The sequence below is a fragment of the Tyto alba genome, unplaced genomic scaffold (genome assembly GCF_018691265.1).
Source record: "Tyto alba isolate M040663 unplaced genomic scaffold, T.alba_DEE_v4.0 Super-Scaffold_22, whole genome shotgun sequence".
NCBI classification, from domain to species: domain Eukaryota; kingdom Metazoa; phylum Chordata; class Aves; order Strigiformes; family Tytonidae; genus Tyto; species Tyto alba.
Window position 1 is genome coordinate 777,610 of NW_024881296.1, and position 143,859 is coordinate 921,468.

The 143,859-nt window shown below is 43.6% G+C and overlaps 3 protein-coding genes and 1 long non-coding RNA gene across 18 annotated transcripts; 1 reads left to right on the forward strand and 3 right to left on the reverse strand.

Moving 5' to 3' along the window:
• Positions 1–262: 262 nt before the first annotated feature.
• On the forward strand, positions 263–21,094 carry UGP2 (UDP-glucose pyrophosphorylase 2). Of its 2 annotated transcripts, none has more exons than XM_042795594.1 (10): positions 263–398; positions 6,682–6,809; positions 7,364–7,471; positions 14,100–14,285; positions 15,729–15,862; positions 16,500–16,797; positions 17,886–18,083; positions 18,273–18,515; positions 18,989–19,093; positions 19,982–21,094. In XM_042795594.1, exons 2-10 carry the CDS (start codon positions 6,696–6,698, stop codon positions 20,087–20,089), a joined length of 1,494 nt encoding a protein of 497 aa, XP_042651528.1. In that variant the 5' UTR covers positions 263–398; positions 6,682–6,695; the 3' UTR covers positions 20,090–21,094. The 2 variants fall into 2 exon arrangements, with proteins under 2 accessions (XP_042651528.1, XP_042651527.1); XM_042795593.1 differs by lacking the exon at positions 263–398 and adding an exon at positions 726–1,032.
• A 777-nt stretch (positions 21,095–21,871) lies between these two features.
• Positions 21,872–76,207, reverse strand: VPS54 (VPS54 subunit of GARP complex). 5 transcript variants are annotated; one of them, XM_042795590.1, is made up of 24 exons: positions 76,096–76,207; positions 75,498–75,609; positions 65,380–65,541; positions 64,303–64,544; positions 62,762–62,840; positions 59,717–59,751; positions 58,192–58,323; positions 55,125–55,510; positions 50,418–50,544; positions 49,267–49,374; positions 44,944–44,999; positions 43,010–43,106; positions 42,168–42,505; positions 40,166–40,295; positions 39,542–39,723; positions 38,543–38,655; positions 36,703–36,766; positions 34,423–34,528; positions 31,014–31,101; positions 29,243–29,364; positions 29,051–29,131; positions 25,359–25,466; positions 24,291–24,385; positions 21,872–22,328 (listed from the first exon to the last, which is right to left on the reverse strand). In XM_042795590.1, exons 3-24 carry the CDS (start codon positions 65,513–65,515, stop codon positions 22,223–22,225), a joined length of 2,931 nt encoding a protein of 976 aa, XP_042651524.1. In that variant the 5' UTR covers positions 65,516–65,541; positions 75,498–75,609; positions 76,096–76,207; the 3' UTR covers positions 21,872–22,222. The 5 variants fall into 5 exon arrangements, with proteins under 5 accessions (XP_042651524.1, XP_042651525.1, XP_032862455.2 ...); XM_042795591.1 differs by lacking the exon at positions 76,096–76,207 and adding an exon at positions 76,029–76,076; XM_033006564.2 differs by lacking the exon at positions 76,096–76,207 and adding an exon at positions 75,755–75,863.
• Positions 76,208–86,113: 9,906 nt separating this feature from the next.
• Positions 86,114–92,322, reverse strand: LOC116965015. Its single transcript, XR_004409080.2, has 3 exons — positions 92,066–92,322; positions 87,504–88,732; positions 86,114–86,383 (listed from the first exon to the last, which is right to left on the reverse strand). It is a non-coding gene; the product is annotated as an uncharacterized LOC116965015 (long non-coding RNA).
• Positions 92,323–95,674: 3,352 nt separating this feature from the next.
• PELI1 (pellino E3 ubiquitin protein ligase 1) lies at positions 95,675–142,824 on the reverse strand. 10 transcript variants are annotated; one of them, XM_042795964.1, is made up of 10 exons: positions 142,509–142,824; positions 141,772–141,823; positions 128,308–128,466; positions 110,782–110,881; positions 104,544–104,685; positions 103,287–103,416; positions 101,611–101,712; positions 99,411–99,608; positions 99,110–99,298; positions 95,675–98,087 (listed from the first exon to the last, which is right to left on the reverse strand). In XM_042795964.1, exons 4-10 carry the CDS (start codon positions 110,798–110,800, stop codon positions 97,521–97,523), a joined length of 1,347 nt encoding a protein of 448 aa, XP_042651898.1. In that variant the 5' UTR covers positions 110,801–110,881; positions 128,308–128,466; positions 141,772–141,823; positions 142,509–142,824; the 3' UTR covers positions 95,675–97,520. The 10 variants fall into 10 exon arrangements, with proteins under 10 accessions (XP_042651898.1, XP_042651895.1, XP_042651894.1 ...); XM_042795961.1 differs by lacking the exon at positions 110,782–110,881 and adding an exon at positions 128,755–128,817; XM_042795960.1 differs by lacking the exon at positions 110,782–110,881.
• Positions 142,825–143,859: the final 1,035 nt, after the last annotated feature.

A 143,859-nucleotide genomic window follows, 5' to 3' on the forward strand; every position in this document is an offset into this window, starting at 1 on the left:
CAGGCACCCAACACCAAGTTTCCCATCATCTTGGCTTCCAGCCCCGCGTTCCGCAGCTCCCAACCCTCCAGCCGCGGCTGTCGCGACAGAAGATGGATCCCGATTTACTCCCACCCGTGTGGGGAGGGGGGGCGTGTGTGGAGGGGTGGGGTGGTTTAAAAGCCCTCAGGGCGGCCGCGCATGCGCCGTCGCCCCCGCAGGCGGCGGGGCGGGGCTAACCGCAGCGCCACGCCCGCTTCCGCCGCCGCCGCGAGGGGCCCGCCGGGAAGGCGGCGGGATCCCTCCCCCCCCCCGCCGAAATGGGAGGGATTATTTTTTTGGGGGGGGGGGGGTGGGGGGGTAGGGGTGTCCGCGCCGCCGCCCCGCCCCTCGCCGCCTGCGGTGCCGGCAGCGACGAGGTGCGTACGGTGGGACCACCGCCCCCCCCCCCCCATCACCTCACCGTGGAGGTGGTGGCGGCGGGGGGGGGGGGGAGGCCCTTCCCGCCGCCTGAAGGAGAGGCGGGGCCGCCCTGAGGGCTAACGGCCGCCCGCGGAGCTTGGGGGGCGGCGGCCGGGTCGGGCCGGGTCGGGTTGTCCCGTCCGGGAGCGGGGAGGAGCCGTGTGGGGAGCTCCCGGGGAGGCGGGCGGCCCAAGCCTCGGCGGGGAGGGGAGAAGAGGAGGGAGAGAAGGGGTTGGGGTGTGTGTGTGTTGGGGGGGGGGGGGCAGGGGGGGTGGGGGGGTGGTGAAACCCGGGGCGCGGCGGGTCCGCCTCTTTCATTGATGAAATTTAAATTCCTCCGGGTTTGCCTCCCGCCCGCCGGCCCGGGAGGAGCGGCTCGGCTGAGGGGCCAGCGCGGCGGGCGGGCGGGCAGCTCCCAGCGGGGTCGGGGCCGCCGTCTCTCCCGTCTCCCCTCGACCGCCGGCGGCCAACCTTCGCGGGGAGGCAGCCTGTCCTCCCCCGGCCTTCGGGTAAAAAAAAAACCACAGCCTTTCTATATAAGAGCAAAGTATTTATTTTATTAAAGAGCGAAAATGTCGTCTTTTGCAAAAGGTAAGCTGATGCGCTGTGTAATTCTTTTTTTTTTTGCTTTGACTCTTCAGTTGTGTATACATATAGATCTCTGCTGTTTTTTTCGTTGTTTTTTGTTTTGTTTTGTTGTTTTTTGGTTGGTTGGTTGGGTTTGTTTTTTGGGGTTTTTTTTGTTTTTTTTTTTCCTCCTCTTTCCAGCAGCCCGGCCGAGTGCAGGCAGCAGTAGGTGTAGCCGCCCGATCAGCAGCCGAGTTGTGATGTGCAAAGGGCTTCCTCAAAAGTGAGATCTGTTATTTGCCGGCGGGGCCTCCGCCGGTTCTGGTTCGCTCCCCTCGGTGGATGCGTGTCTCCTGCGCCCGGTGTCACCGGGCAGTTGGAGCGGCAGGGCTTCAATCCACGGCTGATGCGCAGGCAGGAGCTGGAGTGTACAGGGGGGATCTTTCCAGCGCAAATCTCCCCTCTCCACCAAGCGGTCTGTTAACGTTGGGGGAGGAAGAGCGCTGAGGTCGAGCGTCTTCACTTTTTTTCAGAGGCTTGAGTGTATTTTGGCGTTTTCTGACCCTGACAGGCTCGGGCGCCTCTCCTTTACTCCCCGCATGTGTGAGCGTGTGTGTACGTGGTCTGAGTTTCAGATTCCTTTATTGCGAAACAGGGAACCAGCCCACAAGGGGTCATTTTAAGAAGAAAAATGACTTTGGTGCATTGCTGTGGCAGTTTTCTTTCTGATATCCCTAATGGTGTGTGTGTGCTTTTTGTAATGAAATCCGTGCCTGTAGGTTTCCTTCATATAAATCCATCCAGGCCAATCAACAAATGTAATGCTGCCTCTAGAAAGGAGCACGAGTAAGTCTTTTGCTATAGGAACTTGGACGTTGCAGGTAACTGGGGGCCTTCGAAGGCTTTGGGAAATCGCTGTTGCTCATCCCGTGGATGTCTAGGACTGTAGAGCACTTGCTGTGTAAATGCGTCAACTGTCTGCAAATGTCCTGTGGCACCTGGGCAAAACGTAGATTGCTGGAGGGGGGGAAGTGTTACAGCCGCGTTGCTCAACTGGCTGCTCTGAAACTTAAGATAAGCCTCTTCTTGCTGTGAGATATGTTACAAAAATACATTCCGCATTGTTCTTTTTAAATGGAATTGGCTTATCTCAGCCTACTGCTGAAGGTAGCCATCTTGCAGGCAAGTGATATATTCTATGAAACTGAAAGCTGGAGAAATATGTGTAAAGAACATAACCAGTTTTTTTAAAATTACCAGAGATTTGACAATGCTAAAAGCTTTTTTAAAAAGCATCCACCATTTGTTTATCAGGCCAATACTAGTAAAAAGCGTTGCCAATGTCAAGTGGTATTTTTAGCATGAAGATCAGCTGCTAGACTGAGAAATCCAGCTGTGTCTGACTGTTACACCTAAACTCCTGGTGTGCGCAGCTGGCGGGAATGGCTTCCTAGGTTGCAAACTTGTGAGTTAGCTCAGGCTACCATGCTCATCCGTTAACGAGAGAGAGAGAGCATGTATAGGTTTCACTTCATGTGTGATTCAGTCCAACATACGTTGACAAATTTTGCCATTTGTAGTAGGAAAAGAAAGATGTTTGTAAAGGCTGAGTGGGAACGTTCAGTTTTAAGAACCAAACGAGGTAATATTTATTGTCATGCACATTATAGTGTGGGTATTTAACAAGATTTTTATCCTTGTCTGGGATAAAAATTGCCTTGAACTTTTAGTGGAGCTGGTGGAAGTTCTGGCATTCACTTTGTACCCTCAGCACAGAGTTCAAGGGTAGAGCATTTAAAGTTCAGCTGCGTGTTTTAACTTACTGGCTACACTTCTTGATTTTTATGTAAGTAGTCTGGCTCCAAGGAGACCTAAATAATTTTCTGCTGTAGGTCTTTCTGTATACTTACTTGGATTGCAGAAGTAACCCTCAGCCCAAAAGATTCCCTGTTTTTTCATGAGAGAGGGGACTTCCTTCTTGACTTGTCCCACGACTCCCTCCTGTGCTAGGTCCTTGTATGTGGAGTACCAAGGCAGAGAAGTTCTCTTCTGAGTGAGTTAATGAACAAAACTCATCTATCTTAATGTGTTCTCTGCTTTTAATGTAGAATAAGGTGAAGGAGAGCGGAAGAGGAGTACCTGCAAACCCCTAACTTGAGGGGTCACTGCTATTCTGTTCTGGTGCAGTTTTCCTGAGGATATCTGTCCTTCATTTTGTTTCCGATAGTGTATGAAGACCTCCTTTTTATTAGCTTGATCTGATTTATCGTGGTTTCATATGTCATTTATGTGTCAGTTATAAAGTTACGTATCATCAATCTGCAAATACTCTCCTGTATGCTGTAGTTCATGCTATGAGGGTGAGGGGCAGGTTAGCAGTGAGAGCTGAGCACAGACTATAGAAGTAACAGTGGGGGCAGGAGGCTTTGAGTGAAACTCCCCATGCATCAGACACCACTGCAAACTTTTTCTGCAACTTGAAGACACATTTTCTACTGAAGACATCAAGATAATATATCCTGGGTGGTCATTTTTGCAAAGCCTCATTTTTCTGAAGCCTCAAGTATTTAGTCATGCTCTTCTGTTCTGCGCTAATTTCCTGCGTGGGCTGGTCCCCCTGAGTCTTCCACTACCTTATCCCACCCTTCCTTCAGATGAGTGTTCACAAATATTGGTCCCATAGAAGTAGGCTTAGGCAGAAATCTGAGGTGGTGGTTGTGAAATAGCTTGGAAGAGGCATTTCTTTTTAAAAATAATTTGGGACTTTATGGCCACATGTACCCTTGGAAATCTCTTTCTGCAATTATCCCACACCTCTGCCTCCCATCTGATTTTTTTAGAGGCACAATAACTACTTTTCATGATAGCCCTAGGAAATTTTACTCGCCTGTAAGAAATAACTGCTTTCAGATATGCAGTCGCACTGGCCTTTCTACTTCCTCTTTGCTGCTAGGGCGAAAAGGGAAAACAACCTTCACCTGGGCTGTTAAATTTAACAGTAGCTCACGTTAAAGGGCTGCAGCTGCTTTTCTGCTGGCGGTAGGCTGAGATGCAGAAATACCAGCTTCTTCCCCCAAAACTGAGAGCCAGCAACACGAACAGCTGATACTGGGTTTGCTTGTTTGGAGCAGATGCACCAATGCTGCTGTTGTGGTCTTTGTTTGGGGAGCCTTCAGAGAGTGCCGTAGATCCCCATCCAGTCCAAATCCTGGTGCATGTCTCTTAAGATAAATGCTTAAAAGCCTCTGTGCCTTGCTGTACGCGTTAAAAGCAGAATGGCTTTGAGTTGTTATTTCTCTTGGCTGCTTAGTTACAGTATTCAAATTCTTACCTATGCAGAATAGATACTTTTCCTGCACCAGGCAAACACATGTTTTTATGGACGCCAGCCAGCCGTGTCCTTCCTCTCTCTTTCAAAATAGTAATTATAATAGTACTGACAGTGCTCTCCCTGAGCAGCCGTGCCCTGGCATGTTGAATCTGGATGAGACCGAGTGATTGCAGTAGTTGTTAAATGGTCAGTGTAAAGCCTAAATATTCTCTGTTGCCAGTGAAGGGTGCAGCTGACAGCGCTGGTAGCTTTGGTGGCTTGGGTTTGGGTAAGAAATGTCCCATCTAGCTGGCTGGTGTGCGTGCTTGACACTTGGTATTTAGAAAAAGCAACAGGTTTGCTTTGCTTCTCTGCAAGCACTTTGGTGATCAAATGCATTTAGCATTTGGTCATTAAGTTTGGAGAATTTACAGTATTATAAAAACAAACAAACAAACTAGGACATTATCACACATTCACTTTTATGATGCCTTTTTTCTTTTGATTTGTTTGTGGTGATACTTAATCTCTAAATGCTTTTATCTGATAGATACAAGTCTTTTGGCTAATATGAACAAACAAGATTTTCCTACTTACATGGCAGCCTGGGAAAGTTGCTAGCTGGCTCTGCCTTACTTAGCCTCAGCGTGTTGAACAGCATGAATAATGGTCTCTGAATACTTGATATTTGCAGAGCTTCCTCTGAAATGCGTTGCATCATATTGGGAAGTTCAGATGTTTTACAGGCTGATGAACTGTGAGAAATGACCACTGTTGTTGCTGTAACAGAAGTCATGTATTACAACATGTTGCAGGGAGGATTACAAACATCTGAAAGTATCTCCCAGCAGTTGTTTCTCTGGAAATTTAAGTAGTGCTTCTGTATGCATCAACCCAAAATGTGTGAATGAAAAGACAGTACTTGCAGCAGTTTGGTATGAAAGTATTAAGCTGGTGTAGACCTCCTCATTTTTCTGTAGGAGGAAGTGCTTCCTAATGAAGAGCTGTCCGTGTTTTTACATATTTGACCTGGAAAGATAGGCCTATCAGGCTTTCAACTGTTACCTGTTCTTACTACTAAATGAAGCATTTGAATAAAAAAAGAACCTGTTGTTCATCGTACTGTTCATCTTGAGCTGGCGTTTCCCCTGTGTTACACCACACATAGTATGTGCACTGCAGCACTTGTCTGTCCTTTTTTTTTTTTTTTTTTTTTTTTTCCTCCCCTACCTGCAAAACAGTGCAGTCAGGAAAATGGCTTCTGTGGGCTTCAAAGCAAGGATTAGATATTGTCACTGAGTCTGAGGCTGTGGAATACGTTGCTTAAAAAAATAAAATAAAACAAAAATTGTATTAAAATGAACTGCCTCTGGCTTTCTTAGATGTTGTTAATAGAATAGCCTTTTAATGCATGTTCTAAATAAGTAAACTTTAAATGCAGGTTCCTCTTCTAACAGTATTTTCTGGCAGTATCACTCTGTTCTCTTGCAAACTTTCCTCCTGTCCCTTTTTGCACTAGTATTTGGAGTGTTTCTAAAATCCAGCTATCTTTGGCAATACATCACTCTCCGTGTTACAGAGAAGTGATTACTCAAGGGATCTGGCAGAAATTAAATTAACTGAGGTCTTTAGAGAGCACACTCGGATGACTTCTGAGAACACAGTTCAAATACTTTTTGTTGGAAAATAGTCATGTTATCTCCTGTTTCTTTCTGCGTTGTGGACTTTATAGAACACTTGTGTATTTGCTCTTTTTCACATTTATGGAGCTCATCACTTTCAAAAGCAAAACAAATGCTGGAGTGATAGACAGGCTAATTTTCTAGGTTGCTTAGTAACTGAAAAGCATGCTGTAGTGTGAAAATACTCATGATAAAGTAAGGGAGTATTTACTGGAACAAACTGAAGATTGTGAAAGCGCATTGTATAAATAATTAAAGCATATGTTTTTATTTGCTTGTGTGAACAGAAGGATGCCCTCAATCAGTGTTCTACATAAAATTAACTTTTTTAGTGAAAAGCTTTTTCACACTTACTTGATGCACTAGGATGTGAATTCTTTGGCGCTCAGGCAAAAAAGCGTACTGCTGTGGGGTTTTGGACACTTCTTGAGATGGATAATTGGTCTTTTGGCACTTTTGAGTTTTGAGAGAAGGGTTGTTGTTCTGTGGCCCCTATTTAAGGGCTGTGCTCCAAGTTACTAAGAACAAAACCTTTAGATTACTGGGGTGCTAGCACAGTAATAAAATGAGACTACGTTACATGAGTTTATTAATTCTTAAAAGAAAAATGAAGCCTATTTGCAGTCTAGATAAGCTAGTTTTCTTCCTTTTTCCTTTAACCTCTTTTTGTTTTTATTTAAGATTTTAGCAAAGCAATGTCTCAAGCTGGCACGTCACAGTTTCAGGAAGTCATTCGACAAGAGCTGGAGTATTCAATGAAAGTAGAACTCGATAAGATACTTGCGACTGCACCTTCAAATGAGCTAGAGGTAAGGAGCGTGCTGTGGACACAACTCAGAGCGTGAGAAATTAGGTGCAGGAAGTTGAGGCAAAAATTACACAGGGAGACATGAGTCACAGAATACCGTGATCCTTGTTTTTAGGATGTGCTCTGATCCTGTGTGGAAGAGTAGCCTGGATACCAGTGTCAGTAGGAGACTTTTGGTTCCATATAAACCGGGTGACAAGCTTATTATTCAGTGTTTAATCATCTTAAATTTTTAAAGCTTCTGTGTAATCTTTAATGGATTACAGAAAGTGAGGGTAAAGCTGTTATCCTACCGATTTGGGCCAAATTCCAGTGGTTATGATTTTGACTAAAGACTTGTCTTTTAGGTATTCAAGTTGGTTGTGTATCTTGAGTTTTAGTGGAAATGAGCTTTTGGTACCTTTTAGAATTCTACTTAAATTTTAGCATGTCTGCTTCAGTGCTGATAACATTACTCTTGTGACTAGATTGTACATCAAGTTAGTAGAAATGCTTCCGTGATTGAATAGGTATGCATTAAATACCAACATTAACTAACGCATTTCTTCTTTGTAGCACACTAAAAAGGACCTGGAAGGATTTAAGAAGCTCTTTCATAGATTCCTACAAGAAAAGGGACCATCTGTGGACTGGGGGAAGATTCAGAGACCTCCAGAAGATTCTGTAAGTTGCGATGAAATGACAGCCTGTAAGGAACATAGAACTGATAATTGCTACTTCGAGCAAATAATGTAGTCAGCTGTAGAATGGATATATCTGCCATGGTTCTGTAAAACCATGTAGGACAACACTTTGGATTCTAACTGAAAAATAATTATTTATTGACATATGTTTTATGTGTTCCTGAACATCAGGTCCTGTTTAACATATGTGTCAAGTTCTTTGGTATTATTTTGTTAGGTGTTCTGTGAGCAGGAGAACAAAATGGGACAGATGCCACCTTACCATTTGGTACCTTCTCTGGAGTAAGTGGTAACTTGTGTTAGAGGGGAAGTAGGTAGGACCCTTGTTATTCCCATTTCCCTCCCGCACATGAAAGAAGGTTGCAAGTCTCAGATGAGACTGTTTCCAGGAATCCATTCTGCTAAATAATTTGAAAGGGACATATGGCAAGTGGGCTGGGTTATATAGCTCATTTAACAACTTCTGTAATCTACAGCAGCTCAGGAAAAGCGAGGGATCTGAAACAAGTAGTTGACTGTGGGGGTTATCTGAGTGTAATTTTTTAATGCCATCTATGTTGTTATAACTTATAACCTGCCACTTGAGTTGCTGCTGAAAAAGCACTAAATATTTTTTTCAGCACTGTTTAGTACTGAAGTAAACACTTCCTATTAAACCTAACCTCATTTTATTGATTCATCTGTGGCCCTAGGCTGTCTTTTGACTCCTGCGTAACTAACGGTGTAGCTGTGCTACGAATTCTTGCTTTTCCCAGTGTAGTGATCTCGGCATATTGCGGGACTTCTGTGTCTTCACACATTTGTGGTTTCTCTTAGCCTCTCTGTGGTGATTCAATCGAGGCTCTGTTTCCAACTGAAAGGCAGGCTGTCCAGTTAACTTCCAGAACAGACGCAGTGCTGCTCTCTCAAGCGTTGAAGAATGATGCTGTTTTAGAGCAAGTCTCGGGTTTTTCCAAGGTTGAGTGTTTTCTTTTAGTTTCAAAAACATGTGATGTGTTTCTCTTCTGTACTGTAATGCAGAATGCAGTGTGGCTTTGGGGAGAAAAATCCACCTTCAGTAAAGAGGCCAGGGTGAGAAATTGGAGTTGTAGATAACATGACTTACAACGAAGGCTCAAGAAAAGGGGCTTGCTTTTAGTCTAGAGGGGGTGAGACTCTGTGGAGTGATAAGTCTTTTAAATATGTAAAAAGGTAGTTGCAACAATGAAAAGAATAAACTGTTCCCTGGGTCAAGATAAAGCCTGGGATTAAATTACAGCAATTTGATGCAAGTGAATGGACTGCTTTGTGAAGAGGGAGGGCTATTGTGTATTTTCAAAGTTTTGCACACCTTCAGTGGAAAAACTTTTAAGTTCTGTAAAGGACTGAAAATTACTGGGTAGGACATTAGGAGCAAATGTCAAACGGGAGGGTTATGATAAGACACTGAAATGGACTGATGGGACATTCCCAGGCAAGGCAAGCTGTTTAAAAAGGAACTTAGGCAAAGGTCTAACTTAAGGTTGGTGAGGGCTGAAAGGAAGGCAAGATTGGAAAGAGTATCTCTCTTCTTCCTATGGCCTTTACTGGCTCATTCTCAAACGTGTCAACTTTTGACAAGAGAGAGAGAAAGGTAAGAATACTGCAGAATCAGGTCACTTTGGGTCAGGTGAGATGCATGCATGACCTCAGATGAAATTTTGTTTCCTAGCATGAACTCCAAATCAAGTAATCGTACTTGGTGAATGTCACAGAAGCAAGCTAGGGAAAAATATCTGCAAACAAACTTTCTTCCATGCCCTCTTCACTTCATAATAAATATCTTGCTTTAGGGTTACTTGGATGATACTTAGACTTCCTGATCTGACAGGAGGTGGATTGAGCGCTCTCAAAAACTGAGAGCAAATTTAACTTTCTTGAGTATTTTTTTTTTTCCTTTTTTTTTGCTGACCATATGAGTTCCCTCTCCCTACCATCCTCAAACCCTGCTTTGTATTTACCCTGCCTCCACCTGCTTTTGATATGTCAATCACGTAGGGGACATACTGTGGAAAGTGAAGTGCATCTTACATGAAACCCTTTTCAATTGACCGGCAGCGTAACTTCTCCCAAATTATTCTTTGCTGAGGGGTATGACTTGTGGAATTATTAGATAAAAGTTGACTTCTTAAAGACCATAATTCCAGAATTATTAGTCTAGCTAGTATAGGTAAGAACAGTATGAGCTTTTGGAAGGGGTAAAAAGTGCTAAGTTTAGGAGGGCTTCAGAATAAAGGCTGCAGTATTGAGTTCTTTGGGACAAGTACACATCTGTGAATAGATGCAGGTTTTCTCTGAGTGCCTCTGTTCAGTTCCAGCTGAGTTTTCTTTTCCTAGCTATAAAACCTCACAGTGTACTCTCCTCCTGGTCTCGTTAGAACATCACAGAGGTTGGTACACACAAGACTTGTTTGAAAAGTTCGTTGGTAATCTTGCAAGTGATTTATAATTGCCCACATGGGTGACCTTGTTTTGTGGGGTGGTGGTGTGATTGTGGTGAGGTGCTCAGCTGCTTTGGAGAATCTCGCACTACAGGTATCATGGCCCAGAAGGCAATAGCTGATTCTCCCCAGTGTGAATTTATTTGTCTGTGATGGTTTTGGAGAATTGGTTTGCTGCTTGATCAGTCCAAAGCACTGAGAATTTTGGCAAGTGTAATCTTCAGCTGATACCTAGTATCTCTTTAGGTATTTAGGTATATATGTGCGTGCGTGTGTGTGTGTGTGTGTATTCATACAGACATACACCTGTGTGTATATCTATAAAAACAATAAAAGCACCCCAAAAATGTGCCAAAGTGTGAAGTCGGGGCTTAATTTTAACAGCTTTAAAAAGTTGATGAATAATTTATTGCATTTATAGACTGTGCCTTTTAATTTTCCATTTTACGTAAGCTACTTCTGACTTTCAGATTAGGTCAGAAAGGTGTTTCAGGCTTTTGCCCAGTGCTGTGGGACTGAGCTGTACAGGAGCAGAATTTCTGATCAGACTTCCATGGGTCATCTAATGTGTTATCTGTTGTACTTGTTCTTTGAATGTAGCTTTCTGTTCTTTCCTAAAGCATCTACTGACAAGTAAAGGCTCCTGTCAGTAAATTGAAACAGAAATGATTGTCTCGTAATATTCCTCTGTTTTTCTCTGCAATCGGAGATTTCATCCCTGACCTCCGTGTTTCACTGTAACAGCTAATACTGATGGGCAAGCAACTTGTAAGCTCCAGACAACGGTAACAGGAGATTGAACCCATTTCACACTATATTGGTAAACCTCTGACTTGTTTTTTCCTTCCAGGTGGGTTGCTTCCATATGTCCAAAGGCTTACCGTGATACTAGTGTAGTTAGGACCCATTACTGTTACAGTCTTCAGAGAAGAAAGTTTACTTAGTCACAGTGCTGGTTAACAAGGAGAGGAGGTAAAGCATGTGGACATGGCGAGTGTAATTTAATCCTGTTGATGTAGATGGCAGTGATCTGTTTGTTTGAATTGGTAGCAATAGCAAAGTCCTCTGGGAGGCCTCTGAGAGACCTGCAGTGATCAAGTTAACCTCAGAATAACAATGCAAAACCTCATCTGGGATGTAAAGAGAGCACCCGAAGCAACGCGAGTGGGAAAGGAGCTTGTCTATTAGAGGCTTTTTTTTTTTCTTCCCCCCCCCCCCCCCCGCCCCTCCCAGTGGTCAGATTCTTGCCTGCAGCTCAGGTTGTCATCTCACTGAACTGTATCATGAAGGGAAAGAATGAATGTCGTGCGCTTACTCCAAGGCAAACGTCTTCCTAATCTTCAACTCTGGAAACTGGTTTTAAGGGTTCACTTGGTGCTGTTTCTAAAACTGTCCCTTGGTGCTGAGTAAATATTTCCTTGTTGTTCAGTAAGTACATACTGACTAATATGGGTGTGTTCCTTCCCAGTCTACCCACGATGACAGCCCTGATGCTCATTTTGTCTGTCTCTGACAAACTCTTGCAAACCTCCTTGCAGTAGGAGTATGCTTCTGAAATCTGTTAGTCAAACTCCCAACGTTGCCTCATGCAAACTGTTCCGAGAAATCACTTCTGTGACATTGCCTGCAAAACCAAAAGAAGCTAGATATGTCATTTTAGAACAATCCCAGACCAGTTTTGAGACGTGTCTCAAATGAGTAACGCTGCAGTCATGCATCTGACATTCCTGCCCATTTTTATTCTTGAACTGTTTGCCCATCAGCGCTTGCTTGTTAGGTCCCCTGTTCCAAACCTGGAGAGCAAGAAGTGATTTTTATTACTGTGGAGCAGTAAATACGCTTGTGTTGTACGCTCACAGGTGATGAGGTAGTTCTGCATATTAGTGCCTACACATGACTGGAACTGATAGATGATACCACTGGCATCCAGCAGTCCTGATGCTGCAACAATTCTGCTTGAATTTGAGTTCTTGATGTTTGTTACTCTCTGAATTAAAGACACATCAAGATCCAGGGCTTCATTGTCATTTCAAAAGCCTGTGCCAAAAGAAACTGAAATATTTAGCGAGGCTGAATTATAAATTTTGTGTTGTAGCTGATGCAACATGCAGTGAACGAAATCCTTGCTGGAGGGCCTGGATGGAATTGTTAACTTCATTGGGATTTTAGTCTGCGCTTTCTGCATAAGCTAGTTTCAGGCATGATGGCGAGGGCACAGCAGGGTAGTTGACACTCCAGCAAAAGCAAATGATTTTGAGGCAGTCTGGCACTGAACTGAGAGGCAGGCTTTCTTCTTTTTGGAGACCTATCTTGTGAGTGAGGCAAGAAAAACGTCGTGAGACTTGAAAGTTGAAATCGTTTTTTTGGCTGTTCAGATAGTTTCTGAACATTGTGGGTGTGACTCGCGTCCCACCCAGCTAAAGCTCAAAGGTAAATGTTTTGAATCCATTTCCAGTCTAATATGGAGCGGTACTGACCCTTAGAGTGGATGGGAAGTAGTAAATCTCTGAGTGTGAATCTCTGTAGATCCTGCCAGTAGTGAATCATTCTTTAAGTTTTCTGATGTACCTTTAGTACAATAAAACTGTTTATCATCTCTCTGTTAACGGGAACAGTTGTTGTTCAAGGGTCTGCCAAGCCTGACCACAGTCTCTGTTGCTGACAAAACACGGCAAGATTCTGCTTTTTGCACACTTCTGTTCCTGAAAAGTTCTAGGAACTTTGGAAGGAAGTTCCCACATGTGTCCTCTGTGAAATGGCAGTGACTGTTACTGCTTGCTGCCTGCGCCGTTGTAACTCCATGTGGAGTGATCTTATCTTTAAATATATACCATAAGCTTTCCAGATCCTGCGTAAGGCAGAATTTCCCCAATGTGAGGGATCTGCTCTAATCTGCTGCCCGTGGCGTACTGGAATGCTGGAATTGCGCAAACTCTCCTCTCTGCCCCCACACATCTGAGTAAGAAATATGACACTGTTCCAGGGCCGTGTGAATTTCCATTTGAACCTCAGCCTGACATGCCCAAAGCAAACACAGTTCTGAAAACTACTCTGTGTGTATTTGTTTTTGGAAATCAACTGTGGATCTTACGCACCCCTTATCAGAACTAAAATAATTTTCTTGCTGCTAGAATACACACAGCACTGAAGGCTTTTCTTCAAAAGAAAATCTCTAGAAGGTCAGCCTAAAGGATAATTGTATTGATTTTGCTCTAACAGTTTTGGCATGATACTTGTCATTGCATTGTTACCTTTGGTTTTTTGACTTAGGTGCTTTGGATTAGGGGACAAGCAATGCCTAATGTTAAGCAGACTGTCATTACAAGCCTGATTTTGCTCTCCATCACTAGCCCCAGCTGTAGCCCATGCTCTGTTTTTAAACCCACAGGATGTAGCTGTCAGCAAGGTAGAAGCCTTTCTGCAAGGTTTAATGTGAGCTGGATCGACACATCCTAAAAACAGCAGGATAAGAACTAGGAACTTTGTGTAGCATGCTATCAGGAGGGATGAATTATTCTATTGGACTTGCAGTTGGAATAAAAATTGGTTTAGACTGAGTCAAAGAACCAACCTTTTACCGAGAATGTTGGCTCTGAGAACCTCAGCGCAAAGTATCCAAAAAAATCTGCTGCACGTTTAAGCTGCTCAGGGAAGAAGAAAAATTATGTCCTGCGTGCAGGGCCTGTGTTCTTAAATAACGACCTGACTGAAGGGGGGCATCTCACTGGGAAAGTGAGGTAGGTGGCTCACAAGGAGACCCCCTCTCCTCCTGCGGGACAAGAGGAGGGTTGTGGTAAGTGGCATAACTGGACTTACTTCTTGCTTACTTCTCTTCACTGTCGAGGCAGTTCCCCTTACCTGGAAGATCAGACAGAGACATCTTTTCATCTGGACGAAGCTGATTGTGACTGCTGTTGCCAAGTCTATAGAACCTCTCAAGAAAAGAGGTTATTGTAGTAACAAATTGGGTTGTTTGTATCGTAACAAATGAGATTATTGTAGACTCATTTTGCAGATGTTCCTTAGTGTCATAAATCATATACATAAATGTGGGAGGTGTTGCCAAATTTTAAGTTTTGAAGGTTTGGAGGAGAAAGCAATTTCCTTCCAGATACCTGACTGCTGGGGGTCTTTTGTTTGTTTTTGCAGATCCAGCCCTATGAGAAGATAAAGGCCAGAGGACTGCCCGATAACATTGCTTCTGTCTTGAACAAGCTGGTGGTTGTGAAACTAAATGGCGGCTTGGGCACAAGCATGGGTTGTAAAGGCCCCAAAAGTCTTATTGGGGTGCGGAACGAGAACACCTTCTTGGATCTGACAGTTCAGCAGATTGAGGTAATTTACGATGGGCTTTTCTTTCTATGCTGGAGGAAACAAAGACAGGCTGAGCTTCTCCTGTGTGACCCTTTAAGAGGGATCAGAGTGGAGGCTTGCCAAAAGAAGAGGGAAGTAGGGTGTGGTCACAGTGCTCGGGGGGGGGGGAATTGCTTTGGAAAGAACTGGGGTGAAAGGGAGGGAGGGAGAGATTGGTGACTGAACTCTGTCCACTCAACTAGTTAGCACAGGTGTAACTCACCTGGACAGCTATGGTTGTGTCCAGAAACACATGCAATCACACTGTAGAGCTGGCCTGGCATAGCCAACTCCTCCGGCTTGTTTGCAGCTCCTCCAGGTGCAAGTTTAAGTTTGGCTTTTTAAAAGCTTTTTTAACGAGCAAAGCTCTTCATGGCACCTCCAAGTTCCTTGTCGAATTAAAACTCTCATGCTGGAAGTGATTGCTGGCATTTTCCTCGGAAGAAAGGAAAGTCAAAGAAAATAACAGCTGTTGGTGTTGAGAGAGGACACTTCAGCTTATATGTTTTTAATGCAGACTATTCCTCTTGCAGCAGGTAATTAAGATGGTCAGTAGAGTAGGAGATCGGGTGTGCCTGTTCAATAGGTTCTGGGGCTCCAACGATTTTTGGCCTCGGTGTGGTGTTTGTTTGGGGTGACTTTCCTGTGTATGGTTAGACAGTTCTACACCAGACTTAAATTTATATCCAACTAGTGCAGTCCTAATCCTTTGGTGCTGAGGATGCTTTCTCAAAAGGGTCATTGCAGAAGTCTGGGATGCTACCAGAGGGTGATGATCCCACACAGTCCCCAGCAGACGAGGGTGATTGGAGACACAAAGCTTTGAACTCATTGAAGTATCTTTTTTTTCTTTTCTGCACACTCTGTTTTTGATGGAACGCTGTCATGTTTTCCGATTTTTGCCTTTGCTGTGCTGTCCACGTGGAAACACTCTTGTGTATTTTGGCTCCACTTTACAGATGCCCAAATAATTAACATTGTGACATTTCATTATGTACTCTTGATACTATTGTCCGTCTCGTAGCCCGCCGAAAAGGCTCAAAAGTGCTTACTGTGCAGAGAAGGTTTTGAAACCTTACCCTGACAGACTTTAGTCATTTGCGGAAAAACATGCCTTTTGTAATCAACAATAGCCCAAACTTTAAAATAATCGTTCTGTGGTGTCGTGCTTTTCAAATGTTGAATCTCAGTGCAGATTTTAAAACAATTATATATTAATGAGGGCCTAATCTTTACTACTTACAAGGGTTTGTTTTCCTTTACCCGATTTATTATCCATTGTGTTGGCATAAGCATCTCTGTCTTACCTCATGCATTTGTTATTTCCAGTCTGTTTTATCTAGTAGTTTATTTCTCCCAAAACCTTAGGTGTCAGAGTTAAAGCTAATAAGCCATGCGGAATTGACCATTTCTTTTCCATCTCAGCATTTAAACAAATCCTACAACACCGATGTTCCTCTTGTTCTCATGAACTCCTTCAACACCGATGACGACACGAAGAAAATCTTGCAGAAGTACAGTCACAGCCGTGTGAAGATATATACTTTTAATCAGAGCAGGTATCAGAAAAACTTTTCTACCTGGGGGGGGAAAGGAAAAACTAGCTTTCGTTTCTCTGCATTCCAAATGGTGTGGGGTTTTTAGTTTGAGATGCTGCGGTAGCAACAGCGTCTTGTGTACCCATCAGTCTCTGTTTCGGGCCTCTTTGAAAGCGGAGTTAAAGGCAATGTATTAAAATTAGGGGGGGGGGGGGGGGAGTGGGGGACCCAGCTTCTAAGAAACATTATGTCCAACGGTGTACTGGGTGCTGGCCACTTGGTTCCTGAATCTGCCTTTAGGATGTCTGGGCTCCAGAGGGAGACACAACGCGGCTTCCGTATCGGGAGCGAACTCTGAAGGGGCTGATGATGCCCGGGGCGTGCTTGGCGGGCTCTGAGCCTGCCTGTCGGAGGAACGCTGCTTTACAGCGCCCTCAGGGAACTGTGGCTCTCGCTCCTCCAAGGAGAGATTACCTTCTGCAGCTTCTCAGTGATAGCTCAGTATATTTGGATGGGTCTTTCCATCTCGAGTACTTACATGACCTAGAAAGCCTGTCTTCAAAACCTCTACGAAAAAGCACGTTTATGACTGTATTGTGGTTTTCTTTATGCTAATCCGACACTGGTGAGAACTTAACAAACCCCATTGTCTTCCCAGGTATCCTAGAATTAACAAGGAAACTCTGCTGCCAATAGCCAAGGGTGTGTCTTACTCAGGAGAGAACACAGAGTGCTGGTATCCTCCAGGCCACGGAGATATCTACGCCAGTTTCTATAACTCTGGTCTGCTGGATAACCTTATTGGAGAGGGGAAGGAGTATATTTTTGTATCCAATATAGATAACTTGGGTGCCACCGTGGACCTTTACATTCTTAACCATCTCATGAACCCACCCAACGGAAAACGCTGTGAATTTGTCATGGAAGTGACAAACAAAACCAGGGCGGATGTGAAGGTAACGGGAGCGAGTTGCGCGAGTCTGAACGCTGCCTGGCGTGCTGGTGAAAACCTCAGCCTCTTGTCTCTTCTGTGTGCATGAATTCAGATGTACATTAAATCTTCTTAGAGCTATTTTAGGCATCATTTAACACATCAGCTGTGATCTAATTTGAGATGCACAAAATCAGCATGTTTCTGAAGTTCTAATTCATGGAACAAATGGGATCTAGGTTTTGGGCAACAGCAGACAAGGACAGCCCGGGCTTGACTGATGGCTGAAAACCCAAGTGATTTCTGCAGCGTGCCAGCCACAACCTCCATACCTTCCCCAAACTGCCACTTACACCGGGGAGGGGGGGGGAAGTTTGAGGATGGTAAAAGCAGAGCTCTGAGGGGGAGCGGCGGGGGGAAATGCAGCCGTTGCATCTCTGCTGACTGAAAACCCAGGTGCCGGGGGGCGCGTTGCGCAGCTCAGCTTGGCGTGGCTGCCAGCCTGCTCCTGCCCTGGCCGCCCGACTTCGTACACCGTCCGGCTGTACCGACCTGCCGGGTGGTTACGGCTTGTACCAAATACCTGTAGCATGCAGTCACCTGTCCCGTAACTCCACTTCGCCTCTAGTCTGTGACCTGTGAGGACGGGGAGGAAGTGTATTTTCCTCTGTATTCATCAGATAGAAAGCCAGCTCTGATTTAGTCCTATAAAACCACAGAATCGCGCTGTCAGGATGCAGTTCAGGTTACTGAAGTACCACTTGTTTCTCCGGTAAGTGCCACAAATGCAGGGCTATTAGATCTCATTTCGGTTTCGCTCTGTAAGCTCGCCAAGTGCTGCTGATTTTTTTTGACAACAGCCGCACGCGCAAAAAGATTCTCAACAACTTTCATTAAAAGAATTGAACTGTCTTGGCGTGCTGGATCATGAGCGTTTGACGGTTCTGACCGTACTTTAAACGTTCTCTGTAATTAGTGACCTGGTAGCTGAACACAAGCGGCATGTTTTCACTGAGGTTTAACTCATATGCCAACACAGCAGTGCGTCCGTGGGGGGACATTTCTCTGGCGCCTCATGAAGGGGACTTAAAACTTCTTCTTTGACCCTCGCAGGGTGGCACGCTGACGCAATACGAAAACAAGCTGAGGCTGGTGGAGATAGCTCAGGTCCCAAAAGCGCACGTGGACGAGTTCAAGTCCGTGTCAAAATTCAAAATCTTCAATACCAACAATTTGTGGATTGCTCTGTCTGCGATCAAAAGGCTGCAAGAGAAAAACGCTATTGACATGGAGATCATTGTCAATCCAAAGGTAATCAGCTAGGAAGATTTTAGAGGAAACGGACTCAAAAGAACTGTTTGTTTCTAGGTAACTGAACAGGGGCTGCCGCCTTCAAAAAGGAGCCGGTCTGTCGGTAACCGCCGAGCTCTGACTTAGGCTCCTCGCGAGTTCCGAGTGCCGTTACCTGCTGGTTGTGTTTACGTGAGTTTTCTTTTCCAGACTCTGGATGGAGGCTTGAACATTATCCAGCTGGAGACTGCGGTCGGTGCTGCTATTAAGAGTTTTGAGAACTCTCTGGGGATAAACGTACCTCGTAGTCGTTTTCTGCCTGTTAAGACCACGTCAGATCTCTTGCTTGTGATGTCGAATTTGTATAGCCTTAATGCTGGGTCTCTAACGATGAGCGAGAAGCGTGAATTTCCGACAGTGCCTCTTGTCAAACTGGGAAGTTCTTTCACAAAGGTAAACTCCTATAATTATACTTTTGTTGGTATCTATTTGAATAAAAATACAGTCCGCAGCAATACAGAAGTTGAAGCGAACCTCACTTTTCTCTCTCTCTGCCCATCCGGGCGTTCCCTTCTGCTCTTTGTAAAGAGCTGTTAGGCTCTTGGAACACGAACTACTCAACGGGTGCGTAAGGGCACACCGCTCTCAGGCGCTCCTCTGCCCTGCCAGTCGAGGAAAAGGAAGGTGAATTGGGTGGTGTGGGCTCTCCAGAGCCCGCCTGGCTTCGGTGGGATACTGCCCGTGCTGCTGCTCGTAGTTCCCACTGTCAGAAATGACACTACCACATCGCTTCCAAAGGAGCGGTTCTCGTATTTGTCGGGGGCAGATTCCAGGAAGCTCTCTGAAAGGAGTTTTCAGGAAGCTCCCACACTTGTCTTAACCCGCAGATGGATTTAAGCTGTCGATACTCTCTCCTCTCCCCAAAGGTTCAGGATTACCTGCGGAGGTTTGAAAGTATTCCCGATATGCTGGAGCTGGATCATCTCACGGTTTCAGGTGATGTCACATTCGGGAAGAACGTTTCATTAAAGGTGAGTGTGTTTATGCTTCTGCCGCAGCGTGCCTGCTCTCTGCTCCCTGCCAATTGATCCTGCCCCAGGCAGCGCCTTACGCACGGGCCGTGGAAGGGCTCCCGGGCATTAAGTAACCAGCCCAAGGCTGCGGAGGCCCAGCCCGAGCACTGACCCTTACAGAGGAGTGCAGGCTGTTACTGCTGGAGCCGCTTCTCTCTGTAGCCCCAGGGAGAGCAGAGGTTTATCTGTGAACCTTGAAAACCCCACAGAGCTCATGCCTCTGTTCAAAAAAAAAAAAAAGCTTACACCTTTGTCCTTTTGCTCTGCAAGGCACGTACCGCCTCACCTCCGGAGCTGGCTTTAGAGCCACGGGATCTTTCTCACCACTCCTTGATTTACCAATAAAGGCTGGAGCTGAGCAAATCAGTTTCTCAAATTCTTCCTTGGGACCTGGCCAAGCCTAGCGTGGACATTGTCATGGTCCCGTAACAGCCCAGGGCAGGGGAGCCCCTGCCCCAAGGGGCACTTGAAGCAGCTGTGGCTGTTACCAGGCCCCGGGCTCGTGTCTGTGCTTGGAGCTGTAGTGGTGAGCGGGGCCGGGGCAGGCTGATGTGGGGGACGCTGGCGAACGAGCAGACAGGGCAAGGGTGCTAACAAGCCTCTATCTTCAAAGAAGGCGTCTGCTCTGCTTGTAAGCTGACTGTATCTAGTATGACAGTCTTGCCGTTACTGCTAGCTTAAAACCTTTTTGGGGTGGTGTATGTGAAAAGTCTACGCAAAAACACCACAGCCAACTGCAGCCGGGATCTGCCCCCGTTGCAGGCTGGTCCTCCGGACAACGCTGCTCTCGCTTAGTCCAAATCGACAGGCAAGAGAAAGTTACTAATCACTTTTCTGTAAATTTAGGGAACAGTTATCATCATTGCAAATCACGGCGACAGAATCGATATCCCAGCTGGAGCTCTACTAGAGAACAAAATCGTATCTGGCAATCTCCGGATCCTGGACCACTGAGTCAGGGAGAGGGCGCGGTCGGGGCTGTAGACTGCTGTGCTAAAGCAGCCTCGTGCTGGAGGAACCTTTTAAGCGTTAGAAATCTAAGTACACAGAGGGCCTATGCTTTGTCATCTTCACAGTACCCCGCAGTATTAATTTAAAATTAATTTCTCTCGCTTATCTTCTTAAGCAGACACATAGCGCAATGGATGTGCGTAAGTAACGCTTCAGTCCTTAAAGAGATTCTGTAACTCAGTTAATATAACCTTGAAGTGCAATACTGTTTGTCTTGCGGTAAGATGGACAGATCTTTGATAAGAAGTGAAGAGGCTTGCCTCTAACATTTAGTAGTTTTGAATTGCTTGTAACTGCAGAAATAAAGCTGTGAAGCAATACACGTGGGACACCGCTGTTAGCAGCCACTCCTGTGACTTTTGATGAAGTGTAAGTGCAAGCACAGTTGAAGAACCAAAAGTTTCACTACTGCTAAATGGGCTGTCGAAACCCTGTATTTCATGTGCTCACAAACATCCCCAACTCTGGCCCTCTCCGACCCCTGCAAACTACAAGTGGGACGTCCTATCCCAGTTGTATGTCACGATACTGGGCTAAGGCTGTCGATACCTCCATTTCTGTATTGTGAGAGTGGGAAGCGGTGGTGTTCCCAACTCGCCCAAAGAATCTAATACTTGAGAAAAACGCCTCAGTAGCCACGTGTGGTGTTTTGCTTTTTCACATCCCATTGAAGACTGGATCTCCTGTTAATATCTTACTCCTTGCTCTGCCCTCTTTTTTTCAATAAATGGATCACATTGACTACACCCCTGTTCATATTGTCACAGCCATGTATGTTAATTTATCTTCTCTCGAGTCATTTCTAAATTTGTACAGGAACTGAAATCCCTGTCCTGATCACTATCGATTTCTTAATGTTTCTCTTGTATTTACATGCAGACAACTTTATTTTATAAGCTTAGTATAACACTGGTATGTATCATTAAAGAAGTTGGTCTTTAAAAACAACTGTGATTTTTATAGTTTTATTTTGACTGACACTTAATGACATCTGTTACGCTAACAGATCAGCATGCCTGTCTGAAGAAGCCATAGGCACACATACACACTGTGGACCGTTCCATCGTACGTACTCGGTGCGGGGTTAGGCACTGGGACTCTGCTTAGGTAACGAGGTGTGAGGTGAAATACACAGGCACTTTTACTTAGTAGTTCTGGCAGCATCATCCAGTCTTAAAAGGTAGTATTAAAAACTCGTCAATAAATACATTTCACTTGCACCTTCCTTACCGGTGCAGCGTTTTTACGAGCAGCCTAAAAACTTGGAAAGTTCTTCCCGCCCTGTTTTCTGTGTCCTCCTCTGTCCCCCACTACACCCCCCCCCACCTTGGTGTCTTTAAAAGGGTGGAGCTGTTGGCAAAGTCCTGAAAGGGCCCAGCTCCGGGGAGCTCAGCCTTTTTCTTACCTTCCCCTTCCCCCAGCAGCTCTCCGTTACCTCGGCAGCTCCCAGCAGTAGGTAACGGCTGCGGTGAGCTGCCGCCTGGTTAAACCCCCCGTCTGGAGGTGGCAGCTCAGAGCCCAGCTGCCAGAAAGCCCCTGAACCAGGACTGCTCCCTAACAAATCTGAATTCCTATGCGAGCAATCAAAAGACATTTATTTATATAAAGTTCTGTAAAAAAATAAATTTTAGAACAGCATAGTTTCATAGAGAAAAACATTTTCTACAGAGTTCCAACTGCAAGATTTTTATATTGTACCATCATTAAATAAGGTGGGACACCATGTGAATTTCATTGCACTAGAAGAAATGCAAAGCATCTTTTTAATATAAAGATATACAGAGCATTCTAGACAACTACAGCTGTGTTACAGCTATGTGTTCTTTTGGATTTGGTCCAAAGAAACCTGAGTCTGTTTCCAGAGAGAATGAGAAAACATTGCACAGACAGCTGATCGCTTGTTTCGTGCTGAAGGACACAGAAAAGATCACTCCCTGCAGCTCACTCTGAGTCTAGCTTCCCCCGCCAGCCACAGCGTCCTTTCTGGGACTCGAGTATTCACCTCCCAGTCGTCAGGCTGCTTAGAAGAAAGTCGGTCTGTCGGCAGAGCCAAGCGGCTGCTCCCAGTGGGGATCATCACCTCTTCTGCTCCCAGATTTCGGCCATGTTCAGGTCTAAGTCATTAAGGCCTTTCAGGGCTTGAAGGTTTCCAGTGTAAAAAGCTACATCTGAAGTAACCAGGCTGCAGTTAAAACAACAGAACAAGATTAGCATCTGAACCTACCAAACCCACCGGGGGCATTCAGAAATTCCAGCCGGGTTTGTTCCTGGCTTGGGCACACGGTGACAGCAGCGCGCGGTTCGAACACGCGGCCTGGATTAGATGTTTTAAATTACCAGTTCCAAACCCAACTCTACGGCGGCGGCTGGTTTGACAAGCAGTGACCGGACGGGATCACTGCTAGGTGTAAAACTGGTTACAGGGAAGGGAGGTCAAATGACGAGTTCAGAAAACTCAGCCGGGTTTGGAATTCTCTTGCTGTGACCCCAGGCTTATCTCGACTCAAACCCCTGATTCTGTTGCACTGATTAATTACTGCAACATTAGCTTCTGTATCTTAGAAGGTAAACCTAAAAGCAACAAAACCCTCACGCTGTTGGTAGCGGTTTACAGAGAGTTAAAATCCCTCGTGCATTGTTGAAGCGTATTGGGGGACGACAGAAACATGATCGTGGTGTTTCCAGTTAGAAAGCAGCAAGATGTAGGCAAGAAAGTTGTATTTGCATAGTAAAAAATTAACCAGGACTCACAGACCTGGATTTTTACGATTACCACAGAAACGAGCAGTTTAAAATAGGACGAGGATCAGGGAAGCGTGTTAAAAACTAGGTCGGTGAGGATCGCAGGAACAGCAGCAAGTGAATTCCAGCGTTTGATGTTTCCCTTCTCCAGCAGCCCCGACGACGCGCTCCCGGAGAGCCGCGTTCTGAAGTGGCAACTGCTGCCATGAAAGAAGGAGCCCCAGGCCAGCGCCGTTTCCCAGCCGCAGCCGAGACCCTTCTGACAGCAAGGAGGACTCTGCTGGGAAATCCAGCACCAGTACGTCACCGGGGACACCTGCCCCACACCCTCCTATCCAAAAGGGATCCGTTTAGGCCGTCCAACCGCGAGCCCCAGACGAAGCCAGAAGAGCGGGCTGAAGACAGCACAGCGCGCTGCCCGGGGCCCGCAGACCCGAGTGTGAAACGCTCCTGGCCGCGCCCCGGGTGCTCTCGCCTCAGCTAGGGCTGCTGCGGCCTCCCCGGGGTTGCTGGCTTACAAATACCTTGGTAGGCAGCAAATGCGAGTGGATGTTTATCTTGCAAATACACCGCAAGTACAGAAGATCATTTCAGATGCACACTTTCACAGAGGACGAGGATGAATAAGTTTAAGCAGGACAAGTAAGAACAAACTGGACGGGAACAAAACCCTTCTTCATTCCAGCAACATTTGGAGCATTTAGAAACTTCCTTCTCTGGCTTCTTCAACCTAAGACCGAGTTTTCTTGCAGGGGGGTAGGCTGACTGAATTTCACCTCGACTACACTGCAGGTAAACCCCCCCGGGTCATTGAGAACAATTATAAAGCCCACCGGTTTCAGGGGACAATAAGACTTAGACCAGGATTCAGCCTGCGAGAGGCCGGCCGCTCCCCGGGGAGGTGCGGGCCGCCAGGCACGGCCGGCCATCCCCTCCCGGTGACAGAGCCTTGGGCTGGAGCAGGAAAGGGGAAAAGCTCTAGGAGCATAATCTCTGTTTCAAATCAAGCTCTGCTGTAAAAACAATTTCTGCGTAGAAGCTGCCCGTCGCACAGACGAAATAACCACTTTTTCCTATTTTTACTTCGCTAACGCCGTGAGTCATCATCCACATTTCACAACTGCTTTCATGAATCACGCGGTTCTCGCGGACCCAACTGTCACACAACAGGAGAAAAAGCAACTCACAGGCTGAGGAAACCTGCAGCAGGCTTCCACCAGCAGGACATTGCCCATCTCCCACTCCATTACCGAGCCGACTGCATGCCTAGTCACTATGGAAAGGCACGAGTCCTGTCGTTTCCTCTAAGCAAGCCCCAAATGGGGCACACGACAGCCCAGAGCGGGGCCGCGTTCGGCAATCACAACTGTCTTGCAGAAGACAAAGCCTCGCCCAAACGTACCCGTTGAGAGGTCCTCCGTCGTTGACTACATTGAGGTGGGCCAGCTGCCTCTTCAGGTGAAGTTTGTAGCTTGCGTTAATTCGTAAAAACAACATCTAGAAGAAACCACAGAACCAGAGTTAGGAGCCACCCCCGTGCTCGCACCGCTGCCTACGGCAAGGAAACACGCTGTGAGCACCTTAAATCACTAACCTTCGGTTTCCTTTTTGCAATTATTGGGATTTTCTGTTCTGCCAGTCCTTCGGGCTCCCGATCTTTCTGGCCATATACAATTTATAACACACAGGGCAGTATACACCCTCATTTATTCGTTACATGTTGCACTCAGAGGACACGTTTTTTGGAGCGTGAATTTTTCTGCCCCCATGTCTGAAGCATCCAGCAACGTGTAATTAAGGCTAGAAGGCAATAAAGCTCCTTCCTGTACTATAACCACTTAAAGTTGTTTGTTTTTTTTTCACGCCCCCCCCCCCCCCCCCCCAAGAGAAAGGGTGAAAAAGCGTTTGAAGAGACCATTTAATTTAGTGCAAAAGAGAAACCACAACTTAGCATATTCACTGACGGGGTAAGTCCTTCCTATCCTTAGACTTAACAACTCTGCAGTGGCAAAGTGCAGCAAAATACTGAAAAAGCACATCTGGTACAGTTTGGCTGCATAATGCATTTAGGGATCTTCAGAAGCCACTCAGTTTGAGCAGTGTTACAAAAGAATTCCCTAAAAGTGCTGTACTCAAAACCCAAAGTGTTGCCATTTGTGTAGAATTTCAGCGCTAATTCCCGAATCGAAGATTCGCCTCTCTAGACATTAAAACGCAGCTCAGAGTGCTGGAATCAGTCAGTTCTTTTTGCGTGTCTGGGCGTTCTCCCTGCACACCCAAACACTTACTCCGGTTCAGACCGTGCTGTCTGCATGACTGCTGCCAACCCCTTTAACGTGTGGGTTTCACAAAGACTCTAAAAAGATCCCCCCCCCCCGCCCCGCTTAGAGAAAGCCGAAGTTTCTCTTGCTACCAAGTCCGTGTGCATTTGCAAGGGAGGTGTTACATGGGTCTCAAAAATAACATTCACCTGAGTTTGCTCCTCAGGAAGGAGATCATATATAGCTTCATGCATCTTTGCCATTTGCTTGCAGATATTCCTGAAGCATGCTGAAGGAACAGGAGCTTTCACTTCATACTGAAAATAAAACCACAACCAGTTACTCCTCTCTACTGCTTTCAATCTGTTTATCTAGGAGAGTTTCCAACAGCCACCTGAAGCCCCGCGTTGCTAATGCCATCGTGAATCAAGGTTCACTTAGCATCTCACGAATGAAAATGGTTGCTGGCCGTATCTGATTCAGCCAAGGACTCCCATCATACAATCTTTCAGCACTTCTTGCCTTACAAGCAAACAGTAACATTCAAAGCAGTATGAAGCCTGAGGGTTTCTCAACTTGATCTATTCCGCTTTTCTTAGTTTGAATTGCTTCTCTTTGCTCGTTGCTTGTTGTTGGTTTCCATCACCCTGTGAATTACAGACGCAGAGAGAACCATCGCCGTGCCAGCTACACAGATGCTAGCTGGCCCTATCCTGCAGATCTGTACCAGTCAACCACAGACAAGCAATTCTACCTCTGAGGAGTAAGCCCCTCATGAGAAAACTACTTCTCGAAGATTACGTACATCCAAATTTCTGAAGAAACAAGGGAAGGAAAGCATCAAGAAATGGAAGCTCCTGAAAACTCAATATTGGCCATAAAAAAAAACAACAACAACAAAAAAACCCCACAAGAACACTGCAGTAATGCCTTGGAAAACAGAGCAGAGAACATCCTTTCTCCCAGTGGCTGAAATCCAAGAAACAAGATACTGGAAACCACCAGACAGACGGCAAGAGATTTGCTACAAAGGGAGCAAAATTCTTACGTCCCCAGCCTGGATAGGGAAGATCTGAATGCGATTTTGGAAGCACTTTGAAAAACTGTCCCCGGAACAGTGAAGCCAGCTCTTCAGTTCCTGGTGGAGAGGCTGTGCTAGCACAGGCCTGGGCTCACCACCGGTAGGTCGCCGTTGGTAGGGTGATACTTCCCCACAGAGCCTTCCACAATTCAGTGGTGAATCAGTCCAACTAAATTATTTACAAACACATCGGAGGAGACGCCCTCTCTCATTCTAGCCTGAACTGTGAAAGAGAACAAAGCTCGCCTGAGTGTGCGGGGAAAAAAAGAAATGGGGAGTTTTGAGAAAGCCTTGATGGAAAGCTGAACCCGTGACCTGATTTTGACAAGTGAAGTAGCAGGAAAATGGTGCTTACTGCTCCAGGAGCCCTGCTCCCTGCGTGGGACAACTGCACGGTGTACAGAAATGTGCCTCGAGGCATGAGAGTTGGCCAACAAATGATTTACAATTTACCAGGATGTTGTAAAGCCAAATGGAACTGTCAAGCTGCCGCAACGGCTCTGACACGACTACAGACAAATCCAACTCTTCATCACGATGGGGGAAAAGCAACAGCACCAGAAATAAGCATGAGCTCCAGCCCTGCAAGGTGCTGGCCATTTTTATCTTCAGCTAAGGTCAACAGCATGTGATACCACGAGGGATCAGACAAAAAAATTTACTTCTCTTCTGTCCAAAGAGTCACAAGGCAGCGAGCTCCCAGAGAAGCTGACAACTTGCACTGGATTTTTTTTTTTTTTTTTTCCCCATGAACATTTATCCCTTTTTAAAAACCCACGCCTTTTTCACTTGTTAATTATAGGCCTTCAATACCACTAATTCCTGGTTTATCCCCCTGCCGCAGGTAACGGCCAGGTGCTGGGAACTGTCCGTGCTGGGGGGCGAGGCCTCGCCGAGCAGCCTCCCGGCGGGAAGCCCAGCCTGGGAACGCAAAAAGGAACTCGCCCGCGTTACCCAAGTGCCAGGTCAACTCCTCACCTACGGGGACCCCAAGCTGTCTGGCTCCTCCAAAGCAGGCTTCCAGGCCACGCCACGTTCGCGTCTGAAGCGCGCTGGGCACGCACTGCTACGGAACTTGCTCGCTTACTCACTCAGGTTTGCACGCTTTAAAGCGGGCGACCGCTGAAATATTTGGGACTCTCACAAAAACGTGTAAAACAAAGAACGCACTGACACAGCTGCACGGACGTGCCCATTTGCAGATTTCCTGGTTTTATGTTATTCACAGCCTTCAGGGCCAAGATTTCGTTATTTCAGAAGAAGATGAGCCAAATTGTGGGGTATGTTAGGAACAGAAGCAAATAGACACATGGTCTCCTTTTGTCCTGTACTCTGTGGGTTGCGTTCACGTGAGGCAGGCACTCTCACTCAAGCCTCTAAGAGCTCTAAAAGACAAGAACACTCTCAGCTTATGTCTCGTGCCAGCTCGCGAGGGGAGAACGGACTGCAAAGGTGGAAGGACAGTAAGGGTTGGGTACTTACTAATGACCATCAAGAACATAAACTGTGTTACTGGTTTGCTGTGGGCTAACTTGTTTAGCATCAATAATCCAAATTCTTGCATTTGTCTTTTATTTTCAACAGGTAAAGTGACCTAAAAGCCATGTTACTTCATAGAACAGCTATTTCTTTGGGGGGGTGGGGCACAAAAACCCCCCCAAAAGCAGCAGACTACTATTTGGATCTTTAGAAAAGGGCATAAACATGTTTTTAAAAGTGTAAACACAACAGGGGGCAGGGAATCCTAATTTAAACGCTTTGCCTTTCCCCCCCCCCCCCTTAAGTTTAGGTAAGGCTATTTGATAGCCCAAAGACATAGATGAAAAGAAAAAGCACAACATAAAATAAGCAATAAAACAATAGAAACAGCAAGGAAGGCAGAAATGCCGCCTGTTACAGCTGCCTCACTGCAGCCCGCATCAGCCTGTCCCCAACCTGTGCTCCTGCAGGGAGATGCTTTGCTTCTCGGAGCCCCTACAAGGAAGAGGTTGGCCCAGGTTATCTCTCGTGGAACAGCTTTTTTTTTTTTAAAAAAAAAAAAAGCATAAGATCCAAAGCAAAACACTAAGCTTTAAAAGGCCATGTGCTTTATCTATCGGCTCTGTGGGCGCAGGAGGTCCCCTCTTGGTGCAGTCACTGTCTGTATATTCCACCTTTGGGGTGAGTCAGTGAGTGGATCCAGGCCAGGACCAACCCATTCCACTCATGAGTGTTCAAAAACCCCCAAAAGCACTTCACGGGACAACTATTAACACTGCACAGCTACGCAGCAAAAACGGCTAAACGCAGACCTCTAATCCCCAGGCCTGCAACCCCCAATAGACAGGCTGGTCCTTCCCCTCCAAAAACTCTTCCTCCTCAGCAGTTTTTTGCTGTTTCCTCAGCTGCAGGAAATGACACGCTCCCCAGCTCCAAAGAGGCACCGGGGAAGAGCAGGAAATGGGAACTGGCTCAGCCTGACTGCAAACAAGAGCTGTCAGTGGATAAAACTGCTGAGGGTTGGAGAGCACTTCAGTTTCTAAACACCGGAGCATCTGTGCCAGCCCAAACATTTCTGGTACTGCTGAAGGAGTAAACAAGAAATTTTTTTTTTTTTTTGGGGGGGGGGTGGTGAAGCTGAATGACACCCAGGTGGCAAACGTTAAGACAAAACACATCCACAAGTACAGCACAGAGCTCTGTGTTCATCAAGTTTAAAGAAGTTTGAACAAGTCCTGATTAGGAAAGTTTAAGACTCCATTTGAAGTATCTGGACACTGTATACAGCAAGACCTCCAACTGCAATTTAGAAAATGTATAATTATTTCCATAAATCATTACCTTGGATAATAGCTTGTCAAATAAGCTATCCATTATGGCAACGAGCTTTGCTGAAATTTCAGCTATGTGGTCGTGATAATCCTGTAATGGAAGAAAGCAAGTTTTATTTACTATTTAATGGCATTCATATTCTTCAGAGCACAGTTGAAAAGCAGAACTTTGCATTTAATTTGGAAACGCCAAAAGAATTACCTTAGTAATGTGGTCAAAATGCCTGAGCATGCTAAACTGCTTTGGCTGCAGTCGAGCTTCAAAATGAGCCCTGATGATAGGAATGTAGTGTACTATTAGCTGGAGGCAACGTGAAGAAAGGGCTGTAAAGCCAGAAGCGAGAGAGGGAAAGAAAAATAACTTAATTATTGCACAGGAAAAGTCACTTTGTACAGTCTGTATGTCCTCTGACATAAACAACAGATGTGATGCATTAACATGCTTTTAAAACAAGAAAAAAAAAAAAAGAGAGGTAAACATTTGTTTCCACTGGGAAACCCCACCCAGTGAAGATGCCAGACTAGTACCTGGCTATCCACACCCAGCTATGTAAGAGATGGGTTAATTTTACAAGAGGCTTTATGTGTCTGCTTGACATTTTGAGCCCTGAGCACACACAGACATCAGAGAGACCTCAAAAGCCCTGACTCATCAGCTACCTAACCTCGGCAGCCACATTCTCAAGGCATCGATGTTTCTTCTGCAGGAGGTGTACATACCCTGAGCTGCGAGGAGCCTCCACGCCGCAGCGCCGGGGGGATCCCCCAAACCCAGCTCCTCCCGGGTCCGAGGGGACCTGAGCCTGCAGCAGGACACACGGTGGGGCCCGCGTGGTCACCACATCGGCCAAGTCGTCTGGAGCAAAGACCCGACCCAGATTTCCTCTGCTCAGTTGTGGCTGCTCCAACACTACAGGCCCCTCGGGGGGGAAGCCTCTCAAACCTTTCTTCCTCAAGCTATTCCCTTTTAAAAAGGGGAATGCAGACTGGCGATCAGGACACCCCGAGACATGGGAACTGCAAGTTCAAACACTCTGCCTCAACCCATCGACCAAAGGCTCTTAATTTCAGGAGGGAAGTTTAAAACCGGGGGTCTCGAGCAGCACGTCAAGACTTTTCTGTAGCGTGGAACTGGGCACCTAGTTCCCCCCCAGCATTTCAGAGCAGCTAAAGCAGTCCAGATGGGTAACTTGGGGCTGGCAATTCAGCTAAATAGCTGCACACTAAACATGAGAAACTCTAAAGCCCAAATCATAGTTTGGATTCAGCACACAAAGAGCCCTAAGTTACCTGACTGCGCTGGGACATTCAGCCACATAAAGACTAACTATTCCACTCTGAGCCACCCACAGAAATCATTCCGTGCGTTACTGACACGCGGTTGTAACCCGCGGGAGCTGTACGGGGACACGGGGGGTTACAGCAAACAGCACCACGGGGCAGATGGGACAGCACAGCTCAGCGAAATGCACCGGGAGACAAGGGTTTGGCTGCATTCCTCCACCTGTGTAACTCCAGTCTCAAGATCTGAACACTAAAGCAGCTCCCAAACCTGCCAAAATCACCACCAAAAAAGTGACCACACCTTCCTGCAGTCAAAACACTTTCACGGAAAACGTGCCAGCCTGTATATTTGTTCTTACGCTTCCTTCACGTAACACAGCAAAGCTTTATACTTAAAGTGATCCATCAGACAGCAAAGGAATTTGATGAATTTTAGTGCAGCCCTTAATTAGACAATTTATATACATGTTTTACCCCCTAACCAGCAAGGTCTTATCATCCTCTGCGTTCCATGCACAGCACCACAACATAAACATACGTTATCATAAAAGTTTGGGGGTTTTTTGTGGTTGGTTTTTTTTTGTTTGTTTGGTTGGTTGTTTTGGGTTTTTTTGTGTTTTTGTTTGTTTGTTTGTTTTTTTAACAGGCAGAAGAACAAGGTTTGAGATTTTACATGTAGAAATCCATACCTAGGTTTTTTGTAGTGATCGTTTTCAAACCAACGACTTGCAACGCACCAGCTCCAAGCACTAGTTGGCAACTTCTAGAGTTGAAATACTGTAAGAAAAAGAGAGTGAAAATGCATGCTGACTTTTTAACAACTACATATAACCACAGTTTAGAAATACCAACAGATTTTTGCAAGACTAGATAGATTATTAAGGTCAGTACCAGAGTTTACCATAGCAGTCACTGGCCCACAGTACTTTTTGACTCAGCTTATGCTAAAGCACTCAAGGCACTGTTTCCAGCAAAGGGAAGTAGAAATACTGCTAATAAGAACACGGTCAGCTACTCAGTGATTTCAATTCAGGGACTAATTTCTGTTTCTCTCTGAGACCTTTGGGTGAGGCTTCTCTCGGTGTTAAAGAAAAGCAGCAGGTCAGACTTGCTGCAGCCAAGCTGTGATCAGCCTTAACTGAAAGCCATACGCAAGGACAGCTTTGCACGAAAAATCTATAAAATGTACTTTTCTCAAGCCAGGACCTTGGCTGGAGTGAAGGGTAAGGATCTCACTAGTTTTGCCAAGTCAAGTAGACAAGAGTAGTATCAGAGCGGAAAATATCAAAAGGCCAGGTTTCTCCTCTGGCTCTAGACCTTCCCCACTGCTGATGTTAAAAAAACCTGAAAGCACTGAAACTCACAGCTGCTGAGGTGGCTGAATCTGTGTAACACTATAAAATACCAAGACTAAGATATGATACACAGAAGATGCTAAGCCACATCAAAAACCAAGCCTGTAAGAATTCCAGGTATAGTGGACAACTCATGACTTGATCTTCCTAACTTAGTTCCAGAAGAAAAGAAGTTATCATTAAACACACACAGGCCAGCAATGTCTCTGGATGGTAGGACAGTTCCTGTTAGCATATCCTGTTTTATTTTGGAATTCTGCTCCATCTCCCAGCTTAAGACATCAGATGTTCTAGACTGGCTTGGGTGATGCAGTAGAGATGGAGGAGCCAGCACTGCTGTCCCCAATTCCCCGATTCCTGCACTGAATGGAGAGCAGAAGCCACCTCAGGGTTCATGTTTTAACAGAACTGTCCTGTTGACACTGGGGTGGAAATTGGGAGACAAAACCTACAGAGAGCTGGCCCTTTCTTATGCACCAGAAGAAGGAGTCACAAGAAATTGTGACAAGGTCGCCCTGCAGCTTGTGCCTGCAACAGAGAATTTCCCTCACACAGAGCTCCTTTTCTGGGGGGCCACCATCCTGCTTCACAGGTCTTGCTTCACGATAATGCGAGAAGAAACCCAGAATATCAAACCCTCCGTGAGTAAAAAGAGGAAACAATTTTCCTGGTTATTGTCTGTAGTCAGTCACAAAACTCAGGACCACAGAGGATACACCATGAACCCCGCATACCCACTCTGGGCTGCCAGGTTGGTGTATCTGGGGCTAGAAAAGTGACCCAGACCTAGTGCCACAACTGAACCTGAGCTACGTGTGGCACCTGATCTGGGAGAGGCATAATCTCCTCTGCTCTCAGACAGAAGTCAGGGTCAGAAACTGCCTGACATTCCCTTCATCTCCTCCTCCTCTTTCTGAAAAGCAAGACCTTTTCTTATGCCTCCTGGTGGACTTCAGAAGTAGATACACCAAGCCAGACAGATAAATCCTACACAGCCAAAGCTTCTCTGAGGAATGTAGCTCAGTTTAGCGCCAACTCATTGACTGCATGGCAAAAAACCACGCTCTATAACACTTGTACTCTCCCCTTGCCTTTGGTGGATATTACTCAGTTACTGGATGGCCTGTTCCAGACACAGCAACAAGGAAGCAGCATGCCTGAAACATCAAAAAGAGCAATACCCCCTCCTTGTGACTGCCTGGAGGAAAGCACTTCTGTATTCCAGCACCGTGGCTGCAAGCCTTCGCTTGCCTGCAACAACTCCAGTAATTATGACCGTGTTTTTGTCCATACACAGGTGTCATTTCACTCTGGTTGCAGCCACAGGTCAAAACAGCCTGGAATTTCATTACCTGGGAACACTTTGCAGTTTCCATCACAATAAAGACTAGCTCGTGCTACCTCCAAAGCTTGCTAGCTCTGACAGCTGACAAACAAAAAGCAGTGACCTGCAAGGACACCTTGAGCAGCTCTTATTTTGTTCGAAGTGTAATAAATAAGCTTTTGTTTTTGCTAGCTGTTCCTGTCATCTCTCCAAGCGATGACAACTTGCTGCCAGATTGGAAATACAGCAGCAACACAGCAGCACATGACATTTGACTACAAAGGAGTAACACACAAATGACAGAGCTAGACAAGATATGGTTGGGGGAGAGGAGTAACACGGAGATGCAAACCTGGCCAAGCTTGAGGCAGCTGTTGCTATTCTGCCTGCCTGCGAAAGGGTGCTGCAAGACTTGAGTGAGGCAGCAGCTGCAGAACGAGAGGTGAAGAAGGGCATCCCCTATCCCAGGCTGACTGATTTGCCCCAGACAGTGCTTTCAAGGGGGGAGGTTTGTGGATGCATCTGAATGATGACTGCAGGGAGGAACATTCCTGCATCTGGTTATTCAGATAAGAACTAGCAACAGGAAGGTTACTTAAAGGTCTGTCTCCTAGGGTGTGTTTCCCCTCCCCCATCCCTACCTCACGTACAATATTTTTGGAGAATACAGAATTACTTTTGGAGACTAGAATCTGTTCATCTTTTATCGATTATGCTTATGTTCAAAACTCTAATACATGACACAACCTTTGTGGGCAAAGACAAGTGAAAACCTGGAAATAAATTAACTGCTAGGCTTTGAAGCTTATATACATATACACCCGCACACACGCGCAGTTTTAAGGTATGTTCATGTGCTTTCACTACTGTTTACTTGTATTACCTCGCAGTACCCATGCTTGATCAGCTTTCCTCTTCTCTAGTGAGAAATAAATGACAAAAAGGTCCTGGTCTTTCATTACCTTCACATTTTACAACAGGAGCTTCATCCCATACCATTTTTCATGCTTCAACTGCCTATACCTCTGCTGACTTATAAAAACCCAGGGACTCGTTTCCTTCCTGAATATAGATATGTCTCTGTGGCATCTGGGATCAAACTGCTTTTTCTGCAGCAGCATCAATCCTACACCCAACCTGAAGGACAGGCAGCTATGACAAACACTACTAGATGGGATTCCCAATATTCCAGGTGAACGAGAGGAAAGACAGCCTTCCTGAAGTTAATTCACACAACAAATTACATCTTTAATGCCCTTAGCTTAACAGGCTACTTTATGGCACAGTAACAAATGCAGTCATTTCTCAACAATCATTTATATAAAATCATAAAAACTCATGAAGCATTACAGAGAGTAAGACATGTTCTCCCACCCTGAATACCCCTGATCAGCACAGCCGGTACAGCTGGAGTCATACCTTCAGTAAATCAGACAGGCGGGTAAGCATGTCAGTGGTGATGGAAGGAATGTTATCCACACACTGGCAGTACTCAAGAATTATTCTTATTAACAGCAATACTGTCCTGCAAGAGAGGAAACAGCCAAATATGTCATCTCAGCGCACAGATGATGAAAAATCAAACACAGGCCAGTTCTGTTGACAGAAAGCTACCTAATGCTAGAGTTTATAGCATTAAATAAACCCACTAACTGAGTTGAAGTAAAACATAAAAGAAGATATCCATAAAGATGGCTTTAAAGCCAACCCATTCCACAGGGTGGCACGTGGAAAAAGAACTTAACATATGAGAGAAAGTCTCTGAGGTTCACCAGTGTAACTTTTTAATCTCCAGAAAAGCTACTGTGGGACTGGAAGTCTCCATGTGGATGTTGACAGAGGACAAAAAAAGTCCAAAGCTTCTTTCTTTCTTACACTACTGTGTAATTCTGGCCAACCTTGAGCAAGTATAGAAATCCACAGAATGTAGACAACCACCACCACTGAAAAGGATGTAATGAATGCTAAGAAGTTACAAACAGAGAAGGCATCTGTGAAGAAACAGCACCAAATATTCAACGATACTCAACACCTGTAATTTCCCCTGAAATCAGGAGGCACTTGAGAATTTGGGAGCTATCGGCTAGAACTAAAATGACTCCACAAAGAGCAGGTATGCTCCTGTGAACTCAAATGCACAGAAGACAGGAAAACTAAGGCAAGATCCAATGTTCAGAGTAGATATTCTAACATTTCAGAAAGTTAGATCTCTTCTTCCTTTAGGCAGTAGAGTGCAGAAAGATGAAAATAAACACCTGGAGAATTTCCGGGGAACATCTAGGCTTTTTTTCATGGTCACATTTTATTTGATTAAATACAGTGAAACTGTATGTAAAAGGGTGTAGAACTGAAACAAGTAACACACCACCATGAAGCTGACAATTGCTTCGCAGAGCTAAACTTAACAAATTTCTAATGAGCAGAGATGGATTATCTACCTTAGATAACAGACATCATCTATCAAGTAAATTTTATCCTTTAAAGCATGTTCAAATGCTCCTACTCGACCTGAAATGCTCTTTTGCAGTGGTATCAGTTGGATGGCAGAGAAGTTCTGAGCCATCAGCTTCTGTTTCTAATTGAACTGTGATGCATCATCATGAAGCAACTCATAAAATGACAGCTGGTGAAAGACATTATGTAAATCGGAACTTTTAAGTTTGGGGTAAATTGACGTTAGGACTCTGGGGAGTGAGATCTTCCAGGTTTTACTCCCTCCTCAGAAATACTCCCATGCATATTTAATGCTCAAGCCTCACAGTCTTTGGAAGCACAGCATGCTTTTAAATGAAAGAAGTATGTGAGTATCATACATTTTAAAATGTCTTTGAGATAACCAGCTTTAAGGAACTACTTTCCAATCCAAAGCAATCGGGATACCAAGAAATAGTGTATGCAGCTTCTGAGATAGCCCATATCTTATTTCTCGTTCCAAATCAGATAAGCAATCATTTTGTAGTGGACTCATGTATTTTGGGGTGGTTTAGCCCAGAGAAGAGAAGGCTCCGGGGAGACCTTATTGTGGCCTTTCAGTACTTAAAGGGGGCTTGTAAGAAAGATGGGGACAGACTTTTTAGCAGGGTCTGTTGCAGCAGGGCAAGGGATAATGGTTTTAAACTAAAGGAGGGTAGTTTCAGACTAGATATAAGCAAGAAATTCTTTACGATGAGGGTGGTAAAACACTGGCCCGGGCTGCCCAGAGAGGTGGTGGATGCCCCATCCCTGGAAACATTCAGGGTCAGGTTGGACGGGGCTCTGAGCAACCTGACCTAGTTGAAGATTATGTCCCTGGTCATTGCAGGGGGGTTGGACTAGATGACCTTTAAAGGTCGCTTCCAGCCCAAACTATTCTGTGATTTTGCCAGAGATAATCTATATTGCAAGAAATAACAACAATGTGCTATGAAGACCAACCTGTATTTTCATGACTATGTGTTTTCTTTATATAACTGGGAAAAAAACCATATTCAAATGAAACCATAAATTTCAGCCTAGTCATTTAGAGAAGAAACAGCATTTTAATGTACAGAAGAGCTTGCCGTGTTTTATAACCGTTTGCAAACTAAACAGAAACTAGTCTGTAGAAGGAGAGGTGTTTTTTATTTAAATAGTATTGCTAAAGCTGTTAGTATTCATCACAGTTCTACTCAAAAGTTCTTGCCAACTAACCCACTGCTAAGAGAAAAGAGTGCATCTTACCCAACTGTTGCATATTTTTGTCCTTCAACAATAAGGAATTCAGCTGGCTTTCTTTCTTCCGTAGCTAGACATTTTAGCAAGAAAGGAAAAGGGATGAGTCAAAGTAAAAACAAGTACAAAAAATGCTAGTTCCTAAAAATCTAGTGTTCGCTTGCTAAGGCTCAGAAAAACCACAATCAATCTTTGGAGCACTGCTATCTTTTATTATTTCATTATATAGGATTTATTATATAGTTGGTCGCCCATCGTAATTATTATGACCTGTAAAGTTACTTTATTATCTGCTGGGACTTTAGAGCAAAAACCCCCCAAAGTCCCACAGTCATCGTGGACTTCGAAACATCAAATACAACAGGTTACAAATAGAAGAAAACCAGAAAAAGTCACTAGGCTTCCTACTACACATTCTCAAATGATTTGCTGGATATATTAATATTTTATCTTCAAACCACTTCTTCCTCAGGCTTCACAGTAGAAGATCTTACTGATGCAGTTTTTCACGCTAAATTTGATGCCACCAGTTTCCCATCTTCTTGAAGGAAAGCTGCAAGAGCTATTTTAAGAGCAATGGTTTTGGTGTCGTCTTCCATAATTGGAGTGATTATTGCCTAATATGCTCTCTGTATCTGCTATATTCCTTTTGGGGGTTCGGGGTTTCTCCACCACGACATTACTGTATTTTTTTTTCTTTCTCATCTCTCGCCATTTTCTTCCCCTCCGTGTGCGTTGTCGTCATCTTCTAGCTGCTCACACACATTCATCACTGCCATATGGGATGAGTATCCCCACAGGGTAAGAATGCATCATGCATTCCCATTCTGCACACGGGGAAACGGGGCGCAAGGAGAAAAAAGTGACTTGTCTGAGGTCAAATGAGGTTTCTGTGGCAAGGTGAATAATTGAACGTACATGTTTTCACTTCCATGAGCAGCCACATAGCACGCTGCCTTTCATTTGAGCAACTGGCAGATGAAGTAGTGGGAAGGAGCAAACTTTGTGTAACACACGGAGGGCTGAACACACACACACACACACGCTCCTCAGTCCCCTGAAACACTTTAGTGGTATGTTCTGGGGAAAGACTGAGTTTGTGCAAAGACTGAAAGCCTTTACGCTGGGAATACTTGTGTAAAAAAGTAACTCCCTCCCTGTGCTAACACTTAAATGTATTTCAAAAAACAAATAATTAATCTTTTAAAAAGGTCAGCACAAGAAGCTTCAACACCAGCAACAGGCAAAGGAAGGGCAAAGGAAGGGCAAAGGAAGGGCAAAGGAAGGGCAAAGGAAGGGCAAAGGAAGGGCAAAGGAAGGGCAAAGGAAGGGCAAAGGAAGGGCAAAGGAAGGGCAAAGGAAGGGCAAAGGAAGGGCAAAGGAAGGGCAAAGGAAGGGCAAAGGAAGGGCAAAGGAAGGGCAAAGGAAGGGCAAAGGAAGGGCAAAGGAAGGGCAAAGGAAGGGCAAAGGAAGGGCAAAGGAAGGGCAAAGGAAGGGCAAAGGAAGGGCAAAGGAAGGGCAAAGGAAGGGCAAAGGAAGGGCAAAGGAAGGGCAAAGGAAGGGCAAAGGAAGGGCAAAGGAAGGGCAAAGGAAGGGCAAAGGAAGGGCAAAGGAAGGGCAAAGGAAGGGCAAAGGAAGGGCAAAGGAAGGGCAAAGGAAGGGCAAAGGAAGGGCAAAGGAAGGGCAAAGGAAGGGCAAAGGAAGGGCAAAGGACAGCAACTTCTTTCTGATCCCCCCAGAAGACAGTGAGCAAATACCGATGAAGAATGACACTGGAATATGTCCATCAGCATTCAATAGCAGCATTTGCTGAAAATAAATTCAGTTAACAGGACTGCAAGATACACACCTGCTGTTTTTTTTTCAGGGAGAGAAATTCTGCCATCTGACACGGAATCAACAAGATCCTGAAACTCAGCAGGAACTTCAGCTTGCTTCCAGCGCTCATTGTCCAAAAGTAGACTAGTTATAAACACAAAAGAGAGGAGGCTGAGAAAATTAAATGCCTTATCTTGACACTTCTCCGGCCTGTAATGCCATGGAATCAAAACTACAGTAATTTTTTAAAAAAAAAGCCAGTGGCCCGAAATGTTATGTTACTCACCTTCATGGGAAAGAGGTGCCCAACAATCAGTGGGAGCAAACCAGAAAAAACACGACGTTGGCCTAGAGTTCTCACAATTTGTTTATTCAATCTACGCTAGGCAATAAGGATCCTTAATGAGATCACTGCCACTGAAGTAAGTAATGTGTAAATACTGGAATTTTAAGAGCTTTTGATGGATGAGAGCAAAAAGACTTGATGTATGTTACTGGGAAGGAAGTTCCCCAAGTGGTTTGGGGTTTTTAAAATTGTTTTTGATGGAGGTTTTTTGGTTTGGGGTTGTTTTTTTTTTTTTTTCCTGGTTTTGCATTTGTTTTTCTTTGTTTGGGTTTGGTTTTTTGTTTCTTTGTTTGTTTTGTTTTGTGGGTTTGTTTTGGTTTTGTTTTTTGTTTTTGGTTTTGTTTTTTTTAAGTAACAGTTGGAAGTAAATTATCCTGAAGTTACTTAACCCCCGAGACAAAGCAATCCTGCCCTTCAATGTCAGTCTTGAGTACTTCCTGTAGCTATTACCATCCTTATTTAGGTAACTGTAGAACAATCCAGTTTGAAGAAATTAAGTTATGAAAACAGTGAAAGTCTAAACCAATTGAAAATAATTGGGTTTCAACACAGTTTTTTCAACCCCTGCTCTGACGTGCAACTGGCTTACTAGTGCTCTAGGCAACAGGAGACTGCGTTTGCCTGGCATATGACTGAAAAAATTATTCATGTAATAAAAACAAAGACCTTCTACCCAGAGAATACCTTAGTTTCGTCTTCCTCTCCTCATGGAATCTATTCACAAATCTATTGGCTTGACTCTGAAGCGCTCCTCGCAAGGACATACTTTTCCTGCCGCAGATCTGCTCGGTATCTAAGATAAAGCCTTCCATCAAGCGAGAAAGAGCAACAAACTCATTGGAATTCAGCTTCTCTAGGAAGCCATCCTGTATGCAAAGGAAACCGTCGTAAGGAGACATAGCACCACAAAAATTCAGAGGTGCCAAGAAATAACTAGTCAGCATGTCTGAGGGCTACTAGTATTTTAAGAGGGACATTACTTAACCTTACATGGGACAGAGATGGCAAATTGCAGCGCAAGCAGCTACTTTGTCATAGATATGCATTCTCTGCACAGAGCTTCAAATACAGCAAGTCAGAATATTAAAAAAAAAAAAAAAGAAGTAGCAGAAACCCACACTGCCTTACAATGACATGGTATGTTAATGCTTGTGTGCTCTGCACATTAACATCAAGTGCCTGTGGCCGCAGGAACAGTTACTTAACTGAGAATATAATTTCAGAACTCTCACTCGTTAAATCAGTAACTTGGGAGTAAATTCTCATTAAGGATGAGACACCAACAGCAGTCTGATCCAAGCTCCTTACCTTTGCTCTTGCCATGAGGAACTTGACTGAACGATCATGGCAGATATCGGAGGCATTATAAAGTAACTCTTGAATATTGTTTGCCAGCCTGACCAGTTCCAGGTCAGTCAGCTTCATGTCATCACTGATCCTACAAATGACAGAACCAGTTGGTTGAACATCAATTTATAAAAAAACCCCAGTATTTCTGCTCACAGGCTGAAGGAGGAAAGAGCCTCACAGCAACTGTCAAATGCAGACAGCCAGTTAATCACCAAAGTCACTTTGTACAGACAGCATCTTCTAAGCTGCTGTCAATGTCATGTCAGTCCCTGTAACAAGGAAATGCGTAACTGCACTTCCACATTGAATCCACATTCTACTTGCTATTAATGGTCTAAAAAAAATCCACAATATAGCCATTACAAATACAATAAATATTAACATTTACTGAGCTAAAATTTACCCAGCTCCTGTAACCCTTGAGCATCACAAGTGTACGGCAGGTAAAACACTGCATTTTTCTTCCAATGCAAGCGTAAGGCCTGCACTCCCCAGCACCTTAATCTATAGACTGTCATTCCATTAGCTCTTTAGACTCCAAGCTTCTACGTTGGTGCTTTTTAAAAAACCTTTTGTGATTTGTGTACTGTTTTGAGGCTAGCCCATAGCCCAGCTCTGCCATTCACACGATTAGTTAATATACCAATCTTTTGGTCCAGTGTGGCTGCTCAAGGGACTGACAGTATGAAAGGAGAGAGAGAAAAGCTGGGATGCTACAGAGCAGTGACTGGGCTAATACAGTTTTACCTGTGTAATTTTATTAGCCTCCTTTTAACACAGAGCAGAGGTGCAAAGAAAACCAGAAGAGGGATGCAGCAAGTTCGTTTTAGAACAAAGTTATCAACCAACCTCAGAAACAACTTTATTGCTTGACAGCTATAGCTGAGCGGTACGTTTTTAGCAAACTTGGCAAAGAGCTCCAGACCAGTTTGGATCCTTTCATCTTCCCTGCTCCTCAGTGTAACCCTGGGCTTCTCTTCACACTGCGCTTTTCCAGTGTACGGTGGATGTTTGGTCATAAAGAGGCTTGAATTTGTTTTCTGCACAGCATACTTATTTTAAATCTATCTCCTTCAGCATTGTGATTTGAGGAGGAAGGTCTCTATCAAAATTGGCAGTTGCTTAAAGACACAAGTATAGACTCCGGAGTACCAATCAACTAGAGTGAGCAGGCCACTTGCTATCTTCCATCTCTCAGCAGGGTAACAAGCGGTACTTCAATTTTGCTTCACAGAACTTTGCATCTAGACATGCTGGCTTTTGAAGGGCTTCATGCCTGAGTCCCACACACACTACGCTTGGTTCTTTTGAAAAGGTAGCTCTAATTTCCAGCCATAAATAAGGTATGCATAAAAGGATGCCAGAAAGGTTACAACTCTGGAGCCTGGAGCACCACAGGGCAGCACCACTTATGTTACCAAACCACTGGGATGGATTTTTTTTTAACCATGCAAGTCAAATAGTTGACAATGAACAGCAGATTTTTTTCTCTAGAATTTATCAAGGTGTATTCCATGAAGCCAGCTTAAAAAAACCCAGCACAAAATAGCCATAGGGAACATGGACAGGGAACAGAGATGCTTCTGCCTGCTAAAGGCATGACAAACAATCTGTCTTTCAAGTAGGCTCAACTTGCATCTCTCCTGCTCTCTACAGAAGTGAGCTCCCCAGCAGAACAGATGGAGAAGGGGCTCTTTTCTGTGAGAAGGGACATAATCAGTCCCCATGCCGCTACGCATCGAGGTGAAAACAAGGCAAACAAAACAAAGGAGAGCCGGGGGCAGTGCAATCTGATGGCAGCCTCTAGGTTCAATGGTAGAGAGCCACTGCACTTCGCTTCCCTAGAAAAGCCCATTCCTTCAAAATAGCTTTTGTACTGTATCATCAGAAACGACTGCTTGCCCCTAACACCTTGTTTCTGACATGTTGCAAAGTGGAGACAGGCAGGGTATTTACTTACATCATCTCTACTCCCCCTGGAGTAACAGAAGACGACGTTTGCTCCTTGCTGGATGAGGAATCGGTAGTGCACTCTGGTTCAGAGACCGAATCGCTGCTACAGGGCTCACTGTTTGGGGAAGTGTTTCTTTGAGAGGTAGTGTCAGCTGCTACAGGCGGGAGGTCCCCTTCGCTGAACGCATCGCTTATAAACATGCCTTCGTGAGTCAGGTAAGCCACTTCTGTGTCCACCGTACTGTCCTTAGCAGAGTTCTTTTGTAAGGTGTCCTCCAGGTCTCTGGTTTTTTGGTTCTTGTCTAGAACCAAGAAAACCACGGTACGGATAGTATTTAACGTCGCCTAGAATCAAATACAACTTTTATTACAAAAAATAACAACAACAACAACAACAACAACAAAACAAAAAAACAAAACCCTGTACCAGAAGCTTATGCTAGAAAGAGATTTTCTTTTACCCACAAAATTAAACTATACCCTGGCTTTATTTTCTATTGTGTAATTAGCATTCAGAGGCAGACCCATCCGTCTGACAGTAGCCAATATCAGATGTTTCTGAGAATGGGGAAAGAAACCTCATTTGGAGCAATCTAACACATACAAAAAGTTCTGTCCTAATCCCTAGCAGCCTGAAATGGATGTAATCACGCAACAAGAGGTATTATCTCCTTCCCACTGCTCTCTTTGTTAGCACTAATCATTTTTGCTCTGGGTGCCAATATTCACATATCCTTCTTTCAATCAAAAGTTTGAACTCTATAAGCAAAACCAACACCTTAAGACTTCAAATGGAAAGTAACTTTCATGTCTGAACTACGTGGAGTCCTTGGTAGATGAATGTCTTACCTTTATTCTCTTGAGGAAGATGGTAAACTTAGAAAAAATATTCTTCAGTAAATCAAACCACTGAGGAAAATTCATCATCCTCATCTGGTCTGCAAGCCTAAAAAAAGAGCAGTATTCAGTAAACAGCAAGTGTTTACTGGCCATGATGCCTACTGGCACATAAAGAAAAAAAAAAGCATGCTTTAAATGTGATTATAAATATAAGGAAAACTGTGTAGACTTTTATCTGGCAGAACAACAGACATCACCTGAACAACAGTCACGATCAACACAATGTATGCAAGTGAAATGGGGAAGAAGGTATATAAAACCAGATCATAGTAAAAAAAAAATAAAGCCCCACATTTGTCATTTAGTTTTTTTCCCTGTGATAAGTATGTGTTACCAACCAGGGAGGGGGGTTAATAACTTTTTCACAAATCACGTGGGGAAAAAGAACATTACAAAAAGAATTAAATGAAAATATTTTGCAAGTGTTACAAAAGCCACGTTATTAAGCCCATTTTGTTGCATTGCCATGAGACCACTTCTGCTATTAAAGTGCAAGCCAGCTGTTTGTGGCAAAGGGCAGAAAAGTCATTCACAGAACAAAAGTTAAACCCTGTAATACACAGTTAGGACCCAGTAGCAGAATAGTAAACATTCTCCAATGTTGACCAAATAACCAATGTTTAAAAATGACCCTGTGTCCAGTCTTTTCCCAATCTGGGTATGAATCCCATGCAGATTCTGCCACTCACTTTCCATTACCAGCTGGTCTGGTTTTACTATCTTGGGGTAACACTTTGCTGAGCCAAATGAATCATAGAGCTACAGAAAAACAAAAGTTGGCAGGGGCCGCTGGAGCTAGGACCTCTGAAGGTGCCTTGTTGAACCCCTGCTCAACGCATGCCCAACCGCAGCGGGTGGCTCTGGGCCCTGCCCAGTCAAGGCTTGACTATGGCCCAGGACAGAGATCTCACAGCTCCTCTGGGCCCCTGTTCCAGTGTTTGACCATCCCCACAGGGAACACACTTTACGGAAGTTTCAACTAACGTTTCACCTTGTGCCCGTTGCCTCTCGTCCTTCCCCCGCACACCTCTGAGAGGAGCCTGGCTCCATCTACAGCTCTGCTATAACCCTCCCATGGGGTAGCTGTGGGCAGCTCTCCCCTGAGTTTTCCCCTCCCCAGGATGGAAGGGGACCCAGCTCCCTTGGTTGCTCCTCCTATACTCCACGCTTCAACCCCGCAGCCGAGACAGTGGCCCCTGCTCAATCTTAATGTCTTTCTTGCTCCTCAGCCTGCTGGCTGTGCTAACGTGGCCCAGGCTGCAGCTGCCAGGACACACTGCCGGTCCATGCCCAACCAGTTCTCCACCAGGGAACCCCTGGTCCTGCCCTGCAAAGCTGCTCTGAAGCCAGCCAGCTCCTGCCTCTCCTCTTTGCAGGGGGGCTGCTCCTTCCCAGAGACATAGAACTTGGCATTTTCCTTTGCTGGGCTTTGTGAGGCTCCCGCCGGACCATTTCCAGGGCTGAAGTTGTGTGGTCTCCTCTCTGGATAGATCCTGTTCTTGCTCATGCAGGAGGTACTGAAACTACTGACACGTTTTAATATAAAATCCCAGATTATGACAATAGGGAATGCTTTCAAGTAGTAAAGTGATCTATGCCTAAACACAGTAGTTTATGCTTCATGCCATGAGATGCACAGAATTTGCGTAGTTATTTGAAAGGTAGGTTTCATTTAAGGTAACATTAGGATCTGAATGAGAAGGGGAATAGACAACATTCTCGAAGAGGCAGACAGAAGCACGGGCTTAGGGTGAAAGAAAAGGATAATCCTTAGTTATAGGGAAATTTAAGCACAAATTAGAATGGTAAATTTATCTATGCTAAAAACACATCCATCTCCTATCCCCACCCACCACCAAAAAAAAATCTGGCTGTATACTTACTTAACAACCACTTCTGTATCTATTTCTTCTATCTGCGATACCGTATTAACCACACACTGTCAAATTTAAAGAGGAAAAAAACAAAACAAAAAAAGATCTTAGCTTCTTTCTAACTGCTGCTGAGTTTTATAATATACACAATAATCCCCAAGTTAAATAAGGAAAAGTAAAATAATGAAGTCATATTTGTATCATTTAACAACTTATTTTTCTAAAAACAAACAAAAAACCCAAAAGAAATCCCCCCAAACCACCCCCAGACATCTATTTGCCAAATACAGGTGATCAAAACATTCCCAACTGTGTACTAAGCTCTGGAGGGCATACTGGCTCCATCTCAAAGGCACCTGCTTTTCTGAGCACGGATGCTAAGCACCTTTTCAAAAATGTCTCTCAGGTCAGGTACTTATGAATAGAAGCCATATTCTTCCCCTTTCCAAAGTGACTGACTTTGGAAAATGTTGACTGATTTCTTTTTCAGCTTTAAATACAAGACTTGAGAGCTAACCTACACAGGAAGAACAGCACCAGGGAAGCATCGAAGCACACACAACAGTCCTGTGCTTGCAACTGTTAAGGTAGACCCAGTTTCAACTGCTTTCCTAGCAGACATGGTATTTGCTGTCTGTCTGTCTGTCTTCTTCACCTCCAGGGCACTGCCTGCCTCTGTCCCTAGATCTCTCCACGTCTTCAGTGCTACGCTGTGGCCTCTCCTCAAAGGACGCTTGCTCTTCAACCGGTACACACAAAACTGGCCAGCTTCTTCAGGTCTCCAGAACAATCAATTTTCATTCCAAACACATCTACTGTTTTACAGCAATTTCATTCACCTCTTTTCACATTACCTGTAAGCCCTAGGTACACATCAACTCCATTCAGACGGAGTTGGGGGTTTTCTCCCAAATGCCAATCAATGACCTGATCAAATGTGTCCGTAGTGTATGAAGCCATCCTGCCTTTCAGTGAGTGTGTACAATCCAAATGGTGACTGTGAGCAACCATCTCAAGCAATATGAATTTTACCCACATTTTAAATAACGGTGGTCAGTACAGAAGCCTCTTAAAAACACACCTTGTTCTTGAACTATGCAGTGTGTCCAGTGCTTACAAACCTCTGCTCTTTCACCTGCCTGGCAATGAACAGCTACTCAAGTACTGACCAAAACAGCCCAGCAATGCATTTGAACAGCAAGCACGTTTGAGACGTGGGAAGGAAGCTTTATTAAGGAAAAATATCCCTAAGGATTGAGACAACAGGCCACAATGCAAACGTGTTGCACAAACCACATAGAAATACTCCAATCCTGTTTATTTTCCCTATTCAATAGAAACTCACACTGAAAGTTGATTAAACTTTGCCTATTGCTGAGCAGAGGTGACACCTGAAAAATCCCACTTAAAGACAAATATTCCCAGCAGAGCAGGAAAAGCACTTTATGACCAAGAATAAGCAAGAAAACAGGGAGCGCTACCTGCCTATTATGCAACTAAACAAAGAATTTAAAGGAAAAAAAAAAAAGTCTCCTTATGACTGCTGATACAGGCTAGTAAAAAGCCAATGGAGACTGATGGGTAGATGAACAGTTTTATCCTGGTGTTACTCATTAATGTTTTGTTTGGTTTTTTTTTTTTTTTTTTTTGGTGTTAAGCCTGATGCAAAGGCCCAGTGCAGTTGCACACATCTGTATGCCTTTGTTTTTCCAGGCTTACAGTAATACAGCATGACTAGAATGCAGTGTTCACTCACCCTCTGCTGATCCTTCTGGGAGCAGGGCAATAACCCAGTCCAGCATCCCACCACTTTCAGGTGGGGAGAGAACAAGCAGCTAGGGGCAGGAGTGCTGTCCTGGGTTGAGTGAGTGGTGGGTTTTTTTTGGTGGCAGGGGAGGGGGCTATCGGGGCGGCCCCCTGTGAGAAGCTTCTCGAAGCTCCCCCAGCTCCACGTCAGCTCCACTTCTGTTTGGGAAATTGAGCCAATCGGCTGCGCCTCTGCGATAACGTATTTAAGAAGGGACGTGGTGACAACCACTCAGACTTGTGAGGAGGAGTTGTGTCAGCTGCGTGAACACCAAGGTCAGGGGAGGAACGGAGGAAGAAAGGAGGGGGGAGGTGTGCCGGAGCAGAGACCCCCCTGTATCCTGTGGTGAGACGGCAGGGCGGCCCCCCCTGCCACCCATGGAGATCTACGGTGGAGCAGACATTGATTTGTGGACTGTTGTTCCTGCTCAGCTGATCAAGGTGCTGTGCCCGAAGAAGGCCAGGGTCTCATGGAAAAAGGCAGCCCCGCTGCTGTAATTCAGTGCTGGGAGGATTGCAGCATGAGGGGGTGTCCCACGCCGGAGCAGCTCGGGAAGGGCTGCAGCCGTGGGAGGGAATCCAGTCGGAGGAAGTTGGTGACCCATGATGGAGCAGTGTGGGGAACACTGCGGCCCATGGGAGGGACTCACATCAGAGAAAGTTTGTGGAGGACTGTCTGCTGTGAGAGGGGGACCACGTTGGAGCAGGGGGAAGAAGTTCCAGAAGCTCCCCCCACCAAAGATAAAGGAAGTGGCAGCACTGACTGCACCCCCCATTCCCTGCCCCTGCGCCACTGGGGGAGGAGGGAGAGATATCGGGAGCAGAGCTGAGCCCGGGAAGAAGGGAGGGGTGGGGGGAAGGTGTTCTCAAGGTGTGGCAATGCTTCTCACTGTCCTGCTCTGTTATGTGTTGTCAGTGTCTGTAATAAATGTATGTTCATTTTTTCTTCCCCTAACAAGTCTGCCTTTTGCTCATGACCATAAAGGGGGATTTTTTCCCCATCCCAGTCCTATCTCGAACCCCAAGCCTGGCTCTCTGTCCCTTCTTATTGTCAGAAGAGAAGGGAGAGAGAGTGGCTGCGTGGTGGTTGGCTGCCGACCAGGCTCAAACCACGACAAGTGCTTAACCCAATTTAAATTGCACTGGGGTCAAGGGAGAAAGGACTTGCATCGTCACCAAGTCCTTATAAGAAGTGGTGCTGCAGTCACACACATCACTGTCTGTCTTCTAATTCTGCCACAGTGCTTACTAGCATCGCTGGCCTGTGTTACTTATACCCACCCTGCACAACCAGATCAACAGAACTGCAAGGCTGCAGCGTGAAGTGGATTGAGAGAGCCAATCTGGCTTAACACAAAAACTTTAAAATAACAATTAAAAAAGAGAATCCAAATTTTTAAAAGCTGTGTTCCCAACCTGGTTCACAGCGCAGCTGGGAACAGCATACTGTACTACGAGGACAGGAGAGACTGTCTTCATCTGACAGCAAACCCACCACCTGACTATCTCCCAGCCTTTGAGAGACAGCTCATAACACATCAGAAAATGAAATAATCACCTATCTTTAGGGGAGGAAAAACACCCCTTACACAATATTCTCATGTAAGCATGCAAACAAACAAGATCAGTAAAATTAAAAGTACCAAATACATGCTCAAAGTTCAGTCTAAGTTTATGGTTGCAAACAACAGCCATCATGTCACTGTCTAAACTAGCCTGTACGTTTTCCCCCAGAGTAGTCATCTGAACTTTGTTCATTTGTTGGTTTTAGCTGGTTTTACCTACAAAGATTTTTTGGTTTCAGAAGATGAATACACTGCCCTAAAAGGCAAACCACCACACCAATGCAGACAAAGACTCATTTCTAATTTTTTTTTGTTACAGGCAACCACTTCTACCTTCTTTATTACTTCACCCTGCCCTCTCAGAAAAATGCAAGGATGTTTTCCAACCTTGTATCATGTGCCTATGCTAGGTCTATGCTAACAGTCAGGCAAGCAATGTTTTCTGTATCATTTGTTGGAAATTTGATTGTTTCAATTGTCAAGTTTTTTGATTTTCTTCTACATATTTACATCAAGAACTTGGGGGGCTTTGTTTTTCAGAGGGCTGTGGGCAGGGGGGTCTTTTTGGTGTAGTTTTGGTTCTCTTTTTTGTCTGTTTGTTTGATTTTTTTTTTTTTTTTTAAACATAGTTTTATGACACAGCTATATTATTCGGGAAAGCCATGTGTTAAGAAAAAGAAAAAAACTAAGCTAAAATCAGGGGATTCAGAACAATGGTAATTATAAAGAAGAAGCTGTGATCTGCTGTACTTATGCTACCTGCTTCTTCCAGAAGATCTTTTCTGCAAACAGACCTCTGTGCTTCAGGAAGTCCTTAGCGTCTGCAAGCTCAGCCGCTTTAAATGAGAGACTATCGTCCACCCAAAAAGTTTCATCAGAGCTGTTGTTCTTAACTACTTAAAAAATAATATGTAAGGGGTTGAGGCAAACTTGTCAGAAATGTTGGAAGTGTGTGGCTTACCTGTTTAATTATGTTCTTTGCAGTAATAATCATTTCATCTCCATATATTTCATAAAAATTTAGCTTTCTTTGTTTTAAAAGTCCAAATACTAGTGATACAAGTCTCTCCTATCAAAGAAAAAAAAAAAAAAAAAAGAAAATTAAAAAAAGCACACTAAAAATATCAAGCTGAAGACAAGAAACCATTTTAAGAAATTGCAACGCAGTAAGAAAGTTCAGGTATCAAACACATGGTGAACGGTATTTAGATCAGTCCAGCACCTTGAGACTAACGCCATACTGCAACCACACAAAGTTCCCTGTGGCAATACCAGCTGAGTCCCTTCCTCCCAGACCCTTTCATGTCTGCTCCTCAGTTGTGCTTAAAAGCACAGATATTTCTATAGATTAGTGAGTTTCCTTGCCCCAAGCAAGAATGACACTAAATACAGTGGTGGCTACCACACTGCAGCACAGAGGTGGGAAGAAACCATAGGGCAGAGATGGGAATATTTAAATGCTATTGTCATTTACTGTATTTCATGAAACCCATGGATGAAACAAGACTAAACAGTTAACAGGATCTAGCAATTACTGAAGAATAGTACAGGCAAAATCCAGAAAAATCTTTTCCTGGCTAGAAAGCAATCACCATAGCTTAATCTTCAGATGTTTATGATCTCCAGAGGAATGAAGAATGTATATACTGCAAATGAAGCATATCTTCAGGGCAACCATATGATTGATTTAAACACCCATAAATGCACAGGAAGACAGAATGAGAAGAACATAACACTATCATCTTTCATTGCAAAACCGAAATTTTACAGTCAAGTAGATATGACAGTCCGTGTTCTTTTCCACTTACATGTTGAGGTTCATGAAGTGAACTCAGTATACATTTAATCAGAGAAGAGAGAACTGGTTATTTTCAAAAAATAAACTAGGACTGGATTGCAGTTCCACAAGTTTAGTTACAGTTATTTAATTTTATCAAGCACAAAAAAAAAAAAAAAAAAAAAAGGGAGGCGGGAGGAGGTTTGGGCGAGAAGAGAAATAGTATAAAATTGTAATGTTGCTATTAGGGACCTGAGTGAATTAGTTGGTGCTAATTAAGTATGTTAAAGATGCAAACATATTCATCAGACAGTTTATTTAAATAACAGACATACCTCTTCTAGAATTTGGCAATCATCTTCTAGGGGTCTATTTAAATCATTGCGAGCATACGTTGAAAACTCTGCAATCATCATTTTATCTATCAGCTTTTCCAGTTCACAAAGCTGTGAGCCAAGGTGCCTAAGAAAAACAGCCATTGAGAAATGAGCTAAATAATCAACCTGAAAACGAATCGTTAGTTCACAGTTGAAGAAAATAACCACCCAGCAGGTAATCTCCATGCAATCAACACTGGCTTAATGGGGGGTTCAAATCTTTCACTTCTTAAAGCAGCTGAAACCATGCATTTCTCAGAGGCACTGTCACCTTGCAACTAAACATATGGACTTGAATATTGATGGAGGGTAAAAACTGGAATTAGGGCCTTTTTTTTTTTTTTTTTCTTTTTTGGAAGGTGCTGGGTACCTCTCTTCCCAATGAAGTGAGTCAGAACTGAGATGCCTCGGTGCCTGTCAGTATAAAGGTGTTAAAAAGAAGGAATACTTCTTTCGCTCGTCCAGTTCATCAGCGCATCAGTCTGCAAGTTCTTCCACTTCAAACATTTGAGCTTTTAATGTGGTCACAGAGTTAATTTGCATGATTGAGATACAGTAATAGCTTTACATGACAGGATGGTTTTCAGAGAACACAGAGGAGTTTTCAGATATGCCATTTTTATGCTACTCTAAATTAAAAATCATTTTCCATGTATTGCAGATTTTGAACCCTGTTTTGCAGACAGTTGTCATAGAGAGCCAGAAGGGAATTTTTCACATCAGAAATGTCGACCAGCCTTTACAAGTTGTGCAGCTAGAGAAACTTTTAGCAGAGTAAAATTAAAGTGGGAATTTCAGAGATGCCAAACTCTCCAGGCTTTCCAACTTCTACCGACAGCTGGGAGTACCAAACATCTGTAAAAATCAGACTGTTTTTTCTTTGAAAAAAAATAATAAGAGACACTTTGCCAATGATAATTAACAGGAGCTGCGATATTTTAGATAAACCTGGATACAAAATGGGGAGCATGAACCTGCACAGCTCCTTGGCTTTAATTCAGTGCTGGTGTAGCCGGACCGTTAGCTTGCAGAGAGCAGCAAAAATATCTCCGGACTCCCCGGCAGGAGCTGTATCAGTGCAAAGCCCACAGCATTCGGCCTCACAGCCCGTGCAGGGCAAAGTCAGCACACCAGGCTGCGAGGAAGCAGGACGCCAGGGTAGCTCCTCCCTGCAGAAGCCCACATAGCCAGCACGGAGCTGAACTGAACAAAGCTTGCTGGATCTGAGTTAAGCAGATACATATTTTTTAATTATTATTATTATTATTATTATTATTATTATTTTTGAAATGACTAGGGATGCGTCTGCTTTTGAAATTGTTGGTCAAGAATTGGCTGGGATGGACAAAGTAGACACATTTCAAATATCTATTTTAAGCAACGATGGCCTCCAGAAAATCCAAGCCAGTTGCATCATGGACATTTCAAAACAACCCAACAGAAAAAACCCTAAAGATTATTATTTGCAATGTAATGACTGGAGTTGCAAAACTTACTGCAGGACTAATACCCACAACACAAAGGCTCTTACTTAGCTAAGCACAAAGATGCTCTTTGGTAAATTATTTCTGTAACTGTGCTTAACTACACTGAAACACAACATAACCTGCCCTCTCAAACCTCAGGTGCGGAGATGTCCAACAAGAATTCCCAGCACTTGCTGACACAACTTTGCCCAAGATGTTCTAGCCCCTAACAGGAAAAAAATTACCTCCACCCTTAAACACGGAGGACCTCGTCGGACCTTAATTTGTACTCCAGCAAAACACCTTGGCAATTATCACACATCAGGTCCTTTCAATGACTGAATACTACAATTCTCTGATGTAAAATTAGGAGTGCAAAGTAAAAGGTCTCTTAAAATACACAGATGAGAACTATCTTTCCAATTATGTGTTTTACTGTATAAAAAAAAAAAATATATAGAAGTGTGGTTTGCCATCATACCTGTGCAAAAACCCCACCACATCTCCATCACCCCAACAAAAACTGTGAAAACAATGTAAGAACTGGCAGCACAGATCTGTAAGTTATTTAAAACATTAAGTTGTTTTTTTTGGTGTAAAATTTAAAAAATTGAAAAGGTTAAAAACAGCTCTAAAACTTTTAATTCTATCCTACAGTAGTAGCAAGCAATCATACAGTTACAACTGATACATATAATCACTGGGGATATTAACCTAGATTAAAGACACTAATTTATTACTTCACAGCACTACCAAGGTGTATTCATTTTTTTTCTATAAATAGAATGAAATTACTTTTTTTTTTCTGCATACAGCATGACAAGAAGAGAAAAATTTTTGTATATGGATGATCTGAGTACTTTTCTTACTGCTTTATATTGAATGATTCTGTGACATGACTCAATTTAAAGCTGTCCAAAAGCAAATTCTACAAGCTGCCATGCACAACACTAAAGTAACGAGGTTTGGTTTTTTTTTTTTAATTAAGATACAAAAGGGATACTAATTATTCAGAAAAATGGGATACCGATTTAGAAGTTAATCCCTTCTTAAAATAAAACAGGTATTTAACTCACTTGACAGTTGCAGCATTCTTGCTCATAACAAAGCAAGAACATCCATCTGGTACTTTTTGGAAAAAGCTGAAGTATTTGTGTATGCCATCAATTTAGATTTTTAAAAATTTCATTAATTTTTAGAAAGACAACATTCTACTGAGAAGTTTTATCAAGATCTCCATCTTGCCATTGCACCTTATTCCTCCAGACTCACTATACACACAGGCCACCTTGAGACTTGGCTGGGCTGTGCTTCTCGACTACACTTGCATCCCTGGTGGGGGTGATGACTTAGGCTGCATTTAAATCACTATTCTGAACCTTTAATATCCAAAGCAGAGGGGGCATTTCCCACTCACATTGCTATTTTTAACTCTACCAAAGCAACCAAGTAAGTGTTATTCATAGAAATTGCTTTTTACAGACAAGATGAATATTTACCCGCAAATACATTCCACAAATGAGTGTAATTTTAAAATAAGGTTACATTCTTGGGACATCATGTATACCAACCACAACGACAACAGAATTGCACCCTGATGATGTAGCACGCAGGTTACTCAATTGCAAAACACAATTAATTCTGACTGATGTTGTCACAGGGTTGTAGAATTACACTCAATATCATCAACACAGAGACAAATGTGACTCAGTAAAGCGCTTTGCACCATAATCAAGTGGTTGAGAGCAGGAATGGTAAAGAGGAAAGAAACTGCACTGAGGCATCTGAAGATGGACCATCTAAGCTAAAAGGAAAATACTAACAGCTTCTACCTAACAACTCTCCTCCCAATAGCTTATTAGCTCTTAAAATTTTTTATTTAATTTTTTATATTTCTTTTAAAAGACTTTTTTCGAGATGTTTTCTACATAAAACTTGAGTCTTTTTCCAAACCAGCTGGAAGGGGTGTTAGAAGAGCAGCTCATCAGAACAGACGGACAATAGTACTGACTCTATATAAAGTTCTGAACATTCGTGTTTCAGTTATTGAGCAAGAACCATGCTTTTATTATGCAGGCTGGGAACCACCAGCTTGCAGGAGACACATAACCTCTAAACAAAACAAAAAAACCCCACCCCAGCACCAACTTATAAAACTCAGTATACAGCTCCGCAGCCGGCTGATGCAAGCCTCAGAGCTGATTTAACATACGCTACTTCTGCTAGCTTACTGCAGTGGCAGCTTTGCCTACAACTCTTTTAAACTGTATATGACTGTTATGATAGCTTATTTTACATCAGCTAAGAGGATTCTACTGGATTAATACTCTTGCATATCACAGAGGACCTTGCCCAGTGCACCGGCATCTCGAAAGCGGAGCTCTAAGCATCCACTGTTAACAGAAGCAGCCTGCGTGGGACCTCAGACTCACTAATTCCCATCACTGTAGCAAACATGGCTGAAAAAAACAGTAACAACCACAGCTTGGGCAGCACCTTCCCACTGTTTCTTCCCTTCCCAACTTCAGCAGCTCACAGAACTGGATTTCTCAGTTGGATGGAGCAAGAGGAAGCACCCCCTGGCCACTGTGAATACAGCTCTCCACAAGAGCAAACGTGGCTCAACACGTCCCATCTGACCAGTCATCCACCTCAGACCACATTTTGAGCTGTGGTTGGACAGCTTTGCACTGGCTTGTGTCTGCAAAGCTTCTTCCAGCACAAGCACAGGCTGGAGGCTGACCTATTTGATGCATGCTTCATGCGTATTGCTGTAACATCACAAGCCCAGGTCAGTCACAAAAGCCATGGGCACAGAGTGGAGCTGCATAGCAAGAACTGTATCTCTGGGATGCTGCATGCAGGAGGATTGCAGACCATCACTTGGAAACCATCTCTCAGCTGTGGGCTACAAGCCCTGCAAGATGAAGTTCCAGCCACTGCTCGGCTCTCATCTCTGCACCCCTAAACCACCTATAAACAAGAATGGTGTACAAAGCATCTAGATGTTAAAAGTCCATCTCCCCCTAAAAAAAAATTCTCTCTGGCACATGCATTACTCACACACTTATGCACTTACTTTTTGTACTATGTCCTAGAAGAATAAACAGAGGTAAAACAGACCCCTACAGCCAGCATAATGTGCTCAACACATTCTAGCCCTACTTGCATTTTATGATTTTCCTAGATGGTTACCTACCGGAAACTGTGAATGCCTTGAAGCTCTTGCTGTAACACCTCCTGTGTCGTGGCTATTAAGTCCAAAGCTCCAACAAACTCAGAAGTGGATAGCAGCAACTGTACTGTGGGCTGTGTTTGGTGTACAGTAGCCATTAACTTCAGTTTATTGTATGCTTTTATACAGTTATTTCTTGTGAGCGACAATCTTAAAACTCGAAGCGATCCTTCACACATTACTTTATCAATTTTGGAGATTTTCTCTCTAAGTAATTTTACAGCCTGGGAGGTTTTCCTGAGGTAGTCCTGCAACTCATGCTGAGAGGTCATTGCATGAAAAAATGCTTCCGAGCGCAGAGAAATCTGGTGAGCAATATTGACTTCCACAATGTCCAGATAATGGCTCAGCTAGAAAGAGGAGGAAGGAAGAAAAATGAACAGTGTTGTTATGACTGGCAAGTCTATCACCATGCAAATGCATTCTCAGGGTATTTGTCTTACTGTATCACAAGGGAATTTTGCTAATTAAAACCCTTTGTCAGATTAGCAAGTGAAGAACTACCCATTCTGGTTTGATCATTTGTTTTTAAATGAGCTCAGAATCACTTCGGGAAGGCTGACTTAACGCCTCTCCTGCTTGAGAATTACAAGGTAGAAAAGCAAGTAATTTTAAAATACCCAAGCTTTTAGTAGCACGTGGTTGCCCACTGGCACTGTTACAATATGGCCATTAACCTGGAGACAGCTCTGGATACTGGCTTGCAAGTAAGAACAGTAGACACATGGAAACACACTATGTGCTTCGGGTCACAGAAGTTGCTAAAGATGAAGCCCGACTACACTTGATGACATGGCTTTGGAATGGCTCTGTTCATTTAAAAGGCTGTAGGATCTTTTTTTGTAGAAAAATCCTCAGTATCTCTGGCTGCAGTTGTTTTTTGCCAACCAGCTGGAGTCCCTGTTAAGCGTATTTCATGTGCACTGGCACTGTGGGATTCCCCAAGATGCTGTATGCCTACATGTTTAGAGCCCGAAATTCAAATTCTCTATGTCAAACAGTTACCAGACCACTGGGTTGGCCTGATTGTTTGAGCTGTAAAAGCTCTGTGTTCTGGCTTATGCTGAATATGCAAACTCAAAGGACTGAAGCATTAGGATGCTCATCTGAATGCTAATACTCAGATGACCTGGTTTCTAAGAGGTGCCAAGCGCCCAAACCTCATGCTGAATTTCAAAAGGCCCATCCAGACATGGAAAGAAAATCAGCTGGAGAATGTTTCTTTCTTGTAGTTATTTTCATCCTGCATGTATTTAACACTGGGGACTTATACAATATGCAAACCCTTCTTTTTTGTAGTATGTTTAATCAAAAACATCCTCCAGCAACCACCTGTGACACACCTAGCCCACAGGAAAAGCTGAGACAGATTGTGACTCAGGGATCAGAACTGGGGCTATTATGATCATTTATTTACGTGATTGTACCAAACAAACGCCCCAGGTGCTTTCACTATGCTAAGCAAGGTAGAACAAACAGAACAAAATTATAGCATCTGCCTCAAAGTGCTTACAGTCCCAATGTAGGGCAAGACATGGAAGGAGGTAGGGAAGAGAAAAACTTCAGGGGGGAAACTGTTCAAGTAGATCAGCAGCAGCCCAAAAGCACTAATAGCCTAAGTATGTGTGCTTAAGGCAGGGTTTTCAAAATCCTGTTGAAAAATGGTGCCTGGAGCTAAGGATAATTATGGCAGCAGGGTGCCTATTTACACATGATAAGTGTAAACCTTGTGCAGTTCAGAGTCTTTAAGAAGTAAAACAAAAACCTCAGGCCCATTTCCTTAATATGAAGCAGTGTAATAATCTGTCAGGCATGCAGCTTTAGAGGCAACAGAACCGTTTTATACCACTTAGGTACTTGTATCACCTCTCCACAGCAGCGTGGCTCACGGCTATTCAAAGCCCTGTTTTCACTCCACTGCATCAGAGAGGGCTCTGGGTCTCCTCTGCTCAAAAGCCATGTGGAGTGTCCATCCTGCTGCTGCCAGGCATGCTTTGCAAGTTTAAAGCACATGCCAGATACTGCTTTTTCATCTTCCGACAGCAAGAGCCACAAGAAACTCCAAAGAAGTATTCCTCCAACTTTACGTGTGGAGGACAATCCGATGAAGGATCAAGTTAGCCTCCAGCAGAGCCTGTCTCTTCCTCCTGACCTGGTAGGAAAGCAGGAAGACTAACTCCTGGAAATTTGGAAACACCTTCCAGAGGATCTCATGTTATTTTTTCTTGAGGCACCTCACTACTTCCCGCCCCTCACCATCCCTTCAAGCTCCCAGAAGCTTTAGTAGGTTAAATAGCAGGGTAAATTAAAGTTAGGAAAGAGACTCCAAAACTTATAGATTTTCTATAAGCATTTTATGGTTATTTGTACCATAAAAATGATTCATTATGGGGTTTTCTACAGTATGACTACATAACAAACAAACAAAAAAAGACCAAGATTTCTGTTTCCAGTACGAAAGAAACAGCTCTGCTTTCATGCTCTCCAATGCACTCAAGTCCTTTGTGAAATGCAAAAATGGGTCAGTGCAGATGACATGACAACAAAAGGCAAGAGGAAGCTCCTGATGTACAAAAATCTTAGGGTTTACTATGACACAGAAACCACAGTGCCTTGAATCTGGAGTTTTCCTGAGATGTAAGAGGGCAATAGTCTTAAACAGTGTACAACCTCTAATTTCCCCTTCTCATGGAATTGCTCTTCCTCCCTAACAAAAAGCTCCACATCTCCAAAGTTCTCAATATATACCTGCTTCACTAAGTTTTAGCAGTCATGAAGAGCCAGTTACTATGCCATATACAGATTCTTTTTTCCCCAGATTTAAGAGATTTATTCAGCAGGGGAAAAAAGCTCTCCTTCAGTAAGATGCTTCCTGCATTGTTTACCAACCACCTACAGCCTGATGTAAAATGAGAGATAACAAAGCCACAACAGTGATGTCTCAACAAACAGCACAGAACAGCAGCAATGGAGTTTCTCTGTAGTAACCAACAGCTGCAATGGGTAATGACATCTTGTATCAAAGTTATACCTTTTCTTGAAGTAACTTGGAGGAAGCTGCATCACGATTTCCTTTTCCACCAGCAGTACTAAAATGAGACCATGGTAAAACGGCATTAAATGTTAAGGAATCTTCCAAGGCAAAATCTGGTTTCATAAAAATCTGAAACAGAAAAAAACAGAAATAAATGCGCCTCCCTCACCCCTGCATTTTCCTCCCCAGTTAAACACACCTCCTCCTCATGAAGCTAACAGGGACTTTATTTGCCAATTTTCAAAACCCAAATTTTCATTTACCCAGGCAAACAAATTAATTCCAGACCTTACAACCAATTTACTTGACACCTTAAAAGCCTCTGTCATTTGACTAAGTCTTATCTTCCTAGAAGTGGAAGGCACAGCTCCAAAATTACATAGGTTATCAAGTACCCAAGATGTTCTAAACATCCTGAGTGTGAAAACACAGGCGGCATTGAACTGAAGGTGGGTCCTCTAAAGGATCAGAGCAAACTTCCTTCAATAGCAGAGGCATCCTATTGCTGACCCACTCATTTCTGGGGCCACAGCTTCTACCAGACTGAGGATCCAGCCAACTGTCAGGGTGCAGCAAGTGTTGCCTGGGAGGGAATGGAGCCCCAAGCTGATCTCCTTTAGCACAATGCAGCAAACACACTGGTCACAGAAAGAGTCAGTAATGTGTAACATTAATAGTTCTCCGAGATGTGTAGTTAATCTAAAATTCTCTCTGATAACATTGTTTTTACTTGATAAAACTGGTACAAATCTTGAGCTTCCAGATAGACAATAGTACCCTTTCCCCTGTATTTATGTAATGTAATTTTAAAAGTTTCAACATAAACTCCATCATCACACCACACTCGAGCATCCTTGATTCCTGGACTTTAAACATGGCAGTGACAAGCTAGTCAAGTAATGGCCTACAGGACTGGCACAGAGATGCTGACCCATATTAACACTCTGACTTCTTAATGTATGTAGAAAAAAATTATTCAAACTGAAATGGAATCTGGAGTTGGGTCTTTTGTCAGCCTGTCACAAAACAAACACATCGTATCCACTGCAAGCATATATGTAAGAGGGCTTTGCTCAAGGGTCCAAGGAGTTAAACCTAATGTTGTACACTAAATGATATTCAAGCTTCTATCAAACTCTTCAGTTTCCCTTTCCTCCTAGAATAGAGTGACTAATTCTGCCAAGATCTGAGGTTTCAACTATTAAAGATTAAAACAATAAAGGCAGTTGTGTTCTACTTTAAGTGAGAGGAAAAAAATCAAGACCACAGGAAACAACAACAAAAAAAAAAAAAAAAAAAACCAAAACAAAACAAAACCAAAAAAAAAAAAAAAACCACAAAAAAACAAGGAAGACAAAGCTGATTGTTCTTAGTCTTTATAAATTCTGAGCACTGCAGATCCTCTTGAGAACCAGTTCAAGTAACCAGCTTGGACAAAATTTCTATAAAGAGAGCACACTCATATATTCAAGACTACATGTGAGGAATCTTTATAAAAGCTTAGAGTGCACAGGAGCCATACCTTAGGTACTTGTTCCAGATCTGTCCTGGATTTATCTAAAATTAAACAAAATACAAGTAGTCATTCATGAGCAAACAATAGAAAACAATTACTTTGAACACTATTAAACCCTATGAGGAAGTCTTCCAGACGATGATGCCAGGTTCCTCACAGGGGGCAGACAGGGTGGGCAGGCAGGGAACCCTGGTTATAAATTGAAACAAAACTTTCTGACTGAACGTGAGGAAAACATTTTTCACCATGAGGACAATCAAGCATTGGAGCAGACTGCCCAGAGGGGCTAGGTACTCTCCATCCCTGGAGGCTTTTATGGCCCAACTGGATAAAGCCCCTCACAGCTGTACTGCAACTGCCATCTCAAAGCCAGTTAAGACCTTCTGAAGTCCCTTCCAACCCAAAATATTCTGATTCTTTGAAAGACTCTGTTGTACTTTGTAGTTCAGGTCTCATGCTCAGAGTATTCAGAGGTGGTTGCACTTGACTGCTTTGAGAGCGAAAAAGCTAAGTCATACAAAGCAATCTCCTTAGCACTTCACCTTCCTTAATGTACTCTTCAGTCAACTAGCAAGGGGCAGTTAAAGGTCCTTCTGACATCACCCCAGTTTTAATGCTCCAAATTAAAGCTGCTCGTATAACCACTTCTGCACGGCACTTGGAGGATGGATACACAAAGGCTGGCAAGAAGGACGAACAAGGGCTCAGGACAGAGCACCAAGCCCACTGAGCAAGCAGCCTAGAAGCAGCCCTTCCCTCAAAGGAAGCTAACCTGACAAATGCAGAGGGTGAGAGTTGAGCTGGGAAAAGAACTTCATTGTTGTTTCCCAGCAGAACTTGAAAAAAAAGGCAAATTCAGGCTTTTGAGGTTCAATCAAAATCCCCTCTTCCTCCCCTCCTCGTTAATTTAATGTGCATTATGAAGAGGGGGCACACTGGAAACCAAAAGTGAGGAATCTAAAAGCAACAGGCCCATACCTCAGCTGGATGGTCTACTCATCCCTGACATGGTCTACTCATCCCTGACAAACATAGTAAGCGCTACATCAGCATTATCTCCCACATTTCTCTCACCTCTTTGGTTCTTATTCGATTTGTTTCTTACTTTATTTGTACTGAAATACAAAAGGCAACCTAGGAATCATCCTGCTGTCTTCAGTCTTTGGACAGACCAGATCTTATGGAAGCGAAAGGCCAAGCCTTGTGGGCTGGAGTTAGAGGAACACAGCCAACGTTAACAAAAGAAATGATAGAAAATAAAAAGTTTCAGTGTACCAAATGATGCTTCTACTAGGAACTGTCCATCTACCCACGAAGCTCCCAGTTACTTTGGTGACACAGTAATTTTCTCTTTTTAAAAATAAAAGACTCTCTCAAAATGGATTAATCTAAGCCTGAAGAAGGAACTTGTAATTTGCAGGATGTGCCACAAACACACTCATACAGGAACAGCTATTCCAAAATAACACCAATCACACTGAAACCCTACAGAAGGGCTTGCTTTTTGCATGGAAAGGAGGAAGAAAGCTGACTGAAAAGAACTTGATCAGAAGGAGTAAACTACTGAATGCTTCTTGCTGCATTACTGGTAGACATTGATACAGATAAGCCTGATCAAACAGTTATTGGCAAATTAACCCTTTTATGCTAATATTTTTGAGACAATAAATTTAAATAAATTCAGTACTAAAAGCTTGCTGCAGGCTATCAGTGTTACTTTTCCTTTTTGCCTGTCTGTCTTTTTCATTTTGCCTCTTGCCTTCCTTTGTCTAGTTTCATATTAACTGAACTATTTCCATAAAATCTTGAAATTCCGCCTTGCTGCAGCTGCAGACACCAAAAAGAGTTTGCCAGGTAGTCTTTGCTAAGAGTAATCAGAGAAATACTAAAGTAGAAAACTGGCCAGACTGGAACTTCATGAAGTTCAACACAGGAAGAAGCAAAGTCCTGCCCTTGGAGAGGAAGAACCCCCGGGCAGCACTACACTGCTAGGGGTCCAGCAGCTGGAAAGCACCCTGCAGAGAGGGACCAGGTAACAAATGGTCCACGAGCCAGCAGTGCACCCTTGCAGCAAAGCACCCTGGGTTGCATTAGGCAGAGCACTGCCGGCAGGTCGAGGAAAGGTGATCTTCCCTCTCCACTCAGCACTGGAGAGTCAGTGTGCACCGTTCTGAGCTCCCCAATACCAGACAGACGTAGACATACTGGAGTGAGGCCAGTGAAGGGCCACAAAGATGATTAAGAGACCAGGGCATTTTTCATAGGAGGAGAGGCTGAGAGAGCTGAGGCTGTTTAGCCTGGAAAAGCCAAGGGGGGATCTTATCAATGTTTTAAAATATCCGACGAGAGGGTGTAAAGAAGCCAGAGTCGGCTCTTCTCAGTGGTGCCCAGTGACAGGACAAGAGGCAATGGGCAGAAACCGATACATGAAAAATTCCATTTGAATGTAAGGAAACACTTTTACTGTGAGGGTGGTCAAACAAACAATAAATCAGGTTGCCCAGAGAAGTCGTACAATCTCCATCCGTGGATAAATTCAAAACCCCACCAGACACTGTCCTCCCGCAGGTGACCCTGCTTGAGCAGGTGGTTTGGACTAGACCATCTCAAGACGTCACTTCCCACCTCAGCCACTCTGTGATCCTCACGGCAGAGAAGAATGGCCCAGTGCTGCCATTCTTCGCTGCAAAGTCAACAGTTGCTAGAAATTTGAGGCAACAATTTCAACAGATCTTAAACAAAGGGAAGTTAAAGAAAATACTGCCAGGGACGTAATGACCTCCCATGAATGCAAACGTGCCAAGGAGAAGAGCGGGTATCACAAACATTTTGACCTACAAAATATCAGCAGTGGTCATAAACACTTCTAGTCAACCATGTCTGGGTTTTCAATTATTGTTACAAAGAAGTCATCAGCAGCTATTACAGCACATGAAGCCCTTGAGCAAGTGAAGATGATCAGTACGTTACAACATGCATTAGTGAATGCTATAACATACTGATACAAAAATAAATTACTTTTTAACGACTAAAGGAAGGCTTTGACTGTACCGTGGGTGTGTAATAGAGTCCTGTTGAAGGTATCTTTAGGAGTACAAATATTCTTGCATCTTTCATGAACCTTCTCTCTCTGTAAAAAAGAAAATATATTATAGAATTATTCTGAGGCTTAAAAAAAAAAGAATTTTTTTCTTTGAAACAGAGCATTCAGAACATTTCAGTGAAACACAACTGCGTTAAACCAAGTAATTCTGACAAGTTCACAATAGGATTTTTTTCTCTTAAAAGCTCAGATGATGTTTGTCCACATGAAAGGTACCCAAAAATTTCAACTTGCAGTTGGTATGTTGGGGTTTTTTCTGTATCTTTACGTCTCAAGATAAAAGAAACACAAAAGTTATTGAAGAGGTGTAGTAACTTCTCTACATGAGAATGAGATATGACAACAGATCAATTATAATTACATACCCAAACATTTGCAGAAATCACACGATCACACAAGGAATGCTTTTACACTGCTAAATCAAATTGAATGAAAGTAGAAATTGCTTCCACATCTTACTAATGAGTACCCTGCTGAAACCACGCATCTTGTTTCATCATGCTGAGCTTCAAATTTTATTTACAGGTGTAAACAACACCAGAGACCATAGTGGTGAGAAATTACATTTCTAAAGAACGTTGATGTTAGCTAGATCTCTGCTAGAAGCTACATCGCTGGTCAGTCCCCTCTTCCCAAAATCTTCTTTCATTTGGCAGCCACTGCATTGCACGCTAATTTTAACGGATGAGCTCTGAAGTGTTGTAAATGTTCAATGTGTGAACTAATGGCAATAGTTCTGACAATTCACTTTCACATACTTTAACTATGATTTACACAAGTAACAATTCCTGCAGCCAATTCCACACCAGCAAAAGAATAAGAAAGTTACAAACCAAGGAAGCAGAAAACAGTGGGAGACTTCTACATGTTCTTTCACTTAAAAAACTAAAACAAAACAAAAAAACCAAGCCAAACAAAAACTACATACTTACTGACACCTGTATTTTAAGAGTTTGTAGAAGTCTCCTACTGGTCCTGGTGTCCTTAGATGTAGCTTAAACTTTCCTGTTACAAGAGAAATCATCGAGATAATAGGCCTATTTTATAGTTTAAATTAGAGACTCTTAAAAAATCTCTCCAATCCTTGCAGCACACAGTCATGTTTTACATATGACCCAAAGGTCTGAAAAATACTACATTGCACTGTAAAGCCCAATCGTTAAACAATCCTTACAGAAAAAGAATTAATAACCAGAAAGAATAAATATGAACTGTAAACCCTGGTGCAGAGCTCAGTATTCATAAATATGAATGAAAAAAAAAAAAGAAAAGAAATTGCCTAGAGAGAATTAGGCAGCATTTTTCACGCTACGAGTACTGAGATTATAAAACAAGAAATGCCTAGTGAGGAGTCAACAGGACTGAAGACAAATTAATTACCAGGTAATTGTATGATGGACTACTAGCAGAGACAATCTGTAATTAGGAAAAGGATCTCAAATCTCTTTCTGGCACCTAGTACTACGTGCACCTAATTTTGGGTTCTTACCGGAGTGATTTCCTGTTGGTATAATGCAAAATGTTCCTTGGTGATCTGTGGGAGGTAGAATGAAGGCGTGACTTCAGTGTCCACAAAGTCCACTCCCCATGTTTTTGTAAAGAAATCAGATTCCCTTTTTGCTAACCTAGGATCATTTAGTGCTGCTGGGAGATTGACTTTGGAATGATAGATAGTCCATCTGTGCTGATCCACAACTAGAGATGGGCTGTCACATAAATTATTGGGATCACCTGCAGCATAAAAGACAGGACAGTTTGTTAAGGTGAGAAACTGAAAGTTGTATTTTTCCTAAAATCTGGTTCTTAAGCAAACCATGTTTTCACAATTACATAGGGGATTAGAATTATCCATGCAAAAGACACACGACATTCTCTTTCTGCAACACTTCAATTTGTGTTTCTTCCATCAGATTAACCAACACAAGTTTTGAACACATTTACGCTCGTTAAATATATTTAGCTCAACATTAGCTTCTACTGAAGAGGACAAAATTCTAACCGTAAACATATTTTTAATCTGAACTTGATCAGAGTGACAGTTGAAATTCATGAGCGCTGTATTTAATAATTCTCAAAATGCCACCCCACCTATTCCTTTTTATAAACTAAGCTTTAGTATACCACAGCAGTTGTAACCGTGACCAAAACCTGGTTTTATGATAGCACTAGAGTTCTGACAGTGCTAGAGAAGGGTCTTGGTCTCTTGCTTCCTACCACAACAGGGCTGGGGTGTTTCACAGAAGTAATGCAGCTAGACTCCAAGCACACTGGACAGGTTTGTTACAAGCTCAGGCAGAATATACCCTCTTCTTGTATGTAGTATGCATCATAGCTATAATGTGGAATCACAGAAGCAAGATCCCATCCAAAACCAAGCTACACATAGGAAGGCTCTCCCATTGCTCCAAAGGGACACTGGGTGGTATAAAGCAGAATTACAGCATACTTTGAAATAAGACTGCAGCTTAGTACACTACACCCAGTATATGAGAAAGTTTGACTGAACAGTTGTAAATGGATTAGCAAATTTAACCACATTTTCACTCCCCCTGCACACCAACTTTACCTGTAGGTTCCTTGGGACACACATCAGGCAGTGACTGCACAGGTCGAAAGCGTTTCGTGGCATCCATTTCCTTTTTAAAGAAAGCATCACTGCTGTTTGACTGAGGCACTGGTGAAGAACTGTGGCTTGATGCCATTGCATAAAATCACCACTTGATAAAAGCTAAATAAGAAACAATAAATATTAAGGCTTTAATAAAGTTCTAGTTACAGATTGTATCAAAACAATGACACTCCATCAGCTACATAGCATACTTTTAACTGCAACACTAACTGACAGATTTCAACAGCAACAGGGAAAAGTTTATTTTAAACACAAAAATAGAAGGCAGAATGTAACCTCATAGTCTGTTTCCTCCCACACCTCTAGGTTTGGAGGAGAGCTTGCTCTTGCACACAGCACCAATGAAATCATACGTTTAAAAAAAAAAAAAAAAAAAAAAGTCTTTCAGGCCCTTCTTCCTTCCTATTGCTGTAACCACTGCAGTCATAGCGCACACGTTCAGAGTAGAACTTCCTCACAGATACCAGGAAGCTTGGGTAGTCAAATGTAGAGCCTTCCACCTCCTCTGCCCCGCTACTTACTATCCTCAGTGACTGCAGGGAGCAGATCACCTTCTGCATCTGGTCCCCACAGTGCTTCTACTGTCCCGGGGGCTGCACTCCACAACCACCACGACAGCTCGAGCAGGACAAGGGAAGAGAGACAAATGATCTCAGTCCCCAGAGAACTGCTTTGTAGACCAGCAACTAGTGGCAGTAAGACAACCCGCAGAAAAACTACCCCAGCTTCATGATGGGTTTAAGCCAGGATTGAAAGCCTAAAAACTGGTGCATAACCACAGCTGAGGGAGCTCACAACAGCTGCCCCTGCCCACCTCCACGGGCTTCCTGCAAGGGCTCTGCTCGAGAGTCCGCGAGGTGTCTGCAAAGACATGCTGTGCTCTGCAAGCTTTAACCACAGTGCAGTATGTGCTGCAGTGAAAAGGGTAACGGGGGCAGGTGGGATGTTCTGTGCCCTCACTCACTCGAGCTGCCTTAATGTCAGGACCCCAGCAACAGGAGGTGCACTGGTTCTTCCAAAAGGAGGAGGTCTGCAACCTACTTTCGCGATTCAGACAAGCCCAGCAACAGCTACCCACAGAGGCAATGTATCATTAATGATTTATAGTAACTGAAATAATCAGATTTCAGACAAGTCAGGGTCTGAAGAATACGAGCATACCAGAAAAGCATAAGCACATGCTATGCATATAACATAGACATCTTTTATCACTTGAATCAGGAAAATTGACAATTCAGCTTTTTATGGCTGACTAGTAAGGTAAACTATACTTTATTTCAGCACAAAAGGTATTTGCAGAGGGAAGACAATTAAAACATACGTCAAAAAGCTCTGGAGTAAGGAAAGTCCCACTAATATTCAGTTGAATTTTAAGCTCCTAATTTGAAAATAAACAGCCTTCAAAATTTTACACCAGGGCTGAACATCATCATAACTTCTTTCCATCTGTAAACAAAGCTGAATTTCCATCAAAGTATCAGTTGAGTCAGTAGTGAACTGCAGAACTATTAGAGGTTTGAGAGTTTATTAAAACATCCCCATAATGTACAGCTCAAAGAGTGCCCGTTCAAAAGAGGCCAATTTGAATCCTTGCCTTTAAGGAGAAATAAACACATCTAGCAAGATCTTAGCATTTAACTACCAACCCTTAAGGGACACCTAAATTACTTACTATCCTGTGAAGGAGCACAAAAAGATAAAAGACCTATTTTATCTTCAATCGCTGAAGCAGGCATCAAGGGATGACTGTACGTCACTGTGTCAACTTCTAACAGCATCACATATATCACAGCAAATCTCATTTGGAAAAGAAAAAGTTCTACTTTTAAACGAGACTGGAAGTGTCCTACAAAACAATTCGAAAGATGAGTTAAGGTATGTACAGCTATCATAGAGCATCCCAGTGAATGGGCCCATAATGACTAACACATATTCTGGCCAAAACTCTGTCCATTGGGTACCGTTCCTGATGTACACTTGCCTTTCTCCCTTTTCATCCAACAATGCAGCAAGACAAGGAGGATAACATGCTTCCACCATGAATTTTAAGAGTGACGAAAACAGACCAGCAGAACCCTTTCTAAAAACACTGCACAAGGACTGAAAATGTCTCCCAGTTTTTCTTGGGAGTGGATTCCCATCTTTCTCACACTAGAAACACCAGTCAAGATAGAGAATGGGAGCACTAATGGAAATCTTGACGAGTCAGAAAGGGAAAAAACTTTTCCAGACATCTCACAGACCTTCTTTAAATATCATAAAGCATCAGTCTCTCTCCCCACAGAGCCCCAAAGAAAATTTCTTCTCTATTACTATTGCTGCATGTTCATATACTTACATTCTTCCCTTGACATTTCCAAAGCAACCTCTCTCTTAATGAAGCTCTTTCCTAATGTTTTGAGGTGTTTTTGTGGAAAAATCTACTTTATGATAATGACAAAACACTATCATTTTAGTATTCTTAAGAAATGCATCCAGTGCTAAGTTAGAATGATCAAGTCTCCTAATGGCATACAGTAAATTTATCTGCACTTGGAACCGCTTCAAAGTTCTGCATTTGTAGTTTTTCTCCTGAAAAAGTCTCACTAATATGAGACACAGTCTGCTCTAGCCAGATGTACAAGCAACTAAGGCAATTTGTAGAAAGCACTGAAATCTTGTACTCTTGCTAGCAAGTCTTTCATTAAGCCTCTCTCCCCATAATGAAGTATTGCCTAAAAGAATATTCTAAAGTGAATTGTCTCAACTACATAAATCTCAGTGGAGAAAATGCTAACTGCATTATGCCAGTCCAAGATTTAAAATAAATTTAAAAGACAGTTTAACACCAAAGACTAGCTCAATAGCTCAGTTTTTCAAAAACAAACTACACCTACTCTTGCACAGGTACACTGATTACTTATGACCATAAAATATTCACATTGCCTTTGTACACTGACAAATCTTAAAATAGAATTAAAAGAGTACAATAAAACATCAACGCAAGCAGTAACCTTCATACCACTGAGTGGATTTCAACAAGATCTAAGGATTCACAGGCAGAGGCCTTCTTAAGTGGCACGCAATATGATGCTGTACTAAATTATTCATAGTTAACAGCTATTCTAGTAGCCTCATAAGTCAGGACCTTATGGATAATTAACCTCAATGAACAGCCACATTTGCAGAGGAATAAACCCATCTCTACTGCCCCAAACCAGGCATTCCACAAACTGCAGTTCTTAAATTAGCCATGCATAGCTTCAGAGAGAGAAAGAAAACTGGGCAGAATGACCCGAATTAAAATCAAATTACAAAGGAATGTGACAAATCTATGTATGACAAAAATCCTGCCCTGCACGTGAGCCCTTCTGTGTATGCTAACCTTGCGCACAACTGAAAAATAGTTTCATTCATTCACCAACAGAACAGCCATTCTTCATGCTACATTAGTAACCATTTTATAGACAAATGAATCTATAACCAGCTTTCTGAATCAACACTTTAAAATACGCAGCGATATAGAAATTTGCTGATTAAACATACCAAGAAAATGAAACTCAATGTTAAGATAAAAAAAACCCCGCTGCAGAATATTTTAACTCATTCAGCTTTAAATGCAAGTGAAATGCAGTTAAATGTAGTTAACTGCAGTTAACTGCACAAGCTCTGCAGAATGAATTATGGAAACATGGGTCCCCTGAGCCTCTTGGTTAGAAGAATGTATGTGCAGCAGTAAGAATACGCAACTGTGTAACTTAACGACATCAATATTTAAATTATATACAATTAAAACTGGGTTAGATTAACTCGGTTCTCTACAGTAATCACCATGATTTACTCACATTTTGTCTAGCAATGTGTATTAAACCGACACCGTAAAAAAAAACATAGGAGTTTCATGCAAGAGTAGTGATGGAATTACGTACAGTAACATGCAACATGCCTTCAATATATTAAATCTACTTTGTACACACTGTATTAATTTCCTTGGTTTAAAAAATGACATTAAATTAGCCTGTCACTGTAATGACTTAATACCATTTAACTTGGAAAAAAAAATAAATTTAAAAAAAAAAAAAATCAATCATTGCAACAATGAAAATAGCTTCAATAATTTGAATTTACAGTATTCTTATAGTCTGAACACATGAAGATTAATATTTCATATTCGACAATCTTACAGCCACCTCTAAAAAAATTCTTGTTCAATAACACACTAGGCAACTATGATATGACACAGTTGCACAACTTACAGCATGGAATAAAAAGACTGATGACACATGTAATAAACACATGCATGAGTAGTGGATAGTCAGCAAAGTAGATGATCTATGCAATTAGTATTAATCACATGAATTTTAAGAAGTTATTTCTGTGATGACTGTGCTATGACTGGAGTTTCACACCCACAGGTTTTAGCAGTTAGAAGAGCAACACAACAAACAACAAAGTGTATTACTCAGCAGTAATTGCACAGGACAGTTATAACCCTTGAGCGTGTGCTTGTTTTTCCAAGTATTAAGACTTGCACAAAGCCCTTCAGAAACTGCCTTTCCACATTCTGAGAGTTATTCGCACACTTTGTTTTTCAGGTGATAAGCCTTCGCTACAGAAACATCCAGTATTATCTCTATATAAACACAGTATTAGAGAAGGTGCAAACTAAACCTCGCCTATTCATGGGTATTAACTTCATATTTCCTCATTTTTAGGCAGTTTTCCATTAGCATTATCAACCAATTTTCTACTTCCTACTTAAGGTAACAGCTTTACATGAGTTAATCATTTTTACTGGGAATTTTCATGTGTGCACACTTCTGTTCGTAAAGCTGTAATTTGCATTAACAATACAAATTAGAATTTATGCAGCCAGAACAATCCCTGCAAGGTGCCTGAAGTAAGTCTCAATTTATGCACTAAAGAAACTGCTATTTCTCCATTCTTTGCACTCTCCCTCCCAAATGAAAATAAATCTACAACCTACTAGTAATACCTTCAACTTAAATTAGTAGTTTTGCTAAATTAGCTGCTACTACAAGGAGCACCCAGGAATATGGAGCTTATTAGGTCCAGCCCTTCATACAATTTGTAGAATCTGCTCTCCAAATTTGATTTTGGTTTTAGAAATAGTGACACCTGAGACGAGACATTAAGCACCCAGGGGAAAGAGCCCAGGGCTTCCACTGACCGCACAACACTGAGCAAGTTCTCCTTGAGGCATTTCATGCCATCCACAATGAACCACACTTGGACACCACCAGCTACTTTTCAAGAGGTACACTCTGCATCCCAAACATAAGGCAAGGAGAAGTCTCTCAGTGAACGCAAATGGCATGCTAAAGTCCCTCCTGTTTTTCGTGGCTTTGTCTGTCAACAACAGAGTGAAATCAAAACATTTTAAAGCACTCTTCTGGTTACCCAACACCCTTTACAACAGAAAACCATCAGAAGCCATTCACAAGTCACGCAAGCAAAATATTTCACCATTTCTAGAAGAAGTGATAAATACCAAAGAAGATACTTATTAAGGACACCTGAAACATAACTGAAAAACGCACAAGGGATTTCTTCCAGGACCCCAGCAGCCAACAACATGCCTGTTATTGGTCTAATATATTTACTCCATCCTCAAAAGTTTAGGTTTCCCACTATTATTATAAGGCTCTTTTTGTTAAATCAGCAGGATTTAACCCTCTAACAAGGAAACCATGGTATGAGCAAAGTACACACCACCTTTGTAAGACAATGTGAACCAGCCTGGACTAACGCAAGCTTTCAGTTTCTTTCAACCAGCTAATTCCTCAGGCTGAAATTTCCACGCTTGTCCCTGTGCCCCAAGACAGACATCCCTCTCGCAGCAGAGGAGCCAAGAGGGTTAGCTTTCAGCAGAAAAGTTTAAGCAGTTTCAGAGAATGAGGTTAAGGCTGCAGAAGCTGTTCTGCTAACCCACGCTCTTTCTGAACACCTGTTTCCACCCTGGGGTTTCAGACTATGAAGCAGATGATTGTCAGGGGGAGACAAGGCTAGAGTCAGAGGAGAGCTGTGACTTGTCCCCATCTACATTTGGTGCACTCTCCAACATCAAACCTCCTTACACAACTTGGAGAGGAGCCTGTGTCCGCTCAGCCTTTCTGAAAGTCTAATAAATAGCCATGTATTTGTATTCATAAACATACATGCCTTTTTAGTGCTTTCCAAAGCACATCTTCTAATAGTATCCCAAATCTCATGTTCCCACACTGAGAGTATACCTTCTCTGCAAAGTTAGCATGAGTGACGACCACCCAGCTTAGTCTTCCTGGGATGAGAGCAACCTGGCAAGGAAAGCATGTATGAGTTACCTGCAATTCCCATCAGCCCTGCTCAGCCACATGTGCTGTTACACTCCAACATATTCTGTAATTCCCTGGATGATGCTGAGCTGAGCCAGACTGTGCTACTTTCTTAGTAAACTGCATCACTAGGACTGTGGAAAAGCAAGGGCACTTAAATAAAGACTAATGCCACCACCCTCCCCTTAAATCACCTCTTTTAGAACGCCATCACAAAATGCTCTCCTCAAACAGGGAAAAAGGCAAGAAAAGAAGTAATCTGACTACAAAGAAAGAACAGGACAACTGCACCCCTACTCCAAAACACTTTGGATAGGTTACAGGGTGGATAAAACAGCATCTATTATTATATTTTGCACCGGTTTCTTTTGCCTGCCACAGCTGAAGTCACCTGAACAGTAGATTTAAATAAATAAATAAATAAATAAATAGTTGAGCTTCACTTCTTTAAATACAACAATAAGATCCTCTGAAAAAAATTACCCCCAAAAGCCCCATCACTGAATAATGTAGTTATCTGAATGCATGCATACACAAATTCTTTAGAATAATGCGCAAGTGTAAACATTTTGTCAAAAATCGGGAAGCTATTTATCTCCCTGTAGACAAATTATCTTAAAAGTAGTATTTCACTTTTATTCAGGTACTGAATAAAACAATTAAATGAAATATCTGTGATATACCCAACGTACCAAATGCACTTCCTCTCATCCGGAAACTTAACTTCCCAATGCTGAACACTAATTTGAAACCGGAAGGCAGCTTCTGTGCTGGAGGAACGGACCTTCCTACAGCTATTTAGGTCATTATGCATCAAGGGGCGATAGAATCATTCAGAAACAATTAACAAAGCAGCAAAAATATATGTCAGAAAAGAAGAAAGCCTTGTGGTTAGTTGCCGACGCTATCACACAAGATGAGAGTGAAATCTCTTTGTACTTTTTTCAGGCATCAGCATTACAGCATGCATGATCCTCTTGGAAAATGGTGAACTATGAGCATCTCGTATAGCTCTACAGAGGTACACGCAGCTGAACAAAGATCAAGGAGCCCCGGCAGGCATTACAGCTAGAAGTCTGTCAAAGGCAGAGACCGCAGAGCGGTGACATTTTGAGGAAAGGCAGAAGAACTGCACCAGTCAGAGCAGAAATTCTAACACTAAGGTCGTGACTTTATGAAAGGAGTTTGACAGAAGCTCACGACAATTTGCATCAACAGCAAATTTCCCTGTGCAGGCTCTCCGCTTGCTATCTTCAGCAGGGTTAGGCTCAATTCATTAACCTGAAGCTAATTCTCTAAAAATGTGATTTTTCATGAGACTCATGTCTTTCCAAAGCCCTACCAAAGTCCTGAACAACTGCAAGTAGTGATGAAAGAGCCAAATAAAACTATTTAATAGCTTTGATATTATGCAAAAAGCTGAGACCAGGGATTATCCAAAAGCAGGCGCAGCATCCCTCATAGCAAGTCTTATCGAGCGGTCCTGACCTAGGCTGCCAGTCTACTAAGGGGAAGCAGTAAATCACTCTGTGGGGCACGTACTCAGCAAACAAGACCATCCAAACTTTACCTTGGTGAGCAACAGAGAGTGCCACCTGTGTTTGTTGACAGTTCTTGTGGTGGTAATAGCTGCCCAACAGAACATCAAACGGAACAATCACCTCTATCCACATCACTTCCTTTTCATCCCGAGATAGCTTCCATTTACAAGAATAAATATTTCTATAAATGTAAAAAAACAGTATGACTATGCTACATTTAAAATGCCAAAAAATAAAAGGAAGGTCTTATACCACCACGTACAGTAACTGTGTAAAACGGATGGGAACTCTCTGCCATATTGCAAAACACCAGACATGCTACTCCAACTCTAATCAACTATCTTAAACACACACACCCCCACATCCAAAGCAGCTCCTTTCTAAGAGCCAGACTAATAGGTGAAATATTCTAGCTATTTCTCTATCCAAAGATAAGTATTTTGGGACCTCTGATCAGTAAACGGATCTGCCATTTTTTACTACAAGGGAAATACATTAGAGATTCTTCACCTTTTGAAAAGAATACTCTGATCTTATTTTAAAACCTAGCACCTAAGTGAAGTGGATGCAAAAAGTTAAAAACACAAGGAAGACATATCTTAGATGTGCTGGTAAATATTTCTTTGGACTTAACCATATGAGACCCCAGAAATATATATATGTAGAACACCCATTCATGCTCACCCTTCCTGTCTTTATGCTACATCCACAAAGGCAGACAAGGAATAAACAAAGAGAAAAAAAAAAGAAAAAAAAAAAGAAAAAAAGAAAAAGAGAAACCCAAAGAAAACTGAGCCTCCCAGCTGGAAGGATGAGAAGATGTTCGTGGCCCTTCACTCTACTTGAGAAACTTGCAGCTCCTCATTTCCCCATAAGTCTGAAGAAGGAAAGCAGAAGTGGCTTCTACATGGAGTTGCTGCCCCAAAAGAGGAATCATGTATGTAGCGTTTCTATTTCCCAACTTCTTCGCACTCACACTGCCAAAAAGCAAGTCTGCAGTCTGCTTTCTCCAATCTCTCTAATGGCTCCTGACACTTCTCAGGCAAACAATATTCCTGTTCTACCTCAGAAATGTACATCCCCTTCTGCTCCCATGAAGCCTGTGCAAGGCAAAATTCCTCCACACACACACCAGACTCCTGCTACAGAGAAAGGCAGTTACTGAAGACACAAGGGCACCCAGGCTAGATCCTTTCACTGGCAAATGGGATGGGAGAGGTAGAGCTGCTTCTCAGTGTACAGCCTTCAGACCTCCCTGGTGAGGCTGCCCACATGATACACAGCAGATTTTGCTTAGACAGCCGTAGATCTCCTGTCAATTAGTTCATTTTAGGCATTGTTTTCCTACCCAACAGAAGCACCATCCCATGCCCAGAGGATTTCAAGGGAACTATAGCTTTTGTCTATACTACAGTTTGGGAAAGAGTCACACTGGCTCTCAGGCTAAAGTAGTAATTACTGCACCCACTACAACAATTAACATACTGCAGTCAGGTTTTTTAGTAAGAGCATTTTTCCACAAGGCTGTAAAGCAGCTGTGGTTGCACAGGGCCACAGCTGCATGGAAGTCCATGGGCCGCCTTCTCATTCAGGACTCCACCACTTAGGGTAGAAGTACAACAGTAAAGTCAATACAACACCTGTACTTTAAAACTCTCAAAAAACCCCTATATATGCAAACCTGTAGTCAAATAAATATTTGTATGTATTTTAAAATAGGTACTTTACATGTTTGGGATCACACGGTATTCTGTAACAGAAATCCTAAGTATTTAGAAAATATAAGAAAAACAGAATCAATAGAATACTAAGGCCAAAACTGGACAGTCAAAGAGAAAGTTCGTTTTTTGTTAAGAGTACACGAGGTCAGTATTTTACAAACACACATGGGTACTTCTCTCAGTAGCACATACTGTGATTGAAAAATTACAATAAGGAAAGGTAAGAAGTTACATTTGTCTACACACACAATTTTAGGATCATCTACAAACCCAGGAACCATCGCAATCTTACAGGGTTTTTGGAACCAACAAATCCTCTAGCGTCCCACACCCCAATCGCCACTAACACGGGTATCACCTGCCAGCGTTAGGGAGAAAAACCCCAAATACTTGCTCCAACGGCTCCTTCCCCACGCCAGCACCGAGCGCTTGTAAAAGCCTGACGGGGATGGCATCACCGCGCGAGGAGCCGGCCGTACCTCAGCGAGAAGACGCCGGGAGGATCTCCGGGAGGCCGTCGTCATATCTCTCCCCGTCGCATCGTACAGAAAGCTGCCCGGTCTCAGAGCCTGGGGACGGCGCGCCGGTGACCTGCGGGGGAAGAGAGCCCGCATGAGAGAGGGCCGCGCTCAGGCCGGCCCAGGGAAGCCGGGCTTAACGCTGACACTTCAACGCCTCCCCCGCCAGGCACAGGCACCGATTCCCGGCACCGCTCCGATCCCCACCGGAGGGTTACCATGGAAATACAAAACGTGAATCCGCAGGGAAAGGGGAGAAGCGGGCAGGGCGCTCCCCCACGCCTCGAAGCCGGCGCCCCTTCCCTCACGCTAGGCCGCCCCCCCCCCCCCCGACTCGGGCCCTCATGCCGCGGCGGGCCACGGACCGCCAACAGACAAAGGGCACCCGGGGAAACTCAACTTTCCCGGCCTCTCTCCGGGCGAACCCCCCCACCACCACCACCACCACCACCACCACCACCTCCACCTCCACCTCCACCTCCACCACCTCACCGCCGAGCCGCGGGCGGAGGTGGGGAGACACCTGCGCCGGCGGCCGGGGCGCTCCCCGCTGCCCTACCTGCGGACGGCGCGGCCTAGCGCGGCGGCTCCGCGGCGACACGTCGCTTCCCGCCCCCCCCCGCCCCCCCCCGCCCCGCGGCGCAGGAAGCGGGGCCCGGGCGGCAGCGGCGGCGGCGGCGGCGGCGGCGGGAGGAGGGGCCGGGGCTCCGCCTCTGCCCGCCGCCCGGGGGAGGAGCCGCCGCCACCGCGGCCGGCGGAAGGGGCTGCCCCTGCCCGGCCGCGCAGGGGGTTGGCGGTTGCGGGTGCCCCGTGGGGGGGGGGGGGGTGTGTGTGGGTGCCGTCGGACCGCCCCGGGGGACGGGGACCCGCGGTGCCCGCCGCTCTCCAGGGAGGGCGAGAGGCTCCGCCGTGCCCCGCGGCCGAGGCGCCGCCATTGGAGAGGCCCCGCAGGTCCCCCACGGCCGCGGCACTGCCATCCTGGGGTGCGGGAGACGCCGTGGAGCTTCCGCAGCCGCGCCACTGCCAGTTTAGAGCCCACGCGTGTACCCCACGGCCGAGGTGCCGCCATTTGAGAGGCCCCACGGCTGCGGCACTGCCATCCTGGGGGGTGGGAGACGCCGTGGGTCTTCCGCAGCCACGCCACTGCCATTTGAAAGCCCACGCGTGTACCCCACAGCTGAGGTGCTGCCATTTGAGAGGGCCCCACAAGTGCCCCGCAGCTACAGCACCACGATCCTGGGGTGCAGGAGATGCCACGGACGCTCCACAGCCACTCCGCTGCCATTTGTGAGCCCCCCACAAGTGCCCCGCAGCTATGGCACCGCCATCCGGGTGCGGGAGACACGATGAATCTTCCACAGCCACGGCACTGCCATTTGAGAGCCCACGCGTGTACCCCACGGCCGAGGTGCCGCCATTTGAGAGGCCCCACGGCTGCGGCACTGCCATCCTGGGAGATGCCATGGACGCTCCACAGCTACTCCACTGCCATTTGAGAGACCCCCACGGCTGAGGTGCCACCATTTAAGAGCCCCCACGAGCGCCCCACGGCTATGGCACTGCCGTCTTGGGGGGGGGGGGGGTGAGACCCATGGCTGAGTTGCTGCTATTTCAGAGGCACCATCCTCCGAGAGGCCCCACAGCTACAGCACCACCACCCCGGAGGACGAGCGTCCCCACAAGCGCCTCACAGCCGAGGTGCCGCCGTCTTGCAGCGCGAGGGGTCCCACAAATGCCCGCCAGCAGTGCCCCCGGCGAGGGGAGCCGGGGGTCCTGGGCGCCACTGAGGCCTCGTGGCTTCCCTCCCCGCCAGGAGTGAGCCGGGGAGGGGAGCTGCAGCGCTGTGATGGTGGCTGCTCCCGCATGGGTTTTCAGCCACGGCTGCCGCGCCGCGCGGCGGCGGGGAGATCCTGCCAGCTGCCCACGGTCACGCTTAGAGACTTTAATCGGACATCGTGCCCAGCAATCCCCTGGCTGGTAACTTATTATTCAGGCTTATATTTTAGGCTGTAGTTCTTCATCAGTTCACAAAAGATGAAGTACACAAACACGTTAAGCAATAACAGCCTCGTACCTGATCGTGCCTTAAACACACTTAAATTCTCAGCTGTAGTCCTGCAGCAATCAGCAAAAGGTATCACAACACAAGGAGTCTCTGATTAATTAATAGCAGTAATTCCATTTGTGTTAAGGAGCAGAGGCCCGTGAGCATGTGGCTATGGGCTGCATAAATGCATGTATGTGGAAATCCATGGGTTCACACCCTGGCTTGCTGCTCCCTAACTCATTTCTGTGCCTGCCCCTGCACTGACACCGGACAGACTGGGGTCACCTCAGCTGGGCTGAAGATGTTTTTTTGCTCCTCAGTAGGCACTGTTGACAGACTTTTTGGGTACAGTTTGTTTTTCAGACTCTGGACTGATAACTCTCAAACAGCCATCACTGGGATCGGGTACCTGGGAGTCACAGGGACTCTTTGGTGGCTTCCTTGAGAGACATGTCTGACCTGACCCATGGTCGCTCTTTGGCTTGTGAAACTCCTTTGTCAAGTAGGAGGCTCCTGTCTTCAGCATTTCTCTTGTCACTGATGCACTACTAATGGCAAAAAAAAGCTGCTGACACCTGTAACAACCCTGTGCCAGCGGCTGGTGCAGCAGACCAGGCTTTGTGCAAGAGAAGGATTGAGTTATGGATGCAGAAGAGAGAAATACATACATACACCCATAAATAAATATCAGGAAGAAAATATGAGAGAAATGTGGAGATGCTTTGTTCCCTGCACAGCCGTGCATTATGGACATTATATGCTTTGTTCCAGACACTGTCCTGGAACTGCATATTGTGTTTGCAGTATCCTGTTTCATTCCTCCTGTCAGGCTTAGTTTGCAACATAGCAAAAGGCTGCATCAGGCTAAAGATATGCACTAGCATCACTACCACAGGCTGTGAAAGGTTTATCCCAAAGGATAACCAGATTCAGTATAGTTAAAGCACAGACCCATCAGCAGGCAAGCGACCGTACATCCCACAGTAGAGGCTCTGGTTTCAGGTGCATGGATGCTGTACTCACAGGATAAACTGCATGCCTCTGTGTCACTTCAAGGCTGTGTTTTGCTACTGCTTTTTACTTTTTACTGCTTTTTACTCCAGCAGCAAAACTGACACAAGTGGCACACTCATGTATTGATGCTGGTATCACACACTTGGGCTGCCATTTCCAGTGGGACTACTCTCCCACCTCGAATTAGCAAGGACGCGAGCACTAGGCTTTTGGACCCAGACATGGAACCTCCTGGGTCACAACTATTTGTGGGACCTGCTGTCCCACACAGCTATCTTCCTGGGGGGTTGTGGAGCTCAAGCCAGCTGTTAGCTCTGCAGACCTTAAGACACTGCATAAGGGAGCACCTGAGAGAAGTAAGTGAGAGGATTTCATTAGTGTTTACCCTCAGAGGCCAGTGGAAATTTGTGGTTGCAATTTTCCTGCTTTCACTGCTTAATTTCACTTTCTCAGGGCACCACACATCTGGATGCACCCATGGGTCCCCAGGTGTCAGATTATGAAATACTGAGTAATGCCATGGAGCACAATAAGGATCTTAAGATGCCTGCCTTGCAATTATTTCCTTATCTGCAAGACCCCAGATGGTCTGATGCTACAAAGCCAAACTCATCCACAGTTTACATGGAAGTGTGTGAACACGGTGGAGATCAGTCCAAGACCCTTCCCTGAGATAATCACAGCCTCAGCCCTCACATCTGCAGCCCCATTTGTGCAACATCACAATTTATTGAGGGCAGGGGGAGCACCTTCAACTCCCTTTTATTTACAGTATGAGCAGGGCTGTTTTCCAATAAGCAAAACATTCCAGCCCTGCTTGGACACGGCCATTTCACGCCCAGCTGGAGGTTTGGGTGTTTTTGTTGTTGTTGCTATTGTTGATTCACGTTAACAACCTAAAGCCGCGACTGGAGAGTGAAAGCTGCTGCTGTGGATCCTGAGCTTTTTGCATCAGAATATTCCTGGCAGTTTTTACAACGTCTCTGTGGCTCTCAACTCACGCAGCACCAAGGTTTCCATTGCAAAGCTTATTGAAAGCACAGCTTAACGTGCTCCTACGTGGCCTGAAGTGCTGGCTACTCAGCCTGGCCCGCTGATTGCCGCTTGTGTGTGTGTCAGCCTGGGAGACACTGATGTAGGCTGAAATAGCACCATTTGCTGCTTTGCCTGCAAAATTGCAGTGAAATTGGATCTCTTGTCTTCCCCTGCAAGAGGTAACTGGTTTATACAATGAGCTGAAAGAGCATCAGATGTGGCACTACCCGAAAGAAGTACTAGTTTAATATTACTATTACTGCATAACTGTTGGCTTCGGTGTCAGTGGTCATCACCACCACTGCTGGGCTCTCTTTACATCCATTATACCTTTCCTAGACATGCTTTAGAAAATAAAGATGTACCTTCTCATGCTTCAAAATACCATCCTTGGCTTTCTGAGGTGCTGAAATTTGTACTAGCTCAGCACAGCTCAAACAGGCTTTATTGGAAACTGGAACAGAAAAAGCAGTAAAAATACCATGTTAAATATTAAATGTTTGTTAGGAAGCCAATGGGAATTTCCCTCCAGCAACCTGCAGACGTCACTTGCAATATTTTCATAGCATCTTTTCCACTACCTGGCAGAAATATCTTTGTCCCTAACAGCCTCAGCTGTGTTCAGACTGTAGGCACACATTCAACACACTCCTCATGGGGAAAACATTATATTTGTTTTGGGGTGGTTTGGGTTTGTTTTTTTGTTTTTGTTGTTTTTGTTTTGGGTTTTTTTTTTTGTTGGTTTGGTTTGGTTTGGGTTTTGTTTGGTTGGGTTTTGTTTGGTTGTTTTTTTTTTTCCTAGGGATCACATTAGTTGGGGTCATCTGTCTTCTAATCCCTAAAACATGACACGGCTGCAATAAAGTGAGAGACCATGAGCATAACGTAAAACTGATTGCTGTATATAGATCCAGACTGCAGAAAGACTGAGTTTGCAGAATTTACTCACGTGGATAAAGTCAATGAAATCAGAGAGGCTGTGGGAGGGACAGAGGCCATGTTAGCCCCGTCCTCCACTGCGGTTCTGGCTTTGTGTTACTGTTGTCTGGGACGATTGTCCTCGGCCGTGTGGGTTGAGGATGGCATTCCTGCCTCGCTGCTGCGTCATTGCTGCCAGCTGGCTGGGGGTGTCCCCATGGCTCCTGCAAGCACTTCAGAAGTGAGACGGAAAGTTTGAGTTTACCCAGATCATGTTCATTGTTTGCTTTCAGGAGTCTGACTTTCTGGAAAGGGACCTGGGAGTATCTACCTAACCACTTTCCACTGGCAAAGTGACAGGCGGGAGGGGATGGGAAGGGAAAGGCAAAAAAGAAAAAAAAAAAAGAAAAAAAAAAAAAAAAAAAGGAATCCCCAGCAGAGGAGCAGCTGTGCATGTGTGCATGGTTACTCACTACAGCCGCAGTTTTTGAAGGGGAAGCCCTTTCCCCAGCCTCCCTGGCAAACCAAGGTTCCCCTCTCCCGCCCTGTGGGTCAGCCTGAGGCTGAAGGTGAATGCTGCAGCGTGGATACCATTTTCTGCGCCTCCCTTGGATGAATCATGGGCTGATACGCTCGCTGCTGCAATGTGTCCAGTCCTGGTTTGCAAACTGAGCCACAGCTAAGTCCAGCAGTGCAGGACTGACCGCAGCGCTCAGCCGGTGAGGTTCAGCTCTCCAATCTTGAAGCGTCTTCACCCAAAGTCAGGGAGACGTCCTGCCAGGTTAGTCTCAGTTGATCTCTCAGAGCAGCTTTAAAAAGAAATTGCGCATCGCTTGCTTAGCATGAAATTACCTTTGGGTAGAGCTGGACTCACCTCTCAGTTGACATTTGCCCAGGAAGTACTGATCTAGCTGAAAACCTCAGCTCTGTGTTTCTCTACCACCAGAGAGACACGTTCAAATCCACAAAGATTAATTGTGCCAGAAACACAGGGGAAAGCTGTACCCTCAAAGCGACCTGTCAGCCATGTGCCCTCCAACGACCTTTAATATTTTTCTGTTTCAGTGTAGAGAATCTTGTTATCTGCTCACACAGGGAAAGCAACAAATTGTTTGATTTTCTATCTTATGCTTCATTGGTGTTTTCTCTGAGTTAAATGTTGTTACTGTTCTGCTGTGTTTTGTATTAACAGCAAAGCCCTCTTTTCCCCTTGGGAAGAAAAAACTAATGCTGCATAATATTTGTGGACCAGAAGGGAAGGGTGACAGACATGTGGTTCCCTCCTGCCGCTTGCTTTTTCCGACTGTCATCCTTTGGCTACACACCACGGTGGTAGCAACAGTGCCAGTCCAGCCTGAGATATCTCCTCCCCCGAAGACTGCAGGATGCTCAGTGGATGATTTCTAGTGACTTTAAGAAGATTAAACCCTAATAAACTTCCCCAGAGTACACGGCGTGGCTGCTCTTGTGAGCTCGCTTTCACAGCCTGAACGTGCCGATGGTTCTCATCAGGTAAGAATGGCCAATTCTTTACCAGCAGAGTTTGGTGAGGAAGTTGTGAGTCAGTCAACCATGGTTCACTTGATGTGGTGTCGACCCGTCTCTTCGAGTACAGCTTATGTCTGTAAAGTACGCTTTTACGGTAAATCTTCTGACCGTAGCATTTCAGTTATCTCTGCTTCCTCCTGATTGCCAAGGGCCACGTCGGCTTTGCAGGAGAGTGTGAGTCAGCGCTGCCAGTGTGCTACAGTGCCCGGGTGGTAGAAAATGACAAACATCCTTATTCCTGTGCATGTGGGACACAGTCCTACAAAGAGTCTCCCTGGTAAACAAGTCCAATCCCCAGAGGTCTTAGCCAGGAAAGTTTTTCTACTGTTACTTTTTCAGATAAGTGAGTTAAACTGGCATGCTTGAAATTCAACAACAGAAATATGACAGGATTTTTTCCTACACTCACTCTGGTTCGGGAGTCTCCTGCAAAATCTTCCTGGAGAAGAAACAGGGGAAACAGCGTGTTTTATGATGTAGAAAATAAACAATAAAAAGTAGCTTGATGTTTTTCCAGATATGAGAGAGGGCAAGAGACAATAAGAGGTAAGGAAATGCGTATTACTGCTCGGTGGCAGGACTAGTAGCCGACTATTGTAAAAGCTGGGTTATCTCTAGTAATATCTGGGCTCCTTTCTTGGGATGTTATAGTGTTTTAGTAGGTCCTGGCTTGCAGGGTCCTGATACTGCTAGATTTCAGAAACTTTAGCAGAAAGCATTTGCTGAGGTTGTACTGCAAAGTGAAAAAATGAACAAGGTATTGGGATCCATAGGGAATATGAGAGAGAAAATGATTAAATGTAATTAGAGGGGCAGGTCCCCCAGGAACCCTGAGTGTAGTGGGTAATCTTTTCTCTAAAAGAGCAGCATTAAACAATGATAGGAACAACCAAACATCAAGGAAAAGCTCTCCTTGGAGGAAGCAAGGGATATAAAAGAAATATGTAAAATAACGAACACTGCAGAGAAAGCAGATGGAGGATTCCTGCTCTCCTTTGTCTCCAGTGAAGCGAAGGGATATTAAGACTGAATTTTTCATGCCAATAGCAGGGAAAACATTTCCGTGCTTTGTGTACGTGGAGTGTGGTGCTCAATGCCACAAGGAATCTTTTGAGAACTTAGAAAGATGCAGAACGGGGCGGCAGTTTTATAGGGCAACATCGGTGGCTTTCAAAACTAACCCATATGACGGTTTTGAAGATGGTTTTTATCCTGTCAACCAAACACTAACTGTCAGAGCTCAGGATCGTACCCATGTAGAGAAGACAGATGGCTGGCCCACCTCTGAGCTCACGGGCCACCTCCTCACGTGCTGTATCCTTGCTAGAGGCGAGATACGGGGTGGGACAGGGGCTTGCTGTGGCCCTGGAGGACAATACCCACGTTTTCCTTCCACGATGAGAAGGAGCCAGGCCACTACAGCATGTCGGAGCACACAGGGTGTGAGAAGGGGCCTGCAGGAAGGAAAAGCGGCTGGATCAGGGTAGGGAAGGCCAGTGGCTCTGTCTGGGACAGTTTCTTAACAGACTCCACCAAGAGACTGTCACGAGGTAAGGACAGTCCATGCAGCAGGGCTGCCAGATCTCTCCCCTTGCTCCTAAACAATACGGCATTTGTTCCTCCATGTCTGCAACGGTAGCAGAGCTCCTCTTGGCTCTAAGTCATTCCTCAGCACATTAGACATGCTGCAGATGTATCCGCATTTAACCTAGTTTCTTCCTGGTACTGTCAGTCTCCAGTAAAGAGGCTGTGTGAAATTAAAAGCTCTTGCTCCTGTATCTGGAGTGAGCACATTTTATCAGATAGCAGCTTATTCTGATGGAGTACATTAATACCTGAGTCATCAGGGGCTCTGGGTTTTTTTTTTATGTCAGCTTTCCAGGCTGGCTTTGTTATGGGCAGCGCTGCCTTTGAATTCGGCCACTGCCACCCCGACATTACAAAAGGAGGGATTCTAGTGGGATGCTTTCAGGGAAGTGTAATGGGAAACAGTCTGGTCCGAGCAGCAACTCCAGTATCAACCATGGACTCGAACAGGGCTTCATTTTTAAATTAAATGGTGACATGTGAAGCCTCTGAAAAACACAACAGGAGGTTCTCCTGTTTGGCAACAAGGAATCATTGTATAAAGACCAGGTGTGCCTGACGCACATGGAATTTACCTGTAGCATGCACTGAAATCACCCACAGGGGTCAAGATGCCTTATCAAGGCCTCCAGCTTTGCTGGGTCTATGTTAGACTTCTCCTTTTGCAGCCTGTGGACTCTTTCTCTAATTCTGCTACTCTTTGAGATACACCCGAAGAAGTTCCTCGCTCTCATTTATTTTTTTCTGTCTACATCACATCCTGGGTGTTTTCGCCAGTACGGCCCACACCTTTGTAATGCTCACAAATATTTATCTCTCTTTTATTGGCCTCTCTCTCTCTGCTTCCACCATTTAGGCTTCACTACCAACCGTCTTGAGCTGACCATCTCTTCAGCAGTATTTGATGTTAGACCTCCTGACCGCTGTAACAAAACACAGCCAAAAATCAATTATTTTCCTTCCCAGCCCTCAATGTTTCCAACCATCCTGGTATCCCAGAGGCAGCAAAACGTCTCGGCTTTACTGGATTTTAGTGTATAAGGCACCGTCTGGCAGAGGGACGGATGCCTGCGTACAAGCAGGCAGACAGTACGCAACCAAACGTTTTAAAAAACTACATCTCCTAAGTGCATCCTTTTCATCTGAACGTGCGTGAGAGGAGGTGTTTGACTCCTAAAGGACTCCAGAAACATGCGTCTGCCACCCCACAGCCATGCAGTAGATTTCTTTTACAAAACGAGCAGGGTGTCAGGAGCTCCTGTCCTTTCCCCCCACGTTCTACCGTGCTAACCTGTGTATTCGGAACAATCCTATCTGGCCTCTCAGCCTGCCTTTACTCAGGCAAACCAAAAGCTCTTCTTTCTAACGTTACTTGTGAGTCAAAATGTGCAGTTTCAAAGCAAGTAATGACGTGGAGTGAGAAAAAGAAAAAAAATACAGAAAAGGCAGACCAAATTGGTGATGTCTAAAGAGGGTACCAAGCAAGCAGGGCTGGGATCTTAGGGACTTTGAGAGATATGAATTCTGTTCTAGTTTTACCACAGGATTCAGTACGGATTTTATTTTAAAGATCAGAAATAAATGCCCTGAATTATAGATGTTTTTAGACTTTGGTCTGTTCTAGGTTGCAAAGTCCACTGGATAGAGGGTACAGCCACAGGAATCCCAACCAAGTAATGCAGAGGCAGCCAAGATAACTCGTTGCTATCTTAAGTATCACACGCATACCACTGAGAGGAAAAACACATACCTTTGTGCATTTTAAAATTCTACGGCTGAGAGGCTGTAGAAACACGTGGGTGCCTAGATTAAATTGAAGCAGCAGCACACTGTCACCTCCCGGCAGGTCCCTCCAGACAGCAGCTTTGCCTCAGTCCCCCTCTGCCCATCTCTGACCTTGACTGGAAATCCCAGGGATTAAAGCAGGTAGAGACCACAAAAATGAGTCTTTTCCTCTAAGGGCACGATTTTGTAGGGACAGGTGATAGCCATTATTAGGAGAGTGATCCCCTGAAAAGCATCAGCATGCACAGTTCACCTTCACTTTTCTTGCCTTGCTTCTACCCTAAACTCATCACAGCTTCAATACGACTACTATGGCTTGATTTAGGTCAGATCTATTTCCAGCAACCGCTTTGCATTACAGCAGATGGCAGCCTTTCCCCAGATTTCCAGACATGAAGAGCACCTGGATTTCAGACAATACATGTCTTTTCTTGTCTCCTGGTGTCTGCTTGCTGCCAGCAGAAGCTTCTGTAGGAACTGAGCAACTGGATCGAAGAAGCTAGAGATAGAAACAAGACCAAAATCACCTCTTTGCATTTACAGGGCTCCTCACCAGAGGTCTGATCAGCTGTTGCACCGCCTCTCTATTCATCTAGGACAATGTTTCCCTTCCAATTTATACCAGAGTTCAAGACCAAAGTAATTAAAAATCCATGCTAATTCATTCCTCCACCTTGACAACACCACAGAACAGAAAATACATCATACTTTGTGGGTAGTGTGTCAAAATCAAAGTGACATTTCTTCAGTGCTTGACTTAATAAGATGTTTGTGCTGCATTAAAAAGCACCTCTGTTAAAAGACCTACAGCAGCTGACTGAACAAACTGTGGTGTGGGCGAGGCCTCAGATCACTTCATCTGCTGGTGACTGTTCAGAAGAGCCTTAGATACACTCCGTGGCTTCACCCAGTCCTGAAAAGCGAGGAGAAAAGTGATCAGCACGCTTCGGTCCTGCCCCTTTTTATTCCCTGCTTGCGGAGCCAGAACAGGAATGCTTACTGGGACAGGGTTTTTTGAGATGACCACAGACACACCAAGCTCTTCCTAATACCCTCTGGATCCTGTGGAGGCATTTCTTAGTACCACATAGCAAATCCCTTGTCCACACTGTGTTTTTATACCTCCCGGATTGGTATTAATCAGTCCCAGTGGTGTGCTTCACAAGCACAAGAAAGGTGCAAAGATGTCTTCTTCTGGGAGGTTGCTCCTGATGCAAACACTAAAGAACACAGATTTACTTCTACATAGGCTCTGCCTTCAATTTTTACTTTTTTTTTTTTTTTTTTTTTTTTCCCTGCTTCTGTTCTGACAAAATATGTTAATGGCATCCAGATGCTTATTAACACGTTTCATACCAACAACCAGAGACAGGAAATACAGGCCAGATGAGGAATAGAAGACCTTAAACAATCGTTAAGAGAGATGAGAAGAACTCAGAGTCAGCAGGGCCAAGTAAAATTTACTCCGGAGCCTTCAAGAACCTAATCAAATGGTTGTCAGTGAATGACTTTATAAACTCTGGGGGACAGGAGAGGTCCCACAGGACCGGAGAACCTATTATCGATATTTAGGGGGACATCCAAAGACAGCATTCATTAATCTGAAAGACCCACGTGATCCTAAAGCAACTGCCACAGGCTTACAAAAACAAGCCGCGTCTCACCAGCCCCGTTTCTCTCTTTGATAAGGCAGCTGGCCTGGCAGCCAGGAAAGGGAAGTCACAGACGTGCTGCATCTTCACTTGAATCACGCTGGCTCGTGCAGCCACCAAAGGAAACGGTCTAGACAAAGTTACTAGGAGGTGAACGGGCGAGTGAGCTGTTTACGCTTAAGGCGCAACGTTCATCGCGTCCCCTCGCTCTGGACGTCCCCGACAGTCACTGCCGCGGGAACGCCGGCTCCCAAAATCTGGCCGAAGGGGCGGGAGGCTGCATTTCTGTGCGCGTCCCGGGAGGGATGGGAGATGCGGGGAGAAAGAGTTCGTTTCGCTCAGGAAATCACCCTCAGCAAGGAAATGAGCCCAATTCCTTACCTTGTACTCGAGGTCTTGGCATTCATGAGCATCTTTTCCTTACGAGACATGCGCACCACCCACCCCCAGTTCAGCTTTTAATGAAAGAAACGCTTAAAATCCTCTTCCAGCGATCTACCCAGCCCGCAGAGACCGTTGCTGACTGCTGCTTACATCTGTCCCTCAGAGGAGCCTTTTCATCCTCTTGAAAGCTGCTCTCTTCTTTCCCAGCTCTGTAGAGAAATCTGGCTAACTAGAAATCTCGAGGCCATTATACTGCGGTTCTCCCATCTTCCTGGCTGCATTAATTATTAATAGCTCACCATCAAATTTTAATAAACTGAATATCAGAGGTTTAAGGCTTCTTAGGCACCTTTCCTCCCTTTTTTTCTTCCAGGTCCATCTGTTGGACAAGTTCATTGGGTGTCACACAGGGAAAGCTGTCAATCGCTAAGAGGCATACGCTTTGCGGAGAGTTGTAACATCTTTATTTCCAAACTCCGCAGAAGTGCTTGGAATACAAAAGCTTTTGGTTTGAGTTGTTTTGTTTTTTTTTTTTTTTTTCTTTAAGAAAACACCAGGTAAATCTTGGGACTCAACTTGCTCTTCAGTTTGCTTTATTAGAGGGGGAGCTGGCAGGGTCTGGCTTCGCTCGTTAATGAGCTGGTTTCACAGGGAAGATGGGAGCAGCTTGGCTGTGTAAGGCCGTTGGTCTGCACAGGATCTAAGGCAGGATCTGTCCCGCGAAGAGAGGTGAACTGGGGGGGGCTCTGGGAGAAGCACAGAAGCCCAGGGTAGGCAAGAAGCCTCCCCATCTCCAATTTCCTCCATCCCCGGGGTGCACAGCCCCACTCCCGGGTGCAGCAGTGACACCGTGAGCAGCACTGCTATTTGCTTGTGCAGCCTTGTTTTGGTGTGGATCACCCCACTCATGCCTTGTGGTTAAAGCCTGAAAGGAGGAGTCTGTAGCAGAGCTGAATTGCTCGGCGTTCGGGGCTCAGGCACCCAAAATTGAAACGCTTCTCAGTGGGCAGAAACGTAGCGAAACAAAGAACTGTCGGGATACTTTTTTTTTCCCCCACTTGAGGAGGTGGGTAAGAATCTTCGGAGGGACATGCAGCGTGCAGGACATGGGCAAGGGACCTTCTCACTTCAGTCAGCAAGTGGAAGACCTCAGGGAGGACATGGTGAAGTCGAAGACAGAGTTCAGGAAACAGAAGCAAGAACGCTGGCAGCCTGGCAAACACAACCTGTGAAAGATAGATCAAAAAGACTGCTTTAGTGTACAGATGAAAAGGCTGAGAAGAGCCATGCTCACAGCCTTCAACTGTGTAAAAAACTGCTAGAAGAAGGGAGACAAAATTATTGCCTCCGCATCCTCTGGGGGGAAACAATCATAAAGCTTTCCTTCGGAGGGGGACTTTACGTTCGAGATGAAGAGCAATTTTTCACTAGGAGCACAGCTGAACCAAGGAACGGGCTGCCTGGAGAGATTGTGGAGTCTCTATTCCTGCAGATTTTGAAAAGGTGAGATGAACACTTGCAAGCAGGATTTGGGTAGAACCGACCCTGCCGTGGGGCAGAATAATGCAGGAGAGGACCTTTCACGGATCCACGATTACGTTATGAACAATACATTTTTGAATCAGTTGATGCAAAGAAGCTTGCCTCTGAAATTTGTGAAAATATGGTTTGATGCAATCCAGAAACATTTACTGGTTTTTCTTTTTTTTTTTCCTTTGCAATAGTAGGGAAACTCCAGAGACACTAAGATCTGGTACTCAAAAGAGGGCCAGAACCACAGTTTTAGACTAGCTCATCTGACATCAATACTGAGCAAAATAAAGAGAAAGCTGACCAGAGTTCACAAGTAAAGGACAATAACATAATGGCAATCAACATGGGGGTTTTTTTCGGAAGAAAAACCCACATCTGGCAAACCTGCTTCCCTCCTTTGAGATAACAAGTCTGGCAGGTAAAAGGCAGTCGGAATGGAGTTTTGCAAGACATCAGTACAGGGCGACATTGTGATTAGAAGATCAGCACTCTCCCCTGTCAGAAAAGCCCACGTTAAACGGATTAGCTGAGAGCTCCTCAGGGGAGGCTCTGCCACGGCCCGGACAGAATCGCGCCCGGAGCTGATGCTGCTTCGTGTTGCTGCTCAGGATCTGGGAGCAAACATAAGGTGATTGCTGGCAGTACGTACGCAGGGTGCCAGGTGGCAAGCTGGCTCAGGAAAGTCATTTAGAATACATGGGATGCCTTGCTTTTTTTTTTTTTTTTTTTGGAGTACCAAGAGCAAAGGTGGTTTAAATATTTCCACCCTGGGGACTCCCACAGCTGCTCTTCTTTTCCTCTGCTGGGTCCTGGGGAAGCCGACCTCTGACATCCAACCTTTATACTTCTGTAGTGTGAATTAGCCCCTAAATTACAGTCTGAAAGACTGTTTAGGGCTAGTAGAGCATGATACCATTCAACACATTTTTCACTGCAGAAACATAAGTACAGCCTGGCTTTATTAACTCTTAGCCTATAAAGATAAAAATATAACAAAATGCAGACACACATGGTCTATAAATATATTCATGCTGTCTCGAGGAACGCTAATTCCAGGCCTCCACGGTATGAAAAACACTCCTCTGTATAAAAACCTGTGTATTTGGCAATATTGGATTAAGAACAGGGCAGCTGGGGTGGTTTTTGCCTTAGGGCTGTCACAGCCTCTAGCCAAGCCTCCCCTTTCGCAGAGGCTGCTGCCCGGGCTGGGGCGATGGCTTTCCCCCCGCAGGCAGCTGCCAGGAGCTGCCAAGGAGCTCGGCGTGAGCGCTGATTCATTGACGCCCAAAGGCGCTTGCACACACCTCCTGCCTCTCCCGCTCCAGAACAGGCGGAGTGAGATTTCCAAGCGATAAAGGGTGACGCTGGCAGGAACAGCTGAGTAACACTGAAAACACCCCGAGCGACGGTGGAGCCGAGGTCTTCGGCATCGCTCACCCTGCCTCTCAGGAAAACCGCTCTGAATCCACTTTTAATGCAAATAATTGAACAAGCCTTGAATACCCACGCTCTGTACCGTTGGGCAGCATTTTAAAGACCTTCCGATTGATTTAGCTCCCCTTTAGAAGCGAAGCAAGCTAATGAAACGCAGCGAGGCCCTGGAAGCTTTGCTCTGCGGCGCCTGGGACCGGCTTTGCCCCGCCGGCCGCGGGGAAGGGGCGGCAGATGGGAAGAGGCGCCCGCGCCGCTGTGATTCACCGGGGACCCTCACCCTCCCGCAGCGGCGGGGGGTGGCATCACGGGTTCACCCCGGCGGTGGGAGCCAGGGATGTGTCCCCGTTCCAAGGCAACGCTCCGGGGGAAGGCAAGCTGGGCGGGTGAGACCCTGACCTCAGCCCACCTCGATTTGGAGCCTTTCATCCCCTTTTCAAATCATATCTTTAAGCGGCTGCCCAGGCAAAACAAAAGCAGGCACGCCTGCATCTCAGTCCTGCGGAGGCTTTTGAAAATGTCAGCCACTGTGCCAACTGGAAGCACAGGCCAGAGAGAAAAGAGAGGCCAATTAAAAAGCCAGGTTGTCTCTGTTGCTCAGGGCTAACACAGAACAGATGATGGCATCGCTGGGAGCAGCATTTGCTTTTAATTGTCCTCGTTCCACTGAATAACTAATTCTCTCCTCCTCCCACACCACAGGAAAAAAAAAAAAAAAAAAAAAAAAAGGCATGGGTTTTTTGGAAAGGATGAGTTGACTCAAATCCTTTCCTACAGCGCATGACAGCAAGCTGCAGTTTTTAGCTTTGCATCCAGGCAAGTTTAGAATATCACTGCATGCATTTGTTTTGTTTCAGATCTTCTGGGATCAGCTAAAAATAATATTTTGGAGAGAAGAGGATATAGAAGCACTAAAGGTTTCTTTGTGTTCATTCAGCTCCTAATTTGCAGCCAACCAAAGGGGATAGTACGGGTAGATCCCAGTTGTCAGGGGGGTCGCATTAAAGTGTTATTTTACAGGTGTCAGAGGGCTGGGGTGTGGGAGGTGCCGGGGATCTGAGCACGATCCAGGGAAAGAAGTGGATCCCTTCAGCCCAGAGATGAAACACTGGGCTTACCACAAGACTCATCCTTCATGTAGCTGTTTCTCAGGAGCCCGGGAAAGCCATCACTCTTCCCCTCTCCTTGGCCAGCTCACATTTCCAGCATTTTCCAGGAAAGACTGAAGGGAAACCCTACCTAGCCTATAGAATAGATGACCAGAAAACTCCCCAAACACGTTTTGCAGGGCCTGAACCCCAGCCAACGTGGTTCAGTGCATTAAAAATCACATATTTCAATAGAAATACTCAAATCATAACCACGGTAAACATGACTGAGAAACTGTCAGATAAAAAAAACTGCAGAGGAAAAGTGAATCTAATCTTTTAATCTTTTTTTGAAGCATAAGTGAGGGCAAAGACAATGAGCTATAAGACAACTGGATGATCTTGGGAGTTATTAGTAAAGAATACACTTAAGGGAGCTCCTTCCCCCACCCCGAGTGATTTTACACTTTCGTTTACTGTCTGAAAATGTGAATTATCATTTCCTACCTCCCCTCTCCATGCCGCGCTCGCTTCGTGCGGTGGGTTCACAGGGAAGCCTTAGGAGTCCGTCACGTGCTGTGCAAGAGCTGTGGAGGGGAAACCTTTTAATGAGACCTTTCCACTGAGAGGAGTTAAAATAGACAATCCTGGAGCGAGTTATAACTCCAGAGGACTCTACCCTCGTCCTCTTTCCGAAAGGCACCAGGTCTCCAGTAGTGAACTCGGTACGGAGCGGTTATTATTTACGTAGGGTAGAGGAAGGAAGTCAGAGCAGATTAATAATTTACTCCTGCCTCAAGAGCTGTTTAGTGACCCTAAATCAGCAAAAGCATTCAAACCGAAAGCATCAGCATATCACAGAGGTTGCCAAATTACAAAGGAGTTGCCTCTGCCGGCAGGAAAGTGCTTCTCTAGTTGATCCGTGAGGTCATATCGCGCCCGCGCGGAGGATCCGAGATGTCTGAACCCCACGCGCGGCAGAGCCGAGTATTTGCTGGCGCCTTCGCTGCTGCCACACACCCCTCCTTCTCCAGCAGAGCCAGGCAAACATCTCGGGCCAGAAAACAGGCTGATGCCACGAGGAGGGCGAGCTGGGCACGCTCGCAGCAGCGTCACTAGTGGCGGGGAGCGGGCAGGGAGCTCCTGACCGCCCGGGCTGGCGCCTCGCCGCTGGGCAGGCCTCTTCCCCCGAGCTCAGGCTGAGGCCACCCCGGCTGATGCCTAACCTGATCCCACGCAAGGCAGTTGCCCGCTCTTCACGGAAAAGACCGTATCTGCCAGGACTGGAGGGAGGAGGAGGAAGATGCGCAGCAGCTCACAGGGGCACTAAGGCTGTGTTCGGGACGGCTGCTCTCTGGGGCAGCTTCCCCTTGACGCTTTATTCCCTCAAACACTTTATTTTTTATTTTTTTTTTTCTCCCTGCTCTTGAAACCTACCACCCTTTGGCTTATGCTTCAAAAAAAAAAAATTAAAAGATTAGACCAGCCAGCTGTTTCTTCTACAACAGCACACACCGGTGTTTCCCCGGCTCGGCTTGCGGCAGCGGGTACCTTACCGTGAGATACCGCATCCGCACAGCACAGTTTGACACGCTGCTCTTTCTCTGCAAGAAAATGGGGCCCTGAGCTCTTGCTGCTGCCCTTGCAAGAGGCCACGCTTGCCGAAGAGACCTCGACAAGTCACAGGAGCCATCACAGCTCCCGCAGAGATGCTCTCCCACGTCTTCACAGGATGCACGACAGCTCGCCTAACAAGTGATCTCCCATAGCCAGGAAAGAGCCTTAGAAGCTTCATTTCCAGGATGATCATTGCCCTTATATTAAAGCAGAGTGCTACAATTAAAAAAAATAGATGAGCTTTGCTAGTGTTTTTACAGAAAAGGAAGCAGGGATGGCATGAGCCAAGGTTAGGACCAGGAAATCTGGTCTAATTCAGCAGCAACCAGGCCTAATCCAGGCTGAAAGACAGCGTGCAGGTCGGTAACCACAGTCATCGTGATAAGAGTCGTATTGTAAAACTGGAAATGTATTTTTAGAATCAGGCCTGGAAAGTGTCTCTTCAGGAGATCGAGCATGCCACAGCAGGGTCATTATGGGATTTGCAGAGCACCTTCAAACACGGGAGGGACTGCTGGGGTGACTTCAGCACATCATTAAACCTTTCAGGATACCAGCCTCATTCCTGCAGGTGTAACGAGCCTGGCAGAGATGGGATTAGAAAAATCTCACCCCCCAGCCTGGCCCGCACACCTCGGAGCCCCACCTCACGCTCACAGCAGGGCTTGGACCCAGCTGCTGAGTCAGCAAAGGGAAAAGAGCTCTCCCCCTGCCTTACCAGGCAGGGACAGCCCCCAGCAACCTCCCTGTCAATGTGTGCCTGCCCCGCTGCGAGGCAACATGCCAAGCTGCCCCACTTCTGCTTTGCAGGAGAAAAAAAAAAAAAAAAAAAAAAGAACAAACAACAACCCCCCCCCCAAAAAAAAAAAAAAAAAAATAAAAGGCTTCATTAGCCAGCTGCTGTGCCAAGCTGCTGCCTTTTACCAGTGTTAAATCCATGCCATTTCCTGCAGCTGAAAAGCAAATTAGCTCATTAAATCACCTGCACGACACATCACGCAAGCTGCACGGAGCCGAGCAGCCACGCACAAGCAGACTGCAGAAGGCTGGCTGCTCCTTTCCAGATGCGTTTGGGCAGATCTTCACAAAACTTTTAAGGCTAGAGAAGGGCCTACGCCGACTTCCATTTCCACACATGCTCCCTTCATCAGTTCCACGTACCTGTGGTGATCTCACAGGGGACAGTCCCCTCCCAGCTGCTGGTTACCTCACTGATGCCTTTTTCCATTCGACCAAACCTTTGAACGCAGATTAAGACCACAGATCTCATTTGGGGCTGGTTTTTGCAGGTACAAGGGGCCGATTTAAGCCGGCACAGCTCCCTGGTTTGTTCAGAAGCAAAGGCCTTAAGGTTTAGAGCGTTTCAGTCAGCTAGGTGAGTCGAAGGGATCGTTTTACTTGTAATCTGGCATTCATTTTGCAGTTTAAAGAGTACAGGACCTTCTACTCAAACTGTTTATTAAAGAAGAGAAGCCCGGGGGAACTCAAACAGGGAGCCACCGTCAAAGCTACCGCTTTTGGTTGGCTTGCACCTTGCATGGAAATTGTTCCTCAAACCACCCCGACGGCTGCTATCCTGCTTTTGACAGCAGGATTTCCACGTCTCGGGCGTTTGAATGCCCACGTTCTGCCTCTTTAAAAACGGGATTAACAAACCCAGTTTGAATCAAGAAAAGTAGACAACAGGCAGAGAGCTGACTCTGAAGGGTTAACACAGCCTAGTGCTGCCCAGAGAAAGTGTCAGCTCTCAAGACTACGCCGCCTTCCGCGGTGTTTTGGTGGTTTTCTGGGGGGTGAGGGGAGAGCAGGGGTAGAGCAGTATAGTGAAAGCCTAACGTGTCACCTTAACGGGGCAGAGGCCTAACGATGGCCGTGTGCTGGCCAGGAACCGCTCGTTCTTCCCCCCCTCCTACAGCCAGATGTGCACATCCTCAGCTGGCTCCACCCCGGCATCCAGCCGGGCCTCCAGCACAGGGCAAGCTCCCTGTGTCTGCTCCCGCCCATTTTCAACCTGTTTTCACTGTTTGTCTCTGTATTGCTCATACTGCTTTGCAGCTTTCACCGCGGCCCTTTCTGATTTTTCATTTCCCCGTAGTCGACGAGATCAGGGCGAGGGAGAAGTGTCAATCCAATTTTGTGGAAGATGGAACCAAGAGCTCTTCGCGTTTTCGAAGAGCCCAGCCATTTAGTTCAAGTTTTTGCTTCTATTTCATTATTCGCAACTGACTCGGGGAAGAGAACATTTAACTATGTCTCCTGAACAACAAGCTCACCTTTGTTAATGTAGGGTTAAATATGAGACATACTGAGACGTGACAGGTGAAAGGAGCCATTCAAATCCAAGACCAGGACAACATGTAAACTCTTTACAGTTGCTTCCTTCTTGCGATCTTAATCCACATACGCAGAACAGACACCGTAAGGGAGAGCCGAGGGGCCATCTCCAGCCACCTTTCCCATCTCTCGGAAACAAAGCAACAGACAATCCCAGAATTTCTATTTTTGAAAAGTGTTTACTCACGTAGTTTGAATAAATTAATTTGCAAATAAAAATTAAACTACAGTATACTATAGTTGGAATAAAATGATTAGAACAACTACAATACAGGGATTTCTTGCTGCATAAGTTTCATTACTTAATGCATATAATCTGGAAAATGTCAATATCAGTTATATTTCTATGGAAAGGGAGTAACAGCAGTTACTTGTACATGACAGCTGACTGAACTTATAATACAGGTTTCCTGACACATGCATTTCCTGAGTGAACCAAACAATATATATAATTTCTTTTTTAAAATGGAGAAACAGTTGACAGTCAAAGTAAATAATTCATGACATCTAAGCAACATAGGTCTCTCTTTAAACCAAGAAAATTTTAGAAGAGCTTCAAAAGGAAAAATTAAAGCTATGCTATAAAGTACAGAAATTTGCTACCGTCAATTATACAGTACGTATTTTGGGGGGGAAAAAAAAAAAAAAAAAAAAAAAGTATGAAGCTGGCCAAAAAAAAGCTCAACTCGATCCTAAAAAGGTCAGGCTGTGCATTTGCCATGAAGCACGGTGGGTTAGCAGCAAAGCTGGATGTAGTGCACTGGCCTTTTCTGGTGGGGAGAGGGAAAGGAAGGGGTAGGGAGGGGAAAGCAGAGAGAGCCCACGACCTAGAGCGCGCCGCAGCGGGAGCACACCCGGCCGCCCCGCAGGAGCCCAGCCCGGCGCCCCCCCAGCTCTAGCTGCCCCCCCTCTCACGGGTCACCCCCCGGCCCGCACCCCCGGGGTAACCAGGCTTCAGCTCCGCGCCGCGCGTGGCGTTTGCAGCTCGCAGCAGGGCCAGGGGCCGCGGCAGGCAGCCCCCGGCCCCCGCCGAAAGGCCCAACAGCCGACGGACCAGCCGGGCCTGTGGCCCACTGGAAAATTGCTCCCTGCTCCCCCCCCCCCCCCCCCCCACCTCCCCCCTCGCCCCATGAGGCGAGGAACAAACTGAGCCTTGTCTTTCAGGTTTGTTTAACGGTTAACGTTGGGCAAACCCTCACTAATGCTAAATAAAGAGATGTGTTAGCGTGAAGGGAGAAAAAAAATCCTTAATCTAGACTAAGTTGCATATTCAAAGAGTCCGGTAAATATTCTCTTCGTAACCAGATCTTACGTACAGTCCTACCAAAAAGACATTTTAACAAGTCCTTCTTAGCTACCTTTCAACGTGATTAAAGCGCACCTTTATGCCGTCGTAATTTGCATTAGCTTTGTTTAAAAAGCATTTAAACTATTCTAAGAACTCAGTATTTTAGATTAAAAAAGATTTTTCTACCATTTCCATCTCATGTTCTTCTCCACCCAGAACTACTCTACACATCCAACTGCTGGATGTAACACACTATGACCATGCTACTCTCTACACATTCTACGTATTTTCAATAATAAAGATAAATAGAAAAGAGTTAATATACACGTGTTATTTTACAATGTTTGCATCCAAGCTGTAAACTAATGTTCTTTACCCTCCATATACAAAAAAGAATGAAACAGCTTTCAAACACTGTGGGCATGTGATTCAAAGCCATTGAACGGAAGGCATCGAAGTTCACTCCACACCACTTCCTTCACCTCTTCAGAAGTAGTTATTAACTAAAAAAAAAAAAAAAAAGCAGTTCTCCCCCTTCACCCTCCGTTTCTTCCACTTTCAGACTTTTCTCAACAGAGAGGGATTTCGCTGTCGTAACAAAACCCCCCCGAGTTCTTCATCTTAACGCAAACCAGCGAAGCCCAGAGAATAGGAAAACCGGTTGATTTAAAAATCAGAATCGCGTAGCTTATCAGTTTACTGCAGTCCTGGGTAACACGTGCGTTAGTCAAGAGGTCCCTGGAAAATGAGTCTGATGTAACCTTGCTCCCCAGCCAGCTGATGTGCACAGAACGGACAGGCTGCGTGAAAAGTGTGAGTACCGTGAGGGAGAGGAATTTGGGACCAGTATGCAGTTGTCTTTTCCGAGCACACGTGCCCGCACGGGCTGAACGCGTGGGTTGGAGGTCCCGCGTCCACATAAAACCCCGCTTCACACCCCAGCCAGAGGGGCACGTAGGGGCCGACGGAGCGGCACATGGGACACTCCCGATCCTTGCCGTCTCTCTCCTCTTTGTTTCCCCAGTTGTGATAGCCGTGGACGTGGCCACAGTTCAGATACACCCACGGCTGCTTTTCGTCTACGACATCTTTCCTCTTCATGCTGGGGAATGCCAAGGTGTTAAAACCCACGGGACACTGGGGCCTTGCTGCGTTTATTTCCTGTCTTAGGGCCTCCAGGTGCTTGACAGTCGGAGTGCGGGAAAGCCCTTCCGCCGTGCGCCACAGCAGCGTTGCTCCGCACAGGTCAATCAGAGAGCCGTCCTGGAGCTGGTTCGTTTCGTTCTCAACCTTGTGACGGACAAAGAGAACGGGAGGTGTCACCAGAGGTTATCTGAAGAGTAACACAGTGCGCTTCCCGCAACGCAAATCTGCCCGGAAGATCCGGGCAAAAAAATTTCAGGCATCTCCTGACTGTCCTACACAAGACGCCTGCAGAGTGCCCAGTGTTAGCTTCTCTCTCCCCTCCTTTAAAAAAAAAAAAAAAGGGAACACAAACCACAACCCCCCCTCTCAAGAAACCCCCCCCCAATCCACTTTAAGACAATATCAATGCGTATGTTAAAAAAAAAATTAAGGTGTGAAAAGCTCCTCAACTCCATCCCTACAGCAGTGCCAACCACGCTACCTGAAATGCCTCGAGGAGGAATGGCACAAGGCAACTTTTATTTAGTCCTCCATCACATTTTAGACTGTTTTCTTCTAACGCACCTTTACACGTGGCTTTCCTCTCCTCCAGAAAAAGTCAGATGTTACCACTCCTAGCTAAATGCATCAATTAAGTGTTCATGCAGCATTCCTTTTCGCTAAGAGATCCCAAGTCATACCAAGACCAAGCACCACGTGGAAAGGTCGCCAACGCTTTGGCAACAAGAGGAAAACTCAGAACGCCAAGGTGGAAATGGATATCCAGGTATACAGGTGTGTGTCAGTAAAACTGTAATTAATTATTCAACAAAAAGGGAGAGTGGGAAAACCTTAAAATCGAACTCAAGAAGGAGAATCAGGAAAATGCTCTTTAAGTATGACCGAGTTTGCTGAAGAGCGTACTAGACTGGCAACTCAATTTGGGAGAGCAGCCTAGTTCTGCAGTTAAGCACTAATTTGCAGATAAACCCTATCAGTTATTCAGGTTGAGCAAGACACCTTCGTGTATCAAGACAGACACGCATAAGAAGTCAATGTGACTAATTACAGAGGTGACATCTACACTGAAGGAGGCAGATTCCAGCCTCTGCTTGTGCCCGAGTTTCACCCCTTCAGGCTGTACCCATTTTAAACACGGTGCGTGAAGCGTCGGTCGCTACTTTTACCATTTTTCCCCTCTGCTGAGCTGATCTGGTTTCACGGAGGCTGAACACATTCCCACACACAGATATCTCTCTCCACACCCCTGGCTTGGAGTCTTCCGTAAATCCATTACGAGGATGCATAACAAGAACTCCATTTGTGGTTAGTCCATCCATTTGCCCATCTGATGTCTTCCACTTTGCAGCTTTCTCCTAAGAGAAATTACATCAATGAAAACTTTTAATTTGGCTGAAGTGGAGCTATGAATTAGTTTAAAAATAAGCCTGCACTGAACTCAGTGGAAAAAAGAAAGAGTTCCCTTACCCCAAGAAAGATGTTTTTTGAGGAATCAAATCCTGCAGCATATATTCTTGCTGTAAAAGGAGGGTTACGTTCACATATGATTCTGCAGGCAAACCTTGATATAGTGCTCTGCACGGACTGTGTATCTGAATTACTCTGACTTCCAGGAACTGTATCTGTCACGACAAAGTCTATAGGACTCTCCGTTGACCGACCAATCTGGAAAGGGGTTAAAACGACGAAGAAAAAAAAATAAAAAACAAGCAAGCCCAAAACTCTTTAAGTTTGCCTTTGTGTCTAGGAATATGCAAACTCAGAACATTTAGAACTGATCAAGAAAAAAATCATGACGATCCCATTTGAAGCATTTCCCTCCACCAACCTAAATTTAGGTTTCTAAAGCCTAATCTGAATTGATGAGTTATCCCACCTCCATGTGACCAAAGTTATTCTGAAGGCTGAGTACTGCCAACCGAAGGAAGGGGAAAGAAAATGATGTAATAAAGTCAATTCTGAGACGATTTCCCATTGATAGGCCTTCTCATCAGAAAGGTTACACTCAGGTCAGCCAGACCAGCTGCAGCAGTGCCAGAACAGCTAGGAAACAGCAGTTAGGTGGAAGAAAAGTGATAGTCACTTTGCATGCCCAGAATATTCTGAACAATGCCAGACTAGGTGGAGGTGTAGATGTAAGGAAATTAGAAGATGTGAGCTGACTCTCCAGCTCTGGCGGGGGACTGAGAAGCAGCAAATCTGCCGGGGAAAGACCAGGTACAAAATGTTTGTGGCAGGGAGGGGTTACATTAATGTGCACAGAACACAACGAGGGTGCAACATCTGACTACAATCGGGTTTTTTTTTTAGTAGCTGTGCCTTCTTTTCTGGTTGCATGCAAGAATGAGTCTGAGAGTCCATACAACCGTACCGGGTTTGTCAACTCATCTTGTCCTTATAAAGCACGAAGAGAAGTTATATCCCTCTCCCAAATATCCATGTAGCCAGGTTTAAAGCCCACTTACACTCTACTAGCTTTCGCTCACCCGCAGCTTTCAGCCCCTTATAAAATAGCTGGTTTTATTAAAACGGATTAACTGCTGGGCAAGAGACCCAAAAGCCTGAGGTACTTTTTTGGTGAAGGCTGGCGAGCTTTCACGAGACTGAAACTGCTTTGTCAGAATGTATTTTTCTATTGCTTCTTGTGCAGGATAACCCATCGGTACACAGGGATTGCCACTGGCAATTTTAGAGCAGCATACATGCCACAGCATGCCCGAGGAGAGAACGCTTACACAAACAATAGCTTATGCTGCAGTTAGTTCATTAAAGCCCTTTTGCTCTGTTGTAGGTATTTGCAGTTGCATAGCAGCTTCCTCCACCACTTACCGACGCCTCCCACCTCCTCAGATCCTGCAGTGGCGTCACAGCTAAGTGCTGTGACAGCAAAACTCCTCGCCATAAATTAGTGACAACAAAAAAAAAAAAAAAAAACAAACCCAAATCAACCCAAGATCAGTTCAGGAATCAGAAGGAACAAAGCACACAACCCCCCCCACCCAAAAAAACCAAAACCCTTCCTTTTGCGAAAAACAGGAAACAATTATAAGATATGAGTGAACGCCACAGCTGCAAATGTGTTTGTGGTTCCTTCTCATACATACAGGAACTGCAAAGTTGCTCTGAACTGCCAGCACATCAGAAATGGGCCTCCTCCCTCCACATTTCTCAGCACTTTATACTTATTTCTGGGTTTGCTTAAAGACCTTAGGGGTGTTTTTCAAATCCGTTGTGTCAAAAGCTTTCCTGTATTTTCACATTGTATTTCTTCCACCCTGTCTCCAACTGGCTGATCCCAAGTCCCTTCATAAATGCTAGAAGCGAAGTTTCAAGTGCTTAAAGAGAACTGTGCACCTTATTCTTCATTTTGCAAGGAGGGACTAGGTTACGTGACTTCCAGACCAGCAACCAAAGGCAAAACCATAATCCTGTGCATTAGTCACAAAAACCCCAACAACTTTCACCCCTGACCAAGCCTAAAAGAGATGCACAGATATACAGCACAGCCTTGTTCGTGTGATGGCTTCGGGAACGAACAGAATAGCAAAGTGCAAAAAGTGACACATGCAAACTTTTGGGTCTGAAGGAAAAAGCCTGGTGAGAGGATGTCTTGTTAGAAACTACCCAAAGCGAGAACACATTTATATTTCATAATTACTTCACGTACCTGGAACATATCTGTGTTGCTGTCATGTGTATATTCAACTACCACCGTCTGGGCCCGAGACAAAGTGTAAGATATGCTGTGTTGGTCCTTATTACTTATTGCCTATGGAAAAAATGCCAAATATTATTGAACCAGTGAACAATAACTCTACTGAATACAGCAGCAGACAGTAATATTACCAGGTTCTTGTTCTGCTCAATTAATGCATTAAGGCAGATGGTTGTTACTGACACACCTGTAGTTAAACTTCACAAAAACCAGCCCTAGCCATTAAAAAAAAGCTGCAGGATTGATTCAGCAACAGACCAAACTGGTCTCTTCACCACACACTGCAACAAAATACACGTAACCGAGACATATTATTAGTCATGCTTCATGTTAGAGCAACACTGGCCTTAACACAAAAGAACAAAACAACTGAGTGCAAAGGCTAAAAATGAATCTAACACCTTCATGGCCTTCTTAGCCTGAACTTCTCCAACAGTGAAATGAGGACAAAAAGTCAGGGACTTCATTCTACAAATGGGATCCGAGTTCATACTAAAATCGGTGATGATTAATAAGATATAGACAAAAAAAAAAAAACGTAACAAGTATTGGTAGTAAACAGGGTAAAATGGAGAAAGTCAGCACCGGTTGAAGAAGTTGGAGCAAAGTAATCTAGGTTTCAGTTTGTTAGTCTAGATTTTCATCCTACTACCACCTACTAGGAACTGAAGAAACACTCTTCTACAAGTGCTTCTAAATAGTACTTCCTCGAAGACCGCAAAGAATTAGCAAAAATAAATGCTATTTTCACAGCTCTCCTATAAATGTGATACTATTACAAGAACTTTGCTTAGCAAAATGCTTCTGAGAATATTTTGTGCCATTCCCTGAATTTAAGAATCGATATTCTTAAGTGTCAAGGTATTTAGGGAGTCAAACACTTAACACTGCTGTATTTGTTTAAGAGCCTGATCTTGACACTGGAGATCTCTAAATCGCCACTAAGCATTCTCAAATTCCATTGATTTTAGTAGAAATGCTTCATTTGTTATTGAATATAATTGCATATATGCATATACACTCGAATCACTGCAATACAGAAGTACGAGTTTTGACATGGAACACAATTCAACTTCAGGACCTAAGCCTGCCCTTTACTGCTTCTTAATGGGAACTCTGATTACAAGCCCTATAAAACATGCCCTGCAAAACCCACCTGTCCTCATCCCCGGGATACTTCTACCCCTTGGATGGAGTAGCAAGTACACACAGAGCTCTGGCAAAGGATCATTTAAAAGTCAGCCTCACGTGAAGCAAAGTTAGTCCTAAAGCATGAGTGAGTGCGAAAACAGGAAGTCTAGAACAGATGTCTGCAGTGAGTTTGGAAGAAAAACAAAATAGAAAGTGTTTTACATGACTAGCCTGTGCCCTGAGCATTCATGTTTCAAAAATAAACGTTTTTCTTTCCGGACACAGCAAGGACTGGGCACCAGATTTGTTTGGCTGAACGGTTTCTTGCTAACCCTGACAGGTACCAAAAAAACCTTGGATAAACATGAACTATTCTTTTCACAGCCAGAACTTCATGCTTTTTACATCATTTCATCTCAGCCTAACAGCACTGGCTTCCCTGAACTCTTCAGACAGCACCAGGAGAAGTAAGACTTCACTAGCCAAATGGAGCTTACCTTTGCTGCTTGAGGGGTACAGGCAATATGCACAGTGCTAGGTTTCACCCCATTTGCCTTGGGCCTTTTAAATAAAGCAAACCTACTTTTTCTTCTTCCTCTATCTCCATTTGGGAGAGATCCATTGTACCTATCAAAAAAGCACAGAAAAAGAACCAAGTCCACTTTCCCGTATTACTTAGCTTCTCATGAGATACAGCTGCACAAGAACTTTCATTCTAAGCAAGGTCTTCTTAATTAGTATGGCATTAATAATTACAGATTTCCAATTAATCCCACATAAATCTGAGAATCGATAAACACACTATCAAAACATGCCCACATAATTCCAGTATATGCACACAGCGCTCGTAGGGCAAGGGATGCTACCCAGATTAATCTCAAATCTACTACTGACAAGACAAAAAGACTAAGGCCCCAAACATGAAAACAAGTAAGGTTGTATGCCTATCTGTATCTTTATCTCTAAATGATATATTCACACCGTAAATTAAAGATTCTAAATATTCATCAACTAGTGAGAGATACTCTCTCTGGTGGAGAGCTAGTATTTTAGAGAATTTCAACTGAAATAAAAACCCATAGGAAATAGGTATGCTGTCCTCCAAGACTCCAATTTAATTCATTAGAAAACCCTCAGACTCTCACTTTGAACATGTCAACACAAACAGGTCAGCTGGCAAAACTTGCTTGATTAAAATCTTCTGTTTGCACTTGGATATTACAGTCAGCTACCGCGTTCTTAACAAAACTTTCATTTTACTTTAAGTCCTAGGGAACCTCTCCTTCCACATTATCATGTTAGTCATCTGTCTTGGTACAGCCTGGAACCAAAGGGGAAACCCTTCACAAATTGGCTGCCTTTGTCACGAAATGCTTCCCTGGGAAGAACACAAGAGCTGAAAACCAACTTACGTCTGCTCAAAAGTTTAGCGTCCTATCTCCATGCTCATGCTGTCACAAAAAAGTACGCACACTGCCGTGCAATTTTCCAATATATCACATTACGTGTAACACCTGGTTGCCCCTGAAAAAAGCAGCCCTCCCTCCGCTCCCTCCCTTACCTGAGATCAGCTACCAAAGAAAAGCTGATCAGCTCACTATTCAGTTACACGCTCACTAGATACACTGCAAAAGAGGGAGTTCGGGTGGCAGGTTGGGGGGGCCCATCTCACAGCAACCTGCATTTTATCTGCTTTAAGTGCACCCTGCAATTCTACCTTCATTCTCGCTTCCAACCAAGACACAAACACTTACCCCAACACAATCAATTCACCATATTTTACTGGTGCTTTTGATGGATGATTTTCTTGATCAGGAGAAAACATGAGCTTAGATAATGACTTCTCAAATTTCAGGTCTCTGATCAAGAGTTGTGGCACACTTTTTTCATTATTTCCTGTAAAAACAAAGATAAAATTAAGCAATAAAAGATAAAATTATTTGAGTTTAAGACTTAAATCCATCAATTACGCAAACGTGCACACTTGTCTGATATAGCAGGTACAACATTTTGGTTTTTCCTTATTTTGGTTTTGCTGAAGTCATTTTAAAAACATAAGTATAAAACCATGTCAATTAAGGTTGAACTGCCTGGAAGAACTACCAGATCACAAAAAAACCCAACAAGTGTACTTAGAAAATTCCAGTATGGCCATGGTAAAACATCCACAGTTGTTTTCCTTCATGCTAGCTCTTAGTATAAATGGTATGTAGCTTCACGTAGTATGTTTGGTTCAACTGTCATGCAGTTAATCCCAAATAGGGATTAAATTTAAAAAAGGGGAAAAAAAAAAAAAAACCACAACAAAAAAACGACAAAAACCCACCACGAAACAACAAAGCAAGATCAATCTATTAACCTAGAGAGGTAAGAGTTATCATGGAAAGGATCTGAGAGCTTTCCAAGGAATTTCTGGATTTACAGATGGAAGGAAGTTGTATGACAATTTGATATCGAGTCTACCATACAAGTTTGGGGTGTGCAATGTGATCTCCCATGTTTAACCAGAGACAGAAGTGATACAAATAGCTGTTTGAAGTAGCTTTTCCAAGGGAATTCCACATAATTTTAAATGTAAACAGTCTCTTGAAGTACAATTTTTTGTCGTACTTCTGGTTTGAAGAAAAGTTCACACTAGGATTTTTTTATAGCTTCTCGTTAGTAGCATTTCCAGACATCTCTGACCTTCCTATAGATAAAGCCTACTCAACAGAGCACTTGCTCAGTAAAGAATAAAGCTGATGCCAGCCTGCCTGAGGCCTTCTTTAACAGAAAGAACATTCCCTCAGTCCTTCCAGGTAAGTTTTCACACCAACTCAAAAAGCTATTTTTTTTTTTTTGACCTGATGGTTAACATTCTGTCTTTGTGCAAATACACATTTTGGCCAACATAACATTTCATTAATTCTGTCAACATTGTTCATGACTACAATGCTGTATCTCCATTTTCTTCTCTCTCAATTAGACAGTAGATATTAGCAGAAAAGATGTCATGATGCAGATTTTATCTTTCCCCATCTTATGTCCTAACAACAGAGAAAAGGATGTGGCAGTGCTTGACACCCTGCTCATGTTTATTCAGAAGCTGATGCAAAGATCCTTTTTACTGACCTGATCTCTACCCTCTCCCGGTCCCTCTTTACTCCTTCAGAGAGAAGCTTGGCCTTCAACATCTCTTCTCGATCTACCAATTTCTTGTTCAGCACAGATATGTTGATCCCCACATGAAATCAGCTCACAGTGCTCTCTGAAAATTCAGTATGCTCCTTCGTGCTTTCTTGCATGCTATCTCACATATATATCCCACGTATCTTTGGAAGGCTTCATACAGGCACACACAAAGACATCTTACTGTCCTACCAACTTTGCTGTGATGCCTGCAGAACACAACCAGGTGGCTAAATCAAAACCTTTCTTTTTTCCTTGCATTTCTCATTATTTTCTAAATCTCTTCTCCTTTGCTCTCAAGTCTGGGTACTGTGGATTTCACAGTGCTTGAAATAAGAAGCTAACTGAAGACTGTCTTTGTGGTTAGCACACACATAAGTAACATTATCACAAAGGGATCCTGTCCCACAGCTAGATGTGTGAGTGCGTTGTAATAATCCTGATCTGCATAACACTACTGTGAAATGCCCGAGTCCCATCTACACAAGTTACACCGATGCATTTTTTGTTGCACAAAGTGGTGTGCGTTTTCAGCAGGCACCTATCCTGGCTCAAGCCTTAGGGGAGCCATCATTTAGCTGGTGCAGAAAGTGCCTGTACTGATCCAACAGGCCCCATCTGTCACACAGGAATAACAGCGGCGGCACAGGAGAGAGAAAAGCAGTATAATTTGCTCCGAAGCATTTCTGCTGACCCTCGTGTAGCAGTTACTCAACTGGGATGCTGAGGGTACTTGCTCTTGTAGGTGGGGCCCATAGTCTTGCCTTTAAAATTCTAAAATGAAGAATTTAAAACAAACTTATATGAAAACGTGACCTTAAACTACTCCTATCGTGCCAGCAGTCGTAACACATCAAAGTGGAGATTGTCCCATTTGATAAATAGAGCCCCACAACATTAACTGTATTCAAAGTTCTCACGTTTGCCATGGCCATCTGGGGTCTTCCTTGCCTCCTGGCATCACAAACCCACCCTGGAGCACCACACCAGCAATCCTCTGAAACCATGTGCCTTTGAAGACACTGTAGGTGGTGGTTTACTGGCATTAATACTAAACTATCTAGCTCTGAGTGTTTAATAGCACTTGGTTCTCTAGCCACATCTCCTTTCTGAACTCATTCTACTTAAGAAGCGAGTATAAATCTTAAGCGCTTACCTGTATATAAAAATAAGGATATAAATGTATTTTCCATAAAGTATCTTTACTATCAACTTCAGCATTTCTTGTTTTGTTTTATTTTAAAATCTCCTTGCATTATAGCTGCTTATATATTCTCTTCTAAAAGCAGCTCCTCATGTTTTAATCTCCTCCCCAAATGATTAACCCATTTTCTACTTGAATATTGATCTCCTCAGAAGCCACTCCCCTGCAATTCAGTCTTCTCCATGTACAACTAATTTCAGTTTGGCCATTGCATTTCGCACGTGATGCTTCACAGTTCTTTGCTAGAATGCATAATGGTTGTCCTTTGAATTGACATTTAACAACTCAGAAGAAATACTGCTATGTAATCTATAGCACCGCCCATTAGGACAGAGCATAGGACTAGTAAATCCCATGACATGGCAAAAAAAGATTAGAATAATATTAACCCGACACTACAGTGTTTGATAAAGACCTAATCCATTAACTATGAGAAGGTGGGAAGGGAAGCATTTTGCCATTAGTACTAGAGAAGGCTTGGTGTAACTTCTCCTCTGTTCACCCAAGTGAACCGTTTCATCAAAAGTTGAAGAATACATGTCCCGGTCAGCTTCTAAGTCTCATTAAAAAGGAATTACACATGAACAGTTAAAGGAGACTCTGCTTTAAAGTTACCTGAACAGGTGGCCAGTAACCTCCTCTTAAGAAATAACTGAGCAGAAACCATAAAAGGGGCAAACAGTTCCAAGGGGCAGACTTCAGCAGTACAAGAAGTTAACTAGAAAATCTTGGTATAAGGAAGAGTGTTCAACATCTAATGCTCAGCTGCCCCTTAATACATTTTTTTGTTTCACATTTAAAGAAATCCAGCCAAGTTTATTTTGGGACCAGCACATATGATGGAAACCCACTTCTTATTTGACTTAAGGAAAGTTCAAGGAGTTAGAAATCTAGAGCTATCATTAGGAAAACAGCTTGCTCCTAGATTTTTTAAAAAAGCATGGCTTGAATATTTGAACTTGATTATTTTTTTTAAAACACGTCTCAGAACCTGTATGAGCTGCACACACCAGTTTCACAACTACTAATACCACCCAGTTAACTTCAATTCAAACACATACAAAATTCAGTGTCCCTAAAAAAAAATATATATATATATATGCAATTGGTGCAACATACCTACTACTTCTCACCCAGTCTGATCTGCCTCATGCACTGTATCCAAAAGGAAGACTCATTTCATTCCCAGAAATAAAAAAGATTTATTATATTCTTCTAATGAGGTCCCAAAGGCTAGCCCAAGTGAAATTTGACATCTGCAAATAAAACTCAAGTGCTGTCCCACTGGATATGAGTCTAATAGGCCACAGGATAACATCTCCACTCCTGAAACAGAGCAGGCTTATGGATCACTTAAAGCTGGATAAAACATTTAAGAACTTACAGGAGGGAATGCTCTTGAGTAGAGATGAAGGCTCCACTAATTTATGTAATGGGCCTTCTCTTATACTATAACCTGACTAGTTTTTATTCCTAGAATACTAGAGGACACTTCTTGGAAGTGTTAGGAGAGGCTAATTAAATACATTTAAAAAGAAAACCTTGGCCCTGAAGTGCCAGTATGTAACTAAGGAACTGACTGCTTGAACAAAATATGCTCAAGTTAGATTTTTGCTGCTTTTTGCAGCAACATCTCCAGACACTGGTAGAATGGGCTTAATTGAAGCAGGCTTTGAACAACTGCTCTGAACTCCTCCAACCACCTTCGATGCTGCTGAGGAAAAAGGTGTTAATTACAAGATCCCAGCCCAACCAACCTTCTTCCAAAATCACAGAACTGGCAGCAGCGAATTTTTCACATCAAGATCTCTGCTTCTGCTACAGAGACCAAAGCCTTAAAAAGCCCTACCTGTGCACTGTCCTGTACTAAAGAACTGAAAATATTTTGTGAGTAAAGAAACTTGCACACAGAAAAAACTGTTTTGGAAAGGCGATACTTGGTTGGGTATGAGGTGAGCACAACTGTTTGCAGTTAGCACAAAACCACCATGGGTAGCAGTTAGCATTTTTCAGTCTCAAAAATAAGAAACTGGAACAAGAACTCACGAACACATAGTAACTTTTTAACACTGGTTCCTCTGGAGGTGGGACAAAGCTCAATGAAGGTAACTTGCAGGGTACTGTCATGTGCAACTGTTTTGAGGGACTGGAAAAAGATGACATCTAAGCTGAAAAAAGTATTTAAAATTTGTTTTAGGAATGGAAATCCAGTTTCTTACAAGCTTTTTTGGTCTTCAGTATTCACTTCAGTCATGGAAGGCAAAGATTGCTATGGCAGAAAACAAGGCATGGGTTTCTGATTACACTGAAGTAGAAGGAAAAGCTGTATCATTGTACTCTCTCCTGTCACATTCAAATATTACCCTCTGAATCTAGAGGCAGACTGCTCTCCAGAAGACCCTGCAAACCATGCTTCAGAGTAGATGAAGAGTTTAAGAATCCACCCACTTTCACTGAGCATGCCATTTTCAGTGGGGGACAAAGATTTAGTGAATTTGGGTTGCTTTTGAACTATCAGCTTTAGCTTACCAGCCATCCTCAAACACTCAGCTGCCTTTTCTCATCATGAGACTCATACATGACCAGTCTTTGGTGGCTTCAACAGAAAGTCCTCAGATCTTGGTTGCACTAAGGCACAGCACCTCGTGAATAAGTTCACTCTTTAGTAGACCAAGTACAGCTTTTGGAATTGCAGCAAGAATAGCAGTGTCTTAATGGTTAAAATGGGGCAGGGGGGAAGGGAGAACATAAATTCAATGAGCCCAAGCAGAGATTCATTAAACACTCGGCTGTGAGCTAAAAATACTAGAATAAAAGTCTCTTTGTAATAAATTACCATCATTTTCTAAACACAGAGCCAGCATTATAGGCTGCTAGCAACTGTAGCTAGTGCCAGACTAGCCCTTTTCTAAAATATTGCATTAAAAAAAAACCCACTTTCACAGTATAAAAAGAAGTCCTCTGTCAATGAGTATATTAAAATAAAAATATGCTGATTCGGATGCAAAAGTTGCATTCCCCCCCCCCCATTTTTATACTATTACCTTCATTACATTTTATATTTACATATTCCAAGGTTTGATTTCTCTGGCTTTTAGAAATAAAGCACAAGACAGCTTGTCTACTGATGTTTTTATTTTTATACTATTTGCTATTTGTAGTTCTCCATTTACTATTCTTGCAACTCTCACATCCGGCTCTTCCTTCAGCAATTCTGTGCTAAACTGAGGGGATATGGGCAAAATGTAATCCAGTCTGACAGATACGCAGTGACAGGACAAGAGACAAACAAAGAAACTGCAACACGGAAAATCCTGATTTAGCTATCAGGGAAAAAAACAATCCAGAGAGGCTATGGGATCTCCATCCTTGGAGATATTCAAACCTCAGCTGCATGGGGCCCTGAACAACCTGATCAAAGGCAGTCCAGTCCCACTTTCAGTAGGGGGACTGGACCAGACAATCCCCCAACCTAAATTATTCTAGGAATACAATTAACTTTAGAAAGACCAACACAATTTTATCAAGCAACTGAAATATGCACCTTAGGTGCACTTTTGATCACTTAGACATAAATTATGAACAACTCCATTACAAAAGAAACAAAATTTTATCCTTACCCTTCTGAGATTCACACATTACTGTCTATAGCTTTATTTCAATTTAAAACCCCATACTTCTCTTCTTCAAGCAAGAATTCACATTGGAGGGTGCAGTTACCTGACAAAACACAAGTAGGACCCAAGTTTGCCAACATCCATTTACACATTTACACATTTAAGGTCTTTAGCACTCCAATTTCCACTAAGCAATCTTGCGACTTCAAGATCAGAAATCAAACTCCTCCGAACACATGCACAGTTATTTCAGTGCTGCATATTCTCTTCTATTGTTAAGTCTCACCCCTTCAAAAGCAAAATCTTGATGGCCAGCTTTAAAGGACCAGAATCTCAAAGTTAAAAGTCACTGTGAGACACAAAGGATCCATGCAGAATACTAGTCTCTCAAGATTAAGGTATTTGCAAGCATGGAAGAAGGAAGAGGCAAAAAGTAATGCGAAAGTAGTAAAAAAAACCCCAAAGTAATTCCCAGCAGACTGACTTCTTGTTTGATTACGAGTCCCCATCAAATCCAGGTTGCCAGATTTCACAAACAGTATCAATGATGTTACTGCTGATCTCCACTGGTGTGAGCAATAAGGAATCAGCCCCTTGCATCACTACTTCTGAAAGGTGAGACAAGGATTGAGAAATCACTTTCTTCTGCACAATGGTTAAATCACCACTGGAAAGTTACTCCCCTTTAACTGCTTTTTCCAGCAATCTTTTTGGCAGCTTTTATTAAAACAGTTTTTACTGAAGCAATCACCTGGGTAAAAGAGCATGCAGAAGAGTTCGTGTTTATCAACCATAGTTTTCACACTTCTCCCAGTTTCCAGTTAAAAATAAGCTCACATTTCCTTCACACACATACTTGGAATTTTAAGTTCAGCAGGTTTTATACTCCACTTTCAAGATTAGCCAGATTCGATCTACAGCTTGCATCCTTCACTGCAGATGCACAGTAAAGGAACAGTGATGCAGCTGTTATGTATTCAAATTGCACTGTCACTTTAGATAAGTAGCCCTACTTTACCTTTCTAAGCAAGGATAATTAATTTTCTCCTTTCTAGAAAAGGGAGTTTTTTCAGCACCAAAAAAAATATACAAATACGCTTTGGGAGTGTGGACAATCAGTCCAGTTTTTGCTTTTGTATGGCTTATTCTTTCCTTAGTCTATACTGTTTGCCTTTTCTTTTATAACCTCTGAATAAGCTTAGTTATCCACTCTATACACAAGAGTGTCTTATGATATGAAAGAATTGAAAATAAGACAACAAGCTCTGGAATGAGTATCTCCTGCACAGGATATGAAGCATAAAACAATGCAAACAACTATCTGTTGCTGTGCCTTGAGAACATCTGTAAAAACTCAATAGAGGGGGTTTTTCATTCTCAAACAGAATGAAAGCATCTCTTTACCACAGACATCTGTCATCAGTAGGCTGGTCATCCTGAAAATAAGTCATACAAGAGTCACAGCACCAAAAAAAAAAAAGAAAAAAAAATAAGCATATTGCCAGTAGACACTTTGAAAGGGGCATTAACTTGACACACAGGAGCAAGCCTACTGCTTTGCACCAAGGCCACAGCTAACTTTTTCCAGTCTAAGAAAGAGCAGTTTTAGTCAGATTGCCATCCAGTATCCTGCTTCAAGTTCTGTTTCAGCCTCAGAAGCAAGTCTGAGAAGTTCTCAGCAATTTTAAGAAAGTCAGGAACAGCACTGTGAGGACAAGCATCCTCGTTCAATGAACAAGGCAAGTGTTTTAGAACAAGACTTCTATTATAAGTACCTATATGAAAATCTGTATTTTATGACAGTACTCAAAAATAGCATTCCTGTTCTGAAGATGGAAAAAAAAAAATCTAAATACCCCTGTATTTCAATCAGACCTCTGCTAGCTTCATTCCTGTTATTCTGAATTGCCACCGATGGGATGAGAATATGGCTGGGCATATTAAACCTGGAAGATTTATGTAACTGCTAACAACGCACTCCGACAGATTGACAAAAATCAATTCTGAAAATATTCCCCTGGTAAAAAAATGATAAAATCCATCATTTTTTTCAGTTAGAAAAAGTAACAGCTGATCCTCCCCTGAGGAAACCACGATAGCCTCCTACAGGTTATAAATGATGTAATTCAGACTGCGTGTGGGAAGCTGAAAACATTTGTCTTTTAGCACAAGGTGTCTATTTTAAAACTGTCACTGCAATATTATCTATAACCTTAATTAGCTGAGAAAGTTCTTCACCAGTTAAACTGCTGCATTTGCATGCAGTCTACACCCCCTTACCACCCATGTCCTCCACGTCAGCTTTCGGATATACCAGTGACAACTCACACAACCTCGCAGTCGGCAAAGCCCCTCCACTCACGGCCCCTGAAGCAAAGGCCAAGCACTACAGGTTGTGCTTGCTCAATCAGCTGAGCTACCTGTGCAAGTTATTCACACGAGCTACTTCAGAAGATTAATTTGCAGCTTTCTACATCAGTTTCTGGCTGCACTTGCACTTTGGCTGTTACTACAAACTCGGTATGTTTTATTAAGAAGGGATAGTTTTGGTTTCATGCTCAGATTATCAAATGCAGATTATTTATGTAACCTGTAAAGTATGAAGCCACAAAGCAATATGACAGAGGCATGCTGGTAAAACAACTTTAGGTGTTAACTAGCCATAGCACTATCTATTAGTATCTTCAGGGAATGCCTTGCAAAATTACAAGCATGGAAAAAAAAAAACTTTGTACAATACTGGTACAAAGTGGCAAAAGTACTGTCCTGATACAAAGAAACTTTGCAGTCACCATGCTTTAGAATTATCCTCTTTACTGCCTTTAGACAAATTACACAGTATTACCTTGAAAATAAGCAGTCCCAACTTCATTGCAAGCGGGTGACAGAAGCACAACTTCCATATATAGATTAAGAGTTTATACCAAAACAGAGGCATTTTATTTTTAAAAGGGCCGTTAAGCACATAGATGGAGCTGTTTATGCTTTGATGACTGAGCCCAGGGGAAATCTACTGTCTGATGCACCTGAACTGAAATACACAGCCAAGGACCCCGTGCTTGCAGAAAACCACAATGACTTCTTGTTCTACAGATCTGAACGTTTTGCTCTTTATGAGCCTCTGACTTCCTGATGAGGCAGTTTACGTACCAAAGTATCAGCTAAATAGGTGTTTCTATTACACTAAAGCCTTTTCACATAGCATACTGCATCATCTTGCAAAAACGGGAGTTACATTTAAAGTCTTTTTTTTTTTTTTTCCTTAACACCCCCCACTTCCCCCCTCCCCCCCCCCATTTAGACAGCACAACTATTTAACAGCTCTATGAGAAATTCCCCTTGGTATGATTTTGTTAGGTAACACGGACAGTTCCAAGGCATTTTGCAATGCACCCTAAAAATGCGAAGCAACTGACACTGCTTACGAACAAGAAGCATTCATTACACTATGCACTTTGAATGTCTCTTCCTATTTTAGGTGGAAGGGTAGCCCACAGACACACTGCCTGTTCTCAGATTTCCTTTCGGCCACAGCACTGAACTATCTTTCAACTTCCCACTGAAAAACACTGAAAAACGGAGGAAGCTTTTAGAAGAGAGACAAACAGTAAAACAACTAGAAGCGAACGGTGATGGCATGCAGAGCACTTACCAGTATCTTTCTGTCCTTTCAGTATTTCTACGCAGTAGAGATGAAAAAAACCCACCCCTTTGATCTTGTTTAAAACCAGCCAAAATCCACCAATTCCTTTAAACCCGCAGCAACTGCCAGACTGAGTGCCTCTGCTCTGTGTGCTTTTACTTAAGCTGTGGGTAGCGCCTTCTGACTAAAGAGGGGCTGGCTCTGCCTTGCGTAAGCTAGGTAAACACCACTGCGCCACACAGCATTGGCTGGAGTCAGAGCCTGCATCCTGCTCACCGCTCCATAAATTCACCCATCTCTGGCCCCAAAAAGGAAAAAAGGAAGTGGAGGGTGTGCTGAGCATGATCCTGCAGCCCAATTCCCCGGCAGCTCTGTGGATAAGGTTCTCAGAGAAACACTGATCTACTTCCTTCTCTGCTTCTCTTACATAACTGTACCCATGCATGCTATACCCTTTTTTTTTTTTAATAAAAAAAAAAAAAAAATCATAATTTATTAAGCCCAGCTAGCTTTCCTCACCTCCCACACAAAAAGTGATTTCTTAATACAGTGAGAATTAAACCAGCAGAAACTCTTCAGGCATCGCTATCCCATTTTCACTAATGCTCCAGAATCAGACACATGACACACCTGCAGACACCACCTGTGTGCGCTGGACTCCCATGGCCAAGCCTGCTGTAACAGCTCATTCCTGTAGGATGCACATTTAGAAAGGCAAATCTGCATGTGCCAGACCAGGTTCTGAGCTCATTTCTTATTGCACTAACATCAAAATCACTGCATCAAGCCAGTGGGTGGGATAATTTAAATATCTGAGCCATAAAATGGTGATCAAGTTACCACAGTTTCCAAGTTACTGCCTCTTAGAACTAATCATGCAAATGCTGTGAGGCTGCTGCAAGCTTGATATGACACAGAAGCTTAACCTTTACATCAAGTTTCACATCACAGTTGTAGTGGGCCGAGAAGGTGTACACGGTTACCCTGGCTCCAGCGACGTATATGCAGGCTGGTACCTTACATCTCCAACTTCTACAGGTGAAGACTGCTCTCTCCTTGGCTTGCCACCTCAGCTGTGCAAGCACAACTTTACGGACTGGTTTCCCTGATGTGTCCACAGTTTTAAAAGTTGGTTTACCTGCTCGGTTGTTTTTCAGCTGGATCTGTTTCCCAGTTCAGCTCACTGCATGGCCGTGCAGTCATACTGGTAGAACCAAAAGGCAGAAGGGCAGGCACATTACTCAGCAGCACTCAAAGCTAGGCACTGTTGAATGAGCTTTTTGTTCGTAATGCTGGAACACAGCATAACTTGCAACTCCACGTAAGTCAGCTTCACTGCAGAGAACAAGGGGAATCCACACCTGTTTTCTCTCTCTCCTTGTCCTGTACTCCACAGCCAACCTTCCCCTAAGTACTACCATAAGGCTGTCCTGTTACAGGATCTTGTCACCTACCTGAAAAACTCAGCAGCAGAACACCCTGCTTATTCTGGATAATAAAACTATACATAGGCTCAAAGACACTTTCTTCGCCTCCTATCATAGATTACTAAACACAGATATCACTTTGCTCCACAGAAGTGATTGAACCACAGCTGCTGAAACTGAGAAGTGCTTGGAGAAACATTAGCATACAGGTGCTCCCTTGTTCCCACTCTTCTGGCCACCAAAAAAATCTCATGCTACCGAATACTGATCTGAGATGGTATGGTCATTATCACAACTATCAGATTACCAAACTGGTAAAGGATTTGGGGAAACAACAAAACACACAAACCCCAACTAGTTTAACCCAAATCATTTTGCTTATCCGTTTGTGTGTTTATTCTGTAAACCCACTATATCAGTGCAAGCGAGGGGACAGGAACCTTCTGAATCAATCTCATCAGTAAAGCCAGAGACTCATCAAGCCACATCTTGAGATTAAAGTTGAGCCTTCCTCCCTACCAAAAATCAACAGCCTCACACTACTGGCACACAAGCCTAGCTTTTCCACTGGTAACTTGCAGAACCTTAAAACTGCACTTTTTCCTGTGTTGCACGAGTTACCCAACACCACCTCCACTGTCACCTTCAAGAATTTTATACCTCATCCTGGCCTATACAAGGTTGGCAGCTTTAATATTATTTTAATCAGAGCTAAGAGTTTTGGGTGTGCGGTTTGTTGTGGTTTTCTTAAAAAAAAAAAAAAAAAAAAACACAAACAAAAAAAAAACCCACATCAGAACTGTATTAGTATCACTTAACACACAGATATGGCAACAAGAGTATAAAAGGTGCTCTGTGCTCAGGTATTTAACTGTGGTGATAAGTTACATTGGTATGACCACTTCTAGGTTGCATTACTTTTCTCACACAAGCCATGACACTTGAGTTATTCTGTTTTGAAAGTGTTCATTCTGAGAAGCAGAACTTAAGACTAATTTACTTCTCGAGCTTCTTTATTTTTTTCATTTTACAGGTATCACCATTCAGAGTCCAGGTTAAAAAGCTTGAGGATTACTTTATGCTGCAGCCACACAAGAAGCTACAGTGAACAACTGTGGGTGCATACGCCTTCTATTGTCCTACCCAGCCTCCCACAGATAACAATCCTTATCTCTACATCCCACCTGCCTTCCTATTAGTGACCCACAGTATTCTGGAATACAGTCTTCTGCTATCAGGCAAATACACCACATAATGCCCTTTTCATAGTTAATCATGCCCCATCTGAAAGCAGGTTTTTGGAGGGCTTATTTTGCCCCTAGCCACACTGCTGCTTGGCTGCATCTGAACCTCAGCCTACAGAGTTTGAACCACTTTGTCTCCCTGCCTGTGTTTACTCACAGCCATGCTCTACTCAGCTGTTCTTGTGTCAACATTGGCCCTCACTTTTATTAAGAGGAGGGCTTAATGATTTCCACTCCACACAAGAACCCTGCTCTGCCTTGAAGACTGAAAGCAAATGCCTCAAGCATGCTGTCTCTAGGCAAGCTATCTGATTTTTCCTGGAGCAGAGATGCTGCCGACCATGCCAGACTAAAACAATGAAATCTGTAGCACTGCTAATTTCATGAAGTGATGCTTAACCGCAGGGGAGGTTCTTCCCTTGAAGCTGTTAAAGAAATAAAGGGCTGTATCGTCATGCTCTTCTATCTGACTCATGAACAGATGCTGTACAGTTTGATATAATTACATGATTTCACATGACATTCAAGATGAGATTTGAAGAAGAATGCATTTCTAGCTATATCAGTTAAAAAGAGAGCCTTGCAGATCCAGGCAACAGGCAATGCTATGTCCTCTAGCATGCAGACAGCCGAGAAGCCTCAATGACAAGCTCTTCGTCCTAGAGTTAGCTTGATCAGTGTATTACAGATAAATTTTAAGATGAGCATTTTAAATATGTCTGTTAATAATTTTATTTAACAGACAGGGAGTAGAATAAAAACCCCACACAGGATAAGTGCTTGAAATTGCTACATACAGGGTACAGAGGAACAGGCAAGAGAGCAAAGACTTGGAAGACTAGGCTCTGTAATGGTCCCAAGGGGGAAGTACATTTGTACACTCAATACCGAAGGCTGAACACGTACTACACACCATCTTAATTGCTTCCCACAAAGTCAGTGGCTGAACACTGATCAAGCCAATGACACCCAAAAAAGAGAAATACTTCATGTGTTGCAAAGCATTAACACTGTTAGGGGGTTCCCCGGAGTCTAACCCCAGGAGCACAGGGAAAGAAGGAAGGAGGGAAGATTACTGACTTGCCAGCCCCATTAATCTTTCCTTGTGTTATATCACATGTTATCTCTCTGCAAGGAGTTCCATGTTATACAGTTAATAAAGTCATACTACAGTGTTTTAAGGAGATTATGGGGTGGGGGGAGCAGCCTGAAGCCAAGAACACGCTAATTAGAGTATACAATAGAAATGTTAATCAAATAATCTGCAGGAAGAAGAGGAGGGAAGGAAATGACCTAATCCCCTGCCCTACTGTGCGGTGCCTTGTGGCAAGAACAAAATTCTCGTATGGGCTGAGCAAACAAAGGTCCATTGTTACAGCTACAGCTTTCAGAGAAGAATACTTTTCTGCATCTCAAGTTTCTGTAACACGAAGGGTAGATGGTACTTTACAAACTCTTCCACACCAACCACTTCTGGAAGGGGTGAGAGGGGCTAAAAAGATTTGCAAGACAGCTGAGTAAAAGATCTAAGTAGAATCTCAAGTTTTTAAGGCACAGCAAATTCTCCTTCAAAGGGATCTGACAACTCTAAAATGTCTGTCATCCAACAACGATGGGGATCCTTAGGCAACCGTGGAGCAATTCCTCACTGAAGCTGCAGTAGCCTAGTTAGAGAAGCAACAAGTCATCTTGCCGAAGAGGCATTTCCCGTGACACGAGTCATACTTTGCCATCAGACAAACCTAATGAGCATTTCTTACGGAGTCCTATTATACCAAGGTCTTTGTGTGCCTGCTCCTCAGGTCCACCTGGGAAGCCCTTCTACTCAAGGACAGCTTGTTACCATCAATCCATATCCCATCCTGCAGACTGAAAAAAACAATTGGCCCTCTGTCTTAAGTTTGATCTCTGCTTTAGTAGACACACGTGGCTTTTACCACTGTACCAACTCAGTATTTTCAACTTCTTCAGGGAGAGACACCCATCAAGGAAGTACATGAAAGATTTCCAATCCTTGGACTGAGAACATATTTCATAGTTAACCTTACTATAAACTGAAGGACTCTCAGGCAGGAATAAAGAAATACCTACAGGACAGCAGGCCTACTGACTCTTACATGCTTCTGTGTTTCCAAGAGGCTGAGTCAACTCCTTTCCTCATAAGGGACTTCACAGAATCACAGGGTAATTCAGGATGTCATTTAGTCCAACCTCCTGCTCAAAGCAGGAGCTAGCTTCCCGGGTATTGAGCTCTTACTCCAAGAGACTGGGAGCTTTAAGTATGAAACGGCCTCTCAAGATGCACATTGCCTCAGGAAACAGGAAAGGCTACTGAATGCTGGAAAACTGGAGATGACAAACAGTCTTACAGACCAGTCTGGAGCTTCGTGTTTGTTCATAGCCTTCCTATGACTGTTCGATTCAACATTTGCTTAAAATAAAACAATTGGCAGAAATTACTGCAGAGAGCTTGTTGTAGCCACACCAAAGATTGTTTGGGCTGATTAAGCACTTGAAAGGGTGAGACCCAAAGCATACCCTGTGTTTTACAACACCTTCACAAGAGAAATGTGTCCCAATAAGCAGTCTGGCACTGACACTGCAAAACTCACAGATTCAGAGCAATTGTTGTCCGAGACAGACATTGAAGAACTGAGCCTTAAGATGGTCCTCCACCTGACTTCTCAGGAATAGCCTGAAAATTCAGACATGCTGGATTCCTAAAAATCCAAGACTGAAAGTATGATAGGTAAGGCATCATCCTGAAGAAAACACATTCGTTTCCCAAAAGGTCAGACTGATGTAAGCCATCTGCTAAGTCAGAAACACACAGATGTAGCTGCACCAGGCTTCTTTCCAAGACAGTCAACTTGAGTTTCCCAGGTACCTGAAAACAGCTATTGTGAAAGATTTCTTCTGAAGTTCTCCAGGAACATTTCTGGATCTTGAAAACTCTGCAAGCCAAATGCCGTATCTGCAAGTTCAATTCACCTACGCCACGCACAAGCACTTCCTCAAAGAACTTCAGCTGTAGTCTTGCATCCTTTGAACAGCAGAATTTAGATTCACTGAGCTTCAGGTATTATGGTTTCCCTTAAATAAAGGGAGGTCCAATTTGAATTCATTTCCAAGACATAGTTTTCCTGCTCCCAAAACTTTTAAGGTACCTTCTAGCAGAACTAGCTAAACCTGCATTACCTGAAAGTTTTCATTCCTACAAAGCTAGATCCTTTGACCATGGACTTCTTCAGAGAAAGTTAAGACAGACAATTGCTAGAAGTATTAACGCATCTTTGCCTCACTTTCAGTGATGAAAAACATTTCACACAGATTAGTAAAAAAAAAAAAGGGCAGAAAAATTATTCAGTTATAGAAATTCAGCTATAACTGGCTGTCTCCCCACACTCACAATCTAGGAAAAAAATAAATCTTAAGAAGGACAAAGTTTAAAAACTATTCCATACAGTTTCTATTCAACTCCATCACACAAACGGGTATCTTAAAATAACCTTTTCACTCAGACAGGTTGTGAAGCACAAAAGCTATGTTCATCCAATAGAATTCCCCTCTGCTTTATCCTAAATTCCTCACCACACTGTCACTACACTCTTGACACTCACCATTTTTACTGTAGCTCATCTGCATTTCCAGTAAAAAAGTGCTGGATAACCTCCACACTGCTTGTCACCTCTGCGAGTGTCCCAAGTCTAGTTCATACCTGAATGTTTTGTAACTCACTGCTAATAAGTGTACCATCTTACTATATTCTTCTTCCTAACTTCAAACTTTGGACAGTCTTTACATAAGGCACAAAACTTGGCCCTTTCTACAGATATCACCTCCAGCATTTACATATAAAAGCATATGACCTACATACCTCTGGATATCTGTCAGAGGTGTGCCTACTCTCTGCAAGCCAAGTGTCAGGTGTTCATAGTGTCTTGATAGAATATATTACAGCCCCATACATAAATGGCTGGTTCAGCACCTCAGTTTCCTGAACTTTTGACATTCAAGCATGTCTTATTAGGAATATTTTAAATAGCGTTCAATGAGCACAGGTACAGCACAAAGGTTACTTTAAGCAACAACACAAGAGAACAATGGATTACTTTGCATATGCAATAGGCTTCTAATAGAGGTATATTCAAATATCTCCAGATACATTAAAAGCTGTAATGAGCAAGGTGAACCAGCTTTTACACTAATACTATTTGTATTTATACATAAACACAAAACTAACTTTTTGCACACTTAAGTTTCCATGTTAATCGCCTCCTACAGCCAGCAATTCAACCAGGACAAAGTTCAAGTATCTTCTTCACCTCCTCATGTTAGATCACCTCCCTGTTCCCAGTTTGTTACTGCTCAGAGGAAAAAAAAAACATGTTATTCTACTATATCTATATTTCCTTTATAACCCCATGGGCACCGCATGATTTAGCGTATCTAGAGAGGGGCAATACTTTACTTCCTACACTTCTAATCCAATTTGGATAAGAGGTTTGCTGCTTGTAAAAATAAACAGGCAGTTGCACTTCACCTCTATGCAGGCACTAACACCTAACAACAAAAAGGTCAATCCCAAAGAATAGTAGGAATTCAGTCGTAGGGATGCCATCCCTAAATTTTACTCCTTGGTTGAGACAGGAATCCAGTTTCTCGTTTACAGGTACTGGGAAAGAGCTGGTAGGTACCCCCTTGGTTCTTGCCTTATACACAACATTTGGCATTACTGTAACAAATACATTCTCACCAAATAAAGCCAAGGATAGAGTACCTCAATGAAGCTGTACTACTTCTATAGGGAACCACATGACTTTGGTCTGACCATATGGCCCAGTTTTAATTAAGAGCTAAGGAAACCATCATGTTTAACATTTGACTTAGAGTTGGAAGTTTAAGGTGTCCTAGTTTCAAGTTTTCAATTTGCTATGTATACAGAAAATTGTTACCTTCAAATAAGAGAAGTTATCTAGCTGAATACGGCAACTTTAAGTTAGTATAGTCTTCAGTTGCAACCAGAACTCTGATGGAAAAATATTTTCAAGTGCATGGGTCATGTAAGATACATTTTTGAAAAACACCAGAAGATATTTTTGTACCAAGATAGCAGCATGTTTGCTCTTTAAACTATCCATGCTCTCCACAGACTATTGCTTTTTGTCCTCTGAGTATGTCACTGAGGAAAGAAAAATCAGACCAAAAAAATCAAGCATATGAAGACAAAAGTAACTTTAAATTGGTAGCGTACAGGCATGCTGACAGTCACTGGGGCAGAACTCTCTTCCAGCAATAGTCAAAGTGGGCACCCATTGGTGGGTAGTGTTAAGATGTTCAGCTGGTAGTTTCACAGACTGCCCTCACATTTTCAATGATGTTCAGTCACACCACTAACCCTAATGAAATTACATTAGCAAGACAGAAATTTGACTCTTAGTAATTCTACCAGTGAGGAAAATACTCCTGAAGACAAAAAAAAAAAAAAAAAATTATATTCCTCCTTGATCCACCAAACTCAGAATTCTGTGTGAATACAAACCTTCAAGATTTGACCTAGAAATTGGAAGATTCCTAAAATTGCGGTCTGAGGACACTAATTCAGTGTATTTCTCATCATCCAATGCAAGTTTACTTATTTACTACATAATGTTCTCAAGCAAAATAGTTCAATAATTTCTTCTGAAAAAAAAAAAAAAAAACAACACACTTAAAGCTGTATCCTGGCTGGAACTCTGGTTCTCTGTACACACCAGCTCATATTTCAAAGTCACCTGAAGAAGCCTCAAAACCATGTGTAGTTCAGCAACTACAGATTGGGCTAGATTTGAATTAGCACAAGCATGAAAGAAAAATCTAAATTTCTTTCCCATTTCAGGCATTTCTCTTGACATGTAAAAGTATCTTAACACTTGCAAACTCACTTCTAGCAACTACCATGGCTTTGCACTTTGTACCTGTATGCTCTGAGAGGCAGGCTTTAAGCTGTAAGGCTTTCTCTCAAAGAAAAATTTTTTCCAGTCAGGAAATAGGAAACACCGTTGGGCAAATATACCAAAAAGAACATACAGCCACAAAAAGTCACAGTTTTGACAGCACCACAACTAAGAAATCTTAAACAGCACCAGACGATTCCGAACACAGTAGTACTTTACTTAGTTCTGAAATCAGCTTCTCATGATTTACAGCACATATTTATTAGCCAAAGTGACTGGTTAATATAATACAGACTTATTCCTTTCTGAATCTTGAGGAGGAGGTTGAGAGAAGCCTCCACTTTAACCCATGGTGTGCACTCCAGATACCCATAGAGGCTACTAATACACTACAGTTTGGGTATCTTCAAGTGCACCCCTGCATACCACAGAAACGTTAAGTCCTGTTTTTTTAGAATAGCAAAGTTAACAGCAATAATCTAGTATGGAGGAGCTGTTTCACTTCCCTTTTTTAGTCAGCCATTCAGCGCAGACTGATTCATTCCAAGAAATCCAACTCTTCACAAGTAATCTCTGCAAGTTCTTAGGGGTAGACCAGCCCTCTCAGGACTGACATTGTTTATGAACATTTCTTCAAATTACTAACAGCTGCTTATTCCGAGCCGTGCCTCCTTCACACGCATTCATAAAGGTTTGTAGAAGTCCTGCTCGCATCCAATTTGCTGCTTGTCATTAGGTACCCTCCTGCTTAAGGATGTCTCACATCACCCACTGGTGGAGCAGAAGAATGCCTTACAGCTGCAGAGGGTACAAACACTCACAGGCAACCAAGTTGGATCACATTAAGAAGTTACTACCCAGACTCAGCAGAGTTCTCTGAACACATTCAAGCTCCTGGACCAATGCAAATTCAAAGTGTTAAAAAAAAAATTAAGGAAGCCCATTCAAGTAATTAACTGTACAAAAGACATACTAAATAAACTAAAGTAGTATCAATATGGCAAAGTTAGTGTAGCAAATTTGACACTCAACCATCAGAATGAGCTTATGAAGTATTGGGCAAGTGGGACAAAGGCTATGAGTTTGTCAAGCTGATCAGCCGAGACAAATAATAATCAAGTTGCTGCCTTTATCAGCATGTATTGCCTCAATTCAACTTAGTGGTAGATATTTTATTTAGAATTTCAAAAACAAATTTTCAAGCATGCCCAGTCTCACTTCAGCAACTTCAACACCAGCTGTAGAAGTAATACATATTCTCTAAACATAAAGGAAAGAAATTACTTGCTCTGGCTTTGCAGCCACTGTTATACTTGAAGTCTTTAAAACTCTGAAGTCATTCTGTACTTTCAGCATTTCACTGATGGAAATGTGTGAATTACATGTCCCCAAAATAAACTCTGAACTATACAAATAAATACAGCACAGTCACAAGCTCCCCTCCTCTAGCGTTTTATAATACTTATTCTTTGTCTGTAAACATGACTGCTAGGACAAAAAGATGTGAGGTCAGCAGCACCTAACAACTCTGAAATGCTATCAACATTATAGAACATTTCCAAACCAACATAATGTGGAGTGTATCAGCTCCAATAAATTTATTAGTTTCTGAGGTCAAGCATTTTTCTTTTAGTAGCCACTTCCAAGCTGTTTGAGGCTTTCTTCCCTTAGTAGAAGGGAGGCACTTCATTTTAATTGCAGAAAAAATTACACCCACCCATCCCCTCCCCCCCCCCCCAAAAACCCAGTAGAAACAGTTAAATACAAAAACAGCAGTAAAAACAAGCAAATACAAGAAACCTATCTTCTAAAGAAGTCTTCACTTTAAAACCAATCTGTGACCTAAGCTTTTTATTTTGAAAGTATAGTTTAATAACATGGTGGGAAAAAACTTGTATCAGCAACAGTTGGTAAACAGCTATAGAATTTTCACCATATTTAAAATCTAATATAGTACCTATCTCATATTAGAAATAAAAAAAAAAAAAAAAAATTGCTTCAGATAAAGATACAAACATCGTAGTCAAAATGCAGGAGCGCAACCGTCGACATGAAGCTTCAGTCCTGAAAGTCGCCCAGCAAGAACCGTGAGCTAGAGCTCAGCGCCCGTGGAGCAAAGCACCACTGCTGGGAATAACTCCACGTTCCTAGTTTTGCAACAGAGCTATTTTTTACTGCTTCTGGTATTAAAACTAAGCATGCTCGTATTTGCTGGATTGGGTTTTGCAGAAGTGCAGTTACGGGCATAACTGTGTCTTACTCGTCGTAGGTCCTCCTTTAAGAACAGGGGGTACAAGTTTAGGACTTACTGGGCTTCTTTTTATATCTAGATCTGTCTTTTCAGGTCACCCTCCCTCACTCAGCAAAATTAAAAGGTTAATACAATCACAAGTAACATGATTTCCATCCCAACATCCTCACATTACTTCCCAATTCTTTATTAACAGGTTTAAACATCTGTGTTTCCCAAAGTTATAGCATGGTGGTTATTCCTTAACTTTTGATATAAGAATTCTACCTAAAATGTAAAAATTAGATTAAAAAAAAATGCTGGAATCCCAACTCCCAAACCAATACCACTATAGTTGTATACATTAAAGCAGCAAGACTTGTCTTTACCTGCAAAAATAAAGATCCAGAATACAAAAGTTAAGCAAAGATAGCAAAAGACCTAACACAAAGGAGCATTGAAATATTACAATCAAAACTCCCAGTGAAGTGGCAGCCAACTGACATCAAAGATGATAAGAAAAGCCTTCTTGTTAATTGAAAGCAACATGGAATCTCTTTCTGACCAGAAACGCATAGAGTAATCTAAAACAGCTTCAGTACACAGAAAACTGCATCCTTTGACAAAACTTCAGCCTTCTGGATAACTCCTTGCAAACTCAACATGCTCCAAAGATAGTTTCTATTGTGGCATAAATGAAGAATCTGTAATTAAACTTTAAAAAAAAAAAAAAAAAAAAAAAGAGAGAAGAAAATACTTGCAGCCTGTAAGTTTAGCCCAGACTGGAATACTGCAACAAGATCCTCTTCCTTAACTTTCTTTTTAAAGTGTGCCAAAACCATTAGTTAGAAGAATAATCTAAATAAAGCCATTGTTAAAAAAATAAAACTACATCGTACCATGGCTGGAACAGCTAAGGAACTGGTCAGGGAGGAAGGATTATTTCCTGGCACTGTAATGTGGCAACAGACTGAGTTCTCTCTCTCTTTGTATTATTATATTAAGTTTTCGAAATGTTTTGCACAAATAAAACTGAGGTTTGTAGCTCATCTGTTTAACAGATGATCAATTGCATTGAGCAGCAGGACTTTGTTTCTAGGTGTACTGTGTAAAAAAAAAAAAAAAAGCATACATACTTAGTAAGGAAAAGAAACTAAAGTCCAAATTCAGTTTTTGTTCACCTGCCAGGTCACCTTGCCAAACCTGATACCTGAGCCCAATTATGCAGGTGCAGGTAAGGATTCAACTGCATTGAAGGCAACTGAATTAACCAGCGTAAGCAAGATCGCTATCAGCCTACCTAAGCAAGACTGTACTAGAGTAGATCTGGGCTGGACGTGCAATTTAATTCACCACTCTGATTCTGGATAAGCAGACCTTCAGAATAATTAGTGCTGTCAGAGACAATGCTCAATGTCAGTTATAGTATTTAAGTTGTATAGTGTTTGTCTGAAGAGATGAAACACTCAAATGCCAGATACCTTCGAGCTTCTCAAGCCACCACCACAGCTCTTAAGGACTTACACTCCTAACTAACAGTTTGTTGCAAGTATTTTGGCTTACACACAAGTACTTGAAAGACGGTAAGTCCTCTCTGACCCACCATATTTCATTAGATGCAAACTTCCTCCAAACAGATGAGACTCTTGAGTTAATAAAACAAAGCTCTAACAGCTATACTATTAAAGCTCTGCACCATACTGTACTATCTGTTGAGCTTCACTTTGAAATGCACTGGCAGATTAAATAACTCTGAAATAAGAATTCACTCATGATAGAAACTTGACAGAAAATCGTGAGGTACAGTGGAATAGACAGCTGATCAGAAAGTAAAATAAATATACAGCATGAATTCAAGTCAGCAAACTCACGTGAAATAAATAATGGAGTGTCTTCTATACTTAAAATGTTTCGAGTTGTTAATCACCAATACTGACTGCTCATAACCAGTTTCAAGACTTTGGCAGTTGAAGCAAAAATAGCAGCCATTGAAGTACCGATACTTTTGATCATGAAAAACATTATAATGATTAGCATCTCATGCCAGTTTGCTCCAAACCCCCGAGATGTAAAATAAAACTGTAAACATCTTCAAAGTTATATGCCAAGAGTCTTCTCACTATTAATCACAGCCGTTGCACTTGAGGTTGTACTCTCAATTTCACTAGCATTAACTTGGGATGAAAACTGGTCCAAGCAAGCAAAAGTTGATGTTCTCACAACACTACATTACTACTTCAGTGCAAGCAATAGTCAGAAGAGGCAGCAGCTGTTGTCCTCAGACCAGAGAGCTAAGGAAAAAGAACAAGCCACAGATACATTCACAGGCAAAGCTACAGAAAGCAATCGAAGAATTTTAAGCCTACCACATCAGAAGGGTATACAGTCAGTCTAATGACAAAATTTAAGACACAGCTCCCTGAACCTCTTAGCAAACTCCTGTGATGTTTCTCTCAAGTTAATGAGAAAGTCAGCTCATGGAAAAACTCTGGTCAGCAAAGAAGGGTGCAGGGCTGCACAAGTCAGATCTGGGGAGCGGATGTGTGCGCACAGGCCAGGGAGATGAGAGGGAGAAGGCATTGCTCTCATCAGGCAGTAAATATTACATCAGCTCAGAGCCTCAGGAAACAGCCTTCAGTAGAAATCCAACATTACTGCATGAGAAAGTACAATTTGGTACAGCTTAGAAGGCATCTCTCTAATGTAATCATCTGCAGTTTTGTAAAAGCTGAGGGTGGCTGCTGTAGAGCGATGCGGTCCAATGAACAACTTAAAGCACTCTCCACTTACATTAAAACAAACAAACAAACATTCAGAGAATACCACTACAGTCAGTAACAGCAAGACAATTCTAATAGTTTGTATTGTTCTACACTTGCAGCAACTAATCTCAATCAAAATCTTAAAGAAGTAAATAAAAAGGTCTATTTTAAGGGAATTCTAGAAGTAGTTACTGAATTTTCTCTTCGAATTTTTCATCTAGAGGGGAAGTTCAGGTGAAAGCAGAAAAGTTTGTTCTCTTAGAGCAATTGTGTAGATGTAAACTCACCGTGTCCAAGAACCATGAGATTGTAACCGCACTTCCACTTGGATTTACGATACATAATCAAAAGCCACACTCGCAGAGGGAAAATGACCTGTTGATGGTGGCTGTCAACAATGGGTTCAGATCAGTTAGCTGCTAGTGCAGACAGGACATTTTTCAACACTGTGAGAGAAAGTCAGAGCAAGACCATATGGTTAAGCCCCATCCACATCAGCACCAAACAGCTAGCATCAGCAACTGAGAACTGTCTGCTGGGAGAGGCAGAGGTGGGAAGTCTACCTGTTGCTCACAGCCACTGTAAAGACTGCTTTCATAGACATTTACCAAAGCTGGCTCAGTGTCTACTGGACTAAATGCATTTTGAGAAAAGCATGAATAACACGTCTTTGAAGACAGCATATAGTCTTGGGTCCAGTCAGTATACCTAGTGCAGAGGAATGCAATACTCACTTGTTCAAAATTATTCAAGGAATTCAGTTGCCAGTCAGTTGGTTTCAGCACGCTCAAGATTTACTGAAATTTAAGAACATGTTCTGGAATTATACTGGATAAGTCTAAGTTTTACATTTACAGAAGACTGACAGTTGCAGGTAAGCATTAGACAAGTATTGTCAGCAGACACCCTGTCTGTATGCTATCCAAAACCATGCAAAATAAAGGGATGAAAGAGCTGGCTTTAACTTCAAAGTACTTTTGAGTAGGGGGAGCTGGACCAGATGATCTCCAGAGTTCCCTTCCAAAATAAATGATTCTATTAATTGACAAACCCGGCCACTAGTGCAAAGGCATGAGCTTTGCATGCAAAGGCAGAAGCACTGCATCACAGAACTATTATTTATCACCTATTCTGACTGGCAGGTATGCCTGCACTTAATTGTTACCACTAGCATATAGCAGGGTGCATTCTGTAGTTAAACAACTTCAAGGCAGCATAAAATACCACTGCCTGCAAAAGCAGCAGTCCTGCATGCTGCCCTGCATTTAGAAGACATAAGGTTTTTGTATAACCACGGTGTCCACAGATTCATGCCCCAATCTGTTTCTCAATTGGATTTCATAGGTTTCACACGTGCATCTGAACACAGGACAGGAACAGAGAGCTGAGACCACCTTTCATATAGTGGACTTTGTGTTCATTTCGAGAAAAATAGCAAAATTATATATTTTTAAATGCATGGACTAATTAATAGTGACATGGCAGAAAACAGTTTGCTCCTGAGCAGTACTTAAAAGTAGTGTTTAATCTTGAAAAACAAGGGAACATAACTACTCCTATTCTTATATTTGAAGCTAATTCTGTTTTCTTTATACTCGCTCTTCTAGTCAACTTATTTTGTTCCTTTAGGTAACAAAAGCTACATTCATCAGCAAAAGACAGCTTAGTACAGTAATAATCTTGTTAGCATGCATATTGAGTTAATACTCCGCTTATATGAAGTTTGAAAATTAAGCTGGAAAACAAGCACAGTAACAGCAACAAACTAAAAATTTCAATTCTGTCTCAGTTACAAAAGCACACTTGCAACAACCTTTTGTTCTGTCTTCATCAGGTTTAGTCATTTCCTGTACATTTCTCCGTAGCACCATTTTTCTATTACAGCTTTTGCTATGCTTGGGGGCTATAAGGAACTGAAGGAATTAACGGCTCAAATATTCATTGACACAGAAAACTTTGACAAGTTGTGGCCTTTGTGATTAGTCTAAGGAACGCCAGGTGAGGAAGCGTGGAGTGTACTGAAGAATGCAATGGCTTCAATCCCTTGCAGTTGTATTGCCAAACTCCTTAGATAAGCCTCAAAGGGGGGTAATGTGGACTGAGTGAAACCATATGTTCAGGTTAAAGGACTGGTAAGAGAGATAAATAACCAGCACGAGAATGACCTAAGCAAAAACTGAGGAAAAAATAAGGGGGGGGGAGCATGACCACTGACTCAACTGACAAGGGGGTTGGTGCACCCCATTCCCCTGCAATGCATGGGCAGGACCCATGTTCCACCTTTTCCTCATCTCTCATGGTAAAGAGTTCATGGAATACCTGCCTCTTTTGGTATAGTATGCTAATCAGCTGATAAAGATAAGCTTAAAAGATGACAGAAAACTTTGCTATGTGTGCACCCACCGCCCAAGATAACCTGACCTGAGACAATGCTGGGACCTGGGTGACAAACCAGAGTCTTTTCCACTCTCTGTTCTTTCCTTTCCTGTCTTTCTTACAGATTTATCAATAAGAGATCACGTTGATTACTATCCTTTTCCAAGTTTAAGTTGTTTCTACTGCAAGTAGAACATTTTAACTGGTCGTTTGGTGCTGTTTCACCTTAATTTAACCCAAGGGGATCACAGAACCTTTACAACACCCTGGGCTTCCAGTCCAGGTAGCACAACAGAGACCTAGGACTTTGGACAACTTGAGAGACAAGAAGACAAGCACTGTTAGTCTACTTGGTTCGGTGGCATGATGTAGCACCAATTCTTCTTATGAGGAATGACACCAAGATAAAAATTACCAAAACACCTTTGGGAGGAAAAAATGAGGCACAGTTTGTCTGCTAACATTAATGAAAGTTATTTCCATAACCAGTTGCTACAATAAAACTTGGGGTATACTAACATTAACACATCCTGGGGTCCAGTTTCAAAAAGTCTTCTACCAATAATTCTTCCAAGTTGGTTATTTGGTTGCATGCTGGGAAAGAATCTTCTAGCTCTGCCTGGCAAAGGTAAGCTGCAGAAACTGAACAAGCCCCAACAGAGACTCCAGCAAGTGTGCTAAATTGGAATGAGAAGACAAGTGGAGGACAGAAAATACAGTCTCTGAAGACTGTGGGACAGTATCTGAAGATTGCCAAAGCTTAAGTAATGCTTCCGAAGACTAATCGCCATCCTCGAGACAGAGTAGAGTCTGAACTGTAAACTATGGCTGAGGACTGGACAACTGAAATTAGACTTGAACACCACACTCAATCCTTCAGCATAAGAGTTAGGCCTAACAAAAAACAGAGTACCATGGTTAAGCCTGCAATGAAGACTGACTAGGAATTCCCACATACTTCAATTACAATAGTGACTACTAATAGCGAGTGTAGAAGTCCTTGGGATTTTAAGTATCTATGTATCAAGAGACATCTCTTCCCCACTTTGATGCATGTCTTTGAAGAGCTGAGCAACTTTATTCTGGTAACACAAGCAGAAACCAAAACAGCCTGTCATTTAATAAAAGGAGGTTCAGCAGGAGTAAAAGAAGTGGGGGGAGGGAAAACTCCACCAAGTGCCATTGCTCTTCCACACCACCACAATGGAAGGGAATCCTGCTCCACTCAGGGCTGTGAGCCACCTGGCCAGAAGCCATGCTTATGCACAGCTACTTGGCCCTGAGGGTTGAAAATAAAAGATGAACAGCCAAATATGAGGCCAACAGACACAGCTGTCAGGCAGGGATCAGCAGACCCAATGACTGTAGCATTATGAATGCTCCAGCCCATGTTGGTGGCCTGTTTTGCACTATACCCTATTCTTTCCCTCAGTTATTTCCTTCCGCTCTTTGTCTACCTACTGTAACTCCTACTTGTGCTCTGTTTCTCTCCCCTACCTCTTCCCTTTTTTGTCTCTTCAGAGTCCAAGGTCTTACAGGCAGACTTCTATTCATACATCATACAAGCACTGCAAAATAAAAGTTCACAGTTTTTGGTATGTTTAGCTGATTGTAACAGTCCTTTACCATCTCAGATTTTTATAAAATTCAAGTTTCTTAAATGCCAGTTGATGGATTCTGTTTATAATGCTATCCTTAGTCACAGCATGTCAGTATTAAACACAGGAGTTAAAAAATAATGTAGTGTGCTGATTTAGCGTCTATAAGGGGGGAGTTTGGCCACTGCAGAGACGTCTGATCTACAGCTCTCACTCACATAAACAGTCCCTAGCCACACAAATAAAGACTGTCAAGATCCTTCCCCAAATTCCTGCAGGGAAAAGAAATTAAAACGATAGCAGATTGGATGGAACAGCTCTAAGAAAAATCAATAATGGTAGCTGTAAAATCTAAAATTAAAGTAAGTCTGGTTTTGATGCTTTCAGTACACACAGTACATTAAATTTGGCATAAGCCCAATGGAACATAGAGTACTTGTGGACAATGTCTGCCAAGAGCTAGAAATACGGCACTTAGTCTTTAAAGAACAAACAGAGAGCCTCAGACCATTTCTACTTTATGCATCTGAAAAAAAAAAAATTAAATCAAGGTGATCTTTCTGAGGGAACATTTGTATTAAATCTAATTGGTGTGCTTTGTGCAATACTGAATTGAGCATCTGCTGATTGGCAGAGAATCGGTATTTGTCATTTTATAATCCATTCCACTTGGGACAAAGGTTACGAACAGATGTTATACCTCCCTATAATTCCAAATCACTGTCTTCCTCCTTAGCATCAGGCTTGTGTCTCAGATAAGCTCTGTACCTGGTCCTTGGTCACGGTGGTACTTCTAAACATCTGACACAGTGGAAGCAGAAGAAAGAAATGGGAAGCATGAACTCAGGAAATTCACGTTACACTATCAGTTTTTTCACCCACCTTCACATTTGTTGGTACTTCATTAGTTCACATGCCTTGGAGCAGAGTAAAATTTGATTAGTAACTGAATACTAATTCACATTTCTGTAGCAGCCTCTAAACATCAGCAAATTAAGCATCAAAACACCTGTGAGTTCCTTACCTGTATTAAAATAAGGAGGGAGGAAAAAAAAAAAAAGGGGGGGAGGGGGGAGACAAGCCTAACGCCCATCTGGGGCTTTGGAGACATCATCCATCATCCTCTCCCCGCCACCTCCCCGTACGCTGAGCTCCTAGTTGGACAGGAGAGTGGAGGGCAATCCTGGCTTTGTTAGGTTTCCTGCTGTTATACACGGGAGGGCTTACACATCCTTCCCCCCCATAACCCCCAGGGATTCGGGAAGGAACACATCCCCCTCCTGTCTTTAAGGCCAGTTCGAGGGGCTGGCCCAGAAGAATCGCAGCCCCAGCACTGCCTTGGGAAACTGGAGAGCAAAAGGAAACAGGCGATGCTACGTTTGACATATGTCCAGAGCAAGGCAAGAAACTTCTCATGCCATCTCACTCTCCATGTAAGCCAAGCACTATCTAGATCTCTAAAACTGGTACTTCTTTATGACTGGGGTTTTGAAATATACAGCAAAATGGCCAGATAAATCTGACTGTTAATCCTCCTCAGTAACAGCTATAAAATATCAGCCTGCCTACAATACTTGCTATTGTGGGCTCTAAGAGACCGAAAGACACTTGCTACGCATGCTTACTGATATGATAAGCAAGCTCTTGAACTTTCTCTGCAACTGGTCCCTCTTGGCTTTAAGGTAAAAGGGAAGGGTTAAGTCTTCACACATCTTTTTGATCAGGCTCCTATCTCTGCTCCTGTTTAGACACTGCCAACTTAAACAAGCTCCTCCCCAAGGCTACAGTAAGTGAAGGATTGCAGGAAAAATGCTTGTAACACTTTCCATTCAGAGGTAGGAGTTTCCCTTGCTAACTATGCATATCTCAGAACAGTGCAATATGAATAGTTATTTCAATGAGGATAAAAATTTAATAGTATATATATATTGGCATAGAAATTCAAAAGCAGTTGCTATACCTAAGTCTTACAAGTGGCTTATAAATGCCTTGTAAGCCCCCACATTTTACTGCAGCATCCTGGCTTTTCTCAGTCAGCAGCGAGAGGTACAAGGCTCTACTCTATGTTCACATCTGTTGCTCAGGAAGCCTCAGACAAAGCTAATACACTGGCCACAGTACTGACTGTAAAAATATGCACACGTGCAAGAAAAAAAAAAATATAAAAATAAAAGCTACTCATGCATTTTTCTGTTTGCATGATCAAGTTGAGTTCCTCAACTTTAGCAGGTGGCTGACCGCCTCAACAAAATAATGCATCACTTCTTTCAAAAAACAGAAGAACACCACCATCCAGCTGCTACCCTCACCGCAGCACACTCTCCAGCACCCTGCAACAACCTTGAGCAGTTTACAGAAACCATAACCAACAGGCAATAACTCATGCTGCACCAAAAGGGAAAGCTCTACTGGAACGGTATTTCACATCCATCACATATAGCACCAATGCTAAAATACTAAAACAATTGGTGTGGGCTATCAGCAGCTTAGCAATTACCTTATTAACAAACAAAAAAAAAATCTCACAGAACAGAGATTCAGTATGATAGATCCACGTACCACAGGAATCAAGAGATGACTTGGCCATGAAAGTCATCTAAGCACAAAGCAGTGATCAATTCTCTTTAAATTAATATGCATTACAAAATAATTTGTCTTAAACTTGGTCTGCTAATCCCAGGGTATGAAGTGCACCATTACATATACATATGGTTTATTTATATGTATACAAAAACACAGTGGTTTAACTCTAAGAGATGCAGGGACAGCAGATGGGAGCAGGAAGCAGTCCTTATCTAAAGAATCAGCACTACCATCACAAATTTGCCTAAACATTATCACACGAGAAAAAGAACAGATGAAACACTCCAAGAGCCTACTTTTGGGCCTTCTGCTTCTCTGCACTGCCCATCTGAAAAGCTGAAAAAAAAGTTCAGATATTTTCACTGTTAAACAGCAGTTTTTACTGATTGTCCCCATAAATTTCAGGGAATTTGAGCTGGATCTCTCCCAGCTCTTTGCTGAAGGTACATTAAACAAATATCCCTTTAACACACACAAATAGCAGGTGAAGTTAACCTGTTACCACAATGACTCATTTTACAGTTTGACTATTATCTTCTCCCCTCTAACTACTCAACTTCTACGCATTTTAACATCACAGTGCCAATTAAACAGAACCTATATCCAACATGAGAATAAGCTGGAAACATTTTCTGCGTAAAAATAGAGATGGTCTTTACATGTGGCTTTAATCCATTCTTTTACAGCAGAAGACAAAAGAGTAAGCCACTTGAATATACCAAATTGTTAAAAAGTGTATAGCCAGCGCTATTCTTCCTCCCCTCCAGTCCAAGTTTACCAGCCTCATCTGTGTTGGCCATTCAAGCCTTGGTTGTGTCCTAGAGCTAAGACTGGGCCACCTGCCACTCAAGCACAGAAGACAGATTATACTAGAGTATATCTAGTTTAAGGAAAAATATCCCCTAGGAAGCTGTGCATGGACAGCAAATTAACTCATCTTTGTGTGGAGTTCTGAAAGTGGCATTCCTAAATCTGGCACCAAATTACCATCAAAGTTTAAGCATGAAGATGGAAATAGCAGTACTGACTGAACAGCCCCTATCTCTGGTTTCCCATGCACAAACCGTCAACAGTTCTGGTTTCCTACCCATGGGGAACTCTCCCAGTTTCTATCAGAAGACTTTGACATCCTTAGTGGCATGTTACATTTTATTTCATAAATTCAAAATGGAGTGCTTGCCCAGCAGAAAGGAGCCAGACCCAAGAGGAAGCAGATAACCCTTAGCTAATGTCATAGGTAGGGTAAGAACCCTGTATGCTCTTTCACTGTATACCAGAAGTCCAAAGTCATCTTCTGCTAGCCTTTAAATACAGCAGCAATCTAAACACAGCAACTCAAATACCTACATGCATTTATTTTCTTCCATGTTGAGCATTCCTTAGAGTATTTAAAGTGGCTGGCGAAAAAAGCAAATCAAGCCAAACAAAGAAAAAATACGTTAGTGGGAAATGGCGGAACTGACATATTTTTAGAATTAGCAGTTTATCCCAAGAGGTGCATTAAAGAAGGAAAATGAGCAACAAGTTCTTTAAAAGGAAGTAAATTACTTTATAGTAAGCCTCCATGTGTGATGCGTTTTTGGATTTTTCCCCCTAACCTCATACCAAATAAATAGTTCAGCTACATATGACATGACAAAAGAACCATTACTCATTTTCCCAGCTGAACCCTGCGTTAAACCACGATTAAGGTAATATTTATTCTTGTAAAAATATTGCACTGAACTATAACTGCTTCAGATAAGTGCAAAAAGTATCAAGGTAGCATCAGACAAAAATCTGAGTATCCCTATTAACACTTAAGAGGAGCCTTGAGATTTCTTAGCAGGAATTCTTCAGGGACCACTTTTATCATTTAACATGAATAACTTGTCTTAGGACAAAGAAAATACAGATGAGGTACTCAAGTTTGTACGGTTTCAAAATCAAGTCTTTACTATTGTAATACTTTTGATACTCTTTAAAATCAATACTATTTAATACTATTAAAAGCTGAAGGAACTGAGGGCAGGGAAAGTGGGCACTCTGAGGCAGATCCGTAACTGTCAGAGAGATGATCTTAACACAAGCAAAGGAACTACAAACACATGAAACCCTAAACCTCATTCTGCGACTAGTTTCATGTTGTCTTGCAGCATCCCAACGGACTTGATGGTTAAGTGGGCCATATGTACAGGCTGCATAGGCACACTAGTTCCCATACCTAAAGCCCACGGTTCCAACTAGGTGCTTCACGTGCTGCCCCAGCCGTTGCTGATTGCTTCTTAGGCAAAGATGACCAGCTAGATGGAAATGTTTCAAACTAGATCTAACCCAGAGATGCCAGTTTGGCTGCCCTGATCCAAAGAACAATTAACACATTCATGTTGTTGACCCAGGTCAAGGGGGTTACCATCCTAGAGGACAAGCTGGCAGAAGGGAGGGAGAAACTAACTCAACAGCTACTACTTTCCAGTTGCTTGCTACTCTGTTCAGACAAACCACCAGACAATTAAGCAGGAGCACTGAAGAGGCAAGCAGGACAGGATGAGATGCTCAAACCAGATAGATCACTAAGTTTGCTCTCACTGTGCCTCCAGAAACTCTTGCAGGCCTTGAGCTCCACCAGTACCAACGGCAAATCTTGGTAGTCGTCTTAACAGAAAACAAGTCAGTCCCTTCAAATTTGATCTCTATCCCCCCACCTCGCCCATGAAGTAAAGAAAATAGTATCCTAGCTCAGGAAGGAGTATTTTCAAGCGTAATGAAGCCCAAAGGATTATATAGTTGCAGAAACATTTCATACTTGAAATACAAGCAGCTAAGTACATCCAGGCAGATGGATCAATTGACAATGGAAGCAAAAAAAAATTGATGGTGGTCTACTTAAAGACCAATTTGGCTAGGCAGGGTTTTGTTTGTTGTTTTCCTTGGTTTGGGCTGTTTCTTTTTTTTTTTTTCCATCTTCTCTTCAAGTTTTAGCTCAAATAAACTACCCCCCCCAAAGAATCTTAACCAACTTGCTCTAATCCCATGTTTTGCAAGTATCTACAAAGCATTTTTTGCTATAGCCCACTCAAAACCTCAATCGATCCACAGAACAGCATTCTCTAGTAGCTATTCATATTAACCTAATAATAATTAGAAGAATATTCTGTAGATCACTTCTGCTTTAAGTCTGCTTCATTTCATCTTTTTCCTACCTTCCTTGCTGTTCATTTCTGTGCTATGCTATAGGCTTGTCTACAATGCAGAGCCTCAGACACGACAGCAAATGTTACAGACCCACAAATGGAAATACAACGTTTAGTGACAAAAGTTTTTCTGCCAAAACAGTCATGCTTATCTCCCTGAATACCGAATATGTAAACTAACAGGCTGACAAAAGTGCTCTATCAGCAAAAGCTTGCCAACATCTGGGTCTTTGATTAACTTTTGTCAACTAGATGGTGCAATTGCTTCCCCCAATACATACCTGCCCACGCTATCTAATACAGCCCAACCTGCATCTCTTCAGCCCAAACATCTCTGTATTATTAAAAAAACCCTTTTCCCGTAAGGAACACTTTTCTCCCTTCTAAAAACACATTTATGCAATTAATCTGCTATAAGTAGGGTCGGCACAGAAAAACATCTGGTTGACATAGCTGGATAGCCAACATTGAGGGAGATCAAGAGCATTCTGAGCCAGCATGACACGTATCCAGTCTTCTCCAACATACTCTACTGGTGAACAAAGAAAGTACTGCAACGGGAGTGTGAATTGAACAAATCCTATTCCCAACAAGAATATAATTACAGAACCAGAGTAAGAGGTTTTGACTGCTCCTACTCTGACAACTGCCATATACCTTCAATTAGAAGAGTAAAATTATAGGACACTCCCGATCCTGAAACCACAACCAGAAATACACTGCAAGGTTCAGTCCACTCTGCTTTCGAGTACATGAGATTCGAGCCCAAAATTCAGCATTTATATAAGTACGTACCATGGGTGGCAGTCAAGTCATTATGATTGAATTCAGCAGCATGGATTAAGAAAGAAAATCAGCAGATTAACTTTTCCTACCTATACATGAACCGAACTGTGCTCCTGAATGTCAGGGACCTGGAGGATACAATCAGTCTTTAACCAAACACTTCCATCCAGGCACTATGTTCAGTCTGAATCAAATGAGCTGCTGCCTAGTTCACACTTGAGCCCACCTCCCAAACACCATCTCTCACAGCATTTACACCTAGCATGCCAGCCAGGAGGTGTTGCTGGAGCAAGACTGATATCGATGACCACCTACCTTCAGCACGGGACAACAGACCTTTCCTCTAGAGCCTGTAGTTTCCAGTCAACTATTTTACATCCATTCATGGCTACAGGGTTATTCCAGAAAGGTCATTTTGAGCAGCTAGCAACATTCAGTCCTCCAAATCACAACATGGGTCAGCAAAAGAAGTCCATGACATCGGGCTCACCTAGGTAGCCCATAAGCCACGCGCTCACTCATACAAAGCACCGAAGTACCTCTTCCTACTTGAAGCAAGATCTCCCTTTCAAATCAATATAAATCTAGGATACTTGGAAAAGAACGTATTCATAGTACAAGGCTGTAATTTTTCTGTAAATCAAGGCTATTGTCAATTGTTTTTACTGCTTTTAGGAGAAAGCAGCAACAGGGTAGACAGAGCTTGCTTTTTTTTTTTTTTTTTTTTTAAGTTTAAGGATGATTTCTAACACGCCAAAGAACTTTAATCTTTTTTTAACCTGGAAGACAGGTTTCTGAATACATCAGTTCAAACATTATAAACAAGAAGCACTTACAATTTCTTGTGACTACTAATTGCCGCATCCACTGCAAGACATAAAGGCCACAAAGAACATGCCACAAAGCTACCCTACTGCCCCAGCTGCCCAACTGGAGAGCCTACAGCAGCACAGGGACAGGAAAAATCCATCCCACCAGCTGCCCACCGCCTCCTGGGAGACACAGAGCCACTTCAGCTTTGCCCAGCTGACACGATTTGCACCTCAGGGGATCAGAACTGAATTGCTATTTTACCTTTTTCCCCACGAATCTTTCCATCCAGGTAGGCTAACTGGGCCAGATTAGGGATACAATATTAATTTCAGTAGAATCGGGGGACTACAGTAGGAATATGAAATCTACTGGTGCATCATGTTAACCAGTAGATTGAAAGGAAACAAACTAGATCAGATGGAAACATGCTTACTTTTTTCCACTAAAACTTTCTCAACAGTACTTAGCGGTGCTCGACCTACTTCCTACACCATCTCTGTGCTGTCACTTCCTCTGACAGTTTGTCAGCATGCTTGTGAATCTGGCGACTGAGGAGGGAAAGTATGGGAAGCAAGGGAGCTGGACCTTTTCCTCTCAATGCCGCCTACAATCAGAACTTCTATGATCTAACCAGCAAGGTACACAGTGACCAGCTAGCAACAAGTACCTCCAATCACTGGCATCCTGCAGGAATTCCTAATCAACTGTGTAATTTCATTTACAAGTATGCACTTAAAGGTGACTGATTTCTCATGAAACACCCTCATACTTCCTTTTTTTAGCTCAGGGCATGGATTAGCATCTACAAACAACTCTGGGTTTTCTGCTTTCCTGTATTCCAGAGTTCCTATCTGAGAAAACATTTTATATCAAAATATACTTGTAATTAGTTCCTTCCAAATGAATAAGTTTTAAATACCATTGGCTCCAAGCAGATGATGTTCTATTTTGCATGTGCAAACACAGAGTCCCTAGCTATAAATCCTGAAGTGAAAAAAATCCCGTTTTCCATGCCTGGTTTCTTAAGAGAAAGCAGTATCAGTATCAAAATACAAAACATGCCTGTAGCAGATAGACTTTATACTAAGTTCTGCTTTAACTGAAAAACTAGTAGTTACTCAAAATTTTAATTTCCAAGGTGAACACTAGCCTGGTGACCTGCTGCACTGTGAAATACATTTCAGTGTTTAGTAAGAACAGAAATACTCATTAGGCACACTTCACAGGACTGTACTCAGCATAACATAGGTGCTCCTACAAGTTTAATTAATTTGAAATAAGATATGTTTAAGCTTACGGTACCCAGTAAGTGTGTGTATACTCAACTAAAACGCATTCCTGAAGCCTCCTGCTTGGCCATTCATACAGAGTTAGGACACAAATCTCACGCGGCACTAAAAGGGTCTAATTTTCCAACTACAAGTGCTCAATTTTCTACTAACTAGGCTTTTTCTCGGGGGGGGAAGGAGGACAGGGGAGAGGGGGAGTGTCCCGTGCAGACACCTGAACTTTGGCATTACATTACTCACTCCAAAATTGTCGGCCTAAAACATTACAAAGCCACACAGACAGCGCAACGATACATGCAAATTAAAATCTGGGAAGCCTGTTCGACTGAAGCTTTCATCTCCACTAACCTACCAGTGCTTTTCAGCACAAAAAGTGACAGAAGATGTATCATCAACAGGTCATCTGGCTGCCTCTTTGTTAAAAAAAAAAAAAAAAAAAAAAAAAGCTGCTGAACAGAAACCGGAAACAGCCTTTTTCCCCTCAGCTCTCCCCCAGCCCCCCACACACATTCAAAATGGAAAAAATAAACCCAGCGTCCTTCAGATGCAGAACTGCCAGCTCTGTCTAGCTGAAATGCTTTGTAATTTTACTAGCCAAGTAGTGTGTTTTCAAGGCAGCAGCACCCCAACAAAAACAAATCGGTGGCTTTTAAAAGGTAAGGCCAGAAACACAATCATTACAGCTAGACTGCTTTTTGCTTGCATGTATTCTAGAAGCTGCATTTTGCAGAGGTGAAGTAGCTGCAGTTTTTGAGGAGGTAGTTAAAATAAAAACAAAGGGGAAAAAAAAAAAAAAACGAAACAAGTTTTCAGAATAAAAACACAACTGCTTTAAAATATCCTCCTTAAGAGGCAACAGTTATTCAGCTGAGAACACAACTACTCTTCCACTCCCCTGTCTTTTAAAAAAAAAAAAATCTTCTCCATGGCTGTGACAGGCAGAATGTCCCCCTGCTATTAGCCCTTCCTGAAACCGCATTATTTAACTATGTGGAAAAAAAAAAAAAAAGTCAAAAGAAAAACCCGACGAAAGTTGCGCTGGTTGGGAGGCTGCTCACAAAAGAGGCAAGGCTGAGGATACAAGAAAGAAACCTTCACCCAAGAAGCTTAAAATTAAAAAAGACACAACTTACCTACCGGCTATCTGGATTCTTCTGGAGTAAAACAACATCAAATTTAGACGAGCTACGGGAAAAAAAAAGAAGCAAGCTTTCCCACCAAGATTTTGCAGGTTAACAACAACAAAACAAAATCCCCCTTTGTTTTGTATTCCCCCGCCTGCGTGCTGCTCCCATTCAACGCTCCGGCATAGGGGGCTGCGATAAATGGAGCCTGGACTTCAGGGGGGACTCTTTCCTCCGCGGTAAAAAAATAATAATAACACCACCGCCGCCAAAAAAACCCACCCCTCGAATTCAAGAAAACCTCGAGGTCTAAATACTAAACGACTTTTTTCTCTATTTTTTTTTTTCTTGGTTTAAAGTGATGCTTTTCTCGAGGGCAGGCGGCTCGGCAGCCGCTCCATGACAAAGAGCTTCCCCAACACATCCAGCCCCAGCGCGGGGCTCAGCCTGCTCTAGGTGGGGGGGGAAGGAAAAAAGGAAAAAAAAAAATAAAGACCCTCACACACACACACACACAAAAAAAAAAAAAAAAGACAACAAACTGCCGAAACCCCCGGAAAACAAAACAAAAAAAAATATTTTAAAACCAGCAAGGAAAAGGCAGCCGTGCCGAGGCGCAGCACAAAGCGTGCAGGGTGGCGGGGAGGGGGGCGAGCGGGGGCCCGAGGAAGCGGGCAGCCCGCGGGCAGGCCCTCAGCCCCTCTCGCGACGCGGGCGCGCTCTGTCGCGACAGGCGCGATACTCACCCCAAGGAGGAAGGCGGCAGCCGCAACTCCCCGAGGCGGGCAGGGGGGGCACTCCGGGAGCGGGGATAAGGGGCAGGGGCAGCCGCAGCCTCCGTCCCCGTCTCCTCAGGGCCGCGCGGAGGGCGGTAGCCCCGGCTGGGCGAGAGGGGAAGGAGCCTCCGCTGCGCTCCCCGCCGCCCCCGCGGTGCCCCGGCGGAGCGGCGCTGCGACCGACGGGAAAGGAAGCGGCGGCGGCTGCCGGGAAGCGGCCGCAGAGAACAACCCGAACGATCGACAACACCAACACCACCCCCCCCTCTCTCCGCCCCGTCCCCGGCTCCCTCACAACAACCGCCGCCCCCACCGCGCCGCCCGCCCGCCCGCCCTCTGGCTCGGCCCCCGCCGCGCGCTCGCGCACCCCACCGCCGGGGGCGGGGCCGGGGGCGGGGCGACGCCCCCGCCTCACGGGGCCACGCCCCCTCCTGCCCCCGAGGCGTGACGGGAGTTGTAGTACCGCTCCACGGGGGGCGGGGGGCTTGTGTGTACACGCGTGCGTATGCACACGCGTGTACGTGGGCATCTGTGTCTGTGAGTGCGTGAGCTTATACACACGTGCGTGCGTGTGTAGGTGTACTTTTGTGTGTGTATGCGTGTACATATGCATGTATATCTATATGCATATGTATACATATACGTGTGTGTATGTATATGTGTATATAGCTATGTCTATATGTGTGTATCCATGTGTGTGTATGTGTATGTACACACGTGCTTCTATGTGTATGTGTATATGTATACATGTGTGTATGTATAGGTATACATATGTGCTTGTATATGTATGTGTATATGCATATGCAAATGTAGATGTATATGTACATGTGTGTCTATATGCCTGTATATGTATATGTATACATGTGTATGTATGTGTATATTTATATGAATATGTATACATGTGCTTGTATATGTGTATATGTATATGCATATGCAAATGTAGATGTGTATACATGTGTGTATGCCTGTATATATGTGCATATACATACATGTATATACATGTATGTGTATATATGTATATATGCATGTAAATGTGTACTTATGTATGTATGCATGTCTATATGCTTGTAATCTAAGTGTACATCTATACATGTGCATATATTCGTGTGTGTATATATACATATGCACATGCATACACATATAAATACACATGTGTGTATACATGACACAGGTACGTATATACATATGCACATAGCACACCTATGGTGGGGTGCCGCCATTTTCAGGGGGCTCCTGCCACCCGTGAGCCCAGCAAGCCCCAAAAAAACACCTTCCCCACCCCCCCCCAGCCAAACACACCCCCCCAGCATAACTGGGCCAT

Excerpts from the sequence above, each read along its gene's own strand:
- UGP2 (XM_042795593.1), top strand. Across the intron at positions 18,516-18,988 it reads TGGGAAGTTCTTTCACAAAG|GTTCAGGATTACCTGCGGAG; the intron begins GTAAACTCCTAT and ends CTCTCCCCAAAG. Across the intron at positions 19,094-19,981 it reads GGAAGAACGTTTCATTAAAG|GGAACAGTTATCATCATTGC; the intron begins GTGAGTGTGTTT and ends CTGTAAATTTAG.
- PELI1 (XM_042795960.1), bottom strand. The coding sequence starts at position 128,362 with ATGTATCGTAAATCCAAGTGGAAGTGCGGTTACAATCTCATGGTTCTT. Across the intron at positions 104,686-128,307 it reads TCTCATGGTTCTTGGACACG|GAAATAATGAAAAAAGTGTG; the intron begins GTGAGTTTACAT and ends TTGTTTTTACAG. Across the intron at positions 98,088-99,109 it reads CTCAGCAGAGGGGAAAAATG|GTTGAGAACGAAACGAACCA; the intron begins GTAAAAGTAGCG and ends GTCCGTCACAAG.
- VPS54 (XM_042795590.1), bottom strand. The coding sequence starts at position 65,515 with ATGGCATCAAGCCACAGTTCTTCACCAGTGCCTCAGTCAAACAGCAGT. Across the intron at positions 64,545-65,379 it reads GTGTCCCAAGGAACCTACAG|GTGATCCCAATAATTTATGT; the intron begins GTAAAGTTGGTG and ends TTTATGCTGCAG. Across the intron at positions 58,324-59,716 it reads ATCTGGAACAAGTACCTAAG|ATTTTTATGAAACCAGATTT; the intron begins GTATGGCTCCTG and ends TTTCTGTTTCAG.